The 144,179-nt window shown below is 39.4% G+C and overlaps 1 protein-coding gene across 2 annotated transcripts; it reads right to left on the reverse strand.

The window, feature by feature from the left end:
* Positions 1-14,073: 14,073 nt before the first annotated feature.
* LOC149140172 (RNA pseudouridine synthase 4, mitochondrial-like) lies at positions 14,074-110,836 on the reverse strand. 2 transcript variants are annotated; one of them, XM_089446878.1, is made up of 10 exons: positions 110,237-110,816; positions 71,436-71,513; positions 71,156-71,316; positions 71,011-71,056; positions 70,829-70,909; positions 65,292-65,408; positions 65,018-65,119; positions 55,102-55,213; positions 15,071-15,117; positions 14,074-14,487 (listed from the first exon to the last, which is right to left on the reverse strand). In XM_089446878.1, the coding sequence occupies exons 1-10, from the start codon at positions 110,618-110,620 to the stop codon at positions 14,122-14,124; spliced, it is 1,494 nt and encodes a 497-aa protein (XP_089303004.1). In that variant the 5' UTR covers positions 110,621-110,816; the 3' UTR covers positions 14,074-14,121. The 2 variants fall into 2 exon arrangements, with proteins under 2 accessions (XP_089303004.1, XP_089303005.1); XM_089446879.1 differs by lacking the exon at positions 15,071-15,117 and having other exon boundaries at positions 14,385-14,487; positions 110,237-110,836.
* Between the last annotated feature and the right edge of the window lie 33,343 nt (positions 110,837-144,179).

Genomic DNA, 144,179 nt, shown 5'->3' on the forward strand with positions numbered 1-144,179 from the left:
AGGAAGTTGTCATTAGGGGGGGATAAACCTTAATGCCTCATTCCTTTTATTGTTTCACCTTTGTAAATCCTTCAATTCTATCCCAAGTTGTTCTTAAGGGAGGAATGTTAAGATATTTAGACACTTAAGAGTTAGTTAAGTTCAACTTGGTCTATTGTTTCTATTAGGTAAAAGTGAGTTCCTTTAGAATGCATTAGTTGCAATGTAATTTGATGATCATGATATGTTCTAGACATAAAGTGATTCTATGGCTCAGATTCTCCTCAATACTAACGATTATTGATTCGTGCCTTAACACCCAATTGGTCCATGATTTCTATTTAAAGAGCATGGAGGGTCATGCTTGATGATCAATTGTGAGAGCTCTCGTATGTAAAAAAATAAAATTACATTAATAAATTTTCCTCAAGTGGCCATGTTGGCTAGGGCCATGGATTGTTTCCCTCTTAGATGGTTTTGTTTTGTTTTGTTTTGTTTTTTTTTTGTTTTTGTTTTTGTTTTGTTTTTTTTTTTTTTAACACGGTCGATTACTATTATATTATAAAAACTTCAAGAGAGGAACGAGTCCTGTTACATAAGATGGGAGGAGCGACGCAAAATGGATCCAAAATGGGTGCACAGACCCTTGATCCAATTCATTATACTTGAGTTTTAAGATTTGGAAGAGATAACAGCTATATTGCCGTATAAACTGTCCTAAAAGAAAGCAATATTTACAGAACATAAGGTGTTTTACATATATTGATTTACTGAATCATCGAGCGGAGGCTCTTTTTTCTCACTGATCTTTGTAGAAGCCTCTCCTTGCATACTTTGAGTCATTGTTTTTATGTGATTGATAGCTTCTTCCAGGTGATTGCACCTTTCTTTAAGGCTTTCAATTTTCGCCCTCTGTTTTTCCAGCGTTTTCCTCTTGGACTTGCTGTCTGCGTGAACTTCTTCCTTGAGATCGTTGAAGTGCTTGACAAAACGGGCAATCATGAAACAATGAGCTTTACACAGAGTGCAACTGTTATTGGTAATAACACGTTCGAGGGGGTTCTCAGACATTGCTGACAAGCCTTGAGGAGACTTGGGGATCTTGAGGCAGAGGTAGAAAGAGGAAATACAGAGGTGAGATGAAGGGATGGCTGAGGATAAGAAGGAAGAACACTGGCAGATCAAGTGAATGGAAAATGTGCTGATCAGAAAGTGGTTCGAGGATCCACAGAGAGACGAGGAACAGGGAGGAGCCGAGACAGGAAAGCAACTTCTGCGGCAGAGAGAAACAAAAGAGTTCTGGGGAGCAGGGACCGACGAGGAAGGGAGAATCTGCTTCCCCTCTTAGATGGTTTTAACCATGTAAAAATAATAGTGTTACATGTTGATTTTTCTATAATAAACACAATAGAAACTAATCTTCTGATTTGATAATTATTACCTAATAATCTTCATACAATTTATATTATACCATTGATATTATTGAGAAATTATATATAGAATATTTCAACAGCAATGCGATGAAAACAATAAGATCATAAAGGGATAGCCATGCACAATAAAGACAACAAAAATTTCCTTGGGAAACCCAAACTTGGGAGACAACCCAAAAAATATTATTCTAGGAAAAATTCTTCTAAATGTCTAGAAATTTGTGCCAGAAACCAAGTCCAAACTTTAGTCACTTCATCCTTTTTCTGCTCCCACAAGTGTCTTCTATAGAAGAGAGATAATGATAAGTGAGTAATCAAATGAAGTGTCACATCATGTGTATATATATAAGTCAAATGGGGTGCATTTACCCCAAGGGACACACTCTTTCATGGTGGGGATGACTTGTCCCTTTTGAGCCTACATGAAACCCAAAAATAAAATTTATTTTTTAATTTCCATATTTTTTTCTAGGCCGACTTAGGAGGCCTCTTGGCATGTGGGAATACCTATCAATGCTACACAAAAGTCAACACTCCCTCTTAGCGAGGGGGGTATTCTCTTTAGCTGCAATAGATTTCCTTTAAGCTGGAATTTCTCCCTCCTTAAGAAAAGTTTATGAGCTTGTTATGTTGATGCATGTCTATAGATAAATCCATCCTGGAGTGGGAAATGTAACTCATATGCACATGAGTATCTAGGGATTTTGACCAAAGTCCTTTATGGCTCCTTAGGCAAATGTATCAATCTCCTCTGGTCAAATTCCTTTATGACCCAACAAAGTCCTTCTGGCTTCATGGTAGAGAACTTGCCTTTGGACCATTCACCTTTTTGGTCAAAGTCCTTTATGACCTAGCCAAGTCCTTATAACTTCAAAGGTGAATTACATCTATCTCTTCTAGTCGACCTAGCCAAGTCCTTCTGGCTTCTTAGGAGAAGATCTGTCCAATTTATAATTTCCCTGGGTCATTTATCTCTGGTCAAAGTCCTTTATGACCCAACCAAGTCTTTCTAGCTTCTCAGGTGGGTGTATCCTATAATTGCCCCTATAGTTGCCTTGGGCCATTCACCTTTCTGGTCAAAGTCCTTTATGACCTAGCCAAGTCCTTCTGGAAGCGAAGTCCTTATGGGTTAAAAGGTGAATGTATTCATCTCCCTTGGTCAAAGTCCTTTATGGCTTCAGGATATGGTCAGCCTAATCCTGCAAAGACCTCATCATTCACTTCTAATGAGGGAGACATTCAAAGTCATACTAAGTTCGTCTTTGAAATGTGTTTAAAATCTGCTCATTTATGGATATGTACTAGAGATATCTTGCTCCTCTTTGTATCATGTCTTAGATGAAGTGGCTCAGCCATGTCCTTTTGGCTTCTAAAGCAGATCTTCCTATGGAAATCTTGGTCATTCTCTATGTCATTGAAGTAAATCCTCTTGCCATTGTTGCTCCCTCTGTCACTTGAGCAAGTCATGTTGTAGTTGCTATATATCACATAAGCAAGTCCTTCTGCGACTGCTGCTCCCTCTTACTGGGAGAACCCTCTTGTCACAAGTCTTGCTTTATTTTTATCGACACTGCCATCTGTTGCTAGAATCACTGCCTTGGAAACCTTCACGATGCACCTGCAAACCTCATTCGAGAGGCCATGGAAGAAACAATTATAACCAAGCAAATACAAAGACAAGAGGCTCACCATGGAAAAATAGCAATAGTTAAAGGAGAAAGGTATGAAGTATTTATCTCTTGATTAAAGAAGAAATTGTAGAGGGTTGCTGGATTCCTTTGTTTGTTCATCTTGCGGATTAGGCTTAGCAAGCCATTCATCGAGCTATCTAGCCACACCAAGTATGCATCACACCAACTCCACTTCCATTCAACACTCCAAGTCTTTCTCTAGGGTTTCATCCCACAAACCCTAGGAATTTCTTGTCCAAGACTTGAATATAAGTCATAATCTCCAAGTCTTCTCACTCTTGTATCAAGATGTCCTTTGCCTCACTTTAGTGCCCTACCTTCCTTGCTGTCCACCACAGTCTACTACATTGACTTTGGCTAACCTCTTCTAGCCTCATTGTTTGCTTGACATTCTTCTTTTATAGCTCGGTTTGCTTCAAATAATCCTAGGCCAACTCCCTCTATTTCTGAGGTCCTTTGCCTTGTCTATTTTGTAATTTGGACCATTGTATTGAGGCCCAATTGCGGCTCTTTACTGGCAGCCTCAGCCTCCTCAAATCCTCTATGGTTGGCCCTCCTTTACATGGGAAGACCCTCTGCTAGGTATTTCCGTGATTGCGTCAACACCTAATACTAATAGTCATCGTGTTCAAGCCTGTGAACTCAAACATGTAACCAATGTCCTCTATCGAGTTTGCTACAACACATACATGGACTTCAATCCTCTTTTGTTGTGATACAACGAATGGGAGAGGACGTCATTCAAATCAACCACTGATTCTTTTCAACTCAACCTCCGATTGCATAGTTGTACAAGAGAATATCACATTCCTCCTATAGACTGGAGCTAGCATTTTTGTCCACGTAACAATATAGCGACCAATGTGGAATAGTCAATTTGTCCATGTATCTGTATGACAACCAATCATCAAATACATGAGTCAATCCATGTTACATAATATATGTAAGGCAATGGCATAGGAGTTGTGTCGATGGCAAGGCTCAACTACATATCCTCCTTGAATATAACCTCTTCCAGACTTCACTATATGTATGTATATAGATTACCCATCTTCAAGCTTTTCCATTCCACCAGAACTGTAGCATGCTTTTGTCTAATCATGCTCAAACTCTCACTGAGACTAGACTCGCCTTTGACCTTCAACCACTGCCTCTGCTACCTATAGTTGTCCTCTTCTTTTAATATATAGTCGCCCATATCATAACTTTGTCGAGATTTTGTTGTCAACAAAAACTACGCCATTTCAAGCCATGGCATATTTCAGTGTTCTCTCTATGTTCAAATGGTTCAACTAACTGAGTTAGTAATCCATGATATACAACCCATGTTTCAATTATAACTTAGTGTTCAAATGGTTCAACTAACCGAGTTAGTAATCCATGATATACAACCCATGTTTCAATTATAACTTAGTCAAGAATCTTCCTGCAAAAGAAATGGACAATCTCCACAATACTAAGAATGTGACTAGACTTTCATTAAGAATAGACTTCATTGTTAGTGACACTCCACAACAGATCAACCATATGGTGACCAAATCAAACCGAAACTCTTTGTCAAACTAGTGAACTAGATCCATTGTTGGTCTTCAGATATCCACCTTGGCTCCATATATCTAGACAAGGTTCTCAAAGCAATAAGGTTGCAAACCATTCGAGCCAGGAGACAAACCTTGAATATGAATTAATACAATAGATCTAACCTTCCATATAAAACTCAGACTTTATTTATCCATAGCAGAACCAGTTCAAAAGATAAAACTCTTTTATGTTCAATTTTAACAAATCAATTCATGGAAACACAGTTCATTCGTTTCTTGTTTTGAAAACTTCATTTGATGAAACCTAAGACCGATTTATTTGTAATCCATGAAGACTGATCACAAATGGAAATGCCAACTCATCAATTTGCAATAAATCAATCTCGTTTATTGATTACAGATGCTTGTCCAAAATCAATCATATGAACGACCAACATGAAATCAAGTCAATGAATCATAATTTTGAAGCAATGAGCCAAAAAGACAACAAATCATAACAATGAACTCAGATCAAATCATAATGATGCTTGGTTTTGCTCGACCTTCTAAACTGACCCTCAGCCAGGTCTGTTATCTCTGCTCAACTTCAGTCTTGGGATTTTCTTTATTGCAATCGAGACTAGGGCTCAGACTAGCCCCGTGGTCCTTCTGTTCACCCTTAGACAAACCATAAAACAAACTCAGAATCCTCTCTGGCTTTGATACCGTGTTGATTTTTCTACAATAAAAACAGTGGAAAGTAATCCTCTGATATGATAATTACTACTTAATAATCTTCATACAATTTATATTATGTCATCGATATTATTGAGCAATTATACATAAAATATTTCAATAATAATGCAATGAAAACAATAAGGTCATAAAGAGACAACCATGCATAATAGAGACAACAAAACTTTCCCTGGGAAACCCAAACTTGGGAGAAAACCCGACAAATATTCTTCTAGGAGAAATTCTTCTTCAACAAGTTTTACAATAAAATGTCTAAAAATATGTGCTAGAAACCAAGTCCAAACTTTAGTCACTTCATCCTTTTTCTGCTCTCAAAAGTGTCTTCTATAAAAGAGAGACGATGATAAGTCAGTGATCAAATGAAGTGTCACATTATGTGTATATATACAAGTCAAATAGGTGTATTTACCCCCAAGGGACACATCCTTTCATGGTGGGGTTGAGTTGTTCCTTTTGAGCCTACATGAAACCCAAAAATAAGTTTTATTTTGTTTTAATTTCCATAATTTTGCTAAGTTGACTTAGGAGGTCTCTTGGCATGCGAGATTACCTCCCAATACTACACAAAAATCAACATAGGATCATTGATCTAATTGTTTGAATGACACTGAATGTTTTCATCCTATATGGAATCCCTTGTTTTCCCAAACATTTAGCCACCTCAAAGCATAAATATACTTATGCTTATGCATTGAATAGTAAACTACTGGGAAATGGGTAATTACGATATCATTTAATATATAGCTCTTTCACATACATATAATTACATTCCATGATTATGGTCACTTCTATCCTACAAGAAGGCCATTAACCTCAAATTGGCATCGATGATAATTAATAGAAAGGACACATATAGAGTTAAATCCCCTACATTACAATATTTCACCATGACAAGCTCCTAATTCTACATATGAATCACTACTAGGCAGCTCAACATGCACCTCTAAGCCTTAATGTCCACTCCTAGACTTGCAACTTCCATAGTGAGAGAGCACATAATAATCAACAAAATCACTCATTGCAAGCATTAATATCCAAAATATAAACAATACAAATCAATAATTTCATTGCCACTAGCTACATTTGGGGAAATAGCTCCATGGGATCGACACCTATCCATAAGTAGCAGCTTGAGTAGGTGCTAAGGAATGAAACAAGAGGGAATTTCACTGTCTATGGCTATGACTACCTCACTTGGCTCACACTATTACTCATGCAAAGGAATTCTGCATTTCCTTGCCCCGCAATGTTGCTTAACACAAGAAAATGGGATCCGTTTTGTTGGAAAATCAAAAATGTTATATTCAAGTTTGATTCTACTTTCTTGATAATTACTTGCGAGTGTGTTGGCTTCTTTTACATCTTTATTACCTTATCTTTCATCAAGAAATTACCATATTATGTGTGTATGAAGATCACAAAAAAAGAGACACAATGTAAGCCATTAAGGGAATTTTGAGGTCTAAAATGGGCCTCCTAAGAAAAATGTACAACCAAAATAAACTTTATAAGAACCAATAGGATTCAAGATGATGATGTCAACCATGGAAGATGATTCACCATTTTTGGAGTAAAAAAGTGAAAAGATTAAAAAATAATAAAATAATAGAACTACTTTTTCAACTTATATTTTCAACTCATCTCCCTAAGGTTTTTCTCAAATTTCGAGCAAAAGTACTCATTGGATGCAAAATTTAATTCCTCATCCAAGGAGTACCCATGTTGTATACTTTCGATGGACCCTGCTACACGAAAAACGAGAAATACATGAAAAAATGTGATTGCAATCATGTTTTTCATGTATTTCTCATGTAGTAGGGTCCATCAAAATTATGCAACATGGGTACTCGTTTTTCATGTATTTCTCATGTAGTAGGGTCCATCAAAATTATGCAACATGGGTACTCATTGGATGAAGAATCAATTTTTTCATCTAACGAGTGTTTCCACTCGAAATTTGAGTAAACCCATCCGGGGATAAGTTGAAAATATGAGTTGGAAAAATCATTTTTTTTCTTTTTTCCCTCTAAAATTTGATGATGTGATCTAATCTTATTTTATTATTTCCACTATTATTTTATAATTTCCTTAGAAGGCCCATTTTAGACCTCAAAATTCCCCTAATGCACTATGCCAGGGAAAAACCCCCCTCGAGGGGAAAACCTAGTCAAGAAATTCTTCTTTTCAATAGTATTCTTTGATACTCTTCACCCTAGACAAAGACCAGACCTCCCCTCCACACCAAATCAGCCTCTCAGATCTTCGACCCCTTTCTAGGAACTTCGACCAAGCAGCAGCTTCCGACAATAGTCAAACTTGGAAGACTTCGATCTCCCAATCCAGGGCACGAAACAAAGAGAGAAAGGCACCAAAAGTTCGATTTTCTTCTTCTCCTTAGACTTCCCCAAACTCGCACTTCTTTTGGCTTCCCGACAACAAACTTCGCACTTCTCCAACTACTCTTGAGATATTGAACTAGCTTGAGATGATGGTGCTCCAAATGACTTCGACTAGCTTGTATTTGTAGGCTTCTTGTGGGTCGAATAAGTGTCCTTAGGTTGACTTAATCTCTTCTAGGCCGACTTGGTGTGGAGGATACATAAATCATATTTGACTCAATACTAAACCATTTTACATGATTCGAAAGCCCAAGAAGGGTCTTTTTGAATGTACAATGACTCTATAAACACAATATTAATCCTAGGAGTCCACAATGGGGACTTTGACTAATATAATGATGACCCAATCAAGAAACCCATGCTCTAATAAGTCATTGTTACAATAATAAAATTTCTTTTCTTTATTCTAAGTACATTTCACGATGACTCAAGTACATTAATGAAGACCGAACATAGTTACGTTTTCCAACACTCCTTCTTAACTAGGGAGGTATTCATAATGTACAAATACAATGGAGGATCTCAAACTATATGAACCACAAAGAATTTTAGGCACATCAATGCCATGGATTAGATTCCTGACCAGGGAAATTTATCCATTGGTCTCTCAACAATTTAGGCATCACAATGCCACAGACTAGATTCTTGACCAGGGAAATCTATCCCATGGTCTCTCAACAATTTAGGCACCGCAATGCCATGGACTAGATTCCTAACTAGGACAATCTATCCAAGGGGAATAAGGTGGACTCAAGCTTTCAGCCCCTCTAGGTACCATCAGACTTGCTAACCACCAACCCAAAGATCCATATTTGTATCCAAAAATAGAGCTCAATAACCAACACTGCCTTTCCAACTTCGAGACCTAGACATTAACACAAAGTGTCAGACAAATGTTTTCCTAGACAATGCTTCACTCGCAAAGGCTCAACAAATATCTTCCACACTCTTATCATCAATACAATCAACAATATCTACCAAACCAAACAAGTTCCTTAGATATTCAAACTTCTTATTAGGAAAAGCCTTTGTTAGTATGTCTACTACATGTTCATCTGTCGAGACATACTCCAACTTCATGATCCCATCCTGCACCAAGTTCCTAATAAAGTGGAACTTATTGTTGATATGCTTCATCCTAGCATGAAACATGGGATCTCCAGACATCTTGATACAACTTTGATTGTCCCAATTAATCACAGTAGGACCTAGAGACTTCTCAAACAAATCTATCAGAAGCTTCCTAAACCAAACAACCTCTTTTCCTACTTCACATGCAACCACATATTCTGCCTCAGCACTACTTAAAGCAACGAGATCTTGCTTCCTACTCATCCATGAAATCATAGCAGCTCCCAAACTAAAACATCCTCTGGTAGTGCTCCTTCCATCGGTCTCACTGCCACCCCAATCAAAGTCTGTGAAGCCAATTAGCTTGACTTCCTTACTATCATACTTTAGGCAGTGATGTATAGTGCCACGAAGATACCTCAATATATGTTTGGAAACTATCCAGTGATCATGACGAGGCTCTAGCTGGCACTGACTAAGAATGTTCACTGCAAAACATATATCTGGTCTAGTATTTATAAGATACATTAGGGAACCCACCAACTGTCGATATGAGGTAGGATCCACGAGACTAGAGTCGGAGCCCCTCAATTTCTTGAGGTTGGTGATCATAGGAGTAGTCATCGGGTTGGAATCCATCATCCCGAATTTTTGCAATAACTTGATGATGTACTTTCCTTGCCCCAAATATATCTCCCCAGGTCTCTACAATACTTCTAGACCTAGGTAATAGTGCATCAGTCGTAGATCCTTCATTTCAAATTCAGCGGCCAACATTTTCTTGCATTCTTGAATTCTTCACTCCACACCTGTGATGAATAGATCATCCACATATAGTAGAATAATGATGGGCTCATTATTCACGACCTTGATGTAGAGATCCAGATCAACTCTTCACGAATCCAATACTAAGTAAATATGCATCCATCCTTGCATACCATGCCCTAGGTACTTGCTTCAAGCCATACAGGGCCTTCCTAAGTCTGTAAACATGAGAGTCCCTGCTATTAACTTCAAAGCCCTCATGTTGTTCGATATACACTTCCTCATCAATGGTCCCATTCAGAAATGTGGTCTTAACATCCATTTGATGAATATTCCACCCCATTGTAGTAACTAATGAAACCAACGTTCTAATGGTAGTGTACCTTACTGTGGGTGTAAAGGTTTCTTCATAATCAATGCCTTCCTTTTGAGAGAAACCCCTTGCAACGAATCTTGCTTTGTACTTGTCTATACTTCCATCAACAACATGTTTGATCTTATAGATCCACTTAGATGTGACAACCGATTTGTCACTAGGTCTAGGAACGATCTCCCAAACCCCATTCTTCATGATGGATTGATATTCTTCCTGCATTGCTTTCTTCCAAACCTCTTGATGCACAACTTCCTTGAATGTAGATGGTTCGGCTTCAATTAACTTTGTCATATATGCAGCATAGCCAAAATATCTCTTTGGTCTCTTACTTTCCCCGAAGGAACCTTTCGCAACTTCACGTCCTTCAACATCTTCCAATGTAGCTTTCAACCAATTTGTCATCTTCTTTGTGGTTAGGATGACCACCGATTGAATAGGCTCACTTGGTTCTTCTTCTTTGAGATTTGTAGTAGAGTTTTCATGATGGGAACTTCTTCGCCATCATAATCAATAAGAATATCCCTTGATTTCTTGTATGCTTGATTCTCATCAAATATGACATCCCTACTTACTTCAATGTGTCTTCCTTCCTTTATGTAGATTCTATATGCTTTTGAGGAGAGAATATAACCAACGAATATTCCCTTGATACTTGTAGAGTCCAACTTCTTTCCCTTGTCTTTCGGGACATGGATATACGTTGGACTTCCAAAGATTCAGAGGTGATCCACACTCACTTCGTTCCTATGAATACTTCTTCAAGTGTTGTATTATCAAGACTCTTATGAGGACTTCTATTTTGAATGTATACAGCTGCAATCGTTGCTTCTCCCCATAAGAACTTTGGTAGATCTTGATCCAGGAGCATAGTTCGAATGCCTTCTTCAATTGACCTATTCTTCCTTTCAGTGGATCCATTTTGTTCGGGATAATAAGGAACAATGAGCTCCCTCTTAATACCTGTTTCCTTACAATATGCAATTAATTCCTTAGAAGTGTATTCCCCACCATTGTCAAACCTCAGAGCTTTTATCTTTCTTTCGGTTAGGGTTTCAGCCCTAAACTCCTTGAACTTATCAAATACTTCATCTTTTGTTTTGAGGAGGTAGAGACATGTCTTTTTAGAATGGTCACCAATGAATGTCACATAGTAGATATGGCCTCCAAGTGATTTGTCAGACATAGGCCCGCACACATCGGAATGGATAAGGTCTATATCTCTTTAGACCTAGTTTCACTATTATGAAATGGATTTCTTGTATGTTTTCCCAAAGAGCATCCCTTGCACACACCTTCATGATCTAACTTCATGTTAGGAATACCATGAACCAGTTGACTGAGAGTAGAGATGACCTTATAATGTAGATGACCATACCTCCTATGCCATAGCTCAATGGGACTTGTTTCCATATGAACCAGAGCTTGAGGAGGTGCTGTAATGACTCTATAAAGACTTCCTTCACGAACTCCAATAAGCCTAGCTTTGTCAATGCTAGAGTCTTTTCCCCAAACTAATACTTTTCCATTAACAAAAGCAATTCTTACCCCTTTATCTTCTAAACAAGAAATAGAAAGCAATTTTTTTTTTCAAACCTGGAACATATCAAATGTTGTTGAGATGCAACTTCAATCCATTATCTAGCTTCAACGATGTTGATCCCAGGACTCTAATAACATAAGCTTTTGTTGTCACCCAATTCCATTGCATGAGAAGATGACTCCTTTGATAGTGTATGAAGTTGTTTACTTTCACGTGTCATGTGTCTCGATGCTCCACTATCAATGATCCATGCATTGTCATCACTAAGAGAACCTATAAGAGCAACCAAGAACCCTTGACTCTTGACCTTGTTGAATAAGTAGTAGATGACCTTGTTGATCCAACTTCCAGCATTGTTGATACCCATTCTTATATAGTTCATCAACGAGGGAGAATTCATGTCAACAAAGTGATCTTTGACTCTTCCTGACCTTAGCTTTGAAACCATGTTGGAAAATTAAAGTAGTTATATTAGGGTTTGATTCTCTTTTCTTGATAATTACTTGTGAGTGTGTTGGCTTCTTTTACTTCTTTATTATCTTATCTTTCATCAAGCAATTACCATATTATGTGTGCATGAAGATCACAAAACAAGAGACATAAGATGTAGGCATTATGCCAAGGAAAAACCCCCCTCGAGGGGAAAACCCTATCAAGAAATTCTTCCTTTCAATAGTAGACTCTTCACCCTAGACAAATACCAAACCTTCCCTCCACACCAAGTCAACCTCCCAGATCTTCAACCCCTTTCCAACAACTTCGACTAGGCAGTAGCTTCCGGCAACTTTGAAACTTGGAAGACTTCGATCTCCAATCGAGGGCATGAAATAGAGAGAAAGAGAGGCACCAAAAGTTCAATTTTCTTCTTCTCCTTAGACTTCCCCAAACTTGCACTTTTTTTGGCTTTCCGACAACAGAGTTCACACTTCTCTAGCTACTCTTGAGATATTGAACTAGCTTGAGATGATGATGCTCCAAATGACTTCGACGAGTTTGTATTTATAGGCTTCTTGTGGGTCGAATAAGTGTCTTTAGGTTGACTTGATCTCTTCTAGGCCAACTTGGTGTGGAGGATACATAAATCGTATTTGACTCAATACTAAGCCTTTTTACATGATTCAAAAGCCCAAGAAGGGTCTCTTTGAATGTACAATGACTCTATAAACTCAATATTAATCATAGGAGCCCACAATGAAGCGTTTGACTATAATGATGACCCAAGTATGAAACCCATAAGTCATTGTTACAATAATAAAAAAATATTTTCTTTATTCTAAGTACATTTCATTATGACTCAAGTACATTAATGAAGACCGAACATAGTTACATTTTCCAACACCTTTCACTACTAAAAAGTACCTCAGGATATCCCACTTCTCTTCAATGCTGTGATGCAAGCTAACTAGGAAAATCTCCAATGTTTGAAGCCAATAAATCTCAATTGTAGCAATTATAAATGCTCACAATCATGGATTTTCTCATACAGGGATAATAACCAAACTTTCCGCAACAACATACCTTTAAACAGTGCAACCTCAATGCTAACAAATCGCCTACTAGCGTCACCTCAATCTACACAAATGGTCTCACAATGTACCACCATGACAACATTCTTCTCCATGATTTAGCATACCAACATCCTCGGCTACCAACACCTCTTTCAACTAATGTGTGGGGTCTCTCAACATACTTGACTAGCAACCTCCTCTTTGGTTCCCTTAACCCCCAAAGAGAATGAATCCTTTCCTAGGGCTTACATAAATAAATAAATATATGACGTGCTTGGAGGCCACGTGCTCCTACATAAAGCTAGCTTGGGAAACAAACATAAAACAAATAATATAAAGCGATATGAATGCTATGGAAGCTAGACATTGTAATAAAAAATTATTTTATTCACCACCCTTACGTCCCATCTTGTTGTTTCATTGCCCCCATGATGTTCCCACGGAGACAGGACCCCAAGTGCACAGTTTTATATTATTTTTATTACTTACACAAACTCCAAAGTAATCGAATGTAAACCACTTACCACTTAATTTTTAAGTTCATGCTCATAGGGGTAGTACAATGGCAATAAATGAATTTATCTATTTCTTAAATACTTCTACCAAGATCTTACCCTGTACACTCTAAAAGTAACAGTAAAAACCAGGTATGTTGTTGTTTCCCATTGACCCAATTAGGTTAATAATAGTCTTATGCAATTTACAAGGGATTCTAACAGATAAGATTATCCTCAGCAAAGGCTCCTTGGGCCAGAATGATTAGTTAAATGGTCTCAATGGAAACATGGATAGTAAACTATAAATAATTTTAGGTGTTAAACTTGAGCGTAAATAGAGTTTCACTTTACAATAAAAACTTACATTCAGTATGGCCTGCAATTCCAAGCAGCATTCCTACCAAGATAGAAAGGTACATGGAATTTAACGGAATCGTGAACAAATGTTTTGTAATGGAAGACTAAACACATAACAATATCTAGTATAATAGATGAATTCTATAACAGCATTTCTTTGCCAAATAGCTTAAAGCAGATATAGCCACAAACAGAACAAACCGTTTCTAAATATTAAATAAATAGATTGTTATTTCTGCTGTGAAACTATACATGAAGACATAAAATCCCAACTCGCTGCCATATGAGAAGGCAACGGTGCAACAAATTTAAGCACGTTGGGTTTTGATTGTTTCTGATCTACACTATCTGGTTGTTCCAGTGCCTCAGTGACATTGGGCAACGTTATTTGCCTGCAGTGAAGATGTAGCAAAGGTTCTTTCGATACCACACTGCCATTCTCCACACTGGCCTCATGAGGTGCGTTATACTGTTTCTCAACCCCCTGATTAATATCCCTTTGGGATATCGGTCTCCAGCTTCTATGAACAGACCATCCATACTTATAATCTCCCACAATAGGTGTCCCCAAGGCTTCAGCACAATGAACTCGAACCTAGAAAATATAAGATCTAGCCTGTTAGATTGGATTATCATAAAGACTATGCAATTAAAGGAGCAAACATCAACTGAAAAAAGCATATAACAGAAAAGAAAAATAGTAAAATGTCTTATGCTGCAAGCACAGGTATTTACACATATCCACTCAACCTGCAATATGTATAAAATGTGCCAGTTCTTGCTAACATGAGATGGTACAAAAAAAAGGGACTAATAACAGAGAACCAGATCTAGCTATGATAAGTAGAGTGCAGATTGCAAAGTTCAGTGTGCAGTATAGATCACAGAAAGCTGCAATAGAAATGTTACACAATTTCATTTGCGCAGGCAGGTAAAGCATATTTTGGTTTTTGATAGGCCGGTCACCATCAAAACATCCTTACTCTTGAGTTCAGAAGTTTCCCCTTATCATGTTCACTCTGTTATGAAATAATGCTCAATCTCACTCTCATTTTCCTGTCTAAACCCAGCTCTCACCAATGGTGCAGACTGACAAATTTTCCTGCTTTTGACACTAAACTTCTACTTCTGATCCACAAAAAAAAAGAAAACAAAATGTTATTCCAAGCAAATCACACCTGATGTTTTCTCCCGGTAAATGTACACAGCTCTAGCCATGTGCAACCTGCACAAGTATGTACCGCATAAATCTACTAAAAAGCATTATGGAGATCGGAAAAAGAAACTGCAAAAAAGGTTGCTTATAAGATATAACTGCCCAAAGACATACGAGGAAGAAATAAATTATATTAATGTAAAATACCGAGCACAGACATGCATGTACAACCAAAGTCATTGACATGCCTTAAACTTTTTAAATGGAAAGTTTCATAAATTGAGAATGCTAACCAGAGCACATAGATCAAAATAATTTTTCAAAGGAGTTATCAGATCCATTTGTTTTCTGAAGACCAGTAGTAATTTTGGGCCTAAATTAAGAAAATTCATAAGAAAACTCCATGACAGGTTTTTGAGCTAACAAGGCTAATAAACTGAATTAATTGGAGACCTCCTTGTCTCTCTCTCTCCTACTATATATCCTTCACTTGCACCACCCTAGCCACTCCCACTTGTAAATCACACGTACTTTTTCTTTATGCATTTTAGATCCAAGTCATCGTCTTCTTTATCCACTTCTTCATTACTATCGTAGACATTAAATCGCCTACAATAAGTGCACTCTAGTCTCTAGACCACCTTTCTAATTTTGAATCCCTTTCTTTGGTGTGACAGAAGTCTGATTCCATATTTTAACCCCCGGGGAGGAAGCTGTGCAGCACTTCATCTCTTATAGAATCGATTCATGTAAAATTTATCATCCCTCAAGAACTAACCAATGAACAAGTTTTGTGGTAATGAGTGCAAATCCTTTCAGTGGAAACCCATATTTGTTCTTGCTAACTATAAAGTCCTAAGGCCACTCAGCATTTGTTGATGCCTAATTGGATTAAAGAAACAAAAACTCATCCATGAAAAAAACCTTCTAGAAGACAATAACACCTGAAAAGTCTCCTTGCATGATCGAGGACCTGTTACCCACCAAAAAGTAGGTAACCCCACAGGAGAAATTTTTTCTCCTCCTTTGGACAGCCAGCTAGCCAGCAGCCCTACATTGCTCAAAATACGATGATATGCCATATTCCTCCACTATTTGCACTGGTCCGACACCTCTCATCATCCGACATCCTCTTGAAGGAAGGTGGGTCACTATTTGACAAGAACTGTAACTATTTTGCAAACATGTGCTTTTCCTAAATGTTTTGGGTGTTCTAACGTAGATTAAGGGGTGATTTGGATGATTGATCAATCTGCTGAGTGCGTTGGCAGTTGTTATTGGTATATGACACTTAGTTTAACTCCCCAGGAATGAAAAGAAACCTGAGTTTGAACTGATGGTGTCTAGGCTGTTAAGAAACCAATGCTTATATGAATTAGGGTTTGATTCTCTTTCTTGATAATTACTTGTGATTTATGTTGGCTTCTTTTATCTTTCATCAAACAATTACCAAATTATATGTATATGAAGACCACAAGTGTTAATCTAGGTTGTCATTGATGTCAATTTGGCATTGGCAAATATTCTTGACATGCCAGAGGATGACTATAACTCATGTTTGATAAAGATGTCAAGACACCTTGATGATCTAGAAACTCTTGATGACTTATGTGACATACACATGATGACATGTCCTACCTCCGATGATCTTGATGAAAAACACATGATGACATGACAAACCTTTGATAATGTGAAGCCATAATCCTTGATGACCTTACCTCTGGTGATCCTAATAATGGAAGACTACATGATGTAGCATATGTTTGACGACATATCATTTATGATATGGTGACCCTATGATGAAGAAGGCAAATGACCCTACCTCCAATTCTGCACCAATAAATGACCAGTCACATTAAAAAATATTTTTTACTACATTAGAGGCAGAATTTCTCTATGAGACCTTCAACATCCTTTAGAGCATATTTTTAGCTTTCAAATGAGCAATAACTTGGCCCGAAACTCCAAATAGTTTGGGAGATATTAATTTTTTAAGTTAGGAATATTAATCTGGTCCTTAAGCCGACCTGTGCTAGGCCTCTCATGTCGGCCTCCTTCAAATAGACGTGTCCCTTCAGATTTTAGGCAAAATCAATATATATATACAGTTCGGACTACATTTCGGTGATCATTTCAGAGAAGGAGCACAAAGCTCGGATTAGAAGCACAGAAGGCCGAGGAGGACGATATAGAATACAGTTTTGGCAAATACTCTCTGTGATTGGGCTTCTTCATTACAGCAGTAGACAGGTGCGAGAACAGTTTTCTGTGCTGGTGTAGAACTCGACTACAGTCCAGATCACAATCCTGAGGACACTCAAACCTTGGCAGCGACACTTGTGGTAGCTTGGTGAAGAACCTCGGATTAAACTCAGGAAGTAAGGAAGGATCTCAGACCAGGCATGAAAGTGAAAGACCAGACCTTAGAACAAGCTCAGGCGTGAGACAAGTCACAGACCAAGTACAGAAGTAAAGTATAGGCCTCAGACTTGTGGAGCAAGCAAGTTTTTTGGACCTGTAATATCTTTCTGAAGATAAATTCAAAACTGTGCAGAATTCCTCAACTGCTGCAAATTAGATTGTTGAAGATATATGGTATTTTCTCTTGTGAACAAATCTGAGTTGAAAAAACAGCCTTGGAATTGTTTGAGACACAGTGCTGGATTGTCTTACAGTAAAGTCTTCTAGCAGACCTTGGTTGGAGGGACATAATTCAGATTGTTTTTACAGTGAAAACTCTCTTGAAGACATTGGTTAGATGCACAGTATTGAATTTGTCTTGGAAGCACAATATTAGCTTTGTTTTTGCAGAACAATTGAAGGCTTGTTTAAGTCTTGACACAACCTGTCGAAGAGCATTCTCTAGAGCAGTCTAAAAGATTTAAAGACAGTGTTTTGGTTCACTTGAAGACTTGGATGAAAAAGACCAACTGTGTTTGAAGACCTATTTGGATAGAAACGTTGAAATGTTGAGCTCTCTTGAAGCATATTTTGAAGGCTTATTGCAGCAGGCTGATAAAGCATTCTTGAAGGCATTGTTTGGACAGAACCTTAGAGCAGCATTATGTAGACATCTTGAAACAGTCCTAGAAGCAGACTTGGGTTGGCAGTTACTTTGGAACATTGTCATGATGACAAATTGAAGGATTATCTTTGGAACTTGTGAAGCTTTGCTTTGAAGACTAATCTTGGTATAGCTGATTTGAATATTGTTTGAGAGCAGTCCATCAGACATTGTTTTGAAGATATTTTGAAGTAGTATATCTTGAAGTGGATTTGTAGCTTCCTTGGGAATATTCTTGAGCATACTTTGGAGAGTCATCTAGCAGCCCATTGAAGACACCTTGAGGGATAATTGAAGACATTTGGAAGACTTGTAGAAGTTGTTCCTGAAGGCACCCTAGGAGATGATGATACATTGAACCCGTCATGAGGTGACCTTGAAGAAGTTTTGTTTGGGTAATATGAAGAGCAATGGTGACACCTTCATGTGAAAAACAAGGTTGTCATTGATGACGTGACGTGGAGACTAAGTGAAGGCATCGCTGAAGATTGATAGGGCTCGGTGAAGAAGACATTGGGAGCCGTGAAGTACAACTAAACACATCTTGATGAAGTAAAGCAAGGGTTGGAGCCTCAAAAATACAAGGTTGGTGCCTTGGAAGGTAGGGTTGGAGCCCTAGAGGATCAGAATCCTCAAGAAACCAGGTCGGAGCCTGAACCAAATATAGGGTTGGAGCCCTAGAGGATCAGAATCCTCAAGAAACCAGGTCGGAGCCTGAACCAAATACAGGGTTGGAGCCCTAGAGGATCAGAATCCTCAAGAAACCAGGTCGGAGCCTGAACCAAATATAGGGTTGGAGCCCTTGAGGTTGGCGCCTTGAAAAGTCCAAGTCGGCGCTTGGCACATTATAGGTTGGAGCCTGGGGAATTGAAGATCGGTGTCTTCATCTAAGGTTGGAGCCCTACATATATTGTATTTGATTTATTGTAAAGAAGAAATTAATAAAAACATTTATTTTTATTGTTCATTTTGTGTTCTAAATATAAGTGATCTAACTGGTAAAAGTAACAATTGAAAAGAAATACTGATTCACCCTCCCTCTCAGTATTTCCAACAATTGGTATCAGAGCTAGTACCTTCACTCAAAGGCTAGCAGCTTGAAGGTTGATCCTTAGAATACAAATGGCAAAGCTAAGGAAGAAAGTCTCCAATCCTCCTAAAGATGTGTCCCCCTCAACCACCGAAATTGAAGTCAATCAATTTGTGAAGGCTCCATTGTTCAATGGAAACTTTGATATATGGGAGGCAAGAATGAGGAATGCCTTAAAGACTCAAGGCATTGAAGTTTGTAAATCGGTGATTGTTGATAGCATGATGGATGGAGAATCCAAGGAACATAATACAAGAGCAATGAAAGCGAATGGGCTACCTGATTCTATGAAGGCCAATTTTGAAAAATGTTCATCAACAAAAGACATATGGAATAAACTTCATGATCTTCACTCAAAAGGAGCGTTGACAATGATCTCTAGTCAAGAAAATGATGGAAAACAAGAAGGAAATCTAGAGCCCATCAAGGAAGCTAAAGATAAGAGTGATAAAATCAAGGCTAAATAAGAACTAGAAGATGAAGAGAATGAAGAAGATTTTGAAGAAGATCTCCTCACTAAACTTATGGCTGCCATAGAAGAGATTAACAATTTGAAAAACGAAAATGAGGAACTTAAGAAGAAAGCGCAAGTTGGTGACCAGGACAAGACAAGGAAGGAAGTTGACCTTGTCAAGCTTAAAGTACAAGAAAGAGATGAGGAGCTCGCCAAGATTAAGGAAGAATTTCATCAAAACAAGAGAAAGCATCATGAAGAAGTCATATCCATGACAAATCAATTGGATAAGGCAACGAAACGAGAAGATACCTTGTCAAGCCACCTTGAACAAAGGCACAAGAGCTTGAACAACTTGAAGCAGAGATTGGTCAATACAAGGAAGAGGTCTCCTCCCTTATTAGATCACAACTAGAAGAAGCAAGGAAACAAACACAGGGAGCTAAGAAGGCAATGAAAGCATTGACATTCATAGAAGGACAAGTTGATAAAATATAAAAGGAGAGAAACACCATGACATGCCAACTAGAAGAGAAGGATGATGACATCATCAAGTTAAGAGTAGAAATCATCTCACTTAAGGCCCAATCATGCGAAGCAACCAAGATGAAGGAAGAAATGGAGATCATACTCTCAAAGAAGGATGAAGAATGCAAGAAAATGAAGGAAGAAATTGTCTTTCTTAAAGAGGAAGTTGATTTGTTGAATAAGAACTTGATGAGTTCTCAAACCCTAGATGACATCCTAAGTCATCAAAGGTCTCCCCTTGATAAATCAGGCCTTGGCTATGCAGGTGAATCCTCAAGCAAGAAGGAAAATGCTTCAAATAACAAGGATGTGAGGAAGCCAGGAAGAAATGTTGATGCTCCCAGCAAAGGCAAGAGTCAAGTTGACATTGGAAGAAATCCTACTCCAAGAAGAAATGTAGATGGTGTCAAGGATGCAAGAAGCAATGGTTATCATCAAAGGATCCCAAGGCAAAAAGACTTCAGAAGTACATCAAGGAAACCTTCTTCTCCCAGGTACCAAAGTATATTTCTTGGTTATTGCTATTCTTGTACAAACTTTGGGCACATGGCAAAAGATTGTAGGGCATATCACAAAGACATATTTAATGGTCCCCGTCAATCTTTGAGAAGCAATTTTGCAAGAAGTCATGAATTCTTATTCATGAACAACATAGAGTGCTTCAAGTGTCATAACATTGGACATATGGCACGTGATTGTAACTTGACTTGGGCCCCTACACAAGCTAGAACCGTGCCAGAGAAGAAAGTTACACAAGTATGGAGAAGGAAGCAAATTGAATCCAGAAGTCTCTTGAACACTCCAGCCAACAACACATGTTGTTGACCTGATGAAGTTATCCTTGATATTCCAAGTATTTGATGGGGAGACTCTGCCAAAAGGAAGACCATGCATACAGTTAGGGGGAGCTTATGATGATTAAGCATTCTTGTAGAAGCCATCCATGAATGGGCCTTATGAAATCCTTGATGAGCTATATTGACAATCATTCTTTGATAGATCATTTCTCAGGAACACTCCATTGAAGAACATGATCTCTTATCTATCCAATGGACTATTGTTGAAGATGTCTTCCACTTGATCACTAAGCAGGTAATCTTTCCTGAGCTAGAGGAGGTTGTGCAGACAAGGGGAGTTGGTTCATCACATAAAGGAATGTAAGCACATCTATCATGAACCACATTGCTAGAAAGAAGAGCACCGTGACAGGGGGAGTAACATACCTATGAAGAACTACTATTTGTGAAGAAAAGAAGCAGCTTGATAGGGGGAGTATTTGGGCACCCCATTTTCCATTAATGTCAAAGGGGGAGAGAATATTGGAAGGGAAAGATGTTGAAATTTCTAAGTCTAACCCGTTAGAAATTTTCCTGCACAATCTGGTTTATTTCACCTACTTGTTTAATTACTGAACAAGTTATTTAACCATATAAATACTGAAATAAACACAATGCAGTCTTAACCATCTATAGATCATCAACTGAAAGAAATAGACAAACATACAAGGGACACCGTTATTTTTGGATAATTGTCCCTGAAAAATCCCAACTTGGGAAAACTGGTGCAACAGTTCTGAGGGTTTTATTATTAAGCAAATTTTCTTGAGTACAACTGGGTGCCAAACTGGCTCACTTAACAAAGAAATCTATCTGGTAGTAATACCTCTCTTTGGAAGCAGATATTTGGAAAGTCTGCTCCACGAAACTCTCTCCAACGCCTTTCTAAGGTTGTGTCAACCCTCTTGGCCTCTGCGTTAGCCCTCTGATGCTCTGCGCAACCTTTCTGACCCTCTGTGTCACCTCTGTAGCCTATGCGTCACTCACTCAGGCCCTTTGCCCCTCTGCGTAGTCACTCTGGCCTCTGCGTGGCTCCTGCCAGCTCTGCGTCTGCTTCTCTGCTTTTGCACTAGTCTTTCGACACTATCTCTACCTCTCTACCATGCACTCACTTCCCCTCGCTGCAACTCTAATCACTGGTTCGAATTCTCTTAGAAAACCCCGCTCTAGAAAATCGAACTAACTAATCAATCTAGTGTATCTCCAACTGACCCTCAAGCCTCTCTTATACTTTTTCTGTTGATTCTTCAATGACCGAGATTACATCTCTAATCAACAACTAAGATTAGATTTGGCTTGATCCATGTCATTTAGAACCTTCTAACCCAGTTTTATATTAATACCCATTAATATTTTTATTTTCCTAAGTTTAGACTTAACAACCCATTAAAAATATTAATTATTTTAATATCTCTCTCACCGGGTAGAATTTCCCCAAACCATTTCTGGGTCTTGGAGAATTCATGTGCTTTAGCCTCTCCACCAATTTTCATGGCTAGAGCACATCCAATGCTACCTGTTGTCGCACAGATTGTCACGACAACGCTCAGACCGGGGGCTGTCACCCTCATCCCCGATTTCTCCGTTTAAGCCATCTCCCGCGGCTAAGGGGGGTAGACCCTATGGGATGAATGAAGACCAACTGTGGACCAGTTGGGTTGGGAGACATAACAAGGCAATTTTAGCACTTTATTGATTTAGAAATTAATGTACCAATGCTTTATGGAGTTAATGATTAAATGATTATTTGTTAAATGTTGCAGAAGTATAAACCATGTAAAACAATCATTTATTATCAAATAACCCAAGCGATGTAAGATATTCAACAAATGCACAACGCCTTAACGATGATCCAACAATTAAACTTAAAGAAAAAATAAATGCTTTAAATGATCATAAAATTTAAATGCTGACCAGTTACCACTTTCACATAGCTAACTTCAAAATAAACATTAAGTGCATTTAACTATAGAGAAATGGAACATAGAGACACCAAAAATGAATTTTTCAATTTTTTATTAAGCTTTTTCAAATTTTTTTAATTTTTTAATATTTTAATATTTTTTTATAAAATTTTAAGTTTAAAACAAAACAAGATCTAAAATTTAAATCTAAATCTAAAACTAACACTTTATCATATATACATAAAAAGGGGAAAATCTAAATTCTAAAAAATAAAAATAAAAATTATAATAATAAAAAATAAAATTAAAAAATAATAATAAGTCAAAGTTTTGAGAAAATAAATGCAAAGTTTTAATTTTTTAATATATTAAAATGCGTTTAAAATTTCAACGGATGAGATTAAAAGGGATTTTGATCCTCATCGACGGTCGAGATTAGTTTGACATGGATCATTCGAACTAGCCGTTGGGAATTTTTCCTTTAAATAGGGTGTTAGGGGTCATTTGAAATAAGATTTGATCTGAGAGTCTGGTGCTAAAGAAAGCTCTCTTGTAGTCATTTTTTTGGTGCAATAAAGAAAGACTTTGGGGTTGAAAATCTTGTTGGTGTTACTCTTCTGGAAATGCCGTAAGATTTTTTATTTTTCTGCATAATTTTATTTTCAGTCATCGATAATAGCTTGATGAAGATTGATTCAGGCACAGGTATCTTGTCTGATTTCTGGGGTTTGAATGATAGTTTAGATTCTGAATATAATGGCAGGTATCTCCATTTGATCTGGATTTCACTATTGTTTTTTCTCTCTATGTTAATGGTTGATTTTAAGCTGTGCATGAAATCTTAGTTTTGAGTTTAGCGGGCGTTAGGGGAAGTTCTCGGCTGAACCAGGCAACTCCCGGATTGCATTTTCTGAAAGAGCCCAGCCAGTTTTAATTCTGAGCTTATCATTCGAAATTTTTATGATGCATTAAGGGTTTTCTGAAGTATCTCACATTGAATTTAAATTTTGATAATATTACTGTGATTATTGACAAATCTGGCTGCTTAAGAGTCGAAAATCTGTAAATACTGTAATTATTTCGCTGATTTAGGGTTTTCAGTTTTGTTTCCTGCACATTATTTTTGGGTGTTTTGTTTTTTGCCATTGCAGGTTGCAGGTACAAGCTTTGAGAATTTTCAGGGTTTCCATCAGGCAATTTGGAGCAAGAAAGATTTAGAATTTTGATCAGGTTTCTGGACTGCGGGTTTGCAAACTGCGTTTTCATTTTTCACTGTTGCCTGGGGTTTTACTGCTGCAGAAAATTTTTAAGGGATCACAGTTTTTTTTTTTGCCGCTGCCATACCCTCTACCATCTCTCAGCTCTCTCCTCCGTTTTCACTACCATTTTCTCCACGCAGACTGCCAATCCGTTGCTCCACGTCATTTCTTTTGCTGTCACTTCCATTTTCACGTTGCTAGAAATCCGTAAGCCCATCCTCCGTCCAAACCCTCATTCCGTGCATCCTCCTCTGCCTGCACGTAGTTTCCAACACGTTGCCTCGTTTTTTCTTCAACTCACCTGCGTATTCCCCTCCTCCTATATGCCAAACAGCGATCCGCTCCTTGTCCTTAGCCATCTACGTGCAGCTACTCATCCACTTCGGACCTGCACTCTTTCATCAACGCTGCCACCTGCACATTCAACCCTCACACGTTGCCTTCAAACGCAGCAATCTCATCGAGCTACCCTTCTCCCATCCATTACCTGCGTAGCAAACACCAAACAAAGCATTTCGATTTTCTTTGTATATACGGCTAGGGTTATGTTTAGTTTTATGCGTTGGTTAAATTAAAGGTATAGTTAGGACTTAAGATTTATGAACGCATTTTCATTTTCTAAAGATTTAGCGTAGGTTTTTTTTTTGGATATATTTAAGTTTTGTATCTATTTGATTTGCTTTTCTTTTGGTTAAGCTTTAGTTTTAATATTTAGAATTTTTTAAAGTTTAGTTTTGTTTTCATTTTAAAGTAAATCAAAAAATCAAAAAAATAAAAATATTTAAAATAAAAAGAATTTGATTTTCATTTTTTATAGATTAGGTATTGATTTTCTTTTAGGCTTTTAGTTTTAATTTAGTTTTGTTTTGATCCTAATTTCATAAATCAAAAATTATAAAAAAAAATTAAATTTTAGATTTTGCTTTGATCTTTTTAGATTTATTTAGGATTTAGTTTTAATAATTTTAAATTTCCTTTAGTTTAGAATAGATTTAGGCTTTATTCTGATTTAAATTTTAAAGTATAAAAATTATAAAAATTAAAAATTAAAAAAGCCATAAAAAGTTTTTTTTTTTTTCTAGAATTTAGATTTTCCCCTTTTTTTATGTATATATGATAAAGTGTTAGTCTTAGATTTAGATTTAAATTTTAGATCTTGTTTTGTTTTAAACTTAAAATTTTATAAAAAAAATATATATATAAAAATATTAAAAAATTAATTTTTTTTAAAAAGCTTAATAAAAAATTGAAAAATTCATTTTTCGTGTCCCTATGTTCCATTTATCTATAGTTAAATGCACTTAATGTTTATTTTGAAGTTAGCTATGTGAAAGTGGTCACTGGTCAGCGTTTAAATTTTATGATCATTTAAAGCATTTAATTTTTCTTGAAGTTTAATTGTTGGATCATCGTTAAGGCAATGTGCATTTGTTGAATATCTTACATCACTTGGGTTAGTTGATGATAAATGAATGTTTTACATGGTTTATACTTCTGCAACGTTTAATAAATAATCATTTAATCATTAACTCCATAAGGCACTGGTGCATTAATTTCTAAATCAATCAAGTGCTAAAATTGCCTTGTTGTGTCTCCCAACCCAACTGGTCCACAGTTGGTCTTCATTCATCCCATAGGGTTTACCCCCCTTAGCCGCAGGAGTCGGCTTAAACGGAGAGATCGGGGATCAAGGTGACAGCCCCCGGTCTGAGTGTTGTTGTGACAATCTGTGCGACAACATTTTTTGGCGTCGTTGCCGGGGATAGAGTTTTTCTGTCCTTGGTTTATTCGACATTCATCTTCTCATTTCTGATCATTCTTTATCTTTCTCATCTCTCATTTGAGTTGGCAAATTCAACATTTTTGGCATCATTTGGATCTTTTCTTTCGTCATATCGGCTCCTGCTCTTCAGTTCGTTTCTTGTTTGCGTGGTGACTCCATTCCATTTCTTTTCATTTCTTTATTTTTACAGACAAGAAGCCTCTCTCATATCAGCTTGTTTGTTGCTTTTTGGATCCTAGAATTAGATTCATTGTTCAAGTGGCGACTCCACTTCTTTCATCTCTTGATTTTCTTGAGCAGAGATCTCTTTCTATCATCCATTTGGTCCCTCATTATTCATCATGGATTATTCGTTCAAACCATGTCATTTCACTGATGATCTCTATGATTTACCGAAAGTGGCCATTTCTAAATTATCTTTGTTCTCGGGTGGTGGTTCAGTCATTGTTAGAAGGCATTTATGGAGTTTTTATCGTATAACGGTCATGTATTGTAGACTTCCTCAATATGATCATGAAGATGTCAAAATGCATCTATTTGTCCTTTCTTTAGAGGGTGATGCTTTGAATTGGTTTAATAATTGTCCTGAAGACTCTTTCACTTATTTACAAGACATTTAAAATGCTTTTAAAGATAGATATGGTGATCCAGATAGCTCGACTTGTGCCCCTAAAATTGTGCAACAGAATGAAAGTAATCTGATAAAAGGTCCAGCTGTCGATGAAAGATTTCAAGACAATTCTTCATACTAGAATGTGCCATCCACCTATACCATTGCAGATCAAATCCATGATAGTGGAAAAGCAGGGACAAATTACAAAATCAGTGTCGACAATGAAAGGAAGATCAGAAGCAAATTATACAAGAACTAATGTGGCTGCTAAAAAATATGGAGATCAATCAAACTAATTACGCCAATGATGTGAGAACTTTATGCACCCACCTGGAAAAACGTAATAAGGAGATGGAGATCATGCAAAATCAGCATGCTGAGGAAATTGAGGCCATGAAAACTAATCATGACACAGAAATTAGTTTTGTGCAAAACAAGTTATCAGGCTTAGAGGAAAATATGACGACCATGAAAGCTAATCATGATAGGGAAATTAAATTTATGCAAAACAAGTTATTAACTATGGATGACGAAATGACTATCATGACATTCGATCATAATAATTAGTTGGCTACCATGCAAGCAAATCATAAGAAAGATAAACTCTATGCAACATTGCTTGATGACCATAAAGGAAAAGAACGATAAAGTAATAAAAGATATGGAAGAAGACCATGCCAGGGAAATCAGTGCTATGAAAGTTGAACAATCTAGCCAGATAGATGCCATTACAATACAGGTACATAAATTTCAACAGCGGTTAGAGGATGAAATAAACCAGGGAACATCAATAGATCAGGAGCCTCCTTATTTGCTGCAACAAGCTCCATCTTATTATGAGGAGGTCATTGGTTCGATTGAAAGGTGGTTAATTGAAGGTGATCTAGATAAAATTAAAAATGATAAAGATCAGATGTAAGATGAAGAAAGACATGTCACGCATATCTTACATACTTCATCTGAGAGCTTTGAAGCAGAAAGTTCCACGTCATCAGTAATACAACCTGCCACGAAGAAAAAGTGCAAGAGAAAAAAAATGAAAAGAAGATTTGATGCATCAGACGGTCGCGAGCAGCTTGATTTTCAAATAGGGAAAAGTCCTATTGTATGCAGAATTGGACATGGCACATCCGACAAGCAGCCGACAGATTTGCCTGAAAGCAGGCAAATGCTCAGTATACACTATATTGAACACATTTGATGCCATGGGGCATCCTCTGTATTTCTAACCCTACTCCTTGTTTTTTTCAGCATTTTCATTTCTATTTTAGGATTAGATTTACTTTTCATGTTACTAGATAGTTAATAAATGAAGAGCTTATATCTTTCCTGTGCTTAATGTTATATGATGATTTTTGGATGGACGCTACTTATGTTTTGTGGTGTGTTGCATGGACGCAGATTTTGGATTCTCACATTCCTAGAGTGCAACAATGTGTCCCCAAGTAGAGCCAGATGTTGACCGCTACGTGTCCACTACCCATAGCAGTACACCCCCTTTTCTTCGCAAAAGGGATAGCGCTTGATCGATATGTCCGTGCCATTTAGCAGTCATTGTCGAACCAATCATGTCATGTTGTAAACCCAGTCTGCATGTGTAAATTGTAAATGATCTTAGCAGATCTGAGTCATGTATGTAAATTGCCTAGGCAAACCTAATTTTCTAGTGATAATCTACGTTCTAGAAGGTTTTTTGTCTCACTGATCCATGATCGGCAGAGTTTTCCTTCAGCCTAACCCCAAAGCCGGAATGGATTTTGTCATTAGAATCTTAGGAGAATCTTAGTGTGCTTCGAGTCTACGTAAAAGTAATTTGGAAATAACTCTAACTATTTGGTTAGGTTATTACAAATTGCTTGATCTGTTGGATTATAGTTGTGTTGCAGAACTGGGTGGTCTATGAGGGTCTATGTCAAATGGGTTTCCCCCTGAGATGTAAAATTGTAAAAGTCATGATGTAAAGTGTCTTGAGGGTTAGAAAATGTTTTAATTCCCTCATAAGTCCTAGGTCCTAGGTAATTTTTCCAAAGGGCTAAGTTCGAGGATCCAAAAAAAATAATAATAGTAAAAATAAAAAATAAAAATAAAACAATAAAAAATAAAAGATATAATTAATAAAAAATAACTAAAAAGAAAATAATAATAAATAAAAATTTAAAAGTAAATTAAAAATAGATAAATAAATTAAATAAATAAAATAAAATAATAAAAAGTCAAAGTTTTGATAAAATAAATGCAAAGTTTTAATTTTTTAATATATTAAAATGCATTTAAAATTTTGATGGATGAGATTAAAAAGGATTTTGATCCTCATCGACAGTCGAGATTAGTTTGACATGGATCACTCGAACTAGCCGTTGAGAATTTTTCCTTTAAATAAGGTGTTAGGGGTCATTTGAAATAAGATTGGATCTAAGAGTCTGGTGTTAAAGAAAGCTCTTTTGTAGTCATTTTTTTTTGTGCAATAAAGGAAGACTTTGGGGTTGAAAATCTTGCTGGTGTTACTCTTCTGGAAATGTTGTAAGATCTTTTATGTTTCTACATAATTTTATTTTCAGTCATCGATAATAGCTTGATGAAGATTGATTCAGGCACAGGTATCTTGTTTGATCTCTGGGGTTTGAATGATAGTTTAGATTCTGAAATATAATGGCAAATATCTCCATTTGATCTGGATTTCACTATTGTTTTTTCCCTCTATGTTAATGGTTGATTTTAAGCTGTGCAGGAAATCTTAGTTTTGAGTTTACTGGGCATTTAGGGAAGTTTTCAGCTGAACCAGCCAACTTCCGGATTGCATTTTCTGAAAGAGCCCAGCCAGTTTTAATTCCGGGCTTATCATTCGAAATTTTTATGAATGCATGAAGGGTTTTCTGAAGTATCTCACATTGAATTTAAATTCTGATAATATTACTGTGATTATTGACAAATCTGGCTGCTTAAGAGTCGAAAATCTGTAAACACTATTTTTTTTTTCTCAATCTGTCTACTTCTATTATTATACAAAAAGATTCAAAATGTTACAGCAAGGCCGTAGCCTTGAAAATCTTGCCATGAGATTGACAATTAGCACAGCTGAACACCTTCCAAAAATGGTGGACTTCCATCTGTTACATCTTCTCCTAAGACTCTAAATATTGCGAAACAGACAAGCTGATACAAACAACTATTGCACTGTTGTGCAGCGCTGAACAAGGACAAATAGACATAGATCCAAACAGTCGACACAGAGACATATAGACACATACTATGACCTGACACAGGCAGAATTGCGAGTTCCAAAAACAGAGTAATGCGCCTACTTCTTAGGCTGCCGAGAGCAGAGTGCCATCCAAGATCAGTCGTCATCCGTAGTGTAGGGTTCCTCCACTACCCTGCACCCAAATTGCAAAGAGTCTTCCGAGTCTGAGCGAAGGACCACCGAGCCGGTTGGGACTCCCGGAGCAGGCTCGCTTGGACCATCAGGGGCGGCTTGAGTCGCCAAGGAGGAACTTCCCGTGACCGGGCGTTGAGTGTCAATTGGAGGTGCTGTCCCTTGTTCTGGCGGAATTGCCTGATGAGCTGCTGCCTGGCCGCTGAGATTTGCACAATTTTCAATAGTAACAGAGACTAAGAAAGTGGAATTGGCAAGAGTGCAGGGGATACGATAGCGGACTGTTGGATGCGCTGCATGCTCACATTCAACCAGCCTTCCACGCCCGTGACCTCTGCCTCTTCCAGCTCTGGAAACTTGAGGGCGATTTTGCTCAGGTGCCACCTCAACCGAGGAGGAGGGAGAGATGGGGGCAGACCTCTGTGAGGTGGCGCGTCCATGGGAGCCTCCGCGTCTGCTACCCATTCTTGGACGCTCTCTCGGCATTGCAGTATACAGTGGATTGACCAGCGCACAAATACACGGAGGGGAGCAACTAACCAGAACGTGAGCTCGTTGAACTGGAGCTAAATTCCTGTGAAACACTCTCGAGTCTGAGACGGAGATGGACTTGGGCACAGAGAGTGAATGCCCCTGAGCTACCAACAGGACCGCAGAGGAGTGCGAAGTGGCAGCAGAGGGATGCGAAGAGGCCGCCGAGGAATGCCAAGAAACCGCAGAGGAATGCGAGGAGGCCGCGGGAGCACAAACATTATGAAGCGCCATTGCACAATTTACCAGGAGGTAGATGGAGGAGTAAACGAACCACATTAATAACCCTGCGTGAGACCAGCTCACTTGATCTGCACGGTTCCTCGTGGCGTGCATGGGCTGACACCTGCCCATGTGAAGCGCCACCTTCGTACCCTTACGCTGATTGAACACCCGCATCCGGGACTGTAAACACTATATTTAGCTGATTTAGAGTTTTCAGTTTTGTTTCCTGCACTTATTATTTTTGGTTGTTCTGTTTTTTGCCATTGCAGGTTGCAGGTACAGGCTTTGAGAATTTTCAGGGTTTCCATCAGGCAATTTGGAGCAGGAAAGATTTAAAATTTTGATCAGGTTTCTAGACTCTGGGTTTGCAAATTGCGTTTTCATTTTTCACTGTTGCCTGGGGTTTTACTGCTGCAAATTTTTTTTAAGGGATCACAGTTTGTTTTTTTTTGCCGCTGCCACACCCTCTACCATCTCTCAGCTCTCTCCTCCGTTTTCATTACCATTTTTCTCCACGCAGACTGCCAATCCGCTGCTCCATGTCATTTCTCTGGTTGCTGTCACTTCCATTTTCACGCTGCTAGAAATCCGTACGCCCATCCTCCGTCCAAACCCTCATTCCGTGCATCCTCCTCTCCCTGCACGTAGTTTCCAACATGCTGCCTTGTTTTTCTTCAACTCCCCTGCGTATTCCCCTCCTTCTCTATGCCAAACAGCAATCCGCTCCTTGTCCTTAGCCATCTACGGGTAGCTACTCATCCACTTCGGACCTGCACTCTTTCATCAACGCTGCCACCTACACGTTCAACCCTCACACGCTGCCTTCAAACGCAGCGATCTCATCGAGCTACCCTTCTCCCGTCCATTCCCTGCGCAGCAAACACCAAACAAAGCATTTCGATTTTCTTTATATATACGGCTAGGGTTATGTTTAGTTTTATGCGTTGGTTAAATTAAAGGTATAGTTAGGACTTCAGATTTATGAACGCATTTTCATTTTCTAAAGATTTAGCGTAGGTACTTTTTTTATTTTTTTTATTTTGGATATATTTAAGTTTTGTATCTATTTGATTTGCTTTTCTTTTGTTAGGCTTTAGTTTTAATATTTAGATTTTTTTAAAGTTTAGTTTTGTTTTAATTTTAAAGTAAATCAAAAAATCATAAAAATAAAAATATTTAAAATAAAAAGAATTTGACTTTCATTTTTTATAGATTAGGTATTGATTTTCTTTTAGGCTTTTAGTTTTAATTTTGTTTTGTTTTGATCCTAATTTCATAAATAAAAAATTATAAAAAAATTTAAATTTTAGATTTTGCTTTGATCTTTTTAGATTTATTTAGGATTTAGTTTTAATAATTTTAAATTTCCTTTAGTTTAGAATAGATTTAGGCTTTATTCTGATTTTCAATTTTAAAGTATAAAAAATATAAAAGTTAAAAATTAAAAAAGCCCTAAAAAGTTTTTTTGTTTTAGAATTTAGATTTTCCCCTTTTTATGTATATATGATAACCGTATATATGATAAAGTGTTAGTCTTAGATTTAGATTTAAATTTTGGATCTTGTTTTGTTTTAAACTTAAAATTTTATAAAAAAAAATATAAAAATATTTAAAAATTAAATTTTTTTGAAAAAGCTTAATAAAAAATGAAAAATTCATTTTTGGTGTCTCTATGTTCCATTTCTCTATAGTTAAATGCACTTAATGTTTATTTTGAAGTTAGCTATGTGAAAGTGGTAACTGGTCAGCATTTAAATTTTATGATCATTTAAAGCATTTAATTTTTCTTGAAGTTTAATTGTTGGATCATCGTTAAGGCGTTGTGCATTTGTTGAATATCTTACATTGCTTGGGTTATTTGATGATAAATGATTGTTTTACATGGTTTATACTTCTGCAACATTTAATAAATAATCATTTAATCATTAACTCCATAAGGCACTGGTACATTAATTTCTAAATCAATCAAGTGCTAAAATTGCCTTGTTGTGTCTCAAGGGTCCCAACCCAATTGGTCCACAGTTGGTCTTCATTCATCCCATAGGGTCTACCCCCCTTAGCTGCGGGGGACGGCTTAAACGGAGAGATCGGGGATCAGGGTGACAGCCCCTGGTTTGAGCGTTGTCATGACAATCTGTGCGACAACACTATCCCACATCAACACAAGAATATTGCTATCAATGACAAAGGGGGAGATTGTTAATCTAGGTTGTCATTGGCAAATATTCTTGACATGCCAGAGGATGACTATAACTCATGTTTGATAAAGATTTCAAGACACCTTGATGATCTAGAAACTCTTGATGACTTATGTGACATACACATGATGACATGTCCTACCTTCGATGATCTTGATGAAAAACACATGATGACATGACAAACCTCTGATAATGTGAAGCCATAATCCTTGATGACCTTACCTCTGGTGATCCTAATAATGGAAGACTGCATGATGTAGCATATGTTTGATGACATATCATTTATGATATGGTGACCCTATGATGAAGAAGGCAAGGACATATTGAAGAAGGCAAATGACCCTACCTCCAATTCTGCACCAATAAATGACCAGTCACATTAAAAAATATTTTTACTACCTTAGAGGCAAAATTTCTCTATGAGACCTTCACCATCCTTTAGAGCATATTTTTAGCTTTCCAATGAGCTATTACTTGGCCCGAAACTCCAAATAGTTTGGGAGATATTAATTTTTTAAGTTAGGAATATTAATCTGGTCCTTGAGCCAACCTGTGCTAGGCCTCTCATGTCGGCCTCCTTCAAATAGACGTGTCCCTTCAGATTTTAAGCGAAATCACTATATATATACAGTTCAGACTACATTTCTTATCATCAGTTTCAGTGATCATTTCAGAGAAGGAGCACAAAACTCGGATTAGAAGCACAAAAGGCCAAGGAGAACGTTATAGAATACAATTTGGGAAAATACTCTCTGTGATTGGGCTTCCTTCATTACAACAGTAGACAAGTGTGAGAACAATTTTCTGTGCTGGTGTAGAACTCTACTACAGTCCAGATCACAATCCTGAGGACGCTCAAACCTTGGCAGCGACACCTGTGGTAGCTTGGTGAAGAACCTCGGATTAAACTCAGGAAGTAAGGAAGGATCTCAGACCAGGCATAAAAGTGAAAGACCAAACCTTAGAACAAGCTCAGACGTGGAGATCAAGTCACAGACCAAGTACAGAAGTAAAGTATAGGCCTCAGACTTGTGGAACAAGCAAGATTTTTGGACCTGTAATATCTTTCTGAAGATAAATTCGAACCTGTGCAGAATTCCTCAACTACAGAGAATTAGATTGTTGAAGATATTTGGTATTTTCTCTTGTGAACAAATCTGAGTTGGAAACACAGTCTTGGAATTGTTTGAGACACAGTGCTGGATTGTCTTACAGTAAAGTCTTCTAGCAGACCTTGGTTGGAGGGACATAATTCAGATTGTTTTTATAGTGAAAACTCTCTTGAAGACATTGGTTAGATGCACAGTATTGAATTTGTCTTGGAAGCACAATATTAGCTTTGTTTTTGCAGAACCATTGAAGGCTTGTTTAAGTCTTGACACAACCTGTTGAAGAACATTCTCTAGAGCAGTCTAAAAGATTTAAAGACAATGTTTTGGCTCACTTGAAGACTTGGATGAAAAAGACCAACTGTGTTTGAAGACCTATTTGGATAGAAACGTTGAATTGTTGAGCTCTCTTGAAGCATATTTTGAAGACTTATTGCAGTAGGCTGATAAAGCATTCTTGAAGGCATTGTTTGGACAGAACCTTAGAGCAGCATTGTGTAGACATCTTGAAACAGTCTTAGAAGGAGACTTGGGTTGGCAGTTACTTTGGAACATTGTCATGATGACAAATTGAAGGATAACCTTTGGAACTTGTGAAGCTTTGCTTTGAAGACTAATCTTGGTATAGCTGATTTGAATATTGTTTGAGAGCAGTCCATCAGACAGTGTTTTGAAGATATTTTGAAGTAGTATATATTGAAGTGGATTTGTAGCTTCCTTGGGGATATTCTTGAGCATACTTTGGAGAGTCATCTAGCAGCCCATTGAAGACACCTTGAGGGATACTTGAAGACATTTGGAAGACTTGTAGAAGTTGTTCTTGAAGGCGCCCTTGGAGATGATGATACATCGAAGCCGTCATGAGGTGACCTTGAAGAAGTTTTGTTTGGGTAACATGAAGAGCAATGGTGACTCCTTCATGTGAAGAACAAGGTTGTCATTGATGACATGACGTGGAGACTAAGTGAAGGCATTGCTGAAGATTGATAGGGCTCGGTGAAGAAGACATTGGGAGCTGTCAAGTACAACTAAACACATTTTGATGAAGTAAAGTGCTGGAATTTCTAAGTCTAACTGTTAAAAATCCTTCATGTATTTTCTGATTTATTTCTGCCTACTTGTTCTGTTAAATTAACAAGTTATTTACCATGTAAATACTGAAAATAAATACAAGCACATGGTCAACACATTACAGATCATCAACTGAAGGAAAAACAAGCACACAAGTGACACTGTTATTTTTTGACCAATGTCCCCGAAAAAACCTAATGTGGGAAAACCGGTGCAGCTATCTGAGGGTTTTATTATTAAGCAGTTTCATAATACAATTTGGGTGCCAAACCGACTCACCCAACAGAGAATGATCTCGACAGTGTTACCTCTTAGTTGGAGACAGATATTCTGGCTAAAACTCTGGATGAACAATCCCATAGCTCTCAACTTCAATCTGCCCCATGAAATCCCCAGCGCCTGCCTCTAGGGACTGCATCAGCGTCTCTGGCCCAGTGCCAGCCCAGTGTCACCCCAACTCGCCCTGCGTTAGCCTCTTGAGCCTCTGCACCACCCACGCTGGCTCTCTCTGGCACTGCACAGCTCCTCGCTGGCTCTGCGTCCCTCTCTCTCAACTTCCGCGCTGATGCTCCTGGTACCCTCTCTGCCTCTCTGCTTCTATATTCATTGCCCCTCAGCTGCAACTCTGATTACTCCCTTGATTTCCTCAGCAAGCCCTGCCCCAGAAAATTGAATTCTTGATCAACTCGGCGTGTTCTCCAAGTGACCCTCAAGCCTCTTCTTATACTTTTCTCGTTGACAATTCAACGACCGAGATTAAGTCCCTAATCAACGGCTAAGATTAACTCTGTCTTGATCCATGACTTTTGGACCCTTCTAACACAGTTTTATATTAATTCACATTAATATTTTATTTTCCCTAAGTTTAGACTTAGGGACTCCATTAAAAATATTAATTATTTTAATATCTCCCAAACTATTTAGAATCTGCCCAAACCATTTCTGGGTATTGGAGATCTCATGTGCTTTAGCCTCTCCACCAATTTTCGTGGCTAGAGCACATCCGATGCTACCCCAAATCAACACTCCCTCTTAGCGAGGACTGTGCTCTAGTAATACTCCTCACTGAGCATCACCCTGATCATCCGACATCGGTCCTAGCGCTGATGCTAGGCCTGCTGCCCAACATTACTACTGCATCATGTACTGCTACCCTTGGGCCTGCCACTGCCACTGCTGCATTTGTACGACAGCCCCTCTCATCATGCTGCCCATAGCACTTCCACTGCTAACTGCTACACTGCAACTCAGTTACTAAGAAGTAAGTAACTGATCTCCCAACTCTGACATCTTTGTCGGGCTAGAGACACACTCGATGTTGAAACTCCCTCTATCGCTGACAAGTGCCCTTTCTTTGACCTTTGCGTTGTTGCAACAACTCCATGCATCTCGCACTGCTGCCTCACGTTGTCCTAAGAATCTTGCACTGTAACTCCCTCTGTCGCTCCATCCGCATCCGTCTCTACTGACATCCGTCAGTACTGCTACTCCTCTTCGGGGCTCCCGTAGCAAGGTATAATCCAAGAGGTTGGGTACCTTGAGGATCCTGCCCCTCATTGCCTGTAGTCCATCTGACTACAGCTCGATGACTCCCCACTTCCTCTCAAGTGGCGTGTGAGCACTCATGGCATAGTCATCATCTGTCTCCACTTCCTTCTCCGCCCTCGCTGGGGCAGCCTTGGTCTCAGAGGCCTCTCCTTGCTCTTCTTCCTCGGACACTGGCTCGCATAGTGACCCAGTTCCCCACGTGGAAGAATTTGACCATGGAGAGGTCCTTTTTCTTTCGTTTCTCCTGCTTTCCCACAGATGCTAGGGCAGCGTCCTCCTCTTCCTCTTTATTGATTCTGACCCCCTTGCCATTGCTTCCCGCCTTGGTCAGCCTTCTGATCTCTTCTTGGCGAAGAGCCGATCACAGTTCCTCCCAATCTGGAAGGGTCGACCTACCCAGTATGCTCTGGACAAACACCTCCCAGTCTTTTAAGACTGTGTTTAGGGATGTCCTCATCATCAATTCTTGATTCGGCGAGGCCCCTATGGAAGTCAGTTCATCCCGGATCTCCTTCAATCGACCGAGGAAGGTGTCGATCTGTTCTCCCTTCTGCATCTGGTATGACTGTAGCTGATTTTCTAGGAGCATCTTCCTCTGCACGGAAGTACGCTGATACAATTTTGTCAGGGCCTCCCACATCGCATTTGTCGTTTCCTTTTCAGCAATATGTGGTATTACATGGTCCTTGACCCTGTCAAGGATAATGCTCTTGGCCCCTGCCATTGCCTCCTCGTACTTGTCGTTCTCAACCGGGTCAACTGGGATCACTATCGTCTTCAAGGTGAAGTGCCTAAGACGATTCCTGTCTAGAACGAACAAGATTCTAGCCTTCCAGACTACGAAGTTTGAGGCTCTATCCAGTCTGTCCTAGTCTCTTACCCCATTCAGTGCCATTTCACTGCTCCTCTACTTCCCTCCTGGAAGTTCTCGGTGTGACTCCCTTTGAGCCTCGATTTCCCTCCTAAAAACCCCTTTGCCAATGTCGAGATGCCCCCACTCCAATCGTTAGTGCAACTGCACCACTGATCCAGATTTCTTGGCTAGAAATCCTCGACAGCAACTCCCTCCTCCTTGTTAGGTATTGTTCTGACCACAGTACCCCACCAGCTTCACTCCGCAACTTACCCACAACCTCCTATGCCTCAACAAACTGAAGGTTAGAGCTTCTAGGCTCTGTGCAATCCCGGCACCAGCAAAATCCACACCTCCTGGCCACGGGCATCAATCCTTCCTGACTGAGAAAGATGACCAGGCACTGCGTAGGTCAAGTCTTCTCCCTTTTGCCACTGCGCTGATCCTCCTCCCGGCTCAAACTTGATGACACAAGCACTGCGTCACCCCTTGCTGCTTCTCTGCTAGGAACAACTTCTGTCACTCGGGACAGTTGTTTCTGCTGCTGCTGCTCTGCTCGGCTGATGCCCTCAGTTCTCCTGTGATCTGCAACCACGCTCTGATACCATGTTGGAATTTCTAAGTCTAACTGTTAGAAATCCTTCATGTACTTTCTGATTTATTTCTGCCTACTTGTTCTGTTTAATTAACAAGTTATTTACCATGTAAATATTGAAAATAAATACAAGTACATGCTCAACACATTACAGATCATCAACAGAAAGAAAAACAAGCACACAAGTGACAACCGTTATTTTTGGACCAATGTCCCCGAAAAAACCCAATGCGGGAAAACCGGTGCCGCTATCTGAGGCTTTTATTAAAACAGTTTCAGAATACAATCTGGGTGCCAAACCGGCTCATCCAACATAGAATGATCTCGGCAATGGTACCTCTTAGTCGGAGACAAATATTCTGGCTAAAACTCTGGATGAACAATCCCACAGCTCTCAGCTCCAATTTGCCCCACGAAATCCCCAACGTCTACCTCTAAGGACTGCGTCAGCCTCTCTGGCTCAACGTCAACCCAACTCGCCTTGCGTCAACCTCTGGAGGCACTGCGTTAGCCTCTAGAGCCTCTGCGTCACCCACACTGGCTCTCTCTGGCATTGCGCAGCTCCTGGTTGCCTCTACGTGGGCCCTGACTGGCTCTGCGTGGCCTCTAGCTGGCTCTGTGTCCCTCTCTCCTGGCTTCTGCGCTGATGCTCCTAGTACCCTCTCTGCTTCTGTATTCACTGCCCCTCAACTGCAACTCTGATCACTCCTTTGATTTCCTCAGCAAGCTCTGCCCCAAAAAATCGAATTCTTGATCAACTCGGTGTGTTCTTCAAGTGACCCTCAAGCCTCCTCTTATACTTTTCTCGTTGACAATTCAACGACCGAGATTAAGTCCCTAATGAACGACTAGGATTAACTTTGGCTTGATCCATGACTTTTGGACCTTTCTAACACAGTTTTATATTAATTCACATTAATATTTTATTTTCCCCAAGTTTAGACTTAGGGACTCCATTAAAAATATTAATTATTATAATATCTCCCAAACTGTTTAGAATTTTCCCAAACCATTTCTGGGTATTGGAGATCTCATGTGCTTTAGCCTCTCCACCAATTTTTGTGGCTAGAGCACATCCGATGCTACCCCAAATCAACATAAAGCAAGGGTTGGAGCCCAAGAGGTTGGAGCCTCAAAAATACAAGGTTGGTTCCTTGGAAGGTAGGGTTGGAGCCCTAGAGAATCAAAATCCTCAAGAAACCAAGTCAGAGCCTGAACCAGATATAGGGTTGGGGCCCTTGAGGTTGGTGCCTCGAAATTGACAAGGTTGGTGCCTTGGAAAGTCCAAGTAGATGCTTGGCACATTACAGGTTGGAGTCTGGGGAGTTGAATATCGGTGTCTTCATCTAGGGTTGGAGCCCTACATATATTGTTCTTGATTTATTGTAAAGAAGAAATTAATAAAAACATTTATTCTTTATTGTTCATTTTGTGTTCTAGATATAAGTGATCTAACTGGTAAAAGTAACAATTGAAAAGAAATACTAATTCACCCCCCCTCAGTGTTTCCAACAACAAGAACAAGAGACACAAGATGTAGGCACTCAACTAGGGAAAAACCCCCCCAAGGGGAAAACCCAGTCCAACTCTTCCACTAGTAGATTCAAATCAAGATGAGACAATCCAAGATCTCTTAGACGTAGACAAAGACCTCCTCCAATTAGTGTTTTAAAAACCGACCGGTCTGAACCTGTAACCGGTCAAATCCGCCGGTTAGCAAGCACACCGGGTCAATCCGGCTTAAAAACCCGGTTTATCTCCTCATTTTGCCTTTTTTTTGCCCTAACCTGTCCTAACTGCCGTTTAGGACGGAACCGGCCAGTTTCGTCCTAAACCGGCCGGTTAGCTGCCACGGCCACATAGGACCCACGCAATGATTTTTCCCAAGTGCTTAGGGTGTTTTGGAGGGAAGTAAGGGTCCTTTCCCTCCAAAAACACCCTCTTTGCGCCTCTAAAAGGCCCTTCTCTCTCTCATTTGTCTCACACATCTCATTTGGAGTATTTGTGTGTTTGCTTGGGAGCTTGGAGTGTTGAGTTTTTGCTGGAGTAGTCATCTTGGAGGCTTGGAGTTAGAGTTGGAGCTATTTTGGAGATAGTTTGGAGCTGTCAGTGGAGTTGGCATCTTCAAGAGGAGGCTAAGGACGCTAGTTTGCATTTCCAGGTAAGGATTTTCACTTGAAAATTCCTCATTGAAATGTTGTCCATGTATTATTATTATTATTATTATTATTATTTTTTTTTTTTTTTTTATGTGTTATAAACTTCTAACTTCTATTATCTATGCTATAAAATCTTTAGTTCTATGCTATCAGATTTTGTAGGCTACATGTGCATTTGTTTTCCTAAATTTAACTTTGGTTTTCCATGTTTCTTAGTTGCAATTTTTTTTAAATGGCAGATTTCTTTGCAAATTATAATTATTTCAAGCAAACATGGCTCCAAAAGGAAAGGACAATGCATGGGCTCATTGTGATGTGATTGATGGAAAAATGATATGCAAATTATGCCATAAATCTATTGGAGGTGGGGGTATTCTTAGATTGAAACAACACTTGGCTAGGGTAAGAGGCCAAGTAAAGCTATGTGATGCACCAAATGCAGTGTTAGGTCCTATTAGGGCAGAATACCTTTCCAAGCTTGAATAGTTTCATGAGGATAAGTCTAGGGAGAAGGCCATCCAAAATGACATTGCAAGGAAGAGGGAATTATTAGAAGCCATGAAAGAGAGTGGGTATGATGAGTATGAGATTCAAGACTCCTCTTCTATCCCTTCCACCAATGACCCCTTTCACTTAGTTCATCCTTCTTTTGGCCAACTATCAAAAGGAACAAAGAGAGCAAAATCCCAAAGTTATTTCTCAACCTCTGCCAACATTGCCTCTTCTAATCCCACTTCCTCCCAGCCAAATCGTCAACCCACTTAGGATCAACATTGGAAAAAACAATGCAAAGAAACTTCTCATCAATACATTGCTAGATGGTGGTATGATTCAGATATCCCATTTAATGTTGCTTGCTCACCTTATTACCAAGCTATGTGGGACCTGTTATCGCTGTAGGAAAGGGCTTCAAAGGCCCTAGTATGCATGACTTGAGGGGAGCTCTTTTGCAAAAAGAGATTTCTTTCATTGATGAGTATTTGGCTGAGTATAAAGATTCATGGCCCAAAACAGGGTGTTCCATCATTTCAGATGGATGGACCGATGGAAAGAATCACACTATCATTAATTTCCTTATTTTTTGCCCTCAAGGAACCATGTTTTTGAGATCACTTGATGCATCTGATAAGGTGAAGGATGCCACCCTTCTATTTGAGCTTTTGGATGACATTATTCAAGAAGTTGGGGAGCAGAATGTTGTGCAGGGCATCACCGATAATGCCTCAAACTATGTTCTTGTTGGAAAGATGCTTGAGTCCAAAATATAGGACCATTTTTTGGACTCCATGTGCTGCACATTGCATAGACCTCATGCTTGAGGACATAGGCAAAGTGGAGTGGGTAAAAAACACTGCAGAGCATGCCAAGTGCATTACATAATACATTTACAACCACTCATGGGTATTGAACCTAATGAGGAAAAACACTAGGGTCAAAGAGCTTGTTAGGCCTGCAATTACGAGATTTGCAACTCACTTCCTCACGTTGCAATGTCTCAATGGTCAACATAAAAACTTGTAGAAAATGTTTTCTTCTGATGAATGGACTGAATCTCGGTGGGCTCGTAGACAAGATGGCAAAGACACCAAAAAGAAAGTGTTTGCCAATTATTTTTGGAAAAGGTTTGTAGAGCTTGTGAAAATTACCGAACCCCTTGTTAAGGTGCTAAGGATGGTGGATGGGGAAAAATTGGCCATGGGCTACATTTATGAGGCTATGGATCAGGGAAAGGAGCAAACACAGGCAGCGTACAAGGACAGATTAGCTAAATATGGCCATATATGGGACATCATTGACAACAGATGGAACAATCAACTCCATCGTCCTATACATGCAACTAGGTATTTTTGAACGCAAAGTATCATTATAAAGCTCGGCTAGGAGATCTGCAGGATGCAGAGGTCAGAGCTGGATTGATTGATTGCTTGGAGCGCATGGTCCCTAGCCATGCAGACTAGTTGGAAATACATAGACAACTTACTGTTTTTAGTATGGCAAGTGGTACCTTTGGAAAAAACTTGGCAAAGATGGCAAGAGATGTGGATCAACCAGGTAAGCAATTCCAATTTCCAATTTGTTTTTCTTTTCAAGTTAAATTGTTTACAAATTTACAATTCAAATTATCTATAAATACTTGTAATTTGTAAATAAGTAATGAAATGAACTAAGTTACTAATTAATGTCTTTTTCTTTGCAGCACATTGGTGGGAGTCATTTGGCAGCTAGTGTCCTCAATTGCAAAAGTTTGCAATTAGAGTCCTCAGCCAAACTTGCAGTGCTTCAGGTTGTGAGCACAATTGGTCTGTTTTTGAGCGCATACACACGAAGAAGAGAAACCGTTTGGAACAAAAACGGTTAAATGATCTTGTTTTCGTGCAATACAACCTTCGACTAAGGAGGAACCAAATGATGAACAAAACACCTGATCTAGATCCCATTGTGTTGGACGATATTGATCCAACATCAGAATGGGTGGAGGAGACTGAAGATCCTGTGTTTGATGTTGATTTTGATATCGACATGGCATTAGCGGGGGATGAAGCAGATTTGGTGGTGGCATCAGAACCAGAATCAGTAGCAACATCAAGGAAAGGCAAAGAACCAATGGAAGGCACTAGTCGTGCAGGTCAATAAACTCGTGCTTCCATTAGGTCCACTACTTTTGTTATTGGTGGCATTGCTATTGAGGTTGCAAATCAAGTTGAGGCATCCTCAGACTCCGAACCAGATAATGTCTATGTAGCTCTTGATGATGATCCTGTGTCTAGTAGTGGTGACGAACTTGATGATTGATCATGTGTACACTGTAGACTTGTAGTAGGCCAATGGCCTCGTGGCTTGCAACACTATTTTTGGATTTTATAGGTCATTTAGAGCCTCATTGCTTATGTATTTTACTATTTTGTCGATGATATGTATTGCACTCAGTGCCATTTTGATATATTCACCTTTACATGGTATATAAATGAGCAAACTTTGCATATTTTGTCTCTATTGGCTTGGAATCATGGTTTTCAATCTTAAAAATAGTTTTGTTTCATTAAAAAATAATTATTTAATGTATTTTTCTAGAACTGGTTCGTTTAGACCTGACCAGTCCCAGTTCGAAACCCAGTTCATTAGGTGGACCGGTCCAATCACCGGTTCCAGTTTTTAAAACATTGCCTCCAATCACCAAGTCAACCCTTCCTTCCAATAGATGATCCTTGCCAAAGTCTCCAAGTGTCAGCTTCTCAGTGGCAGCTTCAATCCAGAATTTCGGACCTGCAGTAGATTCAAAAATTTTGGCCCCAGCTGCAGTCCAGTAACTTCACACGTGTGAGATAGAGATGCCCAAAAACTCGATCCTTGACTTCTACAACTTCTTCCTTCTCTCTCCTCAACTTCGCTCTTCTTTTTCTGCTTCTTTTTCTTGTAGATCGAACTTGTTGAGTGTGTGCTTCAAATGAGTCAAACTGCCTTTATATATAGCCTTTCTGCTGGGTCGAATAGCCCTAATCCAGGCTGACTTCATGAGGACAGGGGCAACTTGATGTGGAGGTGACAAATGACTCTTTTGACTCAAAAATAATTCTTTTTACATGATACAAAAGCCCATGAAATGTCCAATAAAAATGACAATGACTTTACTGGCTCAAGACAAAACCTAAAAGTCTTCAATGGAGGCTTTGACCTAAAAATCATTGACCTAAGCATAAAACCCATGCTTTAATAAGTCAATTTCTTTAACAATAAAATTTCTTTTGACAAATACAATTATGAAGACCGACACTAGTTACATTCATCAACACAGACAAGGTTCTAGATGAGACAAGGTTTTGCCATCCGACCATTCGGGGGTCGAGCTAGTAGATGTCAGATGTTTGTCAGGTTAGGAAGATTCATTCGAGCATCTGGACCCATGTGGGATGCACCAAGGCACCTAGGTGTCCAGGCCGCCGAAAGTGCAACAAGGAAACCACTTACAAAAACAGAGAGATCCCGGATTTCCCAGTGCCAAACATAAAGTGGACCTTAGCATGACATGGCAGTATAGGTGGCACCTAGGCAGCACTAGGTGGTAGTGACGTGGCACTATGGTAATGACATGTGGCAGCTGGATATGGCACTTTTGGGTGGCCAAGTGGCCCTTTTTCGAGTGATACATGATGGTGACGTGGCATGACAGGTGGCAGAGGGACATGGCAAATGATGTGGCAATGACACGGAAGATGATGTGGCAGGGCTTGGGATTCACGGTAGGAAGCTATTTTGCAAGGCTTCACAATGTTAAATTTTTTGGTGTTTTCCTCATGTTTTGGAATCCGGTGGAAAAAGTCATCAGGCCATTTGGCGGTCAGGCTGTGTAAGTGGTTAATTGCATAAGAAAGTCCTAGGTGCCAAATTTTCCAGATACAAGACCTAGCACAGATTCCAAGGCGGAGGTGGACCCCACATCAATTTTCTACTTTAGCTCGATGTTTTGTGCTTAAGCCATTTAGGCATCTGGAGGGTTGAGCAGTGTACCCATAGTTTGTTGTTTAAATGAGCTAGATCCCGAATCCCTAGATCTAGGACTTTAGCACAAATGTGTTATCTAGCCATCTCACCATTCGATGGTTATAAGAAGTGTTTTAAAAACTAGCCGGCTTGAACCGAAAATCGGTCAAACCATCCGATTCATTAGCCGATCGGGTCAAACCGGCAGAAAAATCGGGTTTGACCCCCCACTTCGCCCATAAACCACAAAAACCAGTGCTAACTAGCCGGTTTAGGACGGAACTGACTAGTTTATGGTCAAACCGGCTAGTTCCGTAATGGAGTGGTTAATGTAAGTAGTTTGCTGGACAAGAAGAGACTACTCAAGTTTGCTAAATCATTTTGGAAGGCTAACTTGGTGGAGGAGGAAGGTCTTTTGGTTAGGTCTAAGGTCTTGGTCTATCTAAATTTGATTAGTGGAAGAGTTTGACTGGGTTTTACACTAGAGGGGTGTTAGCCCTGGTTGAGTGCCTACATCTGGTGTCTTTGATCTTCATGTTTGGATTTGATGATTGCTTTATGAAAAGAAGAACATAAAGAAGATAATAAGTATACAAGAATAACACAAGTAATTATCAACATAAGAAAATTTTTCTGCCTTTCTGATTTTCTAACATGGAATCAAAGCTAAGGTGAAGAAGGAAGAAAAAGGCAACTTGAAGATCTACTGAAAGGGTCAAAGGAAAGGATCATATAAGAGGAAGGTCTACTATCTGTATCAAGAAAAGAAGACATGACAATTAAGTCTGAAAACAAGCTAGAAGGAGCCACCAACTACAGAGCATGGAAGAAGAGAATAGATCTTATTCTCGCTAAGCATAAAGTTTTGGATCTTGTTCAAGGAAAAGTTAAGAAACCTACAAATGATGCAAAAAGGATAAATTAAGGGAAACCGACATCTTGGCCATGAATTTAATAGTAGATGGAGTGAAAGACAATCTAATACCAACATATCCAATATAGATTTCGCTCAAGAAATGTACGAAGTTCTCTCCAACTTGTTCACCATCAAAAATATTGGTCAGATAGCTAGTCTCAAGAATGAGCTAAGAACAATAAAGATGACAAAAGATGATACGATGTCATCATATTTTGTAAGGATCTCTAGAATAAGAGATGAACTCCAAGTGATTGATAAAGTTATACCTGAGAAGGAACTTGCTATTGTTGCACTACTAGGTTTACCAAAGCCTTGGGGCCCTTTTGCTTCAGGAATTAGCAGTTGGAAGGATGCACCAACCTTTGAACAAATGTGGAATGCATGCAAATGCATGTAGTCAAGAAGAAGCTCGCATCTCATTAGTAAGTAACAAGAAGGAGGATGAAGAAGACAACACTTCAAATGCCTACTCTGTTCATCACAAGAAGAAGGGAACATACAAGAAGTTCAAAGGACCAAGGAAGAAAGTTGACTTATCCAAGATTGAATGCTACAATTGTCATAAGATGGGTCATTACAAAAGTCATTGTCTTGAAGATCCAAGGAATAAGAAGAGAGAAAGAGAACATACAAATGTTGTTGATGAAGCTCCACCAAAGAAGAACAAGACTGAAGAATCCAAAGTCAAAGATCTATTTTCTAAAGACTCTTAAGGATATTATCCCTTGCATATCCTTCTACTTTAAGTTCTGCAATGTTTTCTTTTATGTTTTGATTTCTAGAGTTCATAAATATATCTTGTTAGAACTTTTTGAATTGTTTAAGTTGTAGGTATCCCTCAGAAAGATTGGATTAAGAGGGAGCCTTCACCATTTTACCAAAAGATAAGTATATTGTTCTTTTTTTCATCTTTCATGTTTGGTTTTCTCCTCACATTGAGATTTGTTTGTATTATATACTAATAATCTTTCCCTTATATTTTCTTTGTTTAGGAAATCCTGCAAAATGCATTATGGTGGAGACTTCAAAGGAAAGACTTGAATCATGAAAGAAGTCTTGTTGCAAATGAAGCCCTTCAAGAACTAAAGTCCTACAAGGTTTGTTAAAGAACAACTCAAGATATGTCTTAGATTACAAGTTTTGTTACAAGGTTCTCTTCATAAAAAAGGTATGATCATTCTTCTTTTGATATTTGCTTTACATTACTAACATCATTATGTTTAGGCTTTTAAATCTTAAAGATTCTTGTTAAGGTGATTAATCATTAGATTGAATCTACCCTTGTTATATTATCATTTGATCATTCTTGTAAAACCCTAACTCTTAGGGTTCACTATAAAACCCTAGCCTCTTATTGCTAAAGGTATGTCAATGTTGATTATGAAATCCTAGTCCTCTGAGGGTTTGTTGATAAAGTCTGGAACATATGATGAAATCCTATATTTTTGAAGTTTACAGTTTGGTAATGTCATGATAAAACCCTAGTTCTTTAAGGTCTTGCTATTAATATCTAAGAAACACTAGATTTTTAGCATTTAAGGTTTTTAAACAAGACCTTTGTAAATAACTAAAGATCGATCCTACGAATGAAACCCTAGGTTTATATTCATCTATTTGATTGTAACCTTAACCTGGTCAAAATTGTTTGATGTATTGATGTTTGGTTTACCTAGTAGATATTGTTGTCAAATGCTAGTGCATAATTATGAAATCCTACATATGTATATGTGAGTATGCTAACTTAATTGTTGATACTCATGTTTTAGTTTGTCAAATCTAGGTTTTGTAACAAAACCCTAGTAGGGATTGATATTCTAGGACATGATCATATTGTTTTCGATTATTGATATGATTTAGCTTTGATGATAAAATCTAGGGTTTGCAACAAACCCTAGTAGAGTCTGACATGTAATTCTAAAAGGCATATTGTTGAAACCTTAGATGTATAGTACTATGATTGAATTGTTATTTTATTGAATCACGGATATCTAAGGTTTTGGGTCTCGAAGATGGAGTCTAGGGTTTATAACAAAACCCTAGCAAGAAGTTGAAGTCTAGTATGTAAAAAGATGTGACCCTTGCTAATTATGAACCTAACTAGGTTTAGGTATTTGATGTCTAAAGTTTGAATGCTTTGATGCTTCCATTGTAATGACATGATTTTAATTGACTTCATGCTTCTGTATATTTGTATTTGGTTATACTTGCTATTAAAATTTTGCAGGTACATAACCTTCAAGATATTGAAGATGTCCATAATTGAATATGATAAATAAGCATGATGAAGGAAGCTACAAAATTGATGACGATCAAGATGACATTGATGCCATGGGAAAGAATGAAGCCTTGAAAGTTTGAAGTTTCTCCGATGTTACAAAAGAAAGTAGTTGTTGATCTCCCTAAGTTGAGAGGGAGCTTGGATAGAAGAAAGAGTATATCTCCCCAGTTGAGAGGAAGGGCATATCATGACAGTCATAATGAATACCTTGAAGGAAGGATGAAACCGAAGAATGAATGAAAGAACTACAAATGGATGTTCATGAAATTACAAAAGACTTGAGAAATAACGAGGTTGTATTTGGTGCTACTGAAGAAGTTAAAGAATAAAGCTTCTGACAAGTTGTATTTGGATACATTGATGATGATATGAGTAGCATCAGAATGTCTGAGGACCCTGAAATTTTGTGTTTAATTGTACATATACTTAAAGGTTTATTATTGATTGGGGTTGTGTTTGTACAGGTAAATCTCTCCTTAAAAATGTTGAACATTTGATGCATGCTTGGAGTGGTGGATATATATCTGATTTAGTTGATAAGGAGAGATGAAGCATCTTGTGGTAACAAAATGCTTCGAAGGACATCTGGTTGGGCCCCTGGCCTATGTGATGATGTCTAGATAACGAAGTAGGGAAGGTGGCGTTGGTCATGGAGCTCCAACCTTGGATATGCACCTCAATCCTTGGGTTGGTGTTAGAAATTAAAAGTCTGATGGTACTTAAAGTGGCTAAAGCTTGAGTACACCTTAGTCCCACCCAATTCGAGTACCCTGGTCACGTATCTAATTCATAGCACTGTGTATGTTATGACTCTTCATAGAGTATATCACTTTGAGATCTTCCATGTACCTCTGTATATATGTAATTATGAATACCTCCCTAATTAAGAGGGAGTGTTGAAAAATGTAACTATTGTCGGTCTTCATAATTGTATTTGAGTCATGATGTAATGTATTTGTCAAAAGAAAGAAAAAAAAATTATTATAAAAGAAATTGACTTATTAAAGCATCGATTTCATGCTTGGGTCAATGTTTTTTGGTCAAAGCCTCCATTGTAGACTTCTAGGGCTTATGTCAAGAGTCCTTGTCCTTGTCAATATGTAAAAAACCCTTTTTGGGCTTTATTTATCAAAGAAGAAATCTATTTTTATGTAAAATAGGTCATTTAAGCCTCCTCCACTAAGTTGGCCTCATCAAGGGAATTCGACCTCACAGATTCACAATATAAAGGCAGCAACTCGACCTCATTTGGAGCATACTCACAACAAGTTCGATCTGCAGTTGCTAGAGACATAAAAAGGGTGTGAAATTCAAGGGAGGAAGCAAACCCTAGCGAAGAAGAAGGAAGTTTTTTTCAACCAAAAGAAGTCTAATTTTCTCTCTCCTTGTCTCACACGTGCGAAGTTGCTGGGTCGCTAAAAGGGTCGAAATTGCACTACTGTAGCTGGGCTGAAATTATGGGTTGTTGTTGGGTTGTCACTGTTGGACAAGAAGAGACTACTCAAGTTTGCTGAATCATTTTGGAAGGCTGACTTGGTGGAGGAAGGTCTTTTGGTAAGGGCTAAAGTCTTGGTCTATCTCAATTTGATTAGTGGAAGAGTTTGACAGGGTTTTCCCCTGGAGAGGGTTTTAGCCCTCACTGAGTGCCTACATCTGGTATCATTGATCTTCATGTTTTGATTTGATGATTGTTTGATGAAAAGAAGATAATAAGAATACAAGAATAACACAAGTAATTATCAACATAAGAAAATCTTTCTGCCTTTTTGATTTTCTAACACAGAGTTCAGGAGATGCCTTGGCACATCATTCATGCATGGGGTTGTAGGGTGGTCAGCATACCCAGACATGAGTTATTCAGAAGGGATGGCATTTGTATGCCACCAGACAGAGCAATATATGGGGATGATGCTCTTCTATCGATGTATTGGGCATAGGAGCCACTGAGGATCGGCACAGCAGTGACATCCCCATTAGCATGTGAGGACTCATGCCACTTAGGTCTACTAAGACGGAGAAGGAGATATGACTCACATCATAGTGGGTCCACTAGCAGGGTGGCAAATACATTGGCACATGCGATATACCATATGGTACGAGGTGCATCCACAATAGGTGGTGATACCTAATGGGGTACATGGATATGTCATGGTGTGTAGAGGTATGTAGAGGAGTATGATGATGCATGGTTTTATGCAGTGGTGTATGGTCCTGCACAACAAGATCTTGGAGCATTGCTTCCAGGGAGACCGATTGATTGGGACATCGAGCATACTAGTGGGCCTGACTTACTGAAGATCAATAAGTGGATGCATGGGTGTTAGGAAGCATTGCATTCCTCAAAGTTTGATCTTCGATTGGAACATCACTTGATCAGAGTCAGAGAGTGGGATACTCGCAAGACTACCCTTGGGTATCCATATGGGTTCTTGATCACGCCCTTGGGATTAACCCGTGCATCTGTCACTTTCTAGTCCTGCACACTGTTGCAGAAGCTTCTGTTGTTGTTCTTTGATGCTCTCATCACATATAGCAAGACACATGGGGTCACCTTAAACAATTGAGTGAGACACAATGCATTGTGGATAAGAGAATGACTTCCCAATTGAGGCATATGGTCAGGGAGCTAGTTGACAGATACAGGATTAGGGATGGCATGACCCATTGCAGAGGCAGAGTATGTTCTGCCCCTGAGTACACACTTGGGGAGATGATCAAGAGAGAGTTGCATGACACACCTTTGGCAGGACATTTTGAGGCATTGTACGAGCATGGGGCACAGTGGATGGTAGGCCTCTTTTATAGGAGGTTGTGTGGCTAAGTTGCACGAAATGCCGAAACATTTCAAAGTTTCCGAAACAGGGACGTTTAGAAACATCACCTACCAAAAATGGAAATATCATTCATATATATATATATATATATATATAACACATTATCTTGCAAGAAAAAAGGGAATAAGAACCTTAGATGACAATTTAAAAGGAAAACCAAGTCTATATAAACTCTCATAGATGATTACATGATCGCTGAGTTTCAGCCAAGTTTCAGAGTTTTAAGTACGGGTATGGCCCAAAACATCGGGTTCCTAGAAGTTTCGTGCAACATAGGTGTGTGGGCTCCATGCAGTGATTGGGTACATCACTAGGGGATGGGATAGCAAAATCTGCATGTGGTTAGGTAGGAGAAACGCAGTTTAGCATACGTCAGATTGATTCATGATACATGGTATTCTTCTATTGGTTGCATACAGGGATTAGTGATGAGGCACGGATGAGCGCCAATAGTTAGCAATACTTCAACGCAACATTAAGTTATAATCAGAGTGGTGCAACGGCAGCATGGTAGTGCCCTTTTGAGATTAGCATGGGACCTGGGCATTATAGGTCTCAACAACTCAGCTACCATTATGGATTAGTAGGTCTTTACAGGGGAAGATCACTTAGATCTTCCACTAGACTTGGCGGAGGGTGTTTCACTTCTCAGTGATTCATTGATGGTATCAGAGGTGGTAGTGGTTAGTTCCTGTGGGCGAGGACCCTTTTCAACAGATTTTGGGTTGTACTTTCAGGAGTTCACTCTTGAGGTACATGAGATTGATTTTCTGATAGAGCGGCGTCTCAAGGAGATGGCCGAGATATTCCATTTTCGAGATGCTCTACTTATTGGTGGTATGCAGAGGCCCTTTGGCATCCATGCCTTGTTGGGGAGCGTGTGGGACGAGGAATGCTTCACTATAATCAAGATGGTTTGGGACCGTGTTAGCAGCACACGATGACATTGCTTGAGGACAAGCAATTTTGGGGAGGGGACACTGTAATGTCCCTAAATTTTGGACTACTTGGTGAGGTGGTTAGGAGGGGTTCCTAGAGCTTCTATCAACCGGTCATAGGAGCGAGATTACTCCATTGGTGGGATCAGAGGGTTTTCAGAGGAGTTCTATGGGTCAAACGAGGATCGCTTATCATATTGCATCATCAAGATCAATTTCGCACGGTTTGCTTTTGGTTCTATTGCATTCCGACAATATTTGTAAAACGAGTTATTAATGAGCATATTTTAATTAATTACACTTAAGGTGTTGGTTCGGGTTGATTACTTGGAGAAACACCTTAGTTTAATAGCTCATTGGAATCAGGACGAAAAGATCTACAGGGCAAGATAATGAAAAGGGGCTTTGGGTGGCCAGTGTAACCATGGAGGCGAATTAAGCATTTTCCAGCATTAAAAGTGACTTTAATTAGTTTATAAAAGTCACTTTATTAAATAAAGGAAGGAAAAGTGTTTTTAATATTTAATTGGAGGGAAAGGTAAGTGAGTTATAGGAAAAAGGGAAATGAGCGAGTCCCTCCTCATTCTTTCACTTTTCTTTTTGGAGAAAATAGCTCTTGGAAAGTTTTTGGAGAGAAGCTTAGGGTTTTAGAAACGCTAGACGTCATTGCTAGCCTCAGTGTTGAAACTAGACACCCTAGTTGGTCTAAAGAGTGAAATCATTCAGATTTCACCATTGTGCCTTCATGGAAAAAAAAATTGCAGGGGATATTGAGCTTGAAGACATCTTGTCAGTTGATTTTATTTCCTGAGATGGTAATTTCTATATTTCTTCTCACAGGTGGAGATTCAAGTAATCAAGGAAAGACCAAGCCAAGGAAGGTGACCAATCCCAGTCATGCTTTAATGGGTCGAAATTCATGCGAGTGAGATCGAGTTTCTACAGCCATAAGGAGCGTATGCTCAGTAGTTACCAGAGATTGAAGTTCTGTACTCAGAGGGATGAGTCCCACTCCATTTAGAGGGATGAGTTTCTATCTTATTCCCTCGCCAAGTTCAAGTATAAAGGGGTTGATTTGCTGCTCTAAAGGAGGCTGTATTTCCACATATACTCTGCTGGTTGAACGTACTCCACAAGATGCCAAGTTTGAAGAAGTTGCTAGCTGATTTGGATGCAGTCCTGTAGGAGAGTGGGGACAATCTACTGTTACCTAGTTGCTGGTCGAATCATTCCTTTCAGACATCGAATTGCATTGTCAAAGGGACGTGGTTATTTCCTTGCTGGAGCTGAAACAGAGGCACTGATATGCACTGAAAGAATAGCCAAACTTCTGCCTGTAGCTTGTCCAAACATGGTACATTCAATGCTGCAATGAACTGTGAGTTAATGTCATTGTAGACAGTGCTTATTTATATCAGATTCTGCTTGTATATTAGCTTATCTCACTGTCTATCAAAATTATAAAATGGCTGTTCGCAGTGGGCACCTACAGTACCTGTGTGAATTCTGGGCATGTGTTTTAGTGAATAGTAATGAAGTTTGTGGCTGCTACTATTGTTATCAGTATTATTAATGCTTCCTTTGTTTAATGTTGATAATAAATTGATGTTCTGAAGTGTTTCCACAAGTGTCCTTCCCTACATATGATATATTTACATGAGCCAATAGCAAGAAATGCACCTACAGCACTAGGTACAGAAACTGTTTGTCAAAATGCCACAGTGAACCAAACCATACAAATTCAGAATTTTCGTGGGTTTTTCTTAAGTCATTGCAGTCGGGTATTTTACAGATTCTATCATGTATGAGGGTATGAGATTGGAATTGATCAAGGCCACCAAGCTATTGGACTTTGTATCATGTAATCATCTATGAGAGTTAAAATAGACATAAGTTTCCTTTTAAAATGTCATTGATGTGTAACATTCTTATTTTCTTGCCAGGTAATGTGTATCTATATTTTTCTCTAATTTTTATATGCCATGTTTCCCCTGTGCACTCTTTTATTTTATTTTTATTTTTTGGTGGGGACAGGGGATCGTCCTGTTTTGGGAATCTTCTACACATTTTGCGCAACTTTGCTTTTTATACAATACCTGTATTTCACAACGAAGCTACAATATCAATAATAAAAAAGTGATCTATAAAATGAAACACTATAGCAGAGGATTGCTGCTTATGCGATGGGCTCATAACAACAATAGTGATATGGTAGAAATGCTCAAGAGTTCCTACTAACAATGACATACGTTCTTCTTTGCAGGCAACATCCTTCAATAAGTAAATGAATACAAGTACCTCGGGATCGATTTCAACAACAAGCTTAATTGGGAGGATTGCAGAAAGAAGAGAATTTTAGGAGGGTGGAAAGCATTATATGCACTTCAAAACAGATGTAGAGAGGCAGAGTTATGGGATTGGAAAATGATTAAAGTGATTTTTGGACTCCTAGTTTGTCCAGTGATATTATATGGGTGTGAACTGTGGGCTAGCAGCATCCTTGTTTCAAAATGGAAACAAATTGAGAAAATCCAAAAACGCTTGATCATGAGCAAGTTCAAAATAAAAAGTTCGGTTCCTTATGAGATAATGTTGAGTGAAACAGGAGCAGCTCCCATCGAAGCAATTGCTATGGTGCATCTTATAAGGTATCTAAAAAGAATTGAGCAAATGAGAGTAGGTAGATGGCCGAAAGTTATCTTCAATAAAGGCATGAGTGATAGAAAGAAATCACTGATGTGACAAAACAACAAATGGATGCAAAAATGGAATATTTACCTCAATGCATGTCCCACAAATAGCAAGGAGTTAAAGAATTTTGTTATGGAGAAGTTCCGTAAGTGTATATGGGGAAAAGAGTTGGGTAGAAAGAAGAAGTACTATGTTCAAGAATTCAACCCCACTTGTGATCTCCAACAAAAAGAGTACATTGGAGCTAGCATTCCATGGAGAGCAAAGATTCTTATTGCTCAATTAAGAACTAACTCACATCAACTTCGGTGTGAAACGAGACGGTAGAAGAGGCCTAAAGAAGCTTGGGAAGAACGGGTGTGTTTATTTTTCACTTCTGGGGCAGTGCAATCGGAAAAACATTTCATTTTAGAATGTGATGCTTTCAGAGATATCAGGGACAATTATGGCAGTATGTTAGGATCAATTCCTTGGCATTGTCCTTTCAGTGAGGCAACTGTTAGCAGGTTGGGTCAGCTCATCATCAATTTGAGTAAAAAAGGATTGAATTGCAAAAGGCAAAAAATAGGGTGGCTGGTAGTCCCATAGACTATTTTTAGTCTCGTAGACATTAAAATATCATTCATTCATTCAATGCCAATAGAAAAATCCATGTGAAATTTTAGCAACATAGGTTATATGAGCAACACAGTTTTCTCCATAAAAACCTCTTTTATCTCACCATGAACTGAAGGTCCTATTACTCGATAGTCTGTTATTGCACTTTGTGCCAAGTGCTCTCTAGAGTAATCAGCAATAAGGATCCTTTCTGACTTTGCATCATCTGAAATCACCTATCATAAACAAACCAAATAGGACAGTGAGGTGAAGAAAATAGGCACATATTTATACGCAAATTTAATAGGCAGTTTACATATGAAATGAGAATGGAAGTGAAAATATTTTTCTAAAAAATCACTGGTCAATATGATGAACAATTTGTTTTCTGTGAGGAAACGCTTCTTAAGGGACAGGAGAATTACATCATGCTTTTCTTACATTCAAAACCATCAAAACTCACGCAAATGCACCACTCAGAAAAGTGAAACATAATCATTTAAAACGAGTGTCATTTGCCAAGAACACATTTAAAGTAATATAAGATATATACAATTTATTGTCTATGATGCCTTATAATAGAAAGCATGAAACTTTATAAGAAAAAAATGAAAAGAACGCGATAATTCACTTACTGATATATACACTATTCAATTTCCTATTTATCAATTTTGATGTGAAGTTAATATTTATTATTTCCCTGGCATCACATTAGAGAATGATCAGCAAGATATTCACAGGATTTGAACCTCAATCACTCAAAATTAAACACTACCTACTTAGCAGTCAACCGTGGGCCAACGGACTCTAATTCATCAATTTTAAAATTTTAAAAATAACTCTTAGTTCAATAGAACAGTATTCCACGTCATATGTATGTTTATGACATATGTATACATATTAATAAGGTAACAATAATAATTTTTTTATCTACATGTTATGTTATAATACAGGGGACACGCATGTGGAGTTTATGAATCCATAACTTCTTAGGATTATCTATTCCTTCTACGCATTGCATTGTCAATAGATATTGCATTGCATTGTTTGTTATGCACTTCATGCGAGCTCCTGTTTTTTGATAATTGGTGGTCGTTTGAGCTTCTTTGACATGGGGAGTCAATGTTGTTTTGGGTTCCCAGCATCTGATTGTCTTAGTAGCTCTTGTTTCTGTTGAATAGGTTCATTACAGATGACTTTTATAGAATTGTATTCTATTTCTTGGTTTTTTCAAAGTTGCAGAGATCACGTCATTTTTTGGAGATAATATCACCGTTAGGGTATAGATGTTAGAAGTAGTCAGGGCCATTGTCGGTTGTTAAACGCCAGACAATTCCTACCTTCATTGTTCAAAATCAGGATTTCGTCTCGAAGAAGATTAATGGCAAAGACCAACTTTTGAAAATTGGGCATAAGGATAGACTCAATTGACATGATGTTTCCAGTTTACACAATTTGAAGCCCGAAGGTTCTTATCTAACGATAATCCTAAATTTCAATGTGGCTAGTTTGGCTATCCATATTGCAATCTGGGTTGATTATTTTTGGAATTTCACAGCCCACTCCCAGCATTTCAAGGTGGGTAATCGTAATGTTGAGAATTCACACTATGCTGGCAATCAATGAAGGACATGAGTTTCAGAATAATGCTCGTAGAGTAGACTACAAGCATGGTTGATTTGGCTTCCTTTCTTCAACAGATCCTATGCTAACTTTATTTGGTTTCCTTGCTCTCCTTGTGCATAAGCGATATGTCTGTGGACGTTGAAGACTCGAATTGGCCTAGCAATTGATTCATAGATTCCATTTCAAAGTGTCTCTATTAAGAAAACAATGTAGCTATCTTAAAATGATTCTCTCATTACTTATGAATCCACTCTTTACTCATTTGAAGCAGCTTCTCCCATCCTCAGGCCAGAGGTAGTGTCAATGTGACAGACTAGTTACAACAAGCAACAGGAGGGAAACTTTCAGTCAGTGTTATCAAAACCGGACCGGAACCAGTGGAACCGGCCAGTCCAACCAGTTTGGAGGCCAAACTGGTCCGGTTCGAGGTTCGGAACTGGAAATGGCCAGTCTGGTACCAAACCAGCCTTTATTCACCAAACCAGTTGGTTTCATACAATTCCACCAAAGATGTTCCAAACACATTTTTTTAAGAAAAAACAAAAAAAAATTGAGTGGGGTAACCTAATATTCAAGCCTATGGCCTTGGTATTGTTATGCAATTCATGGTAATATATGGTAATGTCAAATTCTTAAAGTAAAATCACTTTTACTTAAATTTTTAACATTACCATGAAATGACTAAGAATGTTTGAGAGTGGTTCTGATCTCATTGGATTTCATACAGAGAAAGTAGAATTTTAGATCTGACTCAAAATCCAGCAGACTTAACAGTTTTCAGGATTGCGGGGATTGCAACGTTTCCATCAGATTTTGTCATGTACGAGGGTGTGGAACTAGTATTTGATCAAGAGCACCAAACCCTCTATGTGCCTTGACGTTAATGGCATTGGTTGTCGAACTCCTCTATCATGGCCTTACTAAAAATGTACCCATCAATCAAACAAACTCTTGACTTGACATGCTACACTTTTTCTATCTTATTTTAATGCTTAGAGGGAGATATTGATGACGAAGTTCCCAATATAGGCAATGATTTTGATGATAGGTAGGTATTTGTTCTAGCATGATTCTTTTGGATGCTAGAGGCCATCTATAGCCTGTTTGTTGATGTATTTTCGCTTCAGAGATGGATTGCAATCAATGCTATTTTGGTTATGTGCACCCTTACATACTATATAAATGAGAACTTTTGCTTATTTGTGCATAATTGGTTTGGATTCATATGGATGTGCATGAATATATATGTTTTTCTTTAAAATTTGAATATTTTATGTGATTTTCGTCGACCAGTTTTTTGGTCTGTTTTCTTTACCGATTTTGGTCTGGTTCTGACCGGTTCCCGGTTTAGAGGGTTTTCCGGTTAGGTCACCAATTCGGTTCTGAACGGTTCCCGGTTTAGAGGGTTTTCTGGTTCAGTCACCAGTTCGGTTCTAATAACATTGCAGTTTTAGGGGTGTGTGGGTACAAGCACCTTACCAGTTTGGTTCTGATAACATTGCAGTTTCAGGGGTGTGTGGTGTACATGCACCTTAGCTAGGTGGGGATTCTCAATTTCCAAGTTTTTATGTTATGAAATCAGTCTGTTCCTAGATTTTGAAGTGTTATTTCTTTAATATTCTCTCTTTTAAATGCAATAAATGCTAATACAATCCCATGCATCAGAGATCAACCACATCCATCACTTGAGGAGTTGCACTAATGAGTTCACTCAAGAGAGTGTCCACAAAAATTTGGCCATTTTACTAGATATGCAAAATGACAGAGAATCATTAGAGTGCAAAGCACATTCTAGTGGACAACTTTAACATTGATTTGGAGTGGCAAATTGGCAATGTGTTAGAAGCATGCTAAAATCCTAGTCACTAAATTCTGACATTGCAACCCAGTTGCACGATTTCAATGGTCGTGCTAGCCACCAAAAGAAAGTGACCCCATAGGAGAAAATTCTTCTCCCACACTTCACATCCAGCCGGCCAACCAACAACCCCGATAGCTACCACTAGCCTCTAACTCGATCTTCAATGTTCTTATACGATATCAAAATTCCTTGAACAACAACAACTGAGTATTATTCTCCTAACTTAACTGTTTATTTGTCTTCTGTTAAAATACTAATGACACATATCGAATAAACGACACTGTAATTCTTCACCAATGAAAATACGTTGTGGAAATAAAATAGGAACTGAGAAATAGATGTGTGCACACAATAAAATTGACACCACTATTTTGGACTAAACGTCCCCGGAAAAACCCTGAAGGGAAAACCGGTGCAACAGATGAGGGTTTTTTTTTATTATGTAGCGATTTCAAAATTATTACAAATGGAAGCCCAACTGGCTATCCTCAATCAATACACAGGCAAAATATACTAGAGATCCCAAATCTCCTCTACAAATCAACTCGGCCTCCTTTGGCCTGCTCGCACCCCACACTGATAACTCGCACTGCTGCCTCTGCGCAATTCGTATAGCCCTGGATCTGCCTCTAACTGGGTTGTCTAGCCTCCCTTGCCTCTGGAATGAATTTGCTCTGCCTTCAGGACACCGATCTAACCTTTGGCAACTGAACAAACCCTCTTCAGGTAACTTGAACTATTGGACCGGTTAACTCGCACTCCTCAAATCAGCCTCTTCTGCAGATAATTCAGCCTCATCTCCTTGCCTCTTACATAGTGGAAAACTGTGGAAGATCTCCTCCGAAGCTCTCCTCCCAAATCTCTGTTGCTCCCTCTCTCTGATGCTCTTTCCCTGGCTCGAATTATGCCCTCACTAAAAACTACGAGCTGGGTAGCTCGATCTGCCTTGCTCACAATGATCACAATGATGTTATCTCCAAGCCCTTCGATCTACTCTTATAATCTCTCATTGGAGTCTCAACGACCATGGTTTAATATCCATCGACAACTAAGATCAATTAGGCTTCATCAATAAAAGCCTATAGAGCAATCTCGAACATCCTTAATTAATTAACTTTAATTTACTACTTTTCCTAAGTTAAGAAATATTTTAATTATGGCAAATTAATTTAATTAAGGTGTTTCCCAAGCTTAGCTCACAAAACATTTTCTGGGTTTTGGAGATCTAGTGTTCCTTAGCCTCTTAGCATCATCTGAGACTAGAACACCTGTCCAATACTACCATATCCATCGAAAACTAACAGTCTCATGTATTATGTAACATTTATTGATGATTTCTCCCGAAAAACATGGATCTACTTCATGAAGACAAAAGATGAGGTCTTTAGCAAGTTTCAAGAATTCAAGGCTTAGGAAGAAAACTTGGTAGGGAAGAAGATCAAAACTCGTTAGATAATGGAGGAGAATACACTTCCAATGAACTCATTGATTTTTGCAAAGAAGCTAGCATTAAGAGGGAGTTAATAGTCCCTTACAACCCTCAATAGAATGGGGTTGCCAAAAGGAAGAATAAAACTATTGTGGAAGCTTCTAAGGCAATGATTCATGATCAAGATTTGCCCATGTTCTTATGGGGAGAAGCATCCAAAATAGTAGTTTATGTGCAAAACAGATGTCCTCACCAGATTTTGGAATTCAAGACTCCTGAAGAAGTTTTCACAGGTGAGAAACCAGAGGTTGGGCATTTGAGGATCTTTGGTTGTCATGTTTACATTCATGTACCCAAGGAGAAGAAGACGAAGCTGGAGCCTTCTGGAAAGAAGGGAAAAATTGTTAGGTATTGTGAGTCATCAAAGGCTTACAAAATTTATATTCCAAGGCAGCGAAATATTGAAGTCAGTAGAGACATTACCTCTGATGCAGATGCAGCGTTCAGGAAGTCTAAAGATGTTGATGATGATGATGAACATGAAGCTCCCAAGGATGTAGGTTTAGGACCATTTGAACCTGTGGAACATATTTCAGATCATCAAGAAGAGCCAGAAGTGCCAAATGATCCAGTGGACCCACCTAGGGTTGTTGTTCTAGAACCCAAGAAGAGACGAGCATGGCTTCGAAGTACATTGCAGGAAGCAGAGGGACATGCAGCTCCTCGTGGCACTTTTAGAGAAAGCAAACGTCTCAAGACATACTCTAGATATTCAACATTGATTTCCAAGCCATCTAACTCTGAGGAGGCAACAAGTCAGCAAATTTGGAAAGATGCCATGGTGGAGGAATATCAATCCATGAAGAATGATTTGTGGGTGTCATGTCCCTTCCTAAATTATTTTGGAGCAGTATTAATTTCTACATTTTGGGGCCAATTTTGGAGGTGATGGGGGCCCATTCGATTTTATTAGGAGGCTAGACATATGACAGGTTATTTTGATGTGGTTAAGTATACGTGGGGGCCACCCATACTAGGGGAATACGCATTCCCTAGTTCAATTTGCATAGAAGGGAAATCGATGGTTAGGTGAGGGGCTCATGATGGAGGGAAAATGGAGGGAAAAGTGCTCCACAAAATCTATATAAGTAAGGTAGCTCTCCTCATTTGGATATCTTATCTTTTGAGATATTGAACTCAATCTTAGTTGCTCGAGTTGCTTAACCGGGTTACTGTGTTGTTTAGCACACAAGTGTCTCCAAGCGGAGATCTCAACCCTTGCTTCGGTGGAATTCAAGTGCCAGCCCTAGAAGGGAGTTCTTCTTCATCTCAGTTTGTAGCAACAATAGGGAGACGAGTTACAGTAGTTGTAAGTCGAGCACTAGCAATAGGGGGAGTAACGACAACGCAGGGATTGCGCAATCACAGTGTGAGGCACTCCGAGAAGTTGGGGAGATAGGAGCATCCTTCATCATTTTCAGGAGTATAGAGGGTAGCTATAGACAAGAGGGCCATCCTACACGCAACTCTCATTTCATCACATGCAAGACTGCATCATCTCCTCCATGACTACGTAGTCATTGGAGTGAGACTCTTTGGGGTAGCACCATCCGGGGAAGTTTGGAGCTGGGAGGCTGGGAAATCATTTGGAGGGCCATTTGAGGAGGATTGTTGGAGTTGGGAGAGCAGAGATTGACAGAATTAGTCACAGCAACATAATTCGAAATTGGAGGAGGGCCAAGCTGTGAAGAGTCAATCGTAGTCATTGGAGTGAGACTCTTTGGGGTAGCACCATCCGGGGGAGTTTGGAGTTGGGAGGCTGGGAAATCATTTGGAGGGCTATTTAAGGAGGATTGTTGGAGTTGGGAGAGCAGAGATTGACAAGATTAGTCACAGCAACATAATTCGAAATTGGAGGAGGGCCAAGCTGTGAAGAGTCAATTTTTGAAGGTTGGAACCAAGGGAAAACCTTTTTGGGTTTTTGTGGGTTTTGGGCAAGGATCACACTCCTAATTTTATAGAATTTTTTGGGCAGATCTAAGGGGTGAAACAGGGGTCCCAACTCAGCCAGCAGTTAGAGGAGCTAAGGGGAATTTGGGCCAAAATTCTGAGGTCAACATTTGGCCAATTCCTTCATGGGTTATTCTGAGTATTTGGTGAAGAGGCCAGGGCTAATTTCTCGTAATTTTCTGGACATCAAAGGTGGGGTTTCCAGCAGCATCTTTGCAGCAGACAACATAGGGCATCATTGCAGCAATTATTTGTGCCATCTGGGCTCGACATATTACCACATATTACCACTTCCACATTATTGTACTTTTCTCCCAGATTATAATAAAATGGCTCAGCGACTGGTTATTCTTGGACTTTTTATGGGTGTGCACTGAATGTTTCAATTTTATGGTGTTGTTTTTATTGTTTGCTTTGCATAGCACTATTTTTCCTAGTTTGGAACATTATAGTGGGATATTGTGTCAAAACCTAAGGGGAAGTCTGTGGTGACTTCCAAGTGGACCTACAAGATCAAGCATGTAGTGGATGGCATCATAGAGAAGTACAAAGTGAGATTCATGGCAAGAGGGTTCTCCTAGAAAGAGGGAGAGGACTATGAAACATTTGCTATGATTTCCAGGTACACTTCTATTAGAACTATTATTTCTATTGCTTCTATTATGGGTTGGAAATTGGATGCGAAGACAATTATAAGTTAGAAAATCAAAAGGCAAAAAATATTTTCTTACTTTGATAATAGCTTGTGATAATTTTTAATTATATTATCTTCTTTTGTCTTCTTTTCATCAAGCAACTATCAAACCATAAAGAACATGAAGATCACAAGAACAATATAACACAGTATGTAGGCTCTCAGCTAGGGCAAAACCCCTCTCCTAGGGGAAAACCCAGTCAAAATGTTATCTTCTTATTATATAACCAAGATAAAATGAGACATTCAAGACCTTTAGACCAAGACAAAGATTCCCTCCAAGCACCAAGTCAGCCTTCCAAGAAATGCTTCTTTATATAAGCCCAAGTCAACAAAGTCAATGAAAGTCAAACTTCTCTTTTGCTGGTCAAATCAGAGTTTCGACCCTTTACTGCAGGTTTGCAATTCGGTCTGCAAATTTCGGCCCTAAAACAATTCATAAACTCTTGTCCTTTTTGCACGTGTGAGCAGAAATAGTCAAGAATTAGGTCTTCCTTCCTTCGCTAGGGTTTCTTCTTGTCTTCTAGTCTCTTCGCACTTCCTTTCTTCTTGTTTCTATTGTAGATTGAACTTGGTGATTGATTGATGTCAAATGAAGACAAAGTTCACTTCTATATATACCTTTCCATGTGGTCGAATAGCCTCTCTAGGCCGACTTCTTCAAGATAAGTCGACTTGCCCTTGGAGGACTCTTTTGACACTTTAGACACAAAAATAAATCTTCTTTCTTGTTGCAAAATGCCCACTAGGGTATTATATACATGACAATGACTCTCTTGATTTATGACAAACAATTCGTTGACTTGACAAGCCCTAGAAGCATGAAGATCATCCTTGATCGAATTAACTTAAGCATGAAACCCACGCTTATAAAATAATAATTTCTTCTTCTTCTTTTTCTTGTTACATCAAATATACAAAATCAAGAGTACATCAGTCATTATGAAAACCGAACCTAGTTACATCTTTCAAGTCTCCCTCTTAACTAGGGAGGTATTCATAATTGTACAAATGGTACAAGGATGACCTCAGGTTGAAATGTTCTAAGAAGAGTATCACAATCAACATATACAATGCTAGGGATTTAAATACCATCTAGGCTAATTGTGAAGGTATCAACTCGTCAAGAGATCAAGGTAACATCTAGGCTACTTGCTAAGATACCAGCATGGATCTAGGTACCATTCAAGCTACTTGCCAAGGTACCAACCCAACAGAAGTCTAGGTATCATCTCGGCTTCCTGCCAAGATACCAACAGGGATCTAGGTACCATCTAGGCTACCTACCAAGGTACCAACCGAACACACATATAAGTATCATCTAGGCTTCCTGCCAAGATACCAACATGGATCTGGGTACCATCTAGGCTACCTGCCAAGGGAGTGATGTAAGTGGTATCAGGAGGCGGGACCATGCAACCAAAATCTGGATTACCCACGTAGTGCCAACCCTAAGGCTAATGGCCAGTAAAGGAGATCCCACGGGACTAGCATACAAGGGTAATCACGAAATCAGACAATGGAGACAAGAATACAAACTTTACCCAATCTTTCAGTCGAATCCCCCACCAATTCATGCCCAAAAGTGCACATGATAAGCAAGGAAAACTACTCAACCATATTAATGAAAACTCATACCTTTGGGGTCAGAAGGCCCACCTTCAAACATGCATTCATAACAGAGGGGCGAGGGACCACATGGCTAGCTCAGGTGGCGAAGAAAATGGCACATTGAGCTATCTGGGTACTGCAAGCAGTTGCTGCCTGCCGGCTTGCTGCACACATTTTGTCAAAGTTCCAAGGAAGCGAAAGTACCAAAAGATTTTTTCAAGTGATCGGATCATCTTTCAGCAATTACATGTGTCATTGTAAACCCATTCTGCAAGTTTTGTAATGTAAATGATGCTAGTAAGACCGCGAACGTATATAACAACCTAGGTAAGCCTATTATTTTGGCGAAAAGTTTCATCCTAGGAGGTTTTTTGTCTCACTGACTCATTTGTGTTTTTAAAAATGGATGGTCGGCAGAGTTTTTCCCTCCAGCCTCACCCCAAAGCTAGGGGGGAATTCTTCGTCAAAGTCTTAGATGAGTCCTAGTGTTCTAGTCGAGTCTTATGTAAAAGTGATTTGGGAATAATTTAAGCTAGTTAGCTAAATTATATTATTACAAATCACTTTGTCTACTAGATCATGTTGTGTCGCAGAATTGGGTATCTGTCTTAATTTTTAGGTAGCACCATGAATGAGAAATTATAGAGTAATGTGAGTACAAACATAACTTTTTTATTTAAAAACATACCAAAGATGGCCAGACTGCATTGATAGTATAAAACAAGTACGTGTATAGCAAAACAGAAAGAAAGATGCTATATTAATGTTCATATAAGATTGAACAAGTCATAGAAGGATAAGAAATACACCTTTGTAAGAGGAGCATCAATTCGACCCTGCTTCTGTTTTGGGATGCCAATAACTAATGCCCAGTATCTTCTCTTTAACTTTCTTCCACACAGAGCAAGATCCTATATAGCTGAGACATTTAGTATATGAAACAAGACAGCTAGAAAAAGTTTCAATAGAAGTTGTGCTGCAAACTTAAATGAAACCCAAAGAAGAAATTTTCTACAAAAATATTTAGTTGAAACCAATTAAAGAGTGCATAGCTTAAAAAGGCTTTTAAATGCTTCTACATACCTCAGAATTGGATACTGTGGCAGTTTTTTCACGGAACACAGAGTGGAGAAGAGCAGCACTTTCACGTGTCCTTGCCATCACCAAAACACCACTACTTTCCTTGTCAAGTCTATGTACCTAAGATCACACCAAAGAGCCAATGTAAGTACATCTGTAATGCCTTCAAACTTCAAAGACTTCACATGAGGAAGTATTCCCTGAGGATAATTCCCCAATGCTGTTCTTTTCAACAATTGTAGAAAAATGTTACATCTAATCCTGTTTCCCTAACACCTTGTCTTGTGACTCGTAAGTAGATAAACTGCTGAAAAGCCCAGGTCAGAGTGCTAAAGTCAGATGATGACAGGAATCCCTGCACCTTAATGTTAGAAATTTTGTTTGTCCCATTCCAACAGGAAAATGATACTTTTGAACCTTCGGGAGTATAAAAAGCAAAATTCAAAAGATCAATTCTCATATTTCATAAATCGGGATAAACATTTTTCTAGGAGAAAGAAGGAAACTGATTAGTGAACAATAAAACATAAACAAGCCTGAATTATAGGTAGCATCCCACTTTACATGACCATAAGAAATCATAGAAATAAGTTTGTTCATATCAAAACTAATTAGCATGGTCGATATACGGCTTGAAAGAGAAATGCCAAAATGAAATGTAAATATATTGGCATATCACAGAGGGACCAAATCTAGCCACTTACCGTGTTAAAATAAACACATACCAAAATACAACCCCCATACTCCATCACATTATTTAGCTGAATTTATACATTTCACTCCTTTTTAAATTGAAGATATGTGTTCATTATTAGGCAACATTGTATACATCACAGAGTTCTATTCCACCTACTGCTTTAGGTCCATATTGACCTCTAAATTAAAAGTTACCTAAAAGACAAAGTCTGCTTTAAAATATTTCGACAGGTTGTAAGCCAATTTATCTTTAGGTTTCTTCATAATTTATAAAAGGGACAAAGATACATCAACCAAGAAAGACAGACTATCACATGACAGAAAATGAGAAAAAAACAAAGAAAATATATTGATTTTGTGCAAATGACTGTAAGGCAAAAAGTAATCAATGGCACTGCCTTATACATCATAGACAATATTAGTCACAAGGTAGAGTAAACATAGACTCAAAGTCCACTGAAGATGGAGGTGAGATTTCTGCCAAAAACCTCACGTGCCGAACAGCACAAAGTTGAGTTGGCTCAACAGCTCAAGCAAACAGTAGTATAATTTTCAGATTGACAAAGGCCCCAAATGATGGCCCTCATCTCCTATTTATGCTTGCTGCCCTCTTCCTCTCCTCGTGGACCCCATTCTCCACTAGTACACCTTCCCTCCCCTTCTCTCTCCACAAGTGTGTTTTTCCTAAGGGAGTGCGAATTCCCTTTGTGTGTGGCCCCCACAACCCACCAAAATTCGATTTTCTCCTTCTCCTAAGTCAAAATACCAAAAATTGTTGCTAATTTCAAAATTGTCAAAAAGTGTAATATTTCCTAAGTGGCTTAGGAAAATTGGGGAATTACAGCCCTCCCCATCAAAAATTGCATGTCCTCAAGCAATGCCCGAACAAGCGTTCCCACTATCTGATGGCCCAAACAAGCACTGCAAACAATACCGGGGTCCCAAATATGCCACTGAGTCAACCCTATCCCATGCACTATCCTGACACACAGGAATCCCTCGATCCCAGGATCCCAAGCCACCCTGATCAATGTGGAGCACCCCTTGCTCCCCTCACTATCCAGCCAAGTATAGGTACCAAGAACCCTCTGCATACTATCAATAACTAGAGCATCATGATAATGTAGGAGTTTGTCCAACTCCCCATAACGCTGCCCTACCAAGTAGTCCACCTCATGCACTCCAAGAGTAAACTTCTGAAGATACAACCCAAACCCTGTGGGGAGGAAGTCTCTCCCAAATGAGCTTCCCCTAATATCCTTCTGGTTACTAACCTACCATGCTGATGAAGTCCCCCGTGACATTAGCGAGTCATCAAAGCCCAATAGAAGATCTAAATGATCTCCCCTTGTAGTAGCCAGATCATGCCTAAAGCTTGTTGAGTTGTCTCGTACTGCGATGCTCGAGTCCCATGCTCATCCCTGAAAGGCACCATCATGTTGTCGTTGCGCAATCTAACTCTAATAGGCTACCCATCGTGTGCACATTATATCCTCCTCCCCTAGAACCTGGTGGCTAAATATCGACAAAGGCCAAACTCATCCTGCCCAAGTATCTCTATGATGTCGATATCTACCCATCCATCGCTAATCTTGATCTTGAGTTGCCACTGAGAAAACTTGCCTCACCGAACAATGGAGGCCTCAACGATCCCCCATGTGTCAACACCAACATGAGCTAGATCACCCTCTACTATGGTCCTGCTCCTCACAAAATAGAGTGGCCTGTCAGCCAACTGAATACCTGGGGTCCATAGCCAAACCTACTGTGGCATAGCTCTGACAACTGTTGGAATCCATCTGTGCCTCACCCCTAATCCCTACATGCAATCAACATATAGGCTCCAGATACCATGAACTAATCTGATGCATGCTAAACTACCATGTGCCTGCCACTGCGCAGTACCATCGACCGCTGAAAGCCACATGTGCCAAATAGCTACCCCCTGAATGCAGCCAATAGATGGGTATCTGATACTCGCAATCGACTCAATGTATGTGGATCTGTCCTACTCTTGCCAACCATCACCACTAAGTTTGTCATTCACCCTCTCGATAATGTGTCAATACAATGTTTAGAGCCTAGACACATACCGGAAAACTGCCTCAGTCGTACACGGTATCCTCTGCTCATGCAGGGTCTTGACATGCCCCGCAAAAAGAGTGGCACATGTCTCGCTCGTGACTAGCTCCCCAAGCATAGGCTCAGTGATGAACGATACGCCACCCCTACAAAATATAACCTCATTCCCCGACCCATGGCTGTCAACTCGCGTACTAACCCCATGCCACCCTTGAGAAGTCTCTCCCATCATGTGTTGAGTGCCCTCCAAATATCTCAAGTGAGTCCCCCGTCCCCTGCTGCTCGTGCCTAGAGTGTCAAAGGACAACAGTTGAATCATTTGTTCCTGTAAGCGATGTAGAAGAGGAACAGGCGTGTGAGTCACCATGGATATCATCAAGTGTCACTCATTTGCGCTCTCGTCGATCCTGGGTGAACTACACACAAAGGTATGCCCAGTGTCTCTGTCCATAAGTCTCCTTGGAGGCAACAGTCCAAGACCCCGTTGTGCAGCACCATACGCCACTGCATACAACCGAGCATCCCTGGACTCCTCGGGAAGCCACCGTACACTGTGACCTACCCCTGTACACCACTGGATACCCCCTGCTACTATTGTACCATCCTGTATCATCTTGTGTCCTACCTGTGTCACTATACATGATAATCCCCATAGGTACTCAATGTGATGCAAGTTGCTTCTCCTACTCCACAGTGCAATCCAACACACTGGGACACACCATGCATCTCCATGCCCACTTGTGAACCATTGCTCAACGTTGGATGCTCGTACACTCCCCTAAATGTCGGGGCCTAAAGATGTGATAGTACGCATCGGCCAGCGCCCAACTAACATCGTCACCTCCATTGTCGCATCACCATACCCTCTGATGAATGGATTCCCCTCCAAATCCTCCCTGAGAGACCCGAGAAGTGAATCTCCCTACGTACTGTGACCAACAGGAAAAGTATAAGAGGAGGCTTGAGGGTCAGTTGGAGAATACACCAGAGTGATCAGTCATTCGATTTGCTAGAGTGGGGTTGCTAAGTAAAGTTGAATTAGTGATCAGCAACGAGGGGCAGTGAGTACTAGAAAGAGAGGCAAAGATAATGCCGAGGGACTAGTGCAGAGGCAGAGAGCGAGACGCAACAGCCAGAGCAGGCCATGCAGAGCCCAGCAGAGATAGCGCAGAGGCCAGAGGGCCTGCGTCATCCACGCAGAGCGCTGCAGGAGTGACGCAGAGGGTCCCAGAGGCTGCACAATGCCTTAGAGGGCTGACGCAAAGGGTTCTGAGGCTAACGCAGTGCTTCAGAGTTGCTGGAGAGGGTTTCGTGGGACAGGTTTTCTGAATACCTGTTTCCAAATAGAGAGGTATTACTGCCAATTGTTTTTCTCTGTCGAGTGAGCCAGTTTGGCACCCAGTTGTACTCAAGGAAATACTGCATAATAATAAACAATCAGAATAGCCACACTGGTTTTCCCGCATTGGGTTTTTCTGAGGATATTTGTCCAAAAATAACAGTGTCACTTGTGTGTTTGTTTTCTTTCAGTTGTTGATCTGTAGATGTTGAGACTATATTGTGTTTATTTCGTTATTTATATGTTTTAAATAACTTGTTTAGAATTAACAAGTAGAAGAAATAAACCAGAAGAATACAGATTAAATTTCTAACGGATAGACTTAGAAATTTCAACAAAAAGTCCCATAACAAGAGGCTGAAACTACATTTTATACTTAATACCAAAACCCTTAACCCTAGGACCTAATGTGGCAAAAGAAATGTGGGCCCCGAGGAGCCTAGTTGGAAAATCAACTCCCCACAACCATAACTTTCACATATGAACTTGTTTGGGGCATCTTTGGACAATTACAAACTTTACTTTGAGCTCAAGTTGGGCCAAAGATATCACCAAAAATGCATGGGATGGGAACCAAAAATTCGTCAGAAGTTAAAATACCAGCAAAACTGGCAAGATTCAAGACCACTTTTGATCTGGTAGCAGAATGGGACAGCCACCTGAATAGTGGGGATCCTAGAGGACACATCCCCAACCCCTACTCCCTGTTAGGTTTTCTAGTAGTCCAAGTCTTTATGTCAAGAAGTGCATTTGTTGGAAGCAAAAGCTGAAAGTATGGTCCAATGGCTATATGATCTACACCTCTTCTTCCAGGTATCACATTAATGGCATGGACCACATCATGAACAACTAAATGTGCTGGCAAATCCATGCAAAAGCATTAGGTACAATGCTACATATAACACATAATGTAGACATGCATAATGTAGACATGATGGGCATGACTACATAAGGAACATATATGAATGCAAAGTGCTCGTCATGTATGATTATGAGTCAGAGTCACTTCCCTGTTATCTCCTTGCATAAAATGACCAGTGACCATGTGGTACTGCTTGATGGAAGACAGTCCCCACTAGGAACAGTTTTCCCTAATGAGGTAACTATCCATTCTCTGACAGTGCATAAGGGAATCATCTAATTCATTTCTTGTGTAAGTTTGCATGCACAAAGCTGCTACTACTACTTGCTTCTTTGCGCTACTGTTTGAAGTGTAGGGACCTAGGCTTTAACATCATTTCCCAACATTGATCATTGTTCATCATTTTTATAGCAAAAGTGTTCTTAAACTAAAACCAGATCATTTTAATGATCAATTAGCAGGAAGAAAGAGACAGTTATCCTGACATAGCAAACTTGTTTTGTATCATCTTTGGGAAAATCGACCTGGGAAAGATGAAATCCCTCTATGCATCAGACATACCAATCTAGGACCCTCTTTATAATCATATCTTAATGCTGCAGCTGCCAATACATCCACGCTTTTTCTGATACCAGGGCCACCCTGTAGCAACAATAAAATGATTAGTGTACAAGACATGATGCACCATAAAAAGAGCATAACCAATGATTCTGCAAAAGCAAGTGTAAGAAAAAAAGACATACCTGAACTGGTAAACCTGGAGGCTTGTTTAAGACAATAATTGCTGAATCCTGAAATTTCAGATCATTATAATCAGTCTGTGCTCAGCCAATTGCCAATAAAATGCAATTCTGAAGACCAAAATTAGAAAATAAAGTTTGAGAGTTTTCCTTGTATATTTCAAGACTTTGTAGGTATTCTATTTCATCGGCATTTGGACTGAGGGTTTCCTTTTTTACAGGACTATCCTTCTTAGAAGATTTAGCCTTACAGACAGTTCCTGGCAAGTATAGTTTTGTCCCTGGTTCCATCATTTTGTCTGCTGATACCTGCCATTAAACAATATGTGAATACAGAGAAGACACTGCAAAAATGGGATTAAGTATCTTAGCCACAGAGTAAATGAAAAATTATGTATGACATGTCATCTGTACAAGTTAAAGCAGACCCGTTTTAACTGTAGTTTCTGCTCATCTTGCTGGAACTGAGAAGAAGAGTCCATTTCCTTCAAGCATTCCATTCTAACCTGCAAATTGACCAAATCATCAAACTATTCGTAAATGATAGATCACAATTCACTTATCCTTTTGAAACGATTAAATGAACTAAAACAAGTGGAGGAAAACAAAAACGAATCTGTGTTTTTCTCAACTGTTGGAAGTTAAGCAATCAAAGTGATACATAAATATTGAATTTATACACTCGTCCAGTCACTGAAACCCATTATAGACTACTCAGAAATGAAAAGAGGGAGAAGCATAAAGTTAAGAAAATAATTGAGTTTTTTAAGATCATAAGATAAAGGGGTTTGAGATCCGTTACATTTGTACCAAGACGGTACATCCAAAAGCATATAAAATTGCTTTTCAAGAGCCAATATGATCAAGAAGTTAGAACAATATTCTTTATAATGAGATTCTAGAACACATTGAATAAGACCAGAACAACACCCTTTGGCTCAACCTTAGACAGCATTTGAAGTTTTATTTCCCTCTTTTATTGTCTCTTAAAGATGGATGGAAAATTTTTGAAGTTTTCAATACAGATACAAAAAAAATGAGCAATAATATAATCAGAGCTGTACGTGGTATGGAATCTGGAGCACAAAAGATTACTTCTGCAATTTACAGATAATATTTATATATATTTTTTATTAGACAAAAACTGAATGATGGATTACAATGGTGGGAGGCCCTGGCTTAAATACAGCCTAAGTGCCTTTACATGAGGGCGCATGATCTTTTGATCATGCCCCTTAATTTAAACATTAAATTAAATTAATTTTATACATAACAGAATCTAAAGAAATGCCCATCCACATCACCAGATGCATCCTCTCATATCCCAGTCACTAAGCCGACTGCATTACCTAGAGAGAAAAATAAGGTTTGCAGGTAAAGTTCCATTACGGTCTTCCCTGACAATCAGTAGCATCAAAACAACTTGAAAAGCAAATCCATAGAAACTAGGATATAGCATGGGAACATAACAATGGACTCCTTGTATTTGTTCTGTAATTACTAATTTCTCTTCCATTAAAGGCAGCCATCCACCTTGCCCCATGTTTCTTTCACAAGCTGCACAAGCAACCCCTCTTGGATGGCATCTCCAGAAGAAACATTGGACCCTTTGGTTTCGCGAATCACAGATCAATCCGTTGAACGCTTTAATAAAGAAAAAAGTTGATCGAAAGCTTGCCCTGTTGCCCAAGAAGCATGAAGCCTTCCAGCAGGCCAAGTCCCCAGTTACAGTCTTAAAACAGAGCCATTAACGTGCCATGTTGAAAACATGCTCATTTTCTCACTGATTTGTTGTTTTATGGCCATTTTGAATACAGTAGACATAATCAGCAAATAGGTGCAGCATCATTGGAAAGGTCAAAACAAAGTCATCATCAGGCTACTTTCGTGTTTACTTCTCAAACTCTACAGGATCCATATATGTGAACTTTGAAGGAGGGCCCTGGATGAAGGGCAAAGCAGGCCTGTTTAGAAGCTTTGAATGTTTGGAACCTGGGATTAGACCAGTTTAAGGAAACTCTTTCATTGGTTCTGGTGTGGGTAAACATGATGCCCTTGCATGATGGGCTAAACACGCCTGTCAAGAAGCTTTACAAGTTTATAACCTGGGATTAGAACAGTTTAAGCAAACTCTGTCATCGGTTTTGGTGTGGATAAGAATATCCCAGGTTTACCCTTTGAATTCTCACATGACCAGTGTTCATTCATATAAGAAACTTCATCAGCACCATATCTAATGGCCTCTAAAATTACTACAGTTCATACCAATCTGGTAGACACTCATAAATGCATAGGTTTGGATATAAGCAAGCCTTTGCAAGCATTAGTGAACATGAGAAGCAGCCTTTAAACTATGAGAACATTCCTTTTATCCGAAATATTTGCTCCAAGTCAAGTTATTTGGTACATATCTGTCCCAAAAATTAGAAACAAAAAGAGGCCAGTCCCGCCCCTCCCTCTACTTTGTCAAAGCTAGAGGTTCCTTTGGTTTCGCAAAAAGTCAAAAATAAGGTTGGAGGAAGCTCAAAGGCACCAAATCCAAAACAATCCATTGAAAGCCAAGGCAGCAGATCTGAAATTGTTTCAAGCCTTGGAAAACTTCGTCTTATATTCTCTATTGGAGAATAGTCTCTGAGAAAGCTGCTTCACTGGAGGCTTATTACCAAAACTCATATTCATCCATAAAAGAGGAGATAAAATCAAAAGCAGAAAACCCAAGAGAATTTGGTTTTAGAAACAACCCAATCTCAAGGCCTGAAGTTTATTAAGGAGATTCTCTTGCAGCTTGGAGAACTTACATCAAGCTCATGATTTATCCTCTCAAAAGAATCCAATGATAAAGTAAAATAAAAACCATTCCTCTCCTCAAGATTGCTAAATGCAGGACAATTGTCATGAGGAAGGAAGTGATCAACAGTCTAGGCCCTGTTGCCGCAAAATCTAGCAGGCCCAACGCAAAGCCTCACTGGGCAGGGCCAGACCTTATGGAAACAAGAGAAAGGGTTGCCACTGTCACCTTAGCAACCTTTCTCCTGCTCTTTAGTGGATTTAAACCACAAGGGAGGCTTTCCTAAATCACCTAGAAAGACACTCTCATACTAGGGCTCAAGTTGATAACTTAAAGGCCTATTGTTGGATAGAGTACCAACAAGGGCTAAGATGGCCTATGTTTTCTATGCTAGGGTTCAAATACTCTATGCCTAGAAAAATAGATAGGCTGCTATAAGTTAGGGCTCGGATGATATGCAATGATAAGGCATTCTCACATAGCAGCCCAAGAAAAGATCTTAGAATGATATTCAACAATAAAGGAACAAGATCTTCCAATAGAGGTGAGGTTTAGACTAGGGAAATTAATTCTATCACTGTTAAGCATAAGCAGCAATAAAGAGAGTGGTGTCAGCCATATTTAGGAGGAATATACAATGCACTATGCTAGATTTTGTGGCAACATCTTTGGCACCGTTGGCGGAGAGGAGTTGAAACCACCTCCTCGAAATCTAAAGTCTATGCTTCAATAAATGTTGATGAGAGAATCCCAAAGGCTGTGATATAACCTCTCATCTAGCAACTCCTACCCCTGGATCCCCTTCCTTATTCCCTGGTAGTCAGTCAAACAAAGTCGTTGTGAAAGAGAAGAAATAATCGTAAGACTATTGTCTCTTCATCTTCCCCCATAGTTGGGAACCTCTTTGGTAGTTCTTCCACCTCAAATACAATGGCCAGGTCGAGGTTTAATGCTGCATTCAAGCCCTTGGATGTAAGTGGGTTCCCCAGTGCTCCTCATAAGCTGCTTGAAAAGTAAGAAGAATGGTTGCCCAAATTCAATGGGAGTGATGCAATCATGGCTGAAAAGCATATGCATGAATTCTATTGGGCTATTGGCAGAAGACTAATAGAAGAAGAGGATATTGTGGTAATGTTGTTTGCCTTATCCTTGAAAGGAAGTGCTAGGGACTAGTATTTAGATTTGCCTGCAAGGAGCCTTAAGAATTGGAACCAACTCCATGAAGCATTCAACAAGAGATGGGCCACCATAAAGGAAGGCATGCAACTCTTGGCTAAATTCCAGGGAGCCAAGAAAATTGACAATTAGAGTGTCAAGGATTTCACACAAAGGTTTGACAAATTACTCAAAGAAGTTCCTAATCTATACAAACCTATGAACCAAACTATCCTTGACCTATATGTAGAAACTTTCCCTAGACATATGTCTTATGCATTAAAAGATAAGAACCTAAGTAACATGACACGTCCTCCACCCCCCCCTCCATGTCACGTATTTCACGTGTCAGACATGACACGTGTGTCACACGTGTCTAACACGAGTTTGACAAACAAGACACAAGTTTGATTAGTGTCGAACACCAGCCCTATTAATGTCTTGATGGACACATGTCCAGTGAAAAATCATCTTAAAATCAATTTATTGCCTCATTCTAACGCAATTCAGTCACAGATTTGGAGCTCTCAAAGGTTTTGGAGTGCATCTAAGGGAAATTAAGCATTGTTCGAAGGGATTCCAAGCGTTGGGAAGTGGATTTGTTTAGGCCCTACTAATGCTATGCAATTAATGGTAATGTTATATTCTTAAAATAAAGGTGGCATTCTCCTTTATCTTTCATTTTCATCATGAGAATGATGAAAATGAAAGATAAAGGAGAATGTCACCTTTACTTAAATTTTTAACATTACCATTAATTGACTCAAGGTATTTGAGTGGTTTCGACCTCATTGGATTTCATGGAGAAAATAGAATTTTAGATCACACTCAAAATCCAGCAGACTAACAGTTTTCAAGATTTCACGATTGAGGGAATTGCAATGTTTCCATTGGAATTTGTCATGTATGAGGGTATGGAACTAGCATTTAATTAAGAGGACCAGGCCCTCTAAGTACTTCAATGTAGGTGGCACTGATTGTCGAACTCCTATGTCACTGCACTAGTAAAAATGTACCAATCACTCAAACTGAATCTCTATTTAACAAATTAAAGGGTGATATTGATGATGAGGATCCCAATATAAGCAATGATTTTGATGATATCTAGTACTAGTCATTTGTTGTAGCATGATTTTTTTTGGACTCTATGGGCCATTAGGGCCTCTTTATTAATGTATTTTTTATTGAGAGATGGATTGCACTCAGTGCTATTTTCGTTATATGCATTAGTTGGATGATTGAATTTGTATCATCGTCATGTAAATATTTTATATATTTCATATTTTATGTGTAAATCACTAATTTGTTATGTTTTCTAATATATATTATATTTTTTAATATATAATCTATAACATGTCCTTTGTGTCATGTTTTGGGGGTTTGTCATGTCATGTTCATGTCCTCCATGTCCAATGTCCTTGTGTCATGTGACTTAGATAAGAACCCTCAAACTATTGACGAAACCAAGGCTTTTGTTGATACCATCGAATGTAACTTAAGCGCATCTAAGATTGATATGCTTTCAGATCCCAGGGCTAAAGTAGAGGTTAAATCTAAGCCAAGTGCTTAAGTTGACCCCGCCTTTCAAGCTTTTGCTCAAAATTTTGATAAGATTACCAATGAATTGATGCAAGGGAAAATGGCCATGATGGCAAATGGCAAACAGTCGTGTCAAAACTATCCTCCCAAACCCAAATTTAGCAATGATAGGGCTCCTAAAAGAAATCCCAATAGTGGCAAAAACCCTTCACAACATAATGTGCCCAACACCCTTGCCCCTACAAACATGGTTAGTCAAGAGGGATTTCCTTGGTGTCAAATTTGCAATAAATTCCATAGTGAGAAGTGTCCCTATAATCAATTTGAAGAAGAGGATGGTCTAAAGCACTTCAATCTGATTAACAATCCCGCTCCTTTCCATATTCTGTTTGGTGAATCCTTATCCCTTTCCCCACAACAGCATGAAGAGTCTATTGACGAGCCTAATAAAGATCGTGATGAGCCTATTAACATTATTGAAGTTGGGGCTAGATTCAAAGGGTTGCATTATTCACTAGAAAGGATAGTGATCCAAACCACCATAAAGCAAGTAGTACTAATAGCCTAGTTCGTCAAAAAAGTATCAAGCCACCTTTACCCCCTAAGACTAATCCTAAGCCCAACTCCTTCAATGCTAATGTCTTATCAAAAGTAAATGTGCCCATCCCACTCTTGTAACTTACCAAGCTTGAACTTCGAAGAGGTCAAGTCAAGAAGATCCCCATCTTAGACAGAGTTTGAGGACCCTCCTGTTATATTACAAAACATGTATCATGATTGAAAAAGTGGAGGGCATGCACCTTTCTTGTTGTCCCTAGTAATAAATAACCTTATATTCCACAATTGTATGTTTGACTCAGGTGCCTCTACAAGTGTTATGCCTTTAAGAGTCATGGATCAATTGGAAATGAAAATTATTAAGCCCTACAAGATTGTGAATGGTTTTGATTCAAAGTCTATACCTATGCACATTTAATCAAGGATGTTAAGGTCTTTTTGGCTGCTAACAAAGATATCTCTGTATTAATGGACATAATGATCATTGATGTTCCAGATGCATGGGGGATGCTCTTGTCAAGAACATGGCTAGCATCTATTGGTGGACAATTACACATGATACAATACCCACCATTGATAGGAAGCCATTTATTCCATATAGAGAACCACACATGGTTCAGCATGTGGAGCACGTTAATACTTTCCCTTTCACTCAATATCCTAGCAAGATCCAGCATAACACAACTCCTTTAAACCTGCAGGTGGATTGAAAACACTTTAAACTAAAGATCCTTGTAAGACTTGTTACCCACCATTTTCTGGGTAATGTCCCTAGGAGAGGCTTTTTCTCCAAGATGGTCCTCAACCAGTAGCCAACAGCCCCTTGTAGCCCCCAACGAGCTCATTGTGCCATTTCTCCTCCACCTGAGCCAGCCATGTGGTCCCTCGCCCATCTACCATGATCGTATGTTTGAAGGTGGGCCTCCCGAACCTAAAGGTATGCCTTGTCATTTGGAAATTGAGTATTGTAGTTTGCTTATCATGGACACTTCTGGGTATGGATTAATGGGGGGATTCGGCGGAAAGGATGGGCTAGGTCTGTGCTCTTCCCCTAGACCCCTTTTAGGCATTACCCTTGGATTCTAGTCCCGTGGGATCTCTTTTACTAACAATTTGGCTCTAGGGATGATATTCCATGGGAAACCCCAATTTTGGTTCTGTGGTCCTACTCCCTTATCTGCTTATATTACCCCCTTTCCATTCATTAGTACCCCATTCATCATCTCTCCCACCTAGGGGTCCACATTCCTCCATCGGGTCCACATAGGGCTAGCTTGCCCCTTCCCCTTACCCACACTCTGGGTCATGGCCCAAGATGAATCCCAGAGGTGGATGCACTTGAAAAGAAAGATAAAAGCATATATGGCCACATTCAACAGGAAAATGTACCACAAAATGCAAAAGATGGTCGGGACAAATACATTTAGCATGTGGGCAAAAGCCAATACATGAGCTCCACCCTGTCATCGTGGCCATCGCCCTGGTTCCTACAAGTTCTATGAGCCTTTTTCATCATATAGGAACCCATGATTGTCCCAACCCCTGGTGGACAATGAACCGCCCCACCTTAAAAGGGGGAATTCACTACTATATCTTATACATCATGTTCTGACCCCTTCAGCCCCAAGCAATTAATCAAAGGAAATCATAAAAAGGCAAAAGGCATAAAAGAAGGGTGGAAAAATCAAGGTCGGGGGACCTCATGTACCACGATTGCTCCCTCCTACACATTATAAACCCAAGTGTGGGCTTCCCTCTTATTGGTTACCCTTGTACCCCAGCATGTGACCCAAGGCTTCCCCTTCTCATTCCCTACTTCATTCACCTATCTGTCACATGCCACCACCTTTTGAAGGACATACCTTAACTATATTATCCCCTTTAGAAGTGGAAACCACCTAATAGGATTATTGGTTAGCCCCATTTAGAGTTTAAGAGACATTGGCACATCCTAAAGCCCATTATGGAAGGGCAGGCTATTATGAAGTCCCCACCTGTGGTCCATGATTAGGTAAGCTCATTTACTCGATTTCTCTAATGACTTGTTGTACTGGAAGGCTAGGGGACGCATTGGATCTTATGCAGGATTGCAGATGGTTTCCATCTTAGGTTTAGTCTCCCTATACGGGGTCCTAATCCTCCAGAGAGCCACATTGGCACATGCAGGGTGAGCGTTGAGAGCCATGGGCCTCCATAACAACAGATTACGCTCCATGGATCCCCACAACCATTCATCCATTTCTCATGGTTCACTTATTGGACGAGGAGGATGCACTTGATCCATCATGCCTAGTTGGCCCCAGATCTACAACATATACTTGGCAGATGATCCAAGACTTGCATGATGATGTAGCACCACCTACACCATCATCCTAGCCCTTACAAGCGATCTACAGGCACCTTCGATTTGTTTGGAGACCCATGAGGACACTTGTGTGCCCCCACATGTCATTTGGAGCACCACAGGTTATTAGAAGGGGCCAGCCCCTTGTCCACTACTTTTGAGGGTCCTATTCTTCATTGTGGCACCCATAGACCTCATTAGGCCTCTTAGAGGGCCCTACGACATGCATAGACTATTATTTGACCTCTTGAGAGACTTACTTTTTCATTTATGAGCTAGTTTGGTGGGTTGGTCACCATAAGTTGAATTATTAGAACATTATTTTATTTTTGGGGCTCATGTAGGCCAAGGAGGCTAATTCGAACTCCTAAGTTGTGTATAAATACAAGTGATATGAGCTCATTTGATCATCATCACTTTGGATTGGATCTCTTCTCTCTCTTGAGAATTTCACACTTTTTCTTAGTGGATGAATTGGAGCTTTATGGATGAATTTTGATGTGTGGATATTGGTCTATCTTCTCTTGGAGCTCCTCTCTTGTCAATTGTGAATGGTTGGATATACTCTATTACATGTAAATACATGCTTTTTGATGTTATTCTTGTTTACTTTTGTCATATACATTGGACTGGGATTTTCGTTGTTCTAGGGCTAATTGTCGTATGCATTTACTACTTAAAATTGTGGAATTTATGAAACCGGATTCGTCCAAAATAGGCCACGTGTCCAAATCCCACAAATCCGACATGATTCGATGGGAATTCGAATCCAAAAATGGGACACCATTGAATCCCAGTCGTGTCCCATTAGGACACATCATGTCCCGATTTTGGGATTCGAATCCCAAAAAAGTGAGGGTTTATGAGGTTTATGAGGGAGGGTTTATGTGGTTTATGAGGGTTTATGAGGTTTGGGAGGGTTTATGAGGTTTCTGAGGGTTTATGCAGATATTTGAATTTTGTATGTACTATGCATGCTATAATGTTACTAACTTACTTTGTAAACAGTAAAACTAACATCTAGATGAAGATCTATGTTTGAAATCAATGAATTTGTATCATTAATGAGAATTTGTGTAAGAAATATCTAATTTTTAATATATATATATATATATATTTAATAAAATAATATATAACGAATCCTACGTGTCCTGTTCCAGGGGGTCAACGTGTCCGAATCCGACACTCGAATCCCCGTATCCTACGAATCCCGAATCCCCGTGTCAGGTGACTTAATATGGAATTTGTTTCTATTATAGCATCTCTAAATGTATGGGCCATGTAATATGAGCGAAATCTCCTAGGGGTAATTCTATTAATGAATTCGACCTTGATAAGCCATTCCTTTTGCACATCGAAGTATAAAAGTTGCAAGGTTGCTTCTTCTTGACTTAGAAAGGCTAGCGAAGTGATCTTGAGGCCGCCTTGAATGGGAACCAAGAAACCTTATTCATATTCATCATAGACATCCATTCTCCCAAAGATTAAGGCACTGATCTACCAAGGGCGGTCACTAAAACTCATATTCTTTCACCTCCTTCCAGGTCTAACCAAGTTGGGGTACCTAGGACATCAATTTCCCGACAAGCTAGCCATCAAAAAAAATCGATCTCCTAGGGTCTCCTGCGTTGCACTAACTCTCCTCTAATTTTGAGGCCATTCTAATGGAGGAATTGGGAGAAAAGCCAAGCCCTAGCTCCGGGATCAAAACTTGCCCTGCCATCCCCAAGGCTAGTACCTCATAGGGTCAAAACAACATCTTCAAGTGAAATTATTTCTTTGATCCTTTTCCCCACCTTGTCTAGGGTAAGAATATCATTGGTTGCTACATACTTTTCTCATACCCTGGACCAGGTCCACTTGGTCCCGTGTGGTCCCGCTCCTTTGAAAGATCATTCTTCAAGAACCATACAAGATACCAATTCTAACAGGGATTTTAGGGATTGGGGAATTCCTTCACAAGTCTTATCCCATAAACCTAATCCTCAAGCCCTCTCTTCCTTTCCCTAGAATACATAGTACCTTGCTTAGAAAGCAAGCAAGCTCCATCGTTCAAATTCTTTTGGGAAAGGGTTTATTTGGGTCACTCATATGCATTGACTTATCCTTCATCGGTGACTCTATACACACCGAGTCTCCTCCCATCGGTGAAAGTCCGTAAATAAAAGGAAGCCTTAGCTGAGGTGACAGTGGGCTAAGTCACCATTTGTTGCCTTTGTCCTAACATTTGCCCTTTTAAGGATCCCCCTTAGGTACCCTACTAGTTTGAGCGGTAACAAGACCTAAGCCAATTAGGGAAGTAGGAGGGAATATTTGTCAAGTCAAGTCAATGCCTTCATCTAAAAGTAAAAGGCAAACATTATCAGAAAAATAAAAAATAAAAAAGCAATAGGTTTAAAAGCAAGGAAAGGATTTCCAAGTTAGGGATTTAGTACTTGTTGATAATAACCCTTATCCTTTTCAGGTCCACAGTAAAGTAGGGGTAGGTTACTTTTACATAGCCAACCTTGATGGTGAGCCCTTGTCATCCCCTATAAAAGACAAGCACACCATTTCTTTTAGTAGAAACTAATGCATTAATTATTAGATAGTTGCATTGCATTCGTGTGTCTTGCATTTTTGTGAGTGCATCCTACTTTTGAAATTATTCGTGTTGATGTGTATGTGTAGTAGTTAGATGCATTATTTTAGCTAACGTTGTACTTTTAGTCTTAGTTTATCCTATATCACAAGGGTGACGATTAGCACCATGCTCAGTTGCTATCAACAAGTTGTTGTGAGTGTTCAGGTAACAAGTCTACCAAGCCCTAGGGATTGATGGAGTTCTCATGCACTCTTGTTTGAGCACATAGATCATGCACTCTATAATGAGCATATGTCCTTGAATTGGAGCCAAATGTTACACACCAAAAAGTGGTTAACCCATAATAGAAAAAAAATCTCCTCCTTGGAAAGTTAACTAGCCAGCAGCCCTATATGATCAATACATGACATAGTGCTAGGATCCTCCACTTCTTGCTTCGGTTAGATTCCTCTCTCCCATCCAACATTCCTTCTTCAAGGAAGGTGGGTCATCCATCGGCAAGTACTTTAACCATTTGTAATCATGTGTTTTCACTTAATGTTTCGAGCATACTAATATGGATCAAGGGGCGATCTAGATGATTGACTGATCTTGGCTGTAATCTTATTCCCTCACTTCACTTGGGAGGTTAGGTTTTGACTCTAGTCAAGTAGGACCTCCTCTGTATGAAATTTTAATACTATTGCAGTTAGTTGGTTATTATTCTCCTATCAATTGATTATTTTTCTTCAGCAAATTATTTGTGGCAAATACTGAATAACACACAATTGCAACTATCAAGATATCCCAGAAGAGGCAAACCCTCACACTCGCAGAACCTCGGCACCGGGTCGGATCGATAAATCCAAGCCATGGGCTTACTTCGATGGAGCTGCCCAACCACATGGTTGCGGAGGGGGTTTCATGCTATACATCTCTGAACAACATTTCTTTAAGGTCCAATTAGGTCTAGGGGAGGGTACAAACAACTTTGCCGAGCTTATTACCCTCAGACATCTGCTCCATTTTGCATTAGCACATGACTGCACTTCTATTCAGATCTATGGGGATTCCAAAATTATTATCAATTGGTTCAACAACAAAAATCATTGTCATGCTATTTCTCTACAAAATATTTTGGATGAAGTCTACAATTACAAAGCAGTGTTTAACTCAGTCTCTTGTCATCATATATACAGGGAATATAATGAAGATGCTGACAGACTTTCCAAGGAGGGCTCGCTACTTCCCCGAGGCTTGTGGATAATCTCTGAACAGATGGGAGCAGACTTCTACCAATATCACCACAGGCCATATATAGACCAGGATTACCATAGGGTGGATAGGCCCTAATTATATATATTTTTTGTTGTTTTTATCAGAGTTTTTCATCAAAATATGTAAATATTTATATCTGTTGATATATAGACAAACAGTCTGAATATGTACAGGAAATGGCTTGGCCATTCATATTTTGTTACAGTTTGATTCGAATTGGTCATGGATCAACAGTACTCGCATATGCCACAGGCATCTACTACATGTAATTTTTCTACTTAATGAAAGATTACGATTTTTCCATTGGAAAAAAAACACCATTGCAACGTCACTAAACTTGGCCATTCATATTTTGTTACAGTTTGATTCGAATTGGTCATGGATCAACAGTACTAGCATATGCCACAGGCATCTACTACATGTAATTTTTCTACTTAATGAAAGATTACGATTTTCCATTGGAAAAAAAACACCATTGCAACGTCACTAAAAAATAAATAACCACAAGAACTAAGAAAATTATGCACACACACACAAATAATGGACACCAATATTTTTGGATGTCCCAAGAAAAACCCCAGTGTGGGGAAAACCAATTCTGCAAATGAATAATTTTGTTATTCTTAAACAAATTTGTGATGGAGAAAATTACAAAATCGTTTGACAAACTTTAACAAACCTCCAAAAAAATATTTTTATCACTTCTACAAGTGGATTTCTCCTCCAGGAATCAACTCAGCCTCCTCTGAGCAATTTTGCCTCCCTCTGGCTTCTGCTCGACTCACACGTGTAGCCCTCTCACTAGCAAACTCGCATTGCTGAGGAAATAACTCGACCTCTTTCTGGAATTCGACCTCAATTGGCAAATTGACCTTCATGTGCAAATCGATCTCTCCTGCAATTTCTCCTCTCCGGCACTTCGTCCTCTTTGAGCAATTTGCTTTGCAACTAGGGTAATTTGCACCCCTACTCTGGAGCAAGTCACACCACTGGAAAATCATCCTCCTTCTGCAGAAAAAATCGATCTCCAACTCTCACTGGAAATCGTTGTGACAAAATCCTCCAACAATCCTGTCTCCAAGCACTGTTGAACTCACTTTGTTGATGCCCTTGTGTTGCCACTGCACCCTTGCTATGACTGCAATATTGTGTCTCAATCTCTCACTGATCTTCTGTGTGTTCTCAAAGTGCCCATCGATCTGCTCTTATAATCTCTTGATGAATCAACGACCATGATCTAATCACAATTGATAGCTAATTTCATCTTGACCCCTTCTCGTGACTTTTCCGGAACTCTTTAGAGGAAGATCAATTTACCCCAATTAATATTGATTAATTAACCCATTTCCCTAAGTTAGACTTAGAAAATTAATTAACTAGCTAATTAATTCTAATCAAAGCCTTTTCTTGTGAAACCTTTTCTCGATATTGGAGAAAATGTGTTTCTTAGCCTCATAGGCACAATCTGAGAGAAAAACACTTGTCTGAGCTACATAAACTAACACTCTGGGGCCTTAGGGTTTTAAGGAGGACACCACCAGGGAAGCTCTAATTGAATTAGCATGTCCATGGTATCCCATACTTACCACTTTCCATCTTTTTCCATTATTCCATCTCCATTATTTGAACTGGTGGTCATTAGTCGTGAGGATTAGCACCCTCATCCTCATCCTTGAGTCTGGGTCAGAAAACTTTGCCCTTGTGGTCTATGCAGCTAAATGAAAGTTAGAAGTGTTGACCACTCCATGTCAACTACCCCATAGCTGTACATTTTTTTCGCATATGGATTTCCATCATGTTCGAGCACTCAGATGATCACCATTATCAGCTATATGTACACTGGAGTTTTGTAAACCCATTCTGCATTTTGTAATGTAAATGGTCCTAGTAAGACAAATGTATGTAACAACCTAGGTAAATTTATTTTTTTGATGATGATTTCTATCCTAGGAGGTTTTTAGTCTCACCAAAACATGTGTGTTTCTAAACACGGATGATCGTCAGAGTTTTTCCCTCCAGCCTCGCCCCAAAGCAAGGGTGGATTTTGTCGTTGGGATTTTAAATGAGTCCTAGTGTTCTTTATCGAGTCTCTGTAAAAGTGATTTGGGAATAATTCTAACTATTTGGTTAGATTATCTTATTACAAGTCACTTAGTCTATTAGATCATATTTAGTGTCGCAGAAATGGGTAATTATTGAGGGTCTATAACGAACGGGTGTTCCCCCTTCACAGGTTAGAAATGTAATATTTCATGTAAAAAAATTTCGTGCATGGTCCCTCATAGTTAGACACCATGGCTAAATATTAGAGGGTTGGAAAAATTAATAATCCCCTCATGAGTCAATTAATTAAAATGTCTGGCTAAAATAAATTAAAATGCTAAACCCAGAAATTTAATTAATTTAGATCCTAGGAAAAATTAAATTTCCAACATTTAAAATTCGTGGGTTTTAAAACTGTTAATTTTTTAAGGTCCCGAGCCAAGGGAATATTGAAAATTTCAAGATATTTTGAACCCTTGGGCCATAATAGTTAAGTCAAAATCAACTTTTTGCAGCAATTAACTCAAAATAATCATTTCTTAGTTAATTAAAGGAAATTAAAAGTGAAATTCGAATTTCCTCAAAAAATAACTTTATTTCAATGGTGATAATTAAAATATCACTTGATTTTCATCAACAGTTGAGATTGTTTTTTACAGGGATCAAGCCAACTAGCCGTTGGAGAATTCTTCTATAAATGAGAGGCCTCTCTCCATTATTTGGATCCTATTTCTAAATCGTGTACTTGCTCTAAGAAAGCTCTTGTAACTTTTTTCTAGTTAATAAAACGCAAAGACTTTAGGGTTTCAGACCATGGTGTTCCTCTTTCATATTTGTGTGGTAATATTGTTTTTAATACTTTGTTGTTTTTATCTGCATTTGCTAGTTAATAGCCTATGAGGATTGATCTGTGCACAGATATCTTGCACAGATTTCTAGGTTTTTAAAATATCATTTTGATTTGATAGAAGTAGCAGGTATCAAGCCAACTAGCCGTTGGAGAATTCTTCTATAAATGAGAGGCCTCTCTCCATTATTTGGATCCTATTTCTAAATCGTGTACTTGCTCTAAGAAAGCTCTTGTAACTTTTTTCTAGTTAATAAAACGCAAAGACTTTAGGGTTTCAGACCGTGGTGTTCCTCTTTCATATTTGTGTGGTAATATTGTTTTTAATACTTTGTTGTTTTTATCTGCATTTGCTAGTTAATAGCCTATGAGGATTGATCTGTGCACAGGTATCTTGCACAGATTTCTGGGTTTTTAAAATATCATTTTGATTTGATAGAAGTAGCAGGTATCTCTATTTCTTGATGATTTTATGATTAATTTTTTATCTCTATTAATCTAACAATCAAATCTAAGTTTGCAGAAGTTATCATTCAGGATTTGGGCGTTTGGGGAAATCCTCAGTTGGATCAACCGACTCTTAGATTACAAAATCTAAAGAGCCCATTGTTTTTAATTTCTGAAGTCATCTTACAAAACATTTTATTTGCAGGGTTTTTCTTGGGCTTGTGCCTCTTTAAAATTTCAAATTTATTTCTAAATTTGTGCAAAATTTGTTTAAATCTAGCTAATAGAGGGCTTTGATCTGCAAATCTGCTAGATCTGTAGAATATTATTGTATATTTGTAAATATCAAATTTCTAATTCATTGGGGTTTTGGGGTTTGCTATCTTTTGTTTGTGCAGGGAAAAATTTGAAAATTGTAGGTAATTTTTGTGGATTTCGGAGAGAGATCTGAGCCCCAGAGGGCATCTCAATTTTGTTTTGCAGGTTGAGGAGAAATTTCATAATTATAGTGGGCAAATTTTTTTAGGGTCTTGAGGCCCAGCGTTGGCCATCTCTAGCCTCATTCTCAGCCTCTATCATTCCACCCTCAGACCTCTCTTCTTTGCAGCCTTCTTCATCATAATTTTCTCACTAAATTTTTCCTAAAATTTTCTGAGTTTGGCATTTGGAATTGGAGGATTTCCAGTGATTCAGGCAACATGCCTCCAAGTGTCTTCAAGCCCCTAAGGGTTGACTGGTGCACACTCTCTAACCTTTCCTCATTCCATTTTGAAAACAAGGTTAATACTGGCATAGATTTGCAATTAGCTGGAGTTTAGCAGCAGATTTAATTTACATTTTTACTGTTGTATAATTGCATAAATAGAAGTTAGCTTCAGTAACTTTTGCAAACAAATTTCTGAAAATTGTTTTACTGTTGTTCAATAGTTTATTTCTGAGTTTTTTAGATCAAATACATCAATAAATCAAAAAGAATTGAACTCAAAAATTTTATGAATTGTAGTTATCAGTTTGTCATTTAAAATTTTCTGTTGTTATACATAGAAATTTCTGAATATTGCATGGTTATAGCACTGTTGTTTTAGAATATATTGTTGGTTTTAACATTTGATTTACGAGCAGGTTACTAGACTGATATTTCATTAATATGACTTGAGCTTAAAACATTTAGTTTAATTTCTAAAGTTCATTTGTTTTTGCATGCTTATGCAAGTAAGACTAATCTAGTTTTACGTATGCATCTAATGATCTTGATTGAGTATTTCATAGTCATACAAATGAATTTTTGAATTTAAAAGTGTTTTATTTCTAGCATTTTACATTTCAGTCTATTGTGCATTTCAGTAATTATTGGTGCAGGTTTTACATTTTGTAGTGTTGGTATAAGTACATGCTTTCACATTTAGATCGCCATCTTTCTGAGCCTTAAGTTTCCAAAATAATTTTAGGCCCTCATTTAACTAAAATTAACCAAGTACCTGCATTTCACATAGCTTTAAGTTTTGCATTTTCATATGAGGCAGTCGAGTCTTTTTAGTAGCAGTTTCCCATCCTGTACTTGAACCTTATTTTCTTCGCAAGATAGTTGACTCCACAAGGCACTAGTATCACTTTCTTCGAATCATTTTGAATCCTTAAAATCTTGTGCAATCTAAAACAAGTATTGGTTGCTTAGTTGTGTCTCCCAGGTTAGTTGGTTCCCAACTAATCTTTCATTTTTCCATTTCCATAGGGTCTACCCCCCTTAGTCTGTTATTGGGAGACAACTCAAACGGAATGATTGGGGACTAGTGTGACAGCCCCCGATCTACGTTGTTGTCACGGTGCCTAGACATTCTGTGTGACAACAAGAAGCATAAGAAAACCATAAGGGATAAACAAAACAAAAAATATGGCTAGGACAATTAATTAGTGCATGGGCAAAAGCCTAGCATGAGCTCTATCCCTTTCACTAACCATCACCTGGGGTTCCTTAAGTACACGATGCTCCATCTATCAAAGGAACCCTTGTATTGTCCCAACCCTGATGAACGATAAACAACTTCATCATTAAGGGGTATTAAATGTTAAATCTCAATAAGCATGCTTAGCCTCCTTAGTTATGCACCTGAATAAACCATATTCATAAAGAAGAAAAAGGCACACAAAAGGGGTAGAAAACAGGCTAAGGAAAGGCATATCTCATGCCTCCATGATTGCTCGCTCCTTACATCTATACACTCAAGATGTTGGACTACCATTAGTTGGTCACTTGGTTATGGCACCCTACCCTGTTCGACTACCATTAGTTGGTCACTTGGCTATGGCACCCTGCCCTAAAGTCATTCCCATTCTGTTGCCACCATTTTCACACACACCTATGGATTGATGGGTTAACTTGGAACATGTCACTTCCCCTTGGGGGCTTTAAACACCTAAAAGGATTATCCATCTAACCATCCCTAACATAAGGAGGTAACACTTTTACAAGACTTGATCTAGTTAGATATTTGAAGGTGATCTTTGTGTGAAGTATTATTTTTCCCCCAACATTAAGTACGGTTGACTATGATGCATACATGGTTACTATACCTTATGATTGTTGATTTTCACTTGATCTTGAGAGGGTTTTGTCAGGAGGTTCTCATCACAGCAGCAAAGGCCTCTTAAGATGATTGCCCCATTTTATCAGCATCATTGTAGAGCTCGTTTTATCCATTGCAAAGAGATAGTATGGCCTTGTTGATGCAGTATTGCCTATCCATAGCAAAGTGTTGGGCTATTTGACGACCCCACATGATGCTTGACACCCCGAGGACCCCCCCATGCTGAAACGTTGAGCTCGTGAAGCTTGGTGTTGGAGATATTGATGATGTGCCTAGTGGACCTAGGATGCCCCCAAGTTGGCCATGACATTGTTTGAAATGCATCACTTGTTCTGGAGTTCGAATGATGATGGTCATTCTTACGATGATAGGGGAGGGCTTGCACATCACTTTGAAGCCCCAACGCTCGAGTTAGAAAGTGCCATGTCACCCCTATTACTCTTTCGAGGGTGACATTGGGCACCGTGGAGATGACGTGTTAGCATAGAGGCACTTTGGAGGCATGCCCATGATCTAGGAGATACATCTTGGAGTATGAAGCACTCATTAGCCCACATGACACCTTTTTGTGGCATTTAGAGCTCATTTGGAGGATGACATCATGCTTGAGGAGGATTTTCTCCCACATGTGGGCATTTATGGCATTTTTGTTATGTTTTTGAGCTATGAGGTTGGCTTGTAACCTCTATCTTGTGGAACACTTAAAGTAAACTTGTCAATAGGGCTTCTTAGTTGTATTATTGTGAAAATGAGTGGGATAGGTCTCATATAAATAGAGCCTCCTCTCATTTCATTTGTTCATCATCACACATCAAATTCTTGTCCTCTCCAAGAGAGTGTGAGCTAGTATTTTTTGCTACTACGAGCAAGATGTGATTTTCATTAGTGCGACTTGCTTGTGGATGTGATTTTTGCATGGAGACACTGTTCTGGGATTGAAAGAAGTGCCTTTTGTGGAGAAATTTGTCAGTTTATTGTCTTATTATTGATATTTTGCATGCTTAATGTTTAAAGTAGGGTTTCTATTATGCCATGATTAAATGCATCATCATTGTTGAAATTTGGCTTCATTATTGCATGTAAAATTGTTCTCTCTAAGGCCTATAGGGAAAATCTTAATGTGCAAACTATTGATTTTTGTAGCTTAGTAGGTACTCCAAGCCTTGAGGATCGAGGGTTTGGAGGAAGGAACTCCACAAGTGGCCGTGTGGGCTTGAAACCCAAGCTTGGGGTGCAAAACCCATCGATGTTTGGGCCAAAACCATGGAGAGATTTCTACATGTGACGGATGGAGCTAATAGAGGATGGCAAGGAGAATCTAATGCAACAAAAATCATCGAAATCCGAGTTGTAGAAATTGAGATATGAGTTTTTGAAGATATAATGGGTAAATTTGTCTAGATTGGGCAAGTCGGCTTGAGGTCAAAGTGGTGCCTCAAGACAAGTTCGTTGGAGCCACTTGATGCATATAAATATAGGTCAAATGTGAGGCATAATACACACACATCCAAAAGTGTGTTTATCTCTTGAGAAAATACGACCAAGTAGCAGCAGTGGTCGAGCAGCAGCAGCGGCCAAGTAGCAACAGTAATGGCCAAGTAGCAACAGATGAGCGACAGCCGAGTAGCAACAGTGGCCGAGAAGCAGTAGCGGCCAAGTCGCAGCGGACGAGCGACGACCGAGTAGCAGCAGTGGCCAAGTAGCAGCAGCGATCCAACAACAGCAGTGGAGCGACGGCCGAGTAACAACAGCTAAGCGACAACTAAGTAGCGGCAGCGGCTGAGTAGCAGCAGCGACCGAGTAACAGCAATTGAGCAACAGTTGAGTACTAGCAACGACCGAGTAACAGCAGTTGAGTGATGGCCAAGTAGCAACGGCTGAGCAGCAGCCATGCAAAGGAAGTCATCAGCCCTTAAGGACTTGCAGAGGTATGTGTTTTGATAGAGTTGATTGCTAGTTGGATGGGTGTCCAAGGGTTGGACAGTTGATGGAGTCTGTTGGCAGCCAAGAGGAGGGTTTCCTAGGTGTGAGGATGCCCTAGCCAGAGGTAGATGCTACAGCGAGGATTGGTCACTCATGCACTGTTGGAGGGCAATGTGAGAGTGGACCAAGTGTGGACGTGATTGGGCATTTATGGTCTACTGGAGGACAACGTGATAGTGCCCAAGTTGGAGCCCGATGTGCACCATCTTCATGGACTTAGATGGTTGCTAGAGTGGCAGAAGAAGAGCTCAAGGGTCTGATCAACCAGGAGCAGATTGAGCAGCCCTAGACTTGTGTGTGGAGAAGGACTTCTACAACAAATGATGGGTAGTCCTCCTAGCCCGTGTTCATTGTGGGAGATGGACATCTTGCAGTGATAGGTGGCAGCCCTCCATGCCCTATGTTAGTCTTCATCGAAGTAGCTCAGGAAGAACATAATGGGTTGAAGTCCCTGAGTAGCTGAGGAGCAACAATGGGTAGTTGAGAGTTGTTCACAAGTGGAGCTGTGAACAACTCGACAGGAGTCTCGATATGTTGTGCCCTTGATGGACTAAGGCACAACTAGTGAGCAAATTGGATAGTCGAGGTTCAGTGGTCAGATGGACTTGGATCGTTGATAGAGGCAAGAGCTGCAGATCGGGAGTCGAAGGACCGGGCAGGTATAGGGTATGACCAAGGCAGCTGTGAGGAGCTCTACATCAGCGAGACGGTCAAAGTATCTTGTTGAGGGCAGATTGGTTGTTGATGTACTGAAACCAAGCCCCAGTTTGTATTCTTGTACTAGTGGATGTATGAGGGCCATTATCCCTGGTGCAGGAGCCCTAGATTGTTGTATTATATGTTGATTAATATAACGAAGTTCGGTTGAAAAATATAAAAAGTTGTCTATATTATGTGCATGTGTGATTTATTGTTGTTTATATTCCGTTGTACAAAGTAGTATCGTTGAGATTCTTGGTTTGGTAGCGTCAAAAATTTTAAGATTCTATCCTAGACCCAAGATCATGGAAATTCAACACAAACCCTATTCCCCTCACAAAAGCAATAGCTATGGTTTTAAAAGTGGATGCCCTAGGCACCCCCCCTAACTCCAATTTCCTTCCCTTGAATTTTTGCCCTAAAGACTCCATTAAACCCTAGTAGGATAAGGCGTGATCTAGGGTGTGTTGATCATCCATAAAATTTATTATAATTTATCTTCTATTTCTCTCTCCTAGACAACTAGGGCAGCCGCTAGGGTTTTTAGGGCAAATTTATGCATAAAAGCGAAGTTTGAATGTATGTTTGTGGCTCATAATTTAGGGATTGCGTCTATAAATTATTTAAAGGAAAAACCTAGCATATTACATAATATATTCCTCCTAGATAGGGTTGACGTCACTCTCTTTATTGTTGTTTATGCATACCTAATAGCCTTAGAAATAATTCCCTAGTCTCTATTGGAAGACCTTGGTCCTTTGTTATTGAATATCATTTTAAAGATCTTTTCTATGACATTGAATGCCTCATCATTACATATCTTACAAGCCCTTACTTAAAACAGCCTATTTCTTGGTCTAAGCATTGAGTAGTTGAACCCTAGTATAGAATACATAGGCCATCTTAGGCTTTCTAGTACTCTATCCAACAATAGACCTTTTATTGAAATTCGAGTGCACGCCGGAATTTCTAATCATGATAATTACTCGCAAGTATTATATGTGTTTTCATTTAGCATTACTTCATTCAATTAGTTCATCAAGCAATTATACAAATACAATGCACAAAAAGACGAGAGACACTAAAAATTAGGCCAGGGCAAAACCCACAAAGGGAAAACCTAGCAATTCTTTCCTTATAGAATCTTTTGTCAACAATAGAAATCCAAGTCATAGACAAACTGGCCAATTTCCCAAGTAGTAAGTCACCCCTCCAAAGATTTGGTAAGATGTCACATGCTTGTCCTTTGATGCTACAATTCACAGAGATCAAGTGTTTCAGGAACTCGCATAGCCAAAGAAGAGATGCTTTATAAATTCACATGACCAGAGAGAAGGAACTTCATATATCCACAAAAAAGTATCTTCATAACTTCATATAAAAGCCTCAAACATCGTTCTAGTACCGCAAAATATTCGTTCTTTTTCGCAAAGGTATATTGCCATAAGGAGCTCGAATACTACAGGAGTATAGTGCCACTGGAAAGCTTGAATATCACAAAACTATATGCCTTGGAAACTCACGTTGTTTTTTAAGAATAGCACCTCAAGTAGCTCACAACTTTTCCTCTAAACAAATGAGTCGAATGAGTGTCAAATGGTGGATTAATAATGCCAATATATAGTGGTTTCCATGTCCAAAAAGGTGCCTCTTAAGGCTGAGCTGACTTGCCATCTGGAGGGCTGACTTGGTCAACTTAGGGATACAAATATACTTAAAAAAACAATTTTCTTTTCTTTTCTTTTCAATGTTCAAATGGGATATGACAAAAAAAAAAATTGACTTAGATAAATTCTTTTTGACTCTTTACAAAATCATAAAGATAAATTATGAAGACCAAACCTAGTTACAACTTCAACACTCCCTCTTAACTAGGGAGGTATTCATAATGACTCATCGGGATATTCTCAAGTTGAAGACTTCTATAAGAAAGGATCTATATTGATAAGCATCATTGATGATAACATCATCATAACCAACATTGTCAAATTACCAAGGCCTTGACAAGTAAGCTTTATCTCTCCACTAGATCAAAGCACAATGTTGGGAGGCATTCAATAGGACACCACACTGCCTCTGAGGCACATACTCCACCTAGGTTCACCAGAGTATGTCCTCCACAGGACTATTTCCTACTTGTCACAAGGAAATGTCAATCCACCAGACCATTCTTTGACCAAGTCCATGTACTTGACTTACGGTTGTTAGTCCTAGGCATAGTACATGACTCAAGAATGTTTTTCCAAGATGCTTATCCAATCCACCATTCTCCCTATTTGTTTCCATGTACTTGACTTACGACTATTAGTCCTAGCCATAGTACATGACACAAGGAGAACTAGGTGTCCAACCTCACTCCCTCTCAACCTAGAAGGAGAAATCCACAAGCCCAAACTTTCCCGAAAGTACTCATACTTCCCTTACATCAACTGCATGTTCAACCATGGAGATATGTTGTAGCCTCTCGGCTCCTATCTACATCATACTCTTGGATCATAAAGTGCTTCGACCTTTCATGAAAAACCAAGTTCTCTATCAAGATTCATGCATCTTATTACCAAGTGTCAGTGTCAAATCTAGCATGCCATTAAATAGTCCATCAAACATTTTACAGAGTCAAATTGTTTCACAGCTAACTGTACAAACTACCATATCTTCTGCCTTCGCACTGCAACAAAATCCTGCTTCATGTTCTTCCAAGAAACCATACTAGATCCCATCCATCAATAATATCTCTACTCATCATCAGCACTGCCAACCCAATTGATGTATCCTCGAGTCCCAAGTTGTAATGTATCAATCCAAGATCCTTCATGTCAAATTATGCTTCTAACACCCTTTAAAGTCAATATTTCTTCCTTTGACTCATGAGTCCTTTCCCAAAGTACGATGTATTTTTTAATTATGAGGCTCCTTTTTCAAAATCCTAGGGTAACTTTACTAAATGAGGCAATCGTCAAACTGCTTTTGACTTCTCTAATGCATACTTCACACTGCTCTCTCTTTTTGTATTCACGTTCTTCAAGAAAGTCCGTGTGCTTTGCTATGTTCTTCGATTACTTTCTTCTTGTTGCCAAAGCCTAGGGAGCCCCTTTGTGATCAACTTGCAATCCTCACTAGGAGGCCATAAAAGAAAAAATATATTTAAGCAAAGAACATAGACAAGAGATTATCCAAAGGTAAAGATAGTAGTAGTAATTAAAGAGAGGATATATAGAATACTTATCTTTTTGAGAGAAGTCAACTCCCTCTTAATCTATGGACTTCTTGCATACATCTACAACTTTGTCAACTCTATCTAGCATCCAGCTTGTAAAACAACTTCATCCACATCATCATGCATAGGCTAGGGTTTCTTCTATCAGTGGAAATGATGTTCTAGGTCCAATCCATGGTTTGTTCATAAACCCTAGGGTTTTTCTTTTTCAAATCTTTTGAAAACTAAGGTTTACAAACCCTAGACATCCAAATGACAAAAAACCTAGAAATCGATAAGCCCTTCATGTGATGAGATCTATCATTGACATCATCAAGTAGGTTTTGTCCAATGATTGTCCTTCAAACTCATTGTAGCAGCTTCATTTGATTCCATAATTTAGGGTTGATCATAGCATCTGAATACATCTTTGATAACCTCATGTTTTCTTCTCAAATATGAGCTTCGCCTCTTTTCTACAAAGGTATACTTAGTGACAGTGAATCCCTTTTCATTGATGTGTAATAAGGTTCATGGCAACACGCGTTAATGCTTTGTAATCCAGACATTGTATTTCCAGAACTTGGTACACATCTCATATTAGACTTGAATATGTCATACCAGTGATTCTATACGATGCAGAGACACTTGATGTCTATAATGCAACCTTTCCAAATAAAGGTACTTCAATCTTCTCAGAGTTAGAGTAAGGATCATAGAATACTTACTTGAGTTTTTGACTGCTTGAGAAATAGATTTCAAGGATGGGCATCCCTATCTCACAGAGTACCTTTCCAGGATCCTTTACAATACACAGAATTTGTAGTACACATCAAACCTTGGACTGAGGCAGCCTTCCTTTTGTTCTTCGAATTTATGACATTACTTCTCTTGATCTTGCATCTGAGACTTCTTGGGAGCCTTTCGACCTTCAGGCTTAGAATTCTTTCAGATTTGACTCTTGAGTTGCTTGCAACCTCGCCTTTCTGAAGCAATCTATTAAGATTGATTTTGCCAATCTTACTTTTAGACTTTTGAACCTTGTGACGTAACTTCGGTCTAAGGAACTGAGTTTCGATTTTATGTATTCTACTTTGAAGCCTCTTCAACCCACTAAGACAAGACTTATGACTTTGATCTAAGAGATTTCGAATTAGGGTCTTCTGAAATTCTTTCTTGAGGTTGAGATTTGATGAGATTTTCACATCAAATATTAGCAGGTCTTTGTTTGAGGTCTTTGGATCATTAAGATAGAGAAATATCACTAAGATTCAATCCAGAGGTAACATAAAAGAATTCGGCCTCCATGAATAAATACAATTCGTTTTCAACACATTGGTGAACTAACCTCATGATACAAGCAAATTCTAGTGGATACCTTTTCTAGTTTTGATTAAGCATCTTGGACTGCTTGCATCTAAAAGTAGATCCTGAACTCGGGCAAGAATAATTTCTTCTACAAGGTTGCTCCTTTACTTAGCAATCAATTATCATTAAGAAACAAATCAACATACCTTAGTTATGGGCACTTCTCCTCCTGGAATTTTCGGCCTAAAACTCAAACCTTTGCAGCTCGAACCTTGCCTTATCTGAGACACACAACAGACTTGTTTGTTGTGGTTACACCCTCCCTTTGCCACTGTGATTACCTCGTTGTACTTCAAGACTCCTTGGCCCTTTCTTCTAGCCATCATGAGAGACCCAGTTGCCCAGAATCTTGATAGACTGCTACAAACTTCGGATAACCTCCTTGTTGATCTTCAAAGCTTTATATGCCAATCTTAGGACTCGAAAATTTCAGGCAAAAGTGATCTTTGTTGTGCCAACTAAAAAACAAAGATAAAACCACAGGAATTTGGGTCTCTTGTAGCTTGGATCACCTACAAAACTTCAGTCTCTTCTCAGAGCTCAGATCTATGTGACAGACCTCAATCTTTGCTCTAGAATTAAACTCAAAAATTCTGACTAGACTTGATTTGCAATGGGTGCTAGAGTGAGAGGCAAAAAGAGTCCCTTTGTCCATGAATTTTCCCTTCCATCCTTCCCTAAATTGCGCTTCGATCTTCCTTAAGCTCTTATACCATGTTGAAATTCGAGTGCAAGCTAGAATTTCTAATCATGATAATTACTTGTGATTGTTGTATGTGTTTTTCATTTAGCATTTACTTCATTCAATTAGGTCATCAAGCAATTATACAAGTACAATAAACAAAAAGACAAGAGACACCAAAAATTAGGCCAGAGGCCAAGGCAAAACTCACAAGGGGAAAACCCACCAACCCTTTCCTTATAGAATCTTTTGTCAACAAGAGAAATCCAAGTCATAGACAAACTGACCAATTACCCAAATACCAAGTCAACCCTCCAAAGATATGTTCAGATGTCACATGCTTGTCCTTCGATGCTACAATTCACAAAGATCAGGTGCTTCAGGAACTCGCATAGCCAGAGAAAAGATGCTTCAAAAATTCGCATGACCAAAGAGAAGTAACTTAATATATCCACAAAAAAGTCTCTTCAGAACTTCATATAAAAGCCTTAAACATCGTTCTAGTACCGCAGAAAATTCGTTCTTTTTCACAAAGGTATATTGCAACAGGGAGCTCAAATATTACAAGAGTATAGTGCCACAGGAAAGCTTAAATATCACAGAAGTATATGCCTTGGAAACTCGCTTTGTTTTTGAAGAATAGTGCCTCAAGTAGCTCACAACTTTTCCTCTGAACAGATGAGTCGAATGAGTGTCAAATGTTGGAATAATAATGCTAATATATAGTGGTTTCCATGTTCGAAAAGGTGCCTCTTACGGCTGAGCCGACTTGCCATTTGGAGGGTCGACTTGGTCAACTTGGGGATACAAATATACTTTAAAAAAATCGTTTTTTCTTTTCTTTTCTTTTCAATGTCCAAATGGGACATGACAAAAACAAATTTTCTTTTGACTTAGATAAATTATTTTTTACTCTTTACAAAATCATGAAGACTGAACCTAGTTACAACTTTGACACCTTTGACTCATCACCTTGAGCCTAAGTATGAGAATATATTTCTAGGTGATTTCGGGAAGCCTCCATTGTGGTTTAAATCCACTAAATAGCAAGACAACGACTGCTAAGGTGACAGTGATAACCCTTTCTCTTGTCGCCATAAGGTTTGGCCCCACCCAATGAGGCTTTGCACCAAGCCTGCTAGATTTTGCAACAATAATCACGAAGGGAGCTTGGAACCAATACAATTCTTAGCCTTATTTCTTCACGATCTCTTTAAAGAAAAAGAGAGGTAGGAAAGCAAGTGTAGAATCTCTACAAATCTTCGGCCAATTATTAGTAGATTTGGGCTCAAACCTTGATAGAGAAAAAGTTGGGCGCAATTTCATAGCTCCTTTAGCCTCCTCAAGTCCATTTCAAATGTAGATCTCTAATCTTTGTTCAACAAGATCCTATTGTACACTCATGAGAACTTTTACTGGTTAAAAAATAAAAATAAAAATGAAATAAAATAAAAATAAAAACTATTTCTACAAAGTATTGATACATCATACATGACACAAGTAATTAATAAACCAATGATGATCAAATAACAAACATGCAATAAACTAGAATCATAAACTAAAATTTTCACAAAAAGTCATCAAAATTTGAGTCACTAATACTACTAGTAGGAATGCCAATGGAAAAGACAAAATAGGATATATACTAGAAACTTAGATGGAAGAATCTCATAGCTTGTGACTGTCGGTAGTCCTCCATATCAAAATCATCAAAACCACCACCACTACCACTACTCTCTCCACCATCATCTTCCTCCTCTTCCTCCTCCTCTATATCCAATGCGATCTTTGCATATGTTGGTGTGGAGGATGACCCCTCAAGAGGATCACCATCATCGAAAGAGATTGACTATAGCATTGATTCAATAAGGTCCAAGATGGTTAATGCCAGCTAAACATTGTTGTCTAAACCCATATAATTAGGAAACACATCCCACATATTTGTCTTTCCCTCCTCAACCACTCCTCCCTTTGCCTATAAATAAGACGAGGGTTGTAATGCACATACACTATTGTCTTTGCCCTAAATTGCTCAAGCCTACTTTTCTTCAACCATACAAATTCTTGTAGGTGCACCAATTCCTCTTGCAACAAAAGGTCGGAGCAATCTAAGAGAGAAGCCTCATGTCAAAATGTTGTATAATAGGGCATGCTACCCCATGAGTTACCCACCAATTCCTTGATTTTCTTCAACTATACAAATCCCTGTAGGTGCACCAATTCCTCTTGCAACAAAAGGATGAAGCAACCTAAGAGAAAAGCCACATGCCTAAATGTTGTAGAATAGGGCAAGCTTCTTCACCCCCATATCTTTGATGTTAGGTCCCTATACTACTAATGTAACCCCTTATTGTTATAGTGCAACGCCCTTATTGTATTATTGTGCCCATGTAGTCCCCATGTTGTTATTATTGTGCCCATGTAATCCCCATGTTTTTTTGGGAAGGAAAGAAGTTGAAATAAGGGGTTACACTAGTAGTATAGGGACCTAACATTTGAGCACATAATAGCCTTCAAAATTCAAATCTCCCAATGCTAATGGAAAATTCTACGAAGCCCTCGTCCACCTCATCAAGGAATGCTCTATCATGATATCCTTCTAAATGCTTCCTTCCTCCCCTATCAAATCTCTTCATCCATGTGAGCAAGGAAACTGCATGAACGCCCACCATTGAGCCAGTCATTAATATAGTATTTGAGATTCAACGAGTAAGCAAAGCAATGTAAAGGTTTGCAATTCTTATCTGAACTACTCATAAGAATATCTTGTATGGTGGTGAATAAGGTCTCTGCTAATGTCCCATACTCAAGGCACTCATTTTGTAAAATAATGGTCTTCACATACTCAATCATGGAATCCCACCCCTTATAAACATCTCTAAAGATGGGGTGGTTTGTGTTTATAAACTGTAACAAAGAAATAAGAAGGTCCATGATCTTAATGGTAAGATCTACCCTCTCCCACCAACCATCATTGAACATTGTATACCTCACCTTTTTACAAGAAGATTGATGTCTTTCTTCAAAATGACCAAAACTCTAAAATAACCATGGTTTCAAGAGTGTTCTTGATCTCCCTCAACCTCTTAAACATGATGAATGAGGAGGCAAACAAAGCATCTGCAATCTTCAACAATGATAGATGAGTGTACTCTTTAAAAATTGTGAGGACATTGGTATGCTTTTGTACAAAATTACGTATATGGCACACATCGTCAATAACACTTCCCATCCATGTCACATTTGAAGCAATAAATTTAAGTGTTGAATTCAAAGAATGAACAATGCAAGGTGTTCCAAATATATGTGGATATTTAGCTTCCACAATTATGCCAACAACTTGCAAATAGGTGTATTATCTATAACAATTTACACACAAGAATCAACACCTACATCTTCAATAACTTTAATGAACAACTCACCCATATATTGTGCATCCTTGTCCTTTACAAGAGCATCCACCACTTTCAAGAATGCTAGTCCATTCAAGGAAGACACAATGAAACGATGAGTAAATGGCATGTTGCATCCGTCCATCCCTCAAAAACAATACTGACACCGGATGAGGGCCATGATGATTTTATAGGTTCTAGGATTTTATCCACCTCCTCCTTTACCTCAACCAACAATGTGGTTTTTTCACTGAATGGGAGGCATATACCTAGTTGGAACGCATTCATCTAGAGTTCAACGCATTTCAATAAACAAAGGAGAATGTGTAACATTAAATAAAAAGAAGTTGACATAGAAAAGGAACACAATGTTAAGATCAACCTCATATCACCTCTCTTGTAGAAATATATTATCCATTAGACTACCACTTAGCATTGGCCTCTTTCGTATTCATTGAATTGCAGTCCTACTCCCAAATATGCTAGATGGCTTCCTCGAGAATGGAAGCATATTTTCATTTTTCTTTTTCCTACTTGCTATAGACTTTTTCACATCCTCTTTTTCCATTTCCTTTTGTTTGGATGCACTCATTGCCTTACATTCTCCAATTCCACAGTCAAGGGCCAATAAATGGCTCTTAACTCACTAGTAGGTGCTCCCACTGAATGTTGCAGAAATAACATATCCAAAGAACATTCCCTCCCCCACCTAACTTGGTCCCAAGCCACCGTTGTGTTGTTACATACTTCCATAGTGAATATGTCTTTTCTTGAACATGTTGTCTTGCTACAACATAGTTTTTTCCAACATTAAAAGTTGCACTTGCAACTCCACTTGCAATAGATGGAACACTAGCAAAGAGGGGGACAACACCAACAATGGCATTCATCCAAAGAACATTCCCTCCCCCACCTAACTTGGACCCAAGCCACTGTTGTCTTGTTACATACTTCCATAGTGAATATGTCTTTTCTTGAACATGTTGTCTTGCTACAACATAGTTTTTTCCAACATTAAAAGTTGCACTTGCAACTCCACTTGCAGTAGATGGAACACTAGCAAAGAGGGGGACAACACCAACAATGGCATTCATCTTTTTTCTTTGACCTCTACTAGCTTCCCTTCTTGATTGAACCGTGAATTATGTGGAATGACCTAAAAAGAAACATTGTTGTTCGAATAAGAAGAAATCTGGTTTGAAAATCCACATAGAAAGCACTTGAAATCCCTTGAAACCTCAAATTTACCTTTCAGATGCACACCAACAAACCTTAGAGCTCCTTCTTGCCAAAGAAAATGACAAAATAGAAGTAAAAAAATGCATTTCAAGACTTGTAGGTCTCTCTTTTACGTGGCATATGTCAAACAGACTAAGAGATGTCTACGGCATGTGTTTTGGCACATGTCTTGTTTTAGGGCATGTGTCCTAGCATGCCACATGTCTGACACATAGGATACGAACACAACACACCTGAGGATCGTGTCTCATTACTTAGATTATGACCCTCATACAAATCAGCATCCCAACACCTTAATGACATGGTCTACATCTATAGTATCCAACCATGGGTAAAGCAACTTAAGAACACCCCTAATGTGGAGGCCACTTTATTGGATGGGATTGACACCACAAATACATGGAGAGTGGATATAGAGAGGTCTATCGTGGAGGAGGACCCTAAGTGGTTACATGAGGATGCACTAGATGAGGTGGCAAGGAAGGTGTGGTAGAGGAGGATGTTCAAGAGAAACCACCTTTATAGGAGGATATTGAGAACCAAAATGCACCACAATCTTCACAAATAGACACAAACACAAGCAATAGTGGAAGACATCGCACTCCAACTCTAACTACAAGGTTTTCTTCTTCTAGAGAAAAAGCCATTAATTGTTCCCATAAAATGAGTAGAGGGAATCTAAAGGCTACTTATATAATTTCATTGTAGATGATTCATGACGATGAAGTATATTTATTATATTTTTTGATGATATATTGAGAGTCAACAATCAAGACTTAGGATAGGGTTCAATATCCATGTGTAATGTACCACTTGACATCTTATACATCTTATATATCAGTTTTGTTTTTCATATTTATGTAGCAATGTGTTTATTCAATGTCATTGTTGCTTTAGATGTTTAAAAAAATGAAAAAAAAAAAATGGATAATTTTTTATTTTTTTATTTTTTGAAGGTTTACATATGTTTCCAATGTTACCAATAAGTTCTTTTTTGGACCCTTGGCAATATATTTTCCAACACGATGTTTGCGACACTAGGATTTATTCACCCAAGTAAATGCAATCTTTTTTCAATACCTGAACTACCTCTACCGAGTGGAATTTTCTTGTTGATTAACCATATGTAAAAATAATTATCCCTGCAAAGACATTGGCAGTAAGCTCAAGCAAATGCAATATTAGTGCACACCTTAAATCCAATGTTTAATTTTTTTGTCAATGAGGTGTTGATCACTGGTAAGCTCAATGGAGTATTTTGCCATTCACGAGGGCTCCATTCTTTTTGTAATCTGACCTCCCAGAATGGAATCAGATTATAAAGTTTGAGGTTGAGTGCAAGTCCTTGACAATTTAACAAAATAGTTGCCTCTCAGAAATGGCAACCAAGCCAAAACAAGTCTGCGTTGTATGGTGCAGCCCTTTGAGGATACTTCTTGAAGAACTTCAAACAAGATGTGTGTGCGCATGCTCGTCAAGCTCTGCTTATTTTTTTCGAGACCAACTTCTGTTATTTTTGAAAGTACTGCTTTCAATCTCTATAGAAGCAAAAGTTCGGTACAATAATTACAAGAAAATTAGTTCAAGCATAGACGACAAAGAACATCCAGAGTTGACGCGGAGTTAGATTTGGGTTCATATTTTTGTTGTGCTTCCACTATCTTCGCCTTCACCTTAAGCCTTGACCTCTTTCCTCTCAAAATTGTACCGGTGCATGCGTGTTTTGAGAAACTACAATTTCATGAACCAATTTTGCTAGCCGGGAAACAGTTTCACGAACTGCTGTGAGAGATAGCGGTAGTGTGTTTACCAGAGCAGGGGTCAACACAGGGAACCCGATTTAGGATCCGTGCTTGAAGACATTCCTCATCTCTCGGACTGGCTGCCCAATTTACCTCTGCATCCCAGCTCCATGGCAAACAATAAGAGCCAAGTTGCAGTGAATGTCGCATATCTAGTCTAACAGGGCAACCGGTAATAACACGCGGTGCTGCATATATATAGGTCGTTCCAATCTGTAATCACAAGCGGTGTTGCATTTATTGCAGTATATTCTATAAGATATATAGTCCAATCTTAGGCAACAGATAGCATAGCAAACAGAGGCAGTGGATAGCAGGCAGGCAGTGATAGGCAAAGTTCCCCAAGCAGGCAACGGATAGCAACAGCAGAGCAGCAGTGAGGAGCAGGGCAGATTACTGAAACAGAACAGGCAGCCTGAGGATGCACGTGAAGTGTTTGACAGAATTTTCCCACTAAATTTGACAATGACTCTAATACCAAGATGGCGGTAGACGGGTTTTCTCTAAATCCTTTGATGAATTTTACTGCTAAGGAAAGACAGAGACAAAAGAATGGGTTCCAAATCCAGGGATTGGATCCGTGCAACAAGACGAGTTGTGCCAAGATGACATGTTTAGCCTTGCTAAATTATCAGCTGTTGAAAACCAGCAAGAGCAAGTGGTAGTCAGCCCGGAGTCCGATTTCTCATTTTGGACAACCTTGGTAAAACAAATGTTGCGGAAAATGGAATTTCTTGAAACTGAAAACAAGCAGCTCCGTTCAGAAATACACACCCTCTCTGCCAAAGTTTCAGAGGTGGAGGGGGATAATTTATCCCTTAAGAATATGTTACATGAAACTAAAGAGCAGGAAATTCTCCATCCTCCAAATGGTGCACTGCATGCAGAAATTCTTGACCTTAAAAGCAAGCAAGAAGAAATCTGATCCCAACAAGCCACCTTCAAACAAGAAACGGAGACACACATCAATTCTTGGGTACAAGTGGTTCGAGGGAAGGATAAAACTCCTACTCCTCTTGCAGCAATTGAGGAGGTGATGCAAGCAAAACTTGTGGAAGAACGCAACAGACGAACAAGAGAATTAAATCTCAAGGTGAGAGGTCTCCCCTTACCCCACCCCTCTCTGGATCCTATGGAAGTGGGGGCAAGGTTCCTTCGGGACACCCTTAGCCTCCCCGATATAGCTTTGGACAGAGCCTGGCTGGGCTACGACTCCACTCTCTTCCTCAGGTTTCAGACTGCATCTGATTGACTCTGCGCCCTCGGGGCTAAGCGGAAGTTGTTTTCTCTTCCCAATAGGATTTTCTTAGACAAGGACCTCACTCAAGCACAGGTTGTGGAACTTAAACAATCCAGAGAACAGGTTATGGCAGCACGACAAGCAAGGAAATGGGCAGTTATCAGGAATCTCCGGGCAGTCATTCGGGACTCCTTCCCACCTGGGTGGGAACCCCGAACTGGAGGTTCCAAATGACGGGCCCACTTGGGGAGGCGACAGGGTACAGGCATTTCTATCCATTGTTGGAATGGCAATGGATCTTTCTGGTCATTGTCGGGACTCTTGTATGATGCTCTCGAATCAACGGACATCCTCTTCATGACCAAGACTCATGCGAGCCCTGTTCGACCCCTCCCAAATATTGCAGTTACCATTGGATCTCAGTTTGCAGGCAGGAGACGAGGAGCTCAAGAGGGGTCAGAGGATCAGGTGGAGTTGCTTGTTTGGCTAGTGACTCACTCCGGAACAGGGTATCTTTGGTAGCCGAAGATGAGTTTGCCAGGTTTATGTGGATTCGGATTAGCATCAGAGTCTCTCCTCTGAGGGACATCTACATTGTAGTTTGTTACTTCCCCCCAGCCTCTTCACCATTTGCTGTCCATAATGGCTCAAATGGGGACCCCTTTATAGACTTGTACACCGACATCACCTAGTACTGTGCTGTTGGGGAAGTCATCCTCCTAGGTGACTTCAATGCTCGCACTAGAGATCTCTAGATCCCTCTCCATGACCGATCAAAGGATGTGTTTTGTACCCAGGGGATAGATCCAGATTCAGTAGGGCTTCACCAGATGTCAGATGATGCTTTAGGGCCCATTACAGTTTATGGTAAGCATCTATTGCAGTTGGGGGAATCCCAGGAGTTGTTGATTCTAAATGGTCTCCCCTGTTTCCCAAACTCTCGCTTTTTCACATGTCGGCCATATGGCAGGGGTGCGAGTGTAGTTGATTATGTACTTGCTAGCCATAACTTGCTCCCTTTTATTCGCCATTTCTCAGTCTCCCCCATCCCCCTTGCTGATCATGCACTTATTTCCTTCTCTCTCCAGTTTGACCCTCCCCTTCCACCCCATCCCTCCCCTCGGGGCCCACCCCGAACTACCTTCTGATTTGACGAAGGAGACCCTGACATCTTCTCCTCTACCCTACGCAAGATGCTCCCATCGAAGACCCAATTCTCCTTGCTTGATTCTGCTTCCACTAAATACACCTGTCTTTCATCTGCCATTTGGGAAGCAGCACTCAAATCCTTCCCCCACTCCACTCGTTCCACTTCCATCTCCCCTAAAGTTGGATCTTGCCCCATGAACAAATGGTACGATGATGAATGCAAGACTCTACATCGAGAACTTCGATATGCTTTCACCCACTCTCAACCCTTCTACTTCGACCTCAAAGCTTCTTATCGTCGTCTCCTTCGTCACAAGAAACGACTCTTTGTCTCCCATAGAAGACGAGAACTTTCTGCTCTCCTTGCCCACTCCCCTAAACAATTCTGGTGTACCATCCTTCCCCGACACTCCCCTCTTCCTGTTATTTATGTTATTCTCCTTGCTTGATTCTGCTTCCACTAAATACACCTATCTTTCAACTGCCATTTAGGAAGCAACACTCAAATCCTTCCCCCACTCCACTCATTCCACTTCCATCTCCCCTAAAGTTGGATCTTGCCCCATGAACAAATGGTACGATGATGAATGCAAGACTCTACATCGATAACTTCGATATTCTTTCACCCACTCTCAACCCTTCTACTCTGACCTCAAAGCTTCTTATCGTCGTCTCCTTCATCACAAGAAATGATTCTTTGTCTCCCATAGAAGACGAGAACTTTCTGCTCTCCTTGCCCACTCCCCTAAACAATTCTGGTGTACCATCCTTCCCCGACGCTCCCCTCTTCCACCTGACCTCGACCCTACATCCATGTTCTCTCACACTTCCAACCTTTATGATATTCCTGGGCAGGCCCAAATTCATGTTACCTCCCCACCCTCTTCCTGTTATCTATTCTCAGATAGAGATATTAGAGAGGCCATTTGGGTGATGAACAGCAACAAAGCAGCCGATGAGGAAGGCTACCAAGCAAAGTTCTTTAAACACAATTTCCGTGCTTTGGTTAGCTACTTGGTTGATCTCTTCAACCATGCAGTCCATGAAGGTTTTCCACCGACATGGTCACACCACATCATCCATCCGATCCACAAATTAGGTTCCTGCTCAAATCCCAATAACTACAGAACAATCATGGTGGGTCACACGTTCTCGAAGTTGTATGCTAATGTTCTACATAGGAAGCTCTCTGGTGACCTTGAGCAAAGACAACTCAAAGCTAGGGGGTAGGCAAGTTTTCGACTGGCTCATCAGACCATTGACCACATCTTCACCCTTCGCGCCGTGATCGAGGAGGCACAACACCGCTCTTTGAAAGTCTACTATTATTTGTAGATTTTCGGAAAGCTTTTGACTTTGTTCCGAAGGAGGCCTTGCTCCAGAGACTCAAAGATATTGGCATCTCTGCAACCCTATTGACCGCTATTATGCGCCTATATGAGTCCGTTCTTGGTCGTCTTCACGCAGCCCATGGGATGTCTGATTTCATTCGAAGCACTATTGGGGTTAAACAGGGTTGTCCATTGTCCCCTACCCTGTTTGGGATCTATATTGATGAGTTGGAAGCATTTCTACACGAGCATATCCAGGACACTGATGGTTGCCTTCTTCACTAGGTTCTGATATCTATTCTACTCTTTTTTGACGACGTGGTCCTCCTCTCCTCATCCCCAGAAGGATTACAGAGGCAACTGGATGCCTTAGCTCTGTTTTGTGATCATCGACAGTTGACGGTCAACCTGGGTAAAACTAAGGTTATGATCTTCAATGGGGTGAAGAAAACCTCAGACCTTCACTTTCTATTTAGAGGGGAGGAGATTGAGATCACCAGCACGTATACTTACTTGGGGGTGCAATTCTCAAGTCCCCGCTTCAGTTTGCGACCAGCGCTTCAGCCTCGGATCAACAAAGGATATGGATCCTTAGCCCTTCTCGAGAGACAGTGCTTTCAACATCACTTCTAGGACATCTCGTCCAAGATGAGCCTCATGGACACCTTGATCTGTCCCATTGTTCTATATGGCTCAAAGATTTGGGGACTGTCTTTACTTGAATCAAACTGGGCTTCAGCTGAGAGATTCCAGATTGTTCTTCTCCGCCGCATCATTAGGTGCACACTGACAATGTCGCAGCACATCATCCTTGAGAGTTTGGAGCTCAGCCCTTTCGGCTTTAGACGGCCTTCAGATTGGTTTCATTCTTGCATTGTGTCCAGGGCTTGGCAGACTCGATAAAGAGTAGGGACCGATATCCTTACTTGGCATATTGCTCTTCTGAGACTATTGCCCATTCTACTCCCTCAGGCCAAGCCAGATGTTGGTTTACAGGAGTTTCAAATCTCTTAGAGTCAGTGGGAATTCAGTTGGATTGTCTCCCTCCTTTCCGATATTCCTTAGATGCTCCTGGTCACCTTTTACCTACTAGACAGGAGCTAAACAAGATCATTAGGGAGGACATCTACAGGCAGTTCGTCTAGGTCACCTGGGTCAATCCTCCAAGAGGGTTGCGCCCAAAGATGGCCTTCTACGCTGAACACTTCTTGGAGTTGAGAGACGGGCTCATTGTTCGACCCTAGTATACGTTTCACCACTGGATGCATGCTCTTCGCATTCCTCTAGGCCAGTTCAAAGTAGGTTCTCATAGACTTCGGGTAGAGATGGACCACCAAGTGGATAGACTAGACAGACTCTGCCAGGTATGTCATTTACAGGAAGTGGAGACCGAGGTGCACTTCATTCTTGGATGCCCTGTCTACTACGAGATCAGAGGAAGGTTTCATTGCTTGTTCAGAGATTCTCGGACCCTCACCGACTTTTTCAGGTACCCCGATCAGAGATGTTTGGCCCTATATATGCAAGAGGCTCTTAGGTTCCGATCGCATATTCTTCGACCTCCCATCAAACCAGACCCCACACAAAGGATCACGACATTTTTCATGGTACTACCTTCAGAGAGGGGCACCAAGAAATCGATTGATACCAGTACGTATCCAGACTCCAGATCAGTGAGGATCTGTGGGACCTCACCCTACCACATGAGATCTCAGCAGCAGTTCTGTCTCAGATCCGTTCTTGAGAGACGGACTAGGTCCTCCAGCATTTAGCAGCGTGTGAACCCCCTCAGGAAACGATTTAGTGGACAGTCTGCACTTGCCATTGGCTCTTCATCAAGCCAACAGACTTTGTTGAGTTTCTTCAGTGTTATTCATTCAGCCTCAGATCTTAGGAGAGATGGGTCTGATCCTCAGACCTATTAGCTCCTGGATCTTCTCCGTTGGGGCCAGATGTTGATTTACTTCATGCATTGTATCTTTTATAGGAGACCGTTTGGTTCTCCTGCTTTGTATATACATCAGTGTACTCAACAGTCCCTTTGACCTACTTTGTGGTCATTCGTTGGACATAAATATAATTATCCTATCTTATCTTATCTTATTTCAACTTCTCATCGCAACTTGCAGTTGCCATGAAGATGACCCATGTTCAAATCCTAGCAAGCATGCTCTCACCCTGTGTGGTGTATTGCCAAGTGTGGCTCCTTTGCAGTTGTGGTCCTCCCTAGCTAAAAGGGCCAACTAAGTTGGTTACAGCGCTTGTCCATATCCTTGTGAGCAACATAGTTAGTTAGTAATTAACATAACAGACTTAGGCTCAGCACGAGCACCCTTAATCTTACTAATAAAGAACGCTTGAGATGTGCTGCATCATTGACCGGGCGCTCAGTTCAGTGGGTTGTTATCTATATATAAAAGGGGCAACTGAGTTGGTTACCGTGCTTGTCCATATCCTTCTGAGAAACACAGTTTGTTTGTAATTAATGTAATAGACTTGGCTTAGTAACAGCACCCTTAATCTCACTAATTAAAAAAGGATTGTGATGTGTTGCAATCCATTCGCTCATTACATATCATATGGCGATGGGCTGTTCCTGTTATATGGTTGGAGAATTGTTTGTAAGGCAGGTGATTTCACTTGCAAAGAAAGGAACAAATGGTGACAACCATAGTCAAACCAATGCAGTTATAAACTTTAATTATACAATCCTAACCAGGCATAGGTTCACTGATTGCATAACGGCGGGCTTATTTGTCCACCAGGGTCCCATTTCAGCTGTGGTCTGCCTCATATGAGTAGCATTAATTTTAATAATGGGCACAACCCCAATGCGATTTTAACAGGAGATATATCTCTGAGGCCTGGCACCTAAGAGGAAGGAAGACCTCTCTATGCAGAGAAACCCCAAGGCATGCTTTTTAAAGCACTTACGAAAAAAATATCCCTTTGCTGTAATGGTCAGCTATATATTTGCAGAAATAATACATGTTTTACTCACCTGTCGCAGCCGAAAAAGCTTCCGAATGAGACTGTGAGGTATGTCCGGGCAGCAATAAGATACCCACTTAAGAGCGGCCACTCCGATCGGCCTGGGGCTCTCTTCCTGGGAAGAAGAGGAAGAAGCGGCCATTAATCGCTTCCCAAGTGCCCCAACATCCACGTTCGGAACAAAGGGCGGAAGTGCCAGCCATTCTGGTTTAGTGGAGGCCTTGTTGCTTTCCATATCTCCATCGCAATTGCTACTGATGTTCGAATATGAAACAATCTGCTCCTTCCTGGTACAGTCCCATGCATTTGCATTTGCTTTTCCCTGGCCTCTGCTAAGGACTGAACACAATCGGAATATACTTCTTGACGGGGATGAAAGTAACCGTTGGGCCATAACTATACTACACACAGACGAGAAAAAACTATCTAAACAGAGCTACAGCTGAAAATCACTTCTCCATCATTACGGGAATTCACAAATATAGAGTTAGAAAGGACATGCCCTGCCATTCTATTGATGAGCTACCAATAGAGAGGAATGGAGTAAGGAATGAAGTGTCTGTAAGAAATAGCATTAGGGCTGAGCAAGCTTAAAATGCATGGGAGTACGTGTAAGAAAATGGCATTACGGCTCACCTTGTTTGTGTAGTTTCAAAAGTAGAAAGGAGGGATACCATAGTAGTAGCAGAATGGTTAACAATGGTAGATCGTATAATTGACAAATATGACTTAGTATGATGGGATATTAGGGTTGATAGTTGAACCTATAGTATGATGGGATATTAGTGTTGATAGTTGAACCTAGTATGATGGGATATTAGAGTTGATAGTTGAACCTATTTTTAATAGGTTAGGATTAATGTTATTGGTGTTATAAGTCATTTGTTATTTTCTTTTATTAACTTCTAATTTGATTATTGCGTCGAAATATGCTTTCAGTTTAGTATGGAAGAGATGTTGTTAAATGTTATATTTAAAATAGTAAAATAATATTTTAAATTAACAAATTAAAACCAGCCTAGATCCATCTTAACTACCTACCAAGTGTCGAGAAGGATCAAACCTCTTGAGATGCAAACCTATTTTAGAGTGAAAAGGGATTTGATCTCTCTCAGGGCTCAGTAGATCCAGAGTTAAGATGGATCTATGCTGGTATAATACAACTTGAGTGGGCCTAATGGTTAAGAGCATGGGTTTCCTCCTAGGAGGTCGCAAGTTCAAAACCAGAGGGGGATAGAGTATGTATGCCTTCGTAGACTTAGCAATCAAATCGTTCCGCGAACGTGGGTCCCTTGTCCCGCAAATAAGGGGGTCTCATACACCAATTTGGTGTTTGGCTTGGTTGTGACCTTAAAATTGCATAATAATAATAATAATATATATGTAGTTGACATTGAAATATTTTATTTATAATTCATGTTCTCCATATTAAAATGTTAAAACATGTCCCTCATGTCTTTTTCTTGTATGCATACATTTAATTGTTTTTATTATTAATATTTTCTAAATATTACATATCAAATCCATTTTAAGCATTGAAAGAATAAGAAATCTCCCTCATATATTGAATTAGAAAGCAACTATTAATGGAATAAGAATTCTCCCAAACTCTCTCTCTATGTATATATGTTTCGTGTTAAAATCTTTTACTCGGCATGCATATTGAAATATTTTATTTATAACCCATGTTAAACTTTTCTTTGTTATGTTTGATGAACTAAACATAATAAAAGTAATAAGAAGCCAACATAACTTTACAAGCAATTATCAAGTAAAGAGAAACCACCCTAACTACTACCCGTGTTGATTTTTCAACATGGTATTAGAGTTAAGGTGAAGAAGAAGGTAGCCTGAAGATCGCTCTTTTTGGCACAAGGAGAAGACTTTCATCACAGATACCTTGAAGGACATCATTTGTAGGAAAGACACAAGGAAGGATATAAGGAAGGACATAGAAAAGAACATAAGGAAGGATACAAGAAAGAGGACTCAAAAGGATCATCTTGAAGGAAGGCTACTACTCCTCCATTGAAGGATTTTTATCTTGAAGAAGAGCATTGATCTCTCTCTCTTGGAAGATTCTCATTTTGAATGTAACGAGGAAGCATCATACAAGGAAACATCAAGAATCCTTGGAACATCATCTACACTCTTTGAAGAAGCTTGAAGTCACTATTGTTCGAGGCATCCTAGAAGTCAACATTCTAGGGCAGGTTTGAAGTCTCTTGGAAGTCTTGGGAACAACAAGGTATTTGAAGATCTCTTTATCACGCTAGACATTCCTATATCAAGTAAGTGCTACATTATTATCTATGGCTCAACCTTCAAATAAAATGAATTCATTTTGTAAAGAAGGCAATAATCTTAATGGGTCAACAAACGTTCAAGCATGGAAGAAAAGAATAGATTTTATACTTGTAAGAATTAAGTCATGGTCCATGTTCTAGGCAAAGTTGTGGAACCAAAGAAGGATAAGTCCCAAGAATGGGCCAAGTACATGAAGGAAGTGAGAGCTCAAAAGATTCTCATTGAATCCATTAAGAATCATCTCATTCCTTTTGTTGCAGATTTTGGCACATTTAAAGTAATATATGACAAGTTTGTAAAATTGTATTCAGTAAGCACTACAAATCAAAAGATATGTCTAAGGAATAAGCTTTACAAGACAAGATTATTGAAGGATGAAGACTTGACCTCATATCTCTTAAAGGTCACACAATTGAGGGATCAGTTACAAGGGCTTCGAGAAGTTGTGTCTAATTCTGAACTAATAACTTGTATACTCAATGCATTATCTCCCGAATGGAGCAATTTTATGACAATCATTTACTCAAGAAAAGATACTCCAAAATTTGATGAGATATGGTCTTTATGTATAATAGAAGAAAAAAGAAGAAACGCAAAAGATGACACCAAACCAAATGAAATACCTCAAGGCTTTGTTGCTAGAGTAAAGAAGAAGAAAGGGAAGTTTGGAAAGTTTGAACCTCGTCGAAGGAACATCAATCAGCGATGAAGAAATCTAGATATGTTGAAAGTGTTACGTTTTGGATGTAATGAATATGGACATTTTAAGAGAGGTTGTCCCAAAGACTTGCAAAACAAGAATAACAATAAGAGGAAGGGAAGAAGTGGAGCACATATAGCTGAAGAAAATGAAGAACTTGAGAAGACGTCGAAGAATGAAGACACCAAGGATCTATATTATTGAAGGACTCCCACAATATCAAGTTTGCTTAGAATATGTTTTCTTTTTTCATTAGAAGATGATGGTTATAGTAGCGTGTACAATTACATTTGTAGAAGAAGTTTGGTTTTCAAAGCTACCATGGCATAATGAAAAGAAGCATCAAGCATTGGAAGGATTAGAGTCTACACCATCAATTGCATCTCACTAGTAATAGTCATCAAAAAAGAATGGAATATTTTTGGCCAACACTCCACCATTCATGCAGTTACTTTTTGGCATTCACATCATTATAAAGACGGTTTACTAGCTAGAAAGGATCACAAGGATCCTTGATAGTGATTATGAAGGTTCTTCACTATGTGAAAGAATCTTTGTAACATGACAAAAAGGTATATTTCTACTAAAATTGTGGAAGCTAGCATTGAAAGAAGCTCGCAAAAAATTAATATAATCAAGTTATAGCATGAAGATATAATTGAGTACTTCTCATCTTAGAGAAGGAATCTCATCTTGAACATCATTCTTGACTTCATCCTCAAGAAAAGATGTGACTCGTTCAAAAGAAAGAATACTACATGTTAAGCATAAAGGAATAGGTATTTATAACTTTAAGAGTTTCTTGTTAAGAAGTAAAATTCATATCTTCAGTAATATTACAAGAAGAGATATGCTTGGTAGCACAAGCATGGTATGTTTTGGACAAGATTGGATTGGACAAAACTCTTCCTTTTTTATTTCTTGACAAATAGAAGCATGATGAATAAGAAATAACACTTCCATGTATATAAAAGCATGATAGATGGGCATGACTCATGATGAAGCTGAACAACATTCAATATGGTCTCCTAAAGCATGATATTGATCAAAATCCAAGATGGATAACTTTAGAGGGAGTTGCAGGAACTCTATCACATATGATTTTGAATGATCCAGGAGGATCTCGTCAGATCATTGCATAGGTGTTCAGGTGTCATCGTCAGTATTCAGTGTTGTCGTCAATTCAGTTCGGTGTCGTCAGCTTCGACAGTATTGGTTATGGATTAGGTTGTTTAGGTAATATGGTTTTCATGGCGTTCAGTTGATATGGGTTTGTACCTGGTTGTCGACTTGTGTTCATCGACAGTTTCGCTAGGATTTGGTCAACGACATGTGTCTTTTCGTTCGACGCGCAGGATTTGGTGTCGACATGAGTGTCACCTGTGGTAGAGGTTGGATATGTTGTCAGGGTTGTCTTCGCAACTGTGGATTATGTCGATGATATGCATTTGGTTTCGTCACATTGTGACAAAATGTTGTACATGGGCTTTTACAAATAAAATGTAAACCCTAATCTAAAACACCAATAGTTACCAAACTATGTATTAAAAACCTAATGATAAAACCTATCACTTAAGTCCTAAACACCAACGGTTACATTCAAACTATGTGCTAAAACCCTTTACCTAAGTTCTAAATCCTAAAAATCTACGACATTACCAAAAACCACGTGTAATACATAAAAAAACCTAACCAATATAAACTCTCGGCCTATGTTAATTGCAAACAAAAAACATTACAAAACCAATACATAGCCAGCTTGACTGCGCAGGTAGCCTAACCGTGTCAGAGTTCATGTGATCAAAACATTGATAACCTCTAGTTGGAAAACCGCATCAGAAATCTTAACCGCAACCGCCAGCTAGGAGTTAGCATGTGAATGCACAGAGAGTTAACTGTCGGCGGAGTTCAGGCTAACCGCTACCGGAAACCGTGTCGGAGTTGTCGCATGTGAACGCTGCTCCCAGGAACCGTTGACCGTCACCGTCGGGATAGTCGCCAGATGTCAGATTGCGGTTAGACCACCCTGTTCACATGCGGGCGGTCAACCTCCTCCGCCCGGTTAGTAAGTCGCCAATGGTCTGCTGTTTATTATATGGTTTAAAATGGGTTTTGTTGCAGTTTTATCAAACAAACTAATACGATGACCATTAAACCTAGCCTAGGTGTCATGAAACCACAGGACCCAGCTTTAAACCATCCAGAAGCAAACTAAATTCATCCTGAATTCAGCCAAGGTGGTTTTCATGTACCTGCAGGCCTTTAAAAGGCGGATTTGCCTTCATTGATCAGAGGGAGTGGCTTTTGACTTTTGCTTGCAGATTCTGGAGGTCATAGGCAGTTTTGTTTTGTAGAAATTTTGAATAATTTAACACATATTCAACAGAGATTATCCTGATCATGTACTATTGCGGAAACCATACACAATACATAAGCTCCTCTACGTTGATCAACAATATAGCAGCATCAATAACAATAAAACATCAAGAGCATTCACACATTAACACAGTATGTATCCCGGGGAAAGCATCTCGCTAAAAACCCCACACTATCTGTATATTAATGATTGAGTCATGTAACATTACACAGCATAATACTTCTCACAAGTATCTCCACCTCTGTTACGCACAATACAGCTCAGATCTGATCTCCAAATCTCTTCCACTGCTTGCCTGCCTCCACTGCTCAATACCTGCTCAAGAACTGATGAGAATTGCTTCCCAAACTCGATTTTCACCTGCAAAATAGTCACTCACTCTTTGTGGACGTGAGCAAAGGCTAAAATGTGGGCCAAATACGTGAGCAAACTCATTGGCATACTCAATCCTTTTATTGTGCAAGATCTGGTGCACAACTATAGTCACAACTGATAGCAATCTGATTCTCTACCACCTGTCCCTGTTGAATTGAACATGCACTGACATGCAACTGAGTTAACTGATGTATTCTTTAGTTGTATTGTGAGTTAATAATTAGTTTAACAACTCATCATTAGTCTATCTGCAGTTAGACTAACTACAACCAGTTTAACTAAGTTAAACTGAACACAACTCCATCAACTGTACCTCCAGTCCACTAAACTCAACTCACTTGAGTTCTAACTGAAGTCATGCATGCAACAACTCAACTGACTCATAAGAAAAACGAATTTCCTTCTGACAGCTGCATGTGCCACTTCCGTAGCTCAAACTGAAGTGCTCCAAGAGAATAAGATTAAGTTTATAGTCCAAATATTATTGTGAGATAATAATATTTGACTTTTCTATTTTTGACAGCCAGTCTAAAAATAGACTTGATCACTCACACTGTGATCACTCACACTTTCATCAAAAATAGAAGTCCATCTATTTTTCCCAACTTGATCAATCATCCATAAACATAGACATGATCCATATGTCTAAAAAATAGACATAGTCTAAAAATAGACTTGCGCCAAAAATAGCCTGCGGGCCCACTTAGTGAAGGCGACTCTTTTCACTAAGCTCCATCATCTTGTTGCAATCTCAACACTCCCTCTCGACAAGATATGGATTATCAGCAACCCCTATCCTGCCTCGGTGGTACTCGAATTTGCTCCTGGTGAGAGCCTTCATCAGAATATTAGCATCCTGATCCTCCGTTGGAATGTACGAAAGTAACATGATCCTCCGCTGCACACAATCTCTGATATGATGGTACCTGATGTCAATATGTTTAGATCTATCATGAAATACAGGATCAGCCGAGAGTTTAATGCAACTCTGGTTATCACAGTAAATCACAGTAGGATCCAAATGAGAACCGAACAAACCAACCAGGATCTTCCTCATCCATATAGCCTCGCATGCAGCCAAACTTGCTACCATATACTCGGCCTCCGCTGAACTGAGTGCCACGGATCTCTGCTTCTTGCTGTACCAAGAAACTGCTGTCGATCCGATACTGAAGACCCCTCCTGATGTGCTCTTTCTGTCTGTTGGGCTCCCTGCCCAATCTGCATCCGTGAAGCCACATAGCTTCACCTCATCCTCCTGTCTGTACCACAAACCATATCCCGATGTGCCTCTCAAGTAGCGCAATACATGCTTGCCCGCCTTCCAGAAGAGCTTGGTAGGCTTAACCATAGCTTGTGAAAGCTGGTTAACTGCATAGCATATATCAGGTCGTGTATTGACCAAATACATCAGCGACCCCACCAACTGTCGATAAACAGTGGCATCCACTTCTTCTCCCGAAGTGGCATCCTCCTTCCTCCAACCTCCAGGAAGAGGAGTATCAACAGGCTTGCAGCCATGCATGTTGAACTTCTCCAGTATCTCCCGAGCATACTTGCCCTGAGAAACAAACAGTCCACCACTGCGCTGCCATATTTCCAATCCTAGGAAATAGTGAAGGAGGCCCAAGTCCTTCATCTCAAACTCTGTAGCAAGATCCTTCTTGCATGACAGTATCAACAGCTCATCACCCGTTAGAATCAAATCATCAACATACAGTACAATGATAAGCAACTTACCCTCCACCACAATCTGGTATAGGTTCGGATCCGCCTCGCTCTTGGAGAATCCAAGTCCTGTGAAATAGCTGTCTATCCGTGTGTACCAAGCACGTGGTGCTTGCTTCAACCCATACAGCGCTCTCTTGAGCCTGCACACATGCGACTCGCTGCTGAAGACTTCAAAGCCTTCGGGTTGCTCAATGTACACCTCCTCCTCAATGACTCCGTTGAGGAACGCAGTCTTCACATCCATCTGATGAATGTGCCATCCCATCTGCGCTGAGAGAGCAAGAATCGTCCATATGGAAGAATACCTTGCGACAGGTGCAAAGGTCTCCTCATAATCGATCCCCTCAATCTGTGAAAAGCCTCGGGCAACAAATCTTGCCTTGTACTTCTCCACACTCCCGTCAGCTGCCTGCTTAACTTTGTAGATCCATCTCGAACCTACCACTGATTTCCCTTCCGGTCTAGGAACAATCTCCCATGCACTGTTTCTGACAATAGAATCATACTCTTCCACCATGGCGTCTACCCATGCGGGATCCTCCACAGCTTCCTCGAAAGAGGATGGCTCAGTCACAACACACTTGCTCATAAGAGCCATGTATCCAGTGTACCGATCAGGTGACTGTCTCTACCTGCGTTGGGCTGTAGGTGGTCCTACAACTTTCTCTACATCTTGAGCCAGTCGCTCAGCTTCTGTCAAGCGCTTTCGCCCTCTGATGGTTGGCGCTGCATGAGTGGTCTCTTCCACTCCATGAACCTCGTCCTGTGGCTGATCCACGTCCTGAAGCTCATCCTTAGGAACTAATAGCTCCTCATCTGCATGCAAGTGTAGCTCCCTCTCAAGCGAACACTTCATGGCTTTCTCCTCCTGAAATTTTATATCCCGTCGCACAACAGTTTTACCACTATCTGGCAAATACACACGATAGTTGTGGGGCGTATCAGTGTACCCCACAAATATCCCAACCTCTGCAGTCGGTTCCAACTTCTTTCTGGCATCCTTCGTCACATGCATGTAAACGTTAGCACCAAAAATCCTCAAATGAGAAAGATCAGGCTTCTTACCAGAATAAGCCTCCTCGGGTGTACTCATGCCAAGTATCCTATGAGGACAACGGTTCTGCACATAAACTGTTGTATTGCATGCTTCCGCCCACAAGTGAAGGGGTAGGCCCTGATCATGCAACATTGCCCGTGCAGCACCCACAATCGTTCTGTTCTTCCGCTCAGCTACCCCGTTCTGCTGTGGGTTATGGGAGCTATGAGCTCTCTACGAATCCCTTCTGCCTTGCAGAAATCCTTGAACTCGTCCAAGATGTATTCACCACCATTATCGCTCCTAAGAGCCTTCACCTTCTTCCCCGACTCCTTCTCGACCAGTGCTTTGAATTCACAGAACTTTGAATATGTCTCGCTCTTCTTCTGCATGAAGAAGATCCAGCACTTACGAGAGAAATCATCAACAAAAATCACATAATACCTGTGTTTTGCTGTCGAAGCAACTGAGAAAGGTCCACACACGTCTGTGTGAATTCTCTCAAGGATCGTCGTGGCGCGACTATCCTTCTCGTGAAAGGTGGCTTTCACAAACTTCCCCAAAGTACACCCCTTGCATTGATCTGACTGCGCAAGTGTGCCTTTAGGAAGCCCTGTAGTGATCTGCTGCAGTATCTTCAAGGCTCCATGGTGAAGGTGACCCAATCTCCTGTGCCACAACTCGCCATCATCCCGGCTCACCAATCCTTCTGCCTTGCCTGCCATTGCTGCGCATCCATCTACATGCAACTGATAAAGGTTCCTCACTCGAACCCCTATCTTCCGGGTCTCACCAGTTGTCTTGCTGCGCAGGAAGGCCTTTCCCTCGCTGAAAACAACATCATACCCCTTGTCTTCTAACATCGCCACTGAGATGAGATTCTTCTTCAATCCTGGAACATGCATGACTTCCTTCAATACAAAGGGTTTACCAGACTCCCTCTCAAAGGAAATGGTACCGATACCGGTCGCACTGTATCTACCATCATCGCCCATCTCGATGTGCACTCCAAGATCTTTGTCCTCCAGATCAGAGAACAAATCTCTATCTCCCGTCATGTGAAAAGACGCACCACTGTCCAGAAACCACACTGATCCCATCACACTTGAAACCAAGCATGCGATCAATGAAAAATCAAGCTCAAACTGAGAAGCTAAAGCCTCTCCCCCTGCAGATCCAGCAGCTTGCTTGTTCTTCTTCTTCTGCGGACAATTTGTGGCATAGTGTCCATGCTGGTGACAGTGAAAACACTTCACCTTGGACATATCCTGCTTCTTGCCTTTCGCACCAGACTGAGAAGATTTCTTGCTCTTCCCTTTCTTTGCTTTGGCAGCCAAAGCACAATTCTCTTCATCAGCTCCCTTGACGAAGATCCGTCCCTGGTACTCCGCCTGATCTCCTCCTGCACAAGATCTGACCATAGTCTTTCCCATCCTGGCAACTTCTCCCGACCATTGACAAAGTCCTGATAGGAATGCCAACTCTTCGGAAGACCAAGGAGAGCCAAGCTCACCAAGTCCTCATCATCGACAGTAACCCCCACACTTCCCAGCTCATCTCGACACTGAGTGAACTTCGTGAGATACTTGGGAATACTGTCTCCCTTCTCGCATTTGATGTTTCTGAGTTTATCTTTGAGCACCAGCTTCCTCTGATCGCTCTTGCTTTGGAATAATTCTGTTAATGATTTCCACATCAAATATGGAGTAGCCTTTCCATGGAGGCTGGACACAATGTGATCCTTCACGCCCTCCAACAGAATTCTTCGACATTTTGCGATCTTCTTTTGCCAAGCATCAGCTTGAGTAGCATCAGTAGGCTTTGGGATATCCGTATCTATGAATTCCTTCAGCCCGTTATCATCCAATACTGCCTCCATCCTGTCCTTCCATGCAATATAGTTTGAGCTGCCCTCAAGAGCATACTCCAATCGCAATCCGTTGAAAGACATTGCTGCGTTGTCACCAAGAAAACACTGCTGCAAATTCGAATTCCACCAGCAACCAACTCAACTGCTTCTGATCAACCCTCGCTTGATATCCTGTAAAAATCTCTTCTACAAATCAAGCTGCTCTGATACCATGTAGAAACTTTTTCTACAATTATCTAGCTCTGATACCATGTAGAAATTTTGAATAATTTAACACATATTCAACAGAGATTATCCTGATCATGTACTATTGCGGAAACCATACACAATACATAAGCTCCTCTACGTTGATCAACAATATAGCAGCATCAATAACAATAAAACATCAAGAGCATTCACACATTAACACAGTATGTATCCCGGGGAAAGCATCTCGCTAAAAACCCCACACTATCTGTATATTAATGATTGAGTCATGTAACATTACACAGCATAATACTTCTCACAAGTATCTCCACCTCTGTTACACACAATACAGCTCAGATCTGATCTCCAAATCTCTTCCACTGCTTGCCTGCCTCCACTGCTCAATACCTGCTCAAGAACTGATGAGAATTGCTTCCCAAACTCGATTTTCACCTGCAAAATAGTCACTCACTCTTTGTGGACGTGAGCAAAGGCTAAAATGCGGGCCAAATACGTGAGCAAACTCATTGGCATACTCAATCCTTTGATTGTGCAAGATCTGGTGCACAACTATAGTCACAACTGATAACAATCTGATTCTCTACCACCTGTCCCTGTTGAACTGAACATGCACTGACATGCAACTGAGTTAACTGATGTATTCTTTAGTTGTATTATGAGTTAATAATTAGTTTAACAACTCATCATTAGTCTATCTGCAGTTAGACTAACTACAACCAGTTTAACTAAGTTAAACTGAACACAACTCCATCAACTGTACCTCCAGTCCACTAAACTCAACTCACTTGAGTTCTAACTGAAGTCATGCATGCAACAACTCAACTGACTCATAAGAAAAACGAATTTCCTTCTGACAGCTGCATGTGCCACTTCCGTAGCTCAAACTGAAGTGCTCCAAGAGAATAAGATTAAGTTTATAGTCCAAATATTATTGTGAGATAATAATATTTGACTTTTCTATTTTTGACAGCCAGTCTAAAAATAGACTTGATCACTCACACTGTGATCACTCACACTTTCATCAAAAATAGAAGTCCATCTATTTTTCCCAACTTGATCAATCATCCATAAACATAGACATGATCCATATGTCTAAAAAATAGACATAGTCTAAAAATAGACTTGCGCCAAAAATAGCCTGCGGGCCCACTTAGTGAAGGCGACTCTTTTCACTAAGCTCCATCATCTTGTTGCAATCTCAACATGTTTGGAGTCGGAATTGGGAACCATGACAGGCGTTGGAAAGCTGGTTCAGAGGCCTATCTGATGATAGTGATTAGAAGTGCTTGCATTCACATTTAGACTGATCAAATCGTTGTGTAATCAACTCCTTCTTTTCATTTCTAATAAAAATGGTCGCCCATCTTGAAAGCGGGCCCAGAGGTGTAGTCCATCAAGGACGAACTCCGTCATCAATCTCGTTGTCTAGTATCGCTGTGTTTTTACTATTTTCACTTCTGTTATGCATCGTATTTATGTTTAATCAGTTGTCGTAAAGTCTTCTCCTCAAGCAGTTTTCCTCGATTTCCGCACTTTCAGTTAACATTTAAAAGAAATAATACTAGATGTTAAGCATAAAGGAATAGGTATTTATAACTTTAAGAGCTTCTTGTTAAGAAGTAAAATTCATATCTTCAGTAATATTACAAGAAGAGATATGCTTGGTAGCACAATCATGGTATGTTTTGGACAAGATTGGATTGGACAAAACTCTTCCTTTTTTATTTCTCGACAAATAGAAGCATGGTGAATAAGAAATAACACTTCCATGTATATAAAAGCACGATAGATGGGCATGACTCATGATGAAGCTGAACAACATTCAATATGGTCTCCTAAAGCATGATATTGATCAAAATCCAATATGGATAACTTTAGAGGGAGTTGCAGGAACTCTATCATATATGATTTCGAAGCTTGTTGATTAGTTCACTCTACAAACACATTGATCAATACTTGAAAGGTAGAAAGCATGAAGAAGGATTCTAGTATAAAGATAAACCATTCAAGGGGTGTTATGTGGAATTTTGCATCTACGGATAAATACAATTTCCCTAGGTGGGTATCTACACCTAGAACAACATATTTAAAGTGTTTATCCTTTTTCTATAGAAGATAAATAAGACAAGGGACCTACTTGTTATCTTTCGCTTTCCCTTTGTATCCTTTGTTTAGCTTCTGTCGCTCCTTCTCGAACTTAATCCGCTCAACAAGTGCCTGCAATCATAAACAGAGGACAAAAACCAATAAAAGCAAGAGATCTATATACTATAAGCAAATGGAATCGAAAGCATTTACACATATAATCATCATACATAAAGACAAGAATATGGGAAAAGGTGTAAACAACTTTATTAAGTAGAAGGAAGAATTACAACCATGAAGTCTGATCCATTGTCACTCTTCCAGAACCAACATCACATCAAAAGCACAACACTCTGGCAGCATAACAATACTTGCTTACAATCTCAAACCTCACACCAACACTATCTCCTTACAAATTCTCAAATTCCAGCCCTTGATCACTTAAATGAGTGCTCAATTTATAGGAAGATGGAGGAGGTTTGGTCATAAATGAGGGTAATGAATGGCCTTCCAAACTTAGAGTTAGTTTCCATGGAGGAAAGGATGAGAGGATAGGAGGTTACTTAACTCATTCCCTATCCAATTTCGAGCTCATAGGAGATGATAAGTGTGGGAATCTTCTAGAAGGCTCCAGAAGATAAGAATATTCCCAGAACCCTATGAGGATTTCACTCATTCTCGCCCAGCGCAGGTCAAAGTGGGCCTAAATGCTCTAAAATGCACCTTGACATGGGCCTACCTACATTGAAGCACACTTACCCCTGACCAAGGTTGTGCTGGTCCCTTAAGGAGGCATTTTTGGAGGGATCCAGGCCAAGAAACTCTCAGGGAAGGAGGCATTCAAAGTGATGACTTGTCTAGGGCATGTAGCAACTGAATTAGGGTTTGATGAGCCTTAAAAGTAATGATCTGAATGATGGGAGTGATGTACCCAAATAGACCTGTAATAGTTGCCCCCTAAAGCATGAAGTTGAAAATGTTAATGTCGAGTGATATGCTTTACGATGTGATGAGGAGATTCCGAAGTGGATGGTGACCTGCATCAATTACAATACATAATATCATGATATTTTGGATTTTTCATGAATTGCTGAGGGAAGGCATACCCATGCTCAGCATATAAACTTTCATTACAAGTACCTAAATAGTCGTCTACAGATACAGACCCATGATGGGATGACCATCAGTGTAAAGCCATTGTACAAACGATTTAGTACTATCCTGAAATCACAGCGTGGATGGATGAAACTAGATCGGAGGTCTTCTATCTCATTCAATCATTCACTTAAGTACGAGTCTAACCATGTGAATATGTGATCTGAAGTTGAACATGGGAAGACACCATCTGATTACCAGCCAATGATGTAAGTTGTTAACAGACGCGAAAGGAATCACCGATAATGATAATGATCCTCAAGGTACTGCAGTACATTCTGCATGGTGCGAATGGATGTTTTGATGTCGAACACCACACATAGTCTTTCGGTCGAAGGCCAGTGATGTCAACCTATCATAGGAAGCAAGAAACTTGCCATTGATGTATGCAAGCCTCAAGGTACTGAAAGGGTGTTTCTAAATCAACTTCTTGGATAATGTGTTGATTGCAACAAGAAGTGACTCGTCACAGGAGGGCCTTGATGTATCCCACATCGACAACATGAAATGAGTGTAATGATTTTTGGAGACGGAATGTGACTAACGACATAAGGTTCAGCAATGGCAGTCATGAAAATGAAGGTTTATGAGTATTGCAAAGGATGAATTTAGTTGAGTGACTTCTCTTGAACTTGCCGGCGACACTAAATGAATTGGCAGCATTGACCCAAAACCAAAGTAATGGATGGTGTGATAGACCATAGGTATGATAACCATCAAGCAAATAACCCAACCCAAATAATCACAGAGATGAAGTGAAAGTGTCATGTTCAAGAGCGACCTGCTGTCATAAAGTGGTTTACCCCTTTTCCCATTTTCCCTAGTCATTGTTGACCAGTACCTCCTTATTTTTTATCAAGCTTGAGGAGGATAATTTATGCTTGTTGTATAATTCCACCCTTCGGGTGAATCCATCGCTATGTGATGTTTTAACGAGTCTAGCGAAGGTGAAACTCGGTCTTGTCATGATGGACAAGTTTGTCGCTATTTGATGTTTTAACGAGTTTAACGAAAATGATAACTCGGTCCTTTTCATCTTTAGAGAGTTTGAAAAGGGACAAAAAGAAAACTCCACAAGTTCTTTTTTGTAGATTTCTCTCTCAAGTCCGAAAAAATGTAAAATAATACAAGAGAGAACCTATTGACCATGTTCGATCAACGTATTCCTTTTTCGTAAATAATCTATCTCAGCCCGGAAAAGGGTTAAAATTATACTGAGTAGATGTCATTTCCAATCCGTTAATGAGCTGAAAAGGACAAGCGCTCAACAATCTTTTCATATTTCGAGAGTCTGAAAAGAGCTTAAAAAGGACTCGAATCAGAGGAACGAGCGGTGTCCAGGATAGCAACTGGTTCTGCTGATGTTGGAACTTCTCAAAACATGTTGATTTATGTGAAGAGGCTAGCTAATAAGACCACTCATTGCAACTGTTCCTCAAAAAGGGTAAAACAACCAAGTGAAAGTGTATGATTGACCAAGCAGATAGTGACGATGGAAGGAGAAAAACCAAGGCTCATTTGACGGAAGAGGCTGATAAAATGGCAATCACGAGGGTTAAAATGGAGATGGGTTCATTTTTACACAAGCTTGAACCATAGGGAACTATGCTTGGATTCAGTTTCATGTTTACACAAGCTTGAAACGAAAAACTATGCTTGAGATTGGTTTACATGCCCCCAGCATGATGACTCGATGCATGCCCCCCAAGCTTCATTACATTCACCTAAGCAGACTACTCATGGCTATGAGGTGGATGGAATGAAGGTTCATTTACGAGATCAAGTGAAAGATTCGACTGGGATTTTACGAGATCTAATCAAATACTCAACTTGGAACTTTGCTCCAAGGGACCTTGTTTCATTTTTAAATGAGCTTGACATAAGACAAGGAACTTTGCTCATATTCCTTGTTTCATTTTTTAATGAGTTTGACACAAGACAGGGAACTATGCTCTGATTCCTTGTTTCATTTTTTTAACGAGCTTGACACAAGACAAGGAACTATGCTCTGGGACCTGTTTCATTTTTTTAATGAGGTTGACACAGTAAAAGAACTATCCTCATATTCCTTGTTTCATTTTTTAACGAGGTTGACACAAGACAAGGAACTCTCCTCATAACCTTTGTTTCATTTTTTAACGAGGTTGACACAAGACAAGGAACTCCCCTCATACCCTTTGTTTCATTTTTTAACGAGGTTGACACAAGACTAGGAACTCTCCTCATGGCCTGTTTCATTTTTTAATGAGGGTGACACAGTAAAATAACTATCCTCATGTTCCTTGCTCACGACCCATAAGAGGTCATGACTTCCAAGAGGTTCTCATCAAATGGGAGAACAATGCTCTGGAAGGGATCTGTAACAAGAAATTCATTAGAGAGATCTGGTTCCCCAATACATAATGTACAACATCACGGAATTGATCGTCAGTTGATGTAGGCATGGAACGGGTTGCCACATAATTGACCCGTAGCGGGGAAGATACCATTGGTACAAAAGGACCATTTAGGGAAGATGGTTGACTCGAAGCCATATTTGGACCGGGAAATGAAAGTTGGTCAACGGTGATAATTCTGCCTTCAGGAAGGAAACACATCACTCGAAAGAGTGTTGAAACAATAGCTCCCATGTCATAAACATAGTCGCGCCCAAGAAGTAAATTGTAATCTAAAGGGCCTGGGACTGCCATCACATTGAGATAAATGTTGGAAATAATACTGAGAGGGGGGGTGAATCAGTATTATCTGATTAATCAAACTTTTTAAATGCTCAGAAACATATACGCTACTTCAGTTAAGTGAACCAGCGTGTACACGCTACTGTGACGAAGTAAAACAGCGTATAGGAAGAAAACTCACAATTTAGTTAGCTTTTTCTTCAATTAAGTGCATCAGGACATTATTCATCACATTAACAGTAAACATGTGCAGTAAAACAGAACAGATAAAAAGCCACACACATGAACACCAAGATATAAGGTGGAAACCCAATGTGGGTGAAAACCACCTGCTGCAAGTTGTCTCTATCTTTCTTTAATATGAAACTTCAGTTTACAATCTTTTGTACTGGTGCAGCCTTATACCAGTACGCAGGCTACAACCTGCAGAAGGCTTCAACCTTCTCTCGTTCTCCAAACTTCCTTGGAAGGGAGCTCCAACCCCCTTTGCTCTTGTACTAGCCAAGATACTAGTACGTAGGTGCTGACCTACAATCTTCCTTCTTTCAGATATCACTTTTCATACATTTTCAGACTTGGATATTCCTGAAGCACAACATTACAATCTGAAGACCACAAATCATTCAATTTCCACAACAGATCATTGAAGCATAAAACAACCAAACTTTGAATCACTGAACCACTGAACCCTGTCAATCACCAGTTACCAGAACACAGAGCAGACTACAGAATTCTGCAATAACAGTCAGACCCCACTGTAAACCCAAAATCAAGCTTCAAAAGATATACGCTACTTCAATGAGCAAAACCCGCGTATACACGCTCTTTTACCGAAGCCAACCTGCGTACAGATCTAAAACTAAACTTTCTCAATTTGCAGCTGTACCAGACATTAGTTAGATCCAAAACGTAACATTGCGACAATATGCAGATCTAGAAATACGCATAATCAACCATATCATGATAGTGCATTTCAAACCATTAGATCCCGATCTATCCTTAGATCTAGTCTTCCATCAACCGATGTGATCTCTCCTTGGCTTAGATCAAGCAACCCAGAACCAGCATATCAGATCTCTTTTTCTCTTAGATATTCAAGCCTTGTCGAAAGATGATCTTGCCTAATGATCTTCTTCTCCTTATATAGTCTTAGTCCTAACTCAATACCAAGAGCCAAAACCATAGTAACACAATACCATCAACTTCAAAACTAGGGATCGACACGCCCGTCGAGACACAATGGTCCGAAATCATAGGCACAACTTCCAAGGACTAACCACCATGGACCAAAGGAACCTTTCCACATACACGCGCTTTTTATGAATCGAACTTGCGTGTACACGCGACTTGGGCTTAACGAAACGGCGTGTATGAGCTTCCTTGGTATGCTGTACTGAGATCTGTCTTCTGATTAAGTTGCCATCACCTGTACCAACCTCTGAGCACCTGTACCATCCTCTGAGTGAGTTGCCATCAAGGACAACACTTGAATCATAATGCCAACAATCTCCCCCTTTGGACTTGATGGCAACCATCACACAACCATCACACCAAGTCACTCTCCCCCTTTGACATCAAGGGCAAAGGGCTGTGCTCCCCCTGAGGACATGCTGATATCTCTGTTTGGCTGTGCTGACTTGTGCTCCCCCTGACCGAAGGCCAGATCTGCAAAAGATGTTCTTCAACAAGAACCAAGACTTATACACCATAAGGGACCTTCCTATCACCAAAAGACTCAATACATACATCCATACTCCCTACCAAGAGGGGACATAACAGAAACAACCAATTATATTACAACATTCATCCCAGGCATAGTGGGGAAACCAACAAAGGCCGTTACATGACCTTGATACCATAAAAGAGATATGACAAGAGAGATACATGACATAGAGACAACAGATCTAGACCAAGACTTAGGAAAGACACCAGCAGCATCTGATAAACATCTTGTTAGATCAGCAACCAGAATTTCTTTCTGAGCTCCTTCTCCTGAAACCAACAACCAAAACATCTGAATGCCAACAATGTTTTATGAGACTTTTGAGCTGCTCCCCCTGAACCTGTGCCTGTTGCACTCCCTGAAACTGTGCCTGAAGAATTCTGACATTCCTATTGCTGTTCAGAACTTCAGAGTTTTCCCTTGCTGTTCAGAACTTCATATACGCGTTTTATCCTGTACAAAACAGCGTATGTACGCGGATATTCTTTCTGCAACAAGCGTCCAGCATACACGCGACTTACCCAGCATGAATCCGCGTGTATACGCTCATATCCCTTCCGTAACCTGCGTATACCAACTTTTCTGTAGAACAAACAAACTTCAACAACAGGATGAAGCATCAACTACTCCCAGCTTTTGTCTGAGATATTCAAAAGTTTCCCTGGGCAGTGGTTTTGTGAGAATATCAGCAACTTGCTCTTTAGAAGGAACATACTCCAACTTGACCTTCTGCTCAAGCACTTGTTCCCGAAGAAAATGGTACTTGATTGGTATGTGCTTGGTCTTTGAGTGCATGACAGGATTCTTTGAAATGCTGATTGCACTTGTATTATCACATAAGATAGAGACAGGTGGAGTGCAAGTGATTTGAAAGTCCTGCAAGGTCTGCATCATCCAAAGAAGTTGTGTGCAACAAGATGCTGCAGCCACATATTCTGCTTCAGCTGTAGATAAGGCAATCGAACTTTGTTTCTTGCTGAACCAAGATACTAATCTGGAACCCATGAAGAAAGCACCTCCACTTGTGCTTTTCCTATCATCCACACTTCCAGCCCAATCTGCATCTGTGTAAGCATGAAGAGTGAGATCAGTATTTCTAGGATACCATAAGCCATAGTTTTGGGTCCCTTGAAGATATTTGAAGATTCTTTTGACTGCCTGAAGATGAGTTTCCTTTGGGTTGGCTTGAAATCTTCCAACCATTCCTACTGCATGTGTAATATCTGGTCGAGTACCTGTCAAATAAAGCAAACTCCCAATCATGGATCTATAAGTGGGTTGGTGGACTGCTGCTGATTCATCATTTGCACTGAGGCTGCATCCTGTAACCATGGGTGTACATACTGGCTTTGACTCTTCCATGCCATACTTCTTCAAGATCTGCTTGAGGTATTTGGTTTGAGACAAGAAGATACCTCCTTCACTTTGTTGGATTTGCAATCCAAGAAAATATGTCAATTCTCCAAGAAGTGACATTTCGAATTCTTTCTGCATAACCAAGGCAAAGTTTTGACTCATGGTCTCTTCATTGCTGCCAAAAATAATATCATCTACATAAACAACAAGAATTAGCAATTTGTTATTTTCAACTTTTATATAGAGATTGCTATCTGCTGATCCTTTTGAAAAGCCTTGTTGGTGAAGATATTTGTCCAACCGATAGTACCAAGCCCTTGGAGCTTGTTTGAGCCCATAGAGTGCCTTTTTCAATCTGCATACAAGGTTTGGATCATTTCCAAGAATGAACCCATCTGGCTGCTCAATATATACTTCTTCTTCTAAGTCTCCGTTCAGGAAGGCTGATTTCACGTCCATTTGAAATACCTTGAAGTTTTGAAAGCTTGAGAGAGCAAGGAACATTCGGATGGCCTCTAGTCTTGCCACAGGAGCAAAGGTCTCTTCAAAATCTATTCCTTCTTGCTGTGCATACCCTTTACAAACAAGTCTGGCCTTGTTTCTGATTACTTCTCCATTTTCATTTAACTTATTCTTGAAGACCCATTTTGTTCCTATTACATTCTTATCTTTTGGTCTAGGAACTAATTCCCAAGTGTTGTTCCTTTCGATTTGCTCAAGTTCTTCATCCATTGCTTTGACCCAACATTCATCTTTGCATGCTTCTTTCACATTTTGTGGTTCAATGGAGGAGAGTAGAGCCAAGTAGCTTGAAGCTTCTGCAAGTGTCCTTCTTGTTTGTACTCCTGCTTCTTTCTGCCCCACAATCTGAGTTTCTGGATGATTCTTTTGGACATATCTGGATGGAGTCTTCTCTTCTATTCTTGTCTGCTCCACTGGTTCTTCTTGAGATTCTTCTTCTTCTTGAGGTTCTTCTTCTTCATCATTTCGCCTTTGAGAGTAACCTTCATCTTCTTCAATGTCTTCATGATGAACTTGCCTAGGAATATATCCCTTCTCATCAACCACTATATCAATACTGTCAACAATTCTGCCAAGTCTTTTATTGTAGCACTTGTATGCTTTGCTATGTGGAGAATAACCAAGAAGAATGCCCTCATCTGCTCTAGGTTCAAGTTTGCCAAGTTGCTCATCAGTGTTCTTAATATAACATTTGCTCCCAAAGATTTTGAAATGCTTCACGGAAGGAGTTTTACCACTCCAAAGCTCATGAGGTGTTTGAGTGCTGTTTACTCGGACATTTGTTTTGTTAAGAATGATAACAGCAGCATGTGCAGCTTCACCCCAGAAGGTTGCAGGAGTACCTGATTCATCGAGCATAGCACGAGCCATTTGTTGGATAGTTCTGTTCATTCTTTCCACAACCCCATTTTGCTGAGGAGTTCTAGCTGTAGAGAATTCTCTTCTTATCCCATGTTCATCGCAGAAATCGAAAAATTCATTTGATGTGAACTCCCCACCTCTGTCAGATCTGAGGCACTTAATTTTGTGTCCTGATTCATTTTCAGCCAATGCTTTGAAGGATTTGAATTTTTCGAATGCTTCATCTTTGTGCTTCATAAGCCCTAACCAAACAAACCTTGAGAAATCATCAATGAATAATATCAGATATTCTTCTCCTCGAGGTGTCCTTTTCCTAAATGGACCACATACATCTGTATGAACTAGCTCAAGAGGCAAGCTAGCTGATCCTTCCTTCTCTGGAAAGTTAGTTCTGGTTTGCTTTCCAAACTGACAAGATTTGCATATGGTGTTGTCTGGAATTTTGATATCTGGAAGATCGCGAACTGCCTGATATTTGCATGCTTTCCTTATTTGTGAGAAGCTTAGATGTCCCAACCTTCGATGCCATAACCAGTGCTCTTCATCCTTGCTAAGATAGCATTGTTGTTGTCCTTCTTCAAATATGTACAGATTATTTGGAGTTCTTTTGCCTTTGAGAACTGTTTTACCTGTATCAAGATCACGAACAAGACATCCATTCGATCTGAAAATAACCTCGGTTTTTTGATCACACATTGGCTGACACTTAGAAGATTATGCTTCAATCCATCAACATACAAAACATTTCCAGCCTTAACCTTTTCTTTCAAAGGAGCAATACCTTTTCCTTTTATAGTTGCAGGAGTATCATTTCCAAAAGAAACTTTCTTTCCCTTTTCTAAAGTAGAATAAGATTCGAGTTTTTCTTTATCACCTGTCATATGTTTCGAACATCCACTGTCAATGTACCATAGATTTTCCTGTCCTTCTGCATAAAACGCTATCCCACATCTTTCTGTCTGAGGTTCTTTTATTCTCCATTTTTTGGTGCTCGTGGCTTGTTCCTTTTTCTCCTGAAACCTGCTCCTGCATTCAGACTCTTTATGACCAAAATTATTGCAAATAGAACATTCAACTTCATTTTCAAGAACTGAAAAGTTGTTATAGGTCCTCTTTGTAATCCCTGTCATACTTCTTTGTTTTTGAGCTTCCCTAGTCATGATTGTTTTATATGCAACACATTGAGCTGCTTTGTGACCAAAGTTATGGCAAGAAAAGCATTGTCCATTGAAGAAGCTTCTGCGGTTATTGAATCTACCAGCCAACTGATTGTAATTTCTATTTTCATCTATTCTTGTGCCAAACTGAGAAGATTTTACCTGTGGTTGGTTGTAGCTTTTGTTCACCCTTAAGAAGGATTGTCCCTGATAGTTTCTGTTTGTAATTCGTCCCTGCTTTACCTGATTATCTTCATTGTTCTTCTGCTCATTTCTTCTTGCTGCATCAAGATAACTTTTTGAGGTGGATGCTTGAGAGGTTTCTCCATTATAGCCCAAACCTGTCTTGTTTAGAGGAGACCGCTGCACATTGATAATCTCATCCAAAGTTTCAGATCCTTTGACAAACTTAAGATTAATAGTTTTTGTTTTCTCAATTTCTTTTCTGAGACCAACAATTTCACCTTCTAGTTTTTCAAGATGTTTTTCCTTTTCATCAATTTGAAATTGCAAAGTATCAATGATCACACTCTTTTCTTCTATGCATCTCTTGAGTCTAGTAATTTCATTATAGAGATTATCCACATCTACAGCATCCTCATAATCATCATCTTCAAATGCCATTAATAGCTTATATTTATTACCTTGTTCATCTTCATCACTGTTTGATAAGCCATCACTATCTTCATGGGTGTAGTAGCTTTTCTTATTTGCACTTTGTTTCTTATTCCATCTAGCAGGTTCTTTTCCTTTATCCTTATTAGGACATTTTGCAGCATAATGACCTACTCTTCCACAAGCAAAGCATTTGAAAGGTAGCTTACCTCTGAACCTTCCAGCACCCCTTTGAAGATTTCTGACAAAGTTTGATTCTTCTTCCTCTTCTTCTGGAACATGGCCTGCTTCATAGTAATCTTCTTTTCTTGATGCCTTAAAAGCAGCTTCCCTTCTGTCTGATGGACCTCCCTTTCTCATTTCATAAGCAGTTAGAATTCCATGTAGCTGAGACATAGTGAGAACTTTGAGATTTTCCTTTTCTTCTATTGCAGATACTTTAGATTCAAACTTGGGGGATAATGATCTTAGAATCTTTTGAACTACTATAGTCTCTTTTATTTCTTCACCCAGATTTTTCATACAATTAACAATCTCATCTACCCGAAGAAAATAATTAGCCACACTTTCATCATTATACATCTTGAGGGTCTCATATTGAATCCTGAGAGTTTGAAGTTTAGCTTGCTTTACCTGTTCATCTCCTTCATAGCTAGTGATCATTTTGTCCCATATCTCTTTTGCTGATTTGAAGTGCATGACCTTCATGAATTCTGTTTGAGATATACTTCCTAATAGAGTACTGACTGCTTTTGCATTTGTTTCATATGCCTTTTTCTCAGCTGGATCTGTAGGAGTAGCTGAAGGAAAAGCATAGCCTGTTTCTACAATGTCCCAAACTTCTGTACCAAGAGATTGAAGATATGCAGTAACTCTTACCTTCCAATAATTGAAATTTGTTCCATCAAAAACCGGTGGCCTGATTGATGCTTCTTTCTCGTAGTTGCTCATGATGAATGATCTTCCTTCAAGCGATCAAGCTTCTCTGAAGGACCTGCTCTGATACCAATTGTTGGAAATAATACTGAGAGGGGGGGTGAATCAGTATTATCTGATTAATCAAACTTTTTAAATGCTCAGAAACATATACGCTACTTCAGTTAAGTGAACCAGCGTGTACACGCTACTGTGACGAAGTAAAACAGCGTATAGGAAGAAAACTCACAATTTAGTTAGCTTTTTCTTCAATTAAGTGCATCAGGACATTATTCATCACATTAACAGTAAACATGTGCAGTAAAACAGAACAGATAAAAAGCCACACACATGAACACCAAGATATAAGGTGGAAACCCAATGTGGGTGAAAACCACCTGCTGCAAGTTGTCTCTATCTTTCTTTAATATGAAACTTCAGTTTACAATCTTTTGTACTGGTGCAGCCTTATACCAGTACGCAGGCTACAACCTGCAGAAGGCTTCAACCTTCTCTCGTTCTCCAAACTTCCTTGGAAGGGAGCTCCAACCCCCTTTGCTCTTGTACTAGCCAAGATACTAGTACGTAGGTGCTGACCTACAATCTTCCTTCTTTCAGATATCACTTTTCATACATTTTCAGACTTGGATATTCCTGAAGCACAACATTACAATCTGAAGACCACAAATCATTCAATTTCCACAACAGATCATTGAAGCATAAAACAACCAAACTTTGAATCACTGAACCACTGAACCCTGTCAATCACCAGTTACCAGAACACAGAGCAGACTACAGAATTCTGCAATAACAGTCAGACCCCACTGTAAACCCAAAATCAAGCTTCAAAAGATATACGCTACTTCAATGAGCAAAACCCGCGTATACACGCTCTTTTACCGAAGCCAACCTGCGTACAGATCTAAAACTAAACTTTCTCAATTTGCAGCTGTACCAGACATTAGTTAGATCCAAAACGTAACATTGCGACAATATGCAGATCTAGAAATACGCATAATCAACCATATCATGATAGTGCATTTCAAACCATTAGATCCCGATCTATCCTTAGATCTAGTCTTCCATCAACCGATGTGATCTCTCCTTGGCTTAGATCAAGCAACCCAGAACCAGCATATCAGATCTCTTTTTCTCTTAGATATTCAAGCCTTGTCGAAAGATGATCTTGCCTAATGATCTTCTTCTCCTTATATAGTCTTAGTCCTAACTCAATACCAAGAGCCAAAACCATAGTAACACAATACCATCAACTTCAAAACTAGGGATCGACACGCCCGTCGAGACACAATGGTCCGAAATCATAGGCACAACTTCCAAGGACTAACCACCATGGACCAAAGGAACCTTTCCACATACACGCGCTTTTTATGAATCGAACTTGCGTGTACACGCGACTTGGGCTTAACGAAACGGCGTGTATGAGCTTCCTTGGTATGCTGTACTGAGATCTGTCTTCTGATTAAGTTGCCATCACCTGTACCAACCTCTGAGCACCTGTACCATCCTCTGAGTGAGTTGCCATCAAGGACAACACTTGAATCATAATGCCAACAATAAACAATTTTTCCTCCCAAAGTAATAGGCAAGTGAGGAAGGATCCCTAATGGTTGATTGGTTCCTCTGTTAAAAGCCAACAGATTCTGGGTAATAGGCACAAGTGGCGGTGAACCAAGCGCTTGCCAAGCAGTGGAGGAAATGATACTCACTGATGCACCTTCATCTATAATAGTGCCAGGTATAATCATATTACAAACCTGTACTATGATCTGGAAAGACACATACGAAGGAAGACGACATCTTGCTAATCGATTCCAATCAAAGGAAGTGACTAGACTACTTGGAGGGGGTACCATAAGAACATGAGAATTACCCCCTTGAGTTATGAGAATGGGAGGATTTTCCTTCTGTCTTGATGGAATAGGAGGGTTACCTCCAAGCTCATTGGAATCTGAAGAAACGAAAAGAACCTGAGTGGTATCATACTCACTCTCTACGGGAAAGGTACGATTAACTGAAGGTGAAATCGGGTCAACTGTTTCCTCGACCTGTGATTGGTCGGGTATAGACTCGTGGGATTCACATTCAGAGAGAGTGGATTTGACTAACGGTTGATTTGGGTCAGTCACTTTAACAACTAGTGAAGGATTAAGGGAGAGTCTCCTATAATGAGATGGAAGTCGCTGTGGAGAAGCAGGACGGTTATTCAACACTTTTTTGGCTTCATCCAGATAGGGACAAAGGTGAATGGGGTGATTCCCTTCACATAACCTACAGGGAAACTTAACTTTACCCTTCTTTCGATGAACTTTACTACCACTAGTTGATGGTGTGTCACCAGCATGATCTCCAAAAGTTGATGACACAGGATGATGTGAACAAGAAGACCATTCTTCTGAGATCTGAGGAATCCCAGAACAATTTCGAAAAAGATGGTCTCCTATAAAAAGTTTGCATGGATATCGAACTTTGTGAGGCTTATCAGACAGTTTCTCATCAGAAGTTGCATTCAAAGTAATGGTTGCTTGGTTGCATCCCTGCTGAATTTTCTTCTTCCCTTTCTTAGCCACCTGGTTACTAGTGTCAATACTTTCACCAGGCGAAGAGGAAGAAGGGGAGGAATAAAAAACTGAGGAAGAAGGCAAAGGGTCAACTTTAGGATCAACTGGAGGTTGATCTTGTCCAGTTGGAGTAGTACTCGATTGCGAAGAAATCACGAGATCTTGAACCAAGGAGGTTGAAAACAACCATACTGGCAAAGCCAGTGGTAAATCCCGGAAGGTACAATGTAGCCATATAAGGAGCATCAATATTTCCGAAAGGAGGAAAAGGACTAGGATTCCTATAAGAAGGAATTCCTTGATCAGTTGACTCTGGAGTTGTTTCCATATGTCTCAACCTAATATCAACTAAGGAGTGAGCGTGGAGGATGTTATTGATGGTCAATTAATTTTATTTTAATCAAAATAACATAACAAAACAAAAGAGAGATAATCTAGGCAAAAGGATTACCAAGCAACTGTGAACTATAGAATACCTCTCGGCGAACCGAAAAGTACGGGCAAGCAATCTCCTCAAATGTTGTGTTTAGTGTACAAGGCGTCTTACTTGGTTACCTAAGGATGGATAGCAACTTAATGTAGTCCTCCCATATATACCCAAAAGTACGTGGAGGCCCAATCCGTGTTAGCGCTGTCTAATGCGAAACCGCACAGTGAGAGCATTCCTTTATACTTTACATACTGTAACACCGCCCTATATACCCGAAGGTACGTGGACAAGCTATGATATACTTACATACATGGAATGAGGTATCACACTTGGAATGTATTGCAGACAAGTTAGCGACAACTGCTATGTTTAACGATGCCGAAACACGTCTCTAGCCTAGACCTCTAAATGTTATGCGTTAAGTTACAATGCTCCATTAGGTTAATTGAGATAACTTTTAAGTTGATCTTCTTAAGAATTTGCCTTTCAAGGTTCACCACGCAATGTATGTTTGCAATTCCTAGAATGCAACTAACATGAGAAACATTCTTTCATTCAATTAACAATGAAAACCGTAGCTAGTAAGGGACAGAGCAATCAGAGTCTTTTAATCAAAGAACAAAGAACACATCTAATGCAATTTCCCTAAACTATTCCTATGAGCACACACAAACTTTTCAATGCACAATGCAAGTTTTTCTTTTCAATTCCCTTAATGTTGAGATGAACAAAAGGAAACTAATGCACAAACAATCAATCAATACTTTTCACAAGAAACGAAGATTTTACGACAATTTCTTTTTTAAAGAAATGAAGACTTTACGACACTTCCTTTTTAGAAAAGACTAATCGATATAAACTAACTTTGACAATGAATTGATAATGATAAAGAAAACTCTTAAGAAACACTAAACAATCAAGGTCAAAGTAGGGCTAGGAGAAGAGATACAAGTTGATTTCAGAACCATAGAAACATTGATCTTTAAACAAACAACTTCAGAAGCAAAATTGGAAAAATCCAAGCCAAAGATGGGTTTTAAGCTTAAGGAGGATCAGTGCAGGTCAGAGTGGGAGTAACTGCGCTACAAAGCATTGTCTCTAAGCCAAGGGTGCTCTGCAGAGCACTATCCCCTGACCAAGCCTATGTTGGTGCCAGAGAGGCCAATCAAAAGACATCTAACCTCAATTTTTTGACCAAAAACACTTCAAAAAGACTGAAATAAGATCAATGAAAGCAAGTAAAGTCTACTAGGGTGTACTAGGATGAAGATAAACTACCTGGAACAATGATCGTTCCCCAACGGAGTCGCCAATTTGTTATGTGGAATTTTGCATCTACGGATAAATACAATTTCCCTAGGTGGGTAGCTACACCTAGAACAACAGATTTAAAGTGTTTATCCTTTTTCTATAGAAGATAAATAAGACAAGGGACCTACTTGTTATCTTTCGCTTTCCCTTTGTCTCCTTTGTTTGGCTCCCGTCGCTCCTTCTCGAACTTAATCCGCTCGACAAGTACCTGCAATCATAAACAAAGGACAAAAACCAATCAAAGCAAGAGATCTATCTACTATAAGCAAATGGAATCGAAAGCATTTACACATATAATCATCATACATAAAGACAAGAATATGGGAAAAGGTGTAAACAACTTTATTAAGTAGAAGGAAGAATTACAACCATGAAGTCCGATCCATTGTCACTCTTCCAGCTTGGGTTCCAACCAACATCACATCAAAAGCACAACACTTCGGTAGCATAACAATACTTGCTTACAATCTCAAACCTCACACCAACAATATCTCCTTACAAATTCTCAAAGTCCAACCCTTGATCACTTAGATGAGTGATTAATTTTTAGGAAGATGGAGGAGGTTTGGTCATAAATGAGGGTATTGAATGGCCTTCAAAACTTAGAGTTAGTTTCCATGGAGGAAGGGATGAGAGGATAAGAGGTTACTTAACTCATTCCCTATCCAATTTCGAGCTCATAGGAGATGATAAGTGTGGGAATCTTCTAGAAGGCTCCAAAATATAAGAATATTCCCAAAACCTTATGAGGATTTCGCTCAATCTTGCCTAGAACAGGTCAAAGTGGCCCTAGGTGCACTGAAATGCACCCTGACATGGGCCTACCTGCACTGAAGCGCACTTACCCCTGACCAAGGTTGCATTGGTCCCTCAAGGAGGCATTTCTGGAGGGATTCAGGCCAAGAAACTCTTAAGGAAGGAGGCATTCAAAGTGATGACTTATATAGGGCATGTAACAACTGAATTAGGGTTTGATGAGCCTTAAAAGTACTAATCTGAATGGTGGGAGTGATGTGCCCAAATAGACCTGTAACAAGGGGATGTTGATCTCAGAGGTAGCTACTAACAGAACATGACATATTAAAGACTATCTTAACTGGGTAACTCTATATTTGATGATTCGTTTGAAATATGACTTGGCTACCTGAAAGAACATATTACAGAAGTACAAATTGGAAAGATAGCAGTTGAGGTATTATATTTGCAGTTGTTTGGTTTAAGCTCAAATCTAATCACATGTTGAGTGGACAACATTGATTTTGGCTTAGAAGCATTGAGACAAATATATGCACACCATGAAGGTTGAAAAGGTAGCACATCCCTAGATAGCATGTTGGATCTGATGATATTCACTTTCCCAATGGATAGAAGGAACAATTATTAAACTCTACATTAATTGGTTTTGTAAGATACTATTAATGATGAAGATAATTTGAATAATAATTGATGGAAAATGATGTAAAAGGCCGATGGCATGAATCATGTTACAAAGGAAGATTGAGAAAGAATTTGGCTCCACGACATCCAGGAAGGTTAAAGCTCAGATATGATAAGATGATAATAGAGAGGAGCCCTTGCAACTACTATTATGATCTCCACAGAAGAACAAGTATCGATGAAAGAAAGAAAAAAACATACGAGTATGATGAAGTTTCCCTAATTGAGGGGGAGCAAGAAAAATCCTTCATATTTGATGAGGAGTAAGGACCTCCTCCTTGATTGAGGAGTGATGGTGGACACTATATTCTCCATAGGTGTCATGCATTAGGCCAGGACTAACCGTTGTATGTCTAGTGTATCACACTGGGAGGGAGAATGGAGGATTGGATAAGCATATGGGGACTGGTACTCCTTGAGGATTGGAAATCCAAGATAGGAAGTAGTCTTGTGGACCGACACTCTTTGAGGATCTTACAAGGTATCCAAGATAAGAGTGGTCGAAGAGGACCAATATTCTTTGAGGATTAGGAATCCAAGATAAGAATAAGTCCTGGAAGGACATACCTTGTGAACATCTGGATGGGGTATGTGCCTTGAGAGGTTGAGGTGTCCACATATGTGTGCCTCCCAACATTGTGCTCTAATCTTGTGGATAAATAGAGTTTGTCACTTAAAAGACCTCACTATGTTGGTATTTGACAATGTTGGTCATAATGTTGATGCTTAAAAGATGGCTTACCAATCTAACTCTTCTTATGAGAACATTTCAATTTGAGAGTATCCTTGTACCTGTTATGGGATTATGAATACCTCCCTAGTTAAGAGGGAGTGTTATAAAATGTAACTAGGTTCAATCTTCATAATTGCTATTGTACTTATGTTATTGTATATTTCATGTAAACATCAAAAGAAGAAAAATAAAATATTATTTTATAAGCATGGGTTTCATGCTCAATTTATTTGGTCATCTAGGTCAAGCATGTTCTTCATGCTTCTAGAGTTTATTGAGTCAAAATAATATTTTTCATAAGTCAAAATATTGTATTTGAGTCAAGTCCCATTTGGAATTTGAAAAGAAGGTGAAAAAAAAATTGAGTCAAAAATGTAATTTTTGTACCTACAAGACCAAGTTGTCCCTACCTCATCAAGTCAGCCCTAAAAGGGGTAATTTGACCTCCCGGATGTGTATAAATAGAGACAGCTTGACTTCATTTGAAGCATACTCAAGCAAGTTCGATCTCAAAGACAAGAAAAGTGAAATTCAATAGGAGGAGTTGGGAAGCAAGAGAGAGAAAGAAGGAAGAAAATCAAGGTTTTTTCCCTAAAATATGCCCTAGATCTCTCAAACATGTGAAATTTTGAAGTTGTTGTAGGGGCTGAAGTTGCATATTCCCTGCAGGTTCAAAATTCTAAAGTTGGGGGCCGAAATTCTGAAGCTAGAGTTGATTTGGAAGGTTTTGACTTGAGTTGAATTTGACTTGTTAGAAGAGTTTGGGAAGAGGGTTGACTTGGGTCTTGTTGAAGGTCTTGGTCTTGTTGTTTGGGTCTTGGATTTCACATTTGATCTAATTCTATAAGAAGAGAATAATTTTTTTTAGTTTTCACTTGGAGGGGTTTTTCCCTAGCTTCGAGCCTACATCTAGTGTTCATTGTCTATTCGTGATCTTCATAGTTTATGGTTTTAGTAATTGTTTGATGAACAAATCATAATAAAAGTAATAAGAAGGCAAAATAAATTTACAAAAAATTATCAAGTAAAGATAAATCACCCTAACTATTGCCCCTATTGATTTCTCAACAGGATTGAGATCAAAGGCCAAAGATCAAAGTTTTGGTATTGTTCACAGTTTCATTTAAAAAATATATCCGGTTTTTGTTTGTTTGTTTGTTGTTTTTGTTTGTTTGTTTGTTGTTTTTGTTTGTTTGTTTTGTTTTGTTTTGTTTTGTTTTGTTTTGTTTTTTGTTTTTTGTTTTTTTGTTTGATTGTTTTTGTTTGTTTTTTTTTGTTTTTTGTTTTTTGTTTAGTGTTTTTTGTTTTTTTGTGTTTTGTTTTTGTTTTTTTTTTTTTTCCAGGTGTGGTTCACAGACACTCGTGGTCACTTGGTGGCCGCTATGTCCACAAAAATATCTGAGCTTGATCAAGGGTATCAAGCCCTGTAGCCAATATCTAGGCCTAACCCCAAGGGATTCGGGGAGAAATTACCCTATGACCTCCCGAACGACGAGGCACTTCTTTGACCAGTTGAGCTAACCCTTGGGGCTTCTGGTTATCTAGTGATCTGGGTAATAATGGGCGTAGAAAAACAAAAGAAAACAGGAAATACCCAGATACTAGATTTCAAATAGAAAAGGGAAGTGGTCAATATTCTAATGGTGATGGTTTTGTATGTTGGCCATTTGAATATCTAGCGATCTGGGAGTATTGAAGTTTGCTAATGGACCTCGATTTTGAATACAAAATCAATCTATTTTAGCATATGGTCCTGGGTCCTGGTCCTATGTAGTACATAATGATCTTTCATGTTAAAGCTTGTAGTCCAGGTCAAAAAGAATTTGGGTATACTATAATTTTCATAAGGTCACAGATGTGGATTTTTTGGACTACAATTGATCTAAAAATGAAAGTGAAGGTTTCATTAAACAATTTGCAAGCTACTTTATGTCTTTTAGGCAATGGATCATGGTTGCAAAAGTACACAAACTTAAGTCAATTTATAGATTTTTTAACAGTTAAAAGAGGACAAAAATGCAACATTAAACACGTGTAAATTGATAACATAGTTCACCCAACATCTCCGGGTCCAGCTTCTAGTGGTGATCGCTTTATTATAAGCTCAAATGCTCAATACATCAACATACAAGCTTTAATATATAAAAATATCATTGCCATAATGTCTGGAATGCTAAAAAAAACCCATTTAGGCTCTTCTTGAGCTCAAAAAGGCTTAAAATTGAGCAAAATACCCCCCTTTACCAAATAGGTCTGCAACTGCAACACACTAGCTCTCGACCCTGCAAACTTGGCAACAAATTGGCCTATGACCCATTGATGGGCATTATATTCTTTCCACGACTAGTTGCATGTGCGGGGGGGCCACAACCCCCCCTGTTCGTTGCTTTGGGTGCAACAAGGGGGTCATAGGAGGGGTGGAAACCTGTAACAAACAAAGTTCGTATACGTAACAGAGTAAACTTTAAAATACCTTAAAGATGTAAATGTCCATTGTAAGACATGTAACTGTATATTGAATATTGTATATTGAATTGATGTAAGATATGAGATGATTACAAATGAGAATGAGGGCCTGCTTATATATCCTAGGTAGGTGCCCTTTCATGAATGGTCATGTCTATAAGACATGCCTCTTCATTACTAACAAATTAACCATTAGTTAATTAATTAATTATTATTATTATATTTATTATTTTTATATGAATTATATTCATAACATGCCTCTCTCTTCCAGAAGTTTTGTCCTCAAAGCTTACTGAGAATATCTTCTCATCCCTAAACTTTCATCTTCGTTGATACAATATGATATGATGCTCTGAGTGGTAGACAAAATTTTCGTACAAAGAACGGATATGATCATCCTATATTATTCTTCTGTGGAATCCTTTGATCTCTGAAAATTTGTGAGGAATAGTTATTGTAGGACTGGTTTTTGCAAACTTCAGCGTGTTTTGAGTGATATTGGTACGTAGATTGATTGAAAAGTCTGCGCTTGTGATTCAGATGTCGATAAATAGTTCTCCTGGTTGGAGTTTCCCTTATTATGTTAGTGGTTGTTTCCTGATTTTCTCCAAGTATTCTTGTTGTTGAGTTGGCCACTGAATCATCATTTGGAATGTCCATCGTTTAAACTGCAAATTCTGCATGTGTCTTTACTTCAGTAGGTTTATCCTCTGCGAGTTACGATTTTGACTCGATCGATATTTGTTTCTTTATCTTCAACTTGGAATGAAACGACTGGAGGCTTTGATACTACTTCTTGAAGTTGTTCCAACTTTTCATTTAGCGATTTCCTATCGCTTTTAAGCTTCCTTATTTGCGTAAGTAAGGCTTGGTTATGATTCCTTAGATGTGAAAGTTCACCATTTTCTAAATTGTTGACTTTTTCCTTAATATCTTTCTCTTTATCTTTTAAATTTTTGATTTGCTCTAATAATTTTTGGTTAAGGGTTTTTAGGCACAATTTTTTTTTTTTTTTGCCTGATAGATTCCCCTTTAATTCCTTATCAGAACTTTCCTTTTCTTGTTCTAGTCTTTGTTTCTTAACCTTGGAATTTGTTATCTGTGAAAATAATTTCTCATTGTGGTCCCTTAGACGTTAAATTTCTTTGTTGCTTTCAGTGGATTTTTCATGAAATCGATCTTCGAGATCTTTATATTTCTTCTTTGATGCTTTCTTCTTTTGTTGAAGTTTTGCGATTTCTTCCTTTAATAATTTTATTTGCATCTTCTCATTGTCTTGATGCTTTTCTGTACTAAATAATCTTCCACACCTTGTACTACGTAAATT

The sequence above is a fragment of the Pinus tabuliformis genome, chromosome X (assembly GCF_031772625.1).
Source record: "Pinus tabuliformis cultivar Carrire ecotype Pingquan chromosome X, CPIR1, whole genome shotgun sequence".
Classification (NCBI taxonomy): Eukaryota; Viridiplantae; Streptophyta; class Pinopsida; order Pinales; family Pinaceae; genus Pinus; species Pinus tabuliformis.

Excerpts from the sequence above, each read along its gene's own strand:
- LOC149140172 (XM_089446878.1), bottom strand. The coding sequence starts at position 110,620 with ATGGCCCAACGGTTACTTTCATCCCCGTCAAGAAGTATATTCCGATTG. Across the intron at positions 71,514-110,236 it reads AGCTTTTTCGGCTGCGACAG|GTTAGAATGGAATGCTTGAA; the intron begins GTGAGTAAAACA and ends GTCAATTTGCAG. Across the intron at positions 70,910-71,010 it reads CTCCAGGTTTACCAGTTCAG|GGTGGCCCTGGTATCAGAAA; the intron begins GTATGTCTTTTT and ends TTGTTGCTACAG.